The sequence below is a fragment of the Phoxinus phoxinus genome (genome assembly GCF_949152265.1).
Source record: "Phoxinus phoxinus genome assembly, chromosome: 21".
NCBI classification, from domain to species: domain Eukaryota; kingdom Metazoa; phylum Chordata; class Actinopteri; order Cypriniformes; family Leuciscidae; genus Phoxinus; species Phoxinus phoxinus.
In genome coordinates, this window is record NC_136896.1 from 3,041,424 (window position 1) to 3,169,800 (window position 128,377).

The 128,377-nt window shown below is 37.2% G+C and overlaps 9 protein-coding genes and 2 long non-coding RNA genes across 21 annotated transcripts in view; 10 read left to right on the forward strand and 1 right to left on the reverse strand.

Annotated features, from left to right (window-relative positions):
• The window catches only part of LOC306990037 (uncharacterized protein), a 56,584-nt gene extending 38,599 nt beyond the window's left edge, over nucleotides 1-17,985 (forward strand). For both annotated transcript variants that reach the window (XM_079596253.1, XM_079596254.1), the window contains 6 exons: nucleotides 8,569-8,741; nucleotides 9,772-9,842; nucleotides 10,540-10,697; nucleotides 12,680-12,824; nucleotides 13,338-13,481; nucleotides 14,633-17,985. In XM_079596253.1, coding sequence (XP_079452379.1) covers nucleotides 8,569-8,741; nucleotides 9,772-9,842; nucleotides 10,540-10,697; nucleotides 12,680-12,824; nucleotides 13,338-13,481; nucleotides 14,633-14,905 — 964 coding nt within the window. In that variant the 3' untranslated portion in view covers nucleotides 14,906-17,985. The remainder of the gene's footprint in view (nucleotides 1-8,568; nucleotides 8,742-9,771; nucleotides 9,843-10,539; nucleotides 10,698-12,679; nucleotides 12,825-13,337; nucleotides 13,482-14,632) is intronic.
• A 667-nt stretch (nucleotides 17,986-18,652) lies between these two features.
• On the forward strand, nucleotides 18,653-20,916 carry LOC306990039. Its single transcript, XR_013795793.1, has 3 exons — nucleotides 18,653-18,778; nucleotides 18,866-18,951; nucleotides 20,629-20,916. It is a non-coding gene; the product is annotated as an uncharacterized lncRNA (long non-coding RNA).
• A 3,066-nt stretch (nucleotides 20,917-23,982) lies between these two features.
• On the forward strand, nucleotides 23,983-30,858 carry LOC306989727 (uncharacterized protein). Of its 2 annotated transcripts, none has more exons than XM_079595662.1 (6): nucleotides 23,983-24,213; nucleotides 25,885-25,967; nucleotides 28,298-28,594; nucleotides 28,689-28,724; nucleotides 28,980-29,015; nucleotides 29,603-30,858. In XM_079595662.1, exons 1-6 carry the CDS (start codon nucleotides 24,203-24,205, stop codon nucleotides 29,836-29,838), a joined length of 699 nt encoding a protein of 232 aa, XP_079451788.1. In that variant the 5' UTR covers nucleotides 23,983-24,202; the 3' UTR covers nucleotides 29,839-30,858. The 2 variants fall into 2 exon arrangements, with proteins under 2 accessions (XP_079451788.1, XP_079451789.1); XM_079595663.1 differs by having other exon boundaries at nucleotides 24,022-24,566.
• Nucleotides 30,859-31,836: 978 nt separating this feature from the next.
• Nucleotides 31,837-40,050, forward strand: LOC306989729 (uncharacterized protein). The gene is made up of 5 exons (XM_079595666.1): nucleotides 31,837-32,002; nucleotides 37,981-38,060; nucleotides 38,399-38,695; nucleotides 39,152-39,187; nucleotides 39,441-40,050. The coding sequence occupies exons 2-5, from the start codon at nucleotides 37,991-37,993 to the stop codon at nucleotides 39,671-39,673; spliced, it is 636 nt and encodes a 211-aa protein (XP_079451792.1). The 5' UTR covers nucleotides 31,837-32,002; nucleotides 37,981-37,990; the 3' UTR covers nucleotides 39,674-40,050.
• A 6,061-nt stretch (nucleotides 40,051-46,111) lies between these two features.
• Nucleotides 46,112-58,363, forward strand: LOC306989726 (uncharacterized protein). 2 transcript variants are annotated; one of them, XM_079595660.1, is made up of 6 exons: nucleotides 46,112-46,195; nucleotides 51,880-51,962; nucleotides 54,159-54,455; nucleotides 54,546-54,590; nucleotides 54,899-55,195; nucleotides 56,642-58,363. In XM_079595660.1, the coding sequence occupies exons 2-6, from the start codon at nucleotides 51,890-51,892 to the stop codon at nucleotides 57,019-57,021; spliced, it is 1,092 nt and encodes a 363-aa protein (XP_079451786.1). In that variant the 5' UTR covers nucleotides 46,112-46,195; nucleotides 51,880-51,889; the 3' UTR covers nucleotides 57,022-58,363. The 2 variants fall into 2 exon arrangements, with proteins under 2 accessions (XP_079451786.1, XP_079451787.1); XM_079595661.1 differs by having other exon boundaries at nucleotides 54,546-54,581.
• A 1,080-nt stretch (nucleotides 58,364-59,443) lies between these two features.
• LOC306989728 (uncharacterized protein) lies at nucleotides 59,444-65,622 on the forward strand. 2 transcript variants are annotated; one of them, XM_079595664.1, is made up of 6 exons: nucleotides 59,444-59,719; nucleotides 61,658-61,731; nucleotides 62,079-62,369; nucleotides 62,462-62,506; nucleotides 63,146-63,211; nucleotides 63,380-65,622. In XM_079595664.1, exons 2-6 carry the CDS (start codon nucleotides 61,668-61,670, stop codon nucleotides 63,565-63,567), a joined length of 654 nt encoding a protein of 217 aa, XP_079451790.1. In that variant the 5' UTR covers nucleotides 59,444-59,719; nucleotides 61,658-61,667; the 3' UTR covers nucleotides 63,568-65,622. The 2 variants fall into 2 exon arrangements, with proteins under 2 accessions (XP_079451790.1, XP_079451791.1); XM_079595665.1 differs by having other exon boundaries at nucleotides 59,465-59,719; nucleotides 63,146-63,181.
• Nucleotides 65,623-66,181: 559 nt separating this feature from the next.
• LOC306989730 (uncharacterized protein) lies at nucleotides 66,182-73,867 on the forward strand. 2 transcript variants are annotated; one of them, XM_079595667.1, is made up of 5 exons: nucleotides 66,182-66,318; nucleotides 67,210-67,286; nucleotides 70,540-70,836; nucleotides 71,416-71,448; nucleotides 71,785-73,867. In XM_079595667.1, exons 2-5 carry the CDS (start codon nucleotides 67,211-67,213, stop codon nucleotides 71,913-71,915), a joined length of 537 nt encoding a protein of 178 aa, XP_079451793.1. In that variant the 5' UTR covers nucleotides 66,182-66,318; nucleotide 67,210; the 3' UTR covers nucleotides 71,916-73,867. The 2 variants fall into 2 exon arrangements, with proteins under 2 accessions (XP_079451793.1, XP_079451794.1); XM_079595668.1 differs by lacking the exons at nucleotides 66,182-66,318; nucleotides 67,210-67,286 and adding an exon at nucleotides 70,078-70,255.
• Nucleotides 73,868-79,992: 6,125 nt separating this feature from the next.
• On the forward strand, nucleotides 79,993-88,117 carry LOC306989732 (uncharacterized protein). 4 transcript variants are annotated; one of them, XM_079595669.1, is made up of 4 exons: nucleotides 79,993-80,117; nucleotides 81,761-81,837; nucleotides 83,750-84,046; nucleotides 85,875-88,117. In XM_079595669.1, exons 2-4 carry the CDS (start codon nucleotides 81,762-81,764, stop codon nucleotides 85,997-85,999), a joined length of 498 nt encoding a protein of 165 aa, XP_079451795.1. In that variant the 5' UTR covers nucleotides 79,993-80,117; nucleotide 81,761; the 3' UTR covers nucleotides 86,000-88,117. The 4 variants fall into 4 exon arrangements, 3 of the variants coding, with proteins under 3 accessions (XP_079451795.1, XP_079451796.1, XP_079451797.1); XM_079595670.1 differs by having other exon boundaries at nucleotides 79,995-80,125; XM_079595671.1 differs by having other exon boundaries at nucleotides 79,995-80,121.
• A 458-nt stretch (nucleotides 88,118-88,575) lies between these two features.
• Nucleotides 88,576-95,719, reverse strand: LOC306989052 (uncharacterized protein; the record flags this gene model as incomplete). Its single annotated transcript, XM_079594371.1, has 3 exons — nucleotides 88,576-89,164; nucleotides 89,254-94,498; nucleotides 94,582-95,719. The coding sequence occupies 2 exons, from the start codon at nucleotides 95,717-95,719 to the stop codon at nucleotides 89,964-89,966; spliced, it is 5,673 nt and encodes a 1,890-aa protein (XP_079450497.1). The 3' UTR covers nucleotides 88,576-89,164; nucleotides 89,254-89,963.
• A 7,285-nt stretch (nucleotides 95,720-103,004) lies between these two features.
• On the forward strand, nucleotides 103,005-107,573 carry LOC306989569 (uncharacterized protein). 2 transcript variants are annotated; one of them, XM_079595412.1, is made up of 5 exons: nucleotides 103,005-103,101; nucleotides 105,692-105,771; nucleotides 106,226-106,522; nucleotides 106,613-106,651; nucleotides 106,998-107,573. In XM_079595412.1, exons 2-5 carry the CDS (start codon nucleotides 105,693-105,695, stop codon nucleotides 107,249-107,251), a joined length of 669 nt encoding a protein of 222 aa, XP_079451538.1. In that variant the 5' UTR covers nucleotides 103,005-103,101; nucleotide 105,692; the 3' UTR covers nucleotides 107,252-107,573. The 2 variants fall into 2 exon arrangements, with proteins under 2 accessions (XP_079451538.1, XP_079451539.1); XM_079595413.1 differs by lacking the exon at nucleotides 103,005-103,101 and adding an exon at nucleotides 104,536-104,709.
• Nucleotides 107,574-117,968: 10,395 nt separating this feature from the next.
• LOC306989687 lies at nucleotides 117,969-118,998 on the forward strand. 2 transcript variants are annotated; one of them, XR_013795689.1, is made up of 3 exons: nucleotides 117,969-118,162; nucleotides 118,626-118,834; nucleotides 118,961-118,998. It is a non-coding gene; the product is annotated as an uncharacterized lncRNA (long non-coding RNA). The 2 variants fall into 2 exon arrangements; XR_013795690.1 differs by lacking the exon at nucleotides 117,969-118,162 and adding an exon at nucleotides 118,380-118,457.
• Nucleotides 118,999-128,377: the final 9,379 nt, after the last annotated feature.

Consider the following 128,377-nt stretch of genomic DNA (forward strand, 5'->3'; position numbering starts at 1 on the left):
AGGGGATTCTGCTGAATAAAATATATCTGGTTTTGAGTGGACTTTGAGCTTTGTAACCTTGCAGATCCTTTTTATGCTCAAACGGCAACATTACACACTAACTAAAGTTGAAAAAGTGAAAAAGCATAAAACGACTTCTTTAAGGTGCCGTATAGTTACACATGCTACATGTACTTACTATAGTAATAACAGTAAATTATGCATAATTACAAGTAAATAACCCTAAACCAAATAACCGCAACTCATAGTAAGTTCATTAATATTAATCAGTACTTATTTGAGTAAGTACAATGTAATTAAGTCACCTTTAAAAAATGTTTTACCAAATTGACTCACAACAGTGACTATTGACTGGAGTAAAGTCGTTTTGATTAGCATATAATTACTAATTAAGGCTATATATTAATATTGGTGTACTGTTGCTGAGTTCGTCTTGTTTTCTATGTGGTAATGAAATATTTTTATTTGCAGAAGTTTTAATACATTTAATATATTACATTTTATGCGTCTTTTGGGAATCTTTTGTTTTTGCGATAATTACCAGCTAACTGTACACTACCGTTCAGAAGTTTGGGTCTATATTTATTTATTTATTTATTTGATACGCTACTGTAATATTGTGAAATATTACAATAATACAGTAGTTTTTCAAATAAATATAATAATATTGTGAAATATTATTACTATTTAAAAAAATAAGTGTTATCTGATTTTTTTATTTTTTTATTCCTGTGATCAAAGCTGAATTTTCAGCATCATTACTCCAGTCTTCAGTGTCACATGATCCTTCAGAAATCAGTATAATATGATGATTTGCTGCTTAAGAAACATTCCTGATTATTATCAATGTTGAAAACAGTTGTCGCGCTTCATATTTTCGTGGAAACACCAGCAAAACAAATGACCCATTACCCGACACAAGACTCTCATGCACAGCATTCATCACAACGGCACAAAATGATCAATATTGAAGTAATTTCCCCCTGTGAGAGACAGAGAAGAAGAAGAGAGACTGTGTGTGTGTGTGTGTGTGTGTGTGTGTGTGTGTGTGTGTGTGTGTGTGTGTGTGTGTGTGTGTGTGTGTGTGTGTGTGTGTGTGTGTGTGTGCGCGCATACAGATGATCAGTCAATACGTGAGGATTGTTCTCTCCTCAACAGGCGCTCCTGTTTTCCCAGCATGCCGCTCTCTGAAACTAATCATTCTGCCCTTTCCTGATTGCACGTTTCACGCCGGTGTGTGTTCCTTTCCTCTGCTTCAACTCTTTCTCTTCCACTGTGTCTGTCTTCTAGTGCTGGATGATATATTGAAAATTCAACCCAAATTTGGGTTAAAACAACCCAGCATTATTTAGAGTGTAAATTTAGAAAATTACAACAGATTTTTTTTGTGATTAAAAAAAATGTTTATGAAATTCAGCCTTTAAAAGTTTAATCTTCTTAATTCAGTTCAAACTATTCGTTACGATGAATCAATTCAATTATTTATAGACTTCACGTGGCTTTATTCAAATGTTGCAATACAATTTCAAAATGCTTGAGACCGTAAGAAACACCTTAGCATTATAGTTACAAATGTTACAATTTTAAAATGTAAAAGTACATTAACCTGTTAACATCCATTACATCCGTTCTCAGGCTTGACGTCGACGTTTTAAACCCGCCATTCCTCAGCCAGGAGTGTTAATGAACTCTCATTACCCGACACAATGGCATTCATCACAACGTCACAAAATTATCAATATTTAAGTAATTTTCCCCCGTCTGAGATGTAATGTATTCCTGTGATCAAAGCTGAATTTTCAGCATCATTACTCCAGTCTTCAGTGTCACATGATCCTTCAGAGATCAGTATAATCTGATGATTTGATGCTCAAGAAATATTAATTATTATAATGTTGAAATTAGTTTTGCTGCTTCATATTTTTGTGGAAACCATTATGCATTTTTTTCAGGATTCTTTAATGAACTGAAGGTTAAAAATAACCGCTTTTATTCTAAATAGAAATGTTTTGTAACATTATAAATGTATTTACTGTCACGTTTTTGTCAGTTTAAAGTGTCCTTGCTGAATAAAAGTATACTGTTTTTTTTTTGTTTTTTTTGTTTTTTTAAGGCAAATCTTACTGACTCCAAACTTTTGAACAATAGTGTACATTTACTATAAATTAATATTAAATTTAAGTAGTATTTGTGCTGTATTTTACTTTTTGATCAGGAAATTTTAAATCGAATTGGCTGCAAATGGAATTTTTAGTTATATAATGGAAACCATAAATAAAATAAAAGTTGAGTTGAGTTACATTTTGAAATTGTCAAAAGGTTTTAAAATGTTGGTCTACAGTTTGTGTGAGAGAGTAGTCTCTCAGTGTTTCATGAAATCATTTCTGGAGTCTAGCCGAGAGTGTCTCTCGAGTAACATCAGTCCTGCTGTAATGGTTCTGGATAAATGTATTCTTTAGCTTGCGTTTCTTTCCCCACCAGTCCTCCGACCATCACACACACACACACACACACACACACACACACACACACACACACACACACACACACACACACACACACAGACACACTCTCTCTTAGGTGTGAGTGTTACTCTCTCTCTCTCTCTCTCTCTCTCTCTCTTTTGTGCCGACAGTTACCAGGCAACAGGCTTTAAGTTTAATGCACATGCTCAGTGCGAGAGTGATTGACTGATTTTTTTTTCACCCATTGTAGAGCAGCGCAGTCATATTCGGGTTACTTATTGTGTCAATTGAAATGCTTATTGTTGTCATGTGATAATTTCAGAACATCCGAAATTGTATCAAGAAGGCCATTTTGACATCTGAGAGATTCCGTATTAGAAGTATATGTGAGATTGCATGTGCAAAAAATCAACACCATAATGCGAGAGGTTTCATTGCATCATTATTACAGTAGGTTCAGTTAAAGACTTATTCAGCATAGTATCAACAACGCTTTTGGGAAAGATACTGTTTTTGTGTCTCTGTATTTGAACTATTGGTGGCTGGTTAGCTGTTGCTTTGTGGAGGTGAGTTGAAGGTTTTTGGGCTGTTTGGGCCACCGTAGCTCATGATTTCCAGGTTGGCTTCTGTCGAGTGTCTGTCCCCTGAGAAACATCACGCGGACGGGACGGCAGTGTGATGTGTGTCCTTTCTCTGAGAAAGACACCATTAAAGGGGTCTGTTAACTGACCTCAGACGATCCGAAGTGTGTTCACGAGAAATATTACACCTCTGAGTGTACCGAATGTGACGAGAGAACTCGTAAAACAGCCGAGAAAGACAGAAACATGAACATTCACACAGACACACTCCTGCTTTTAAAGGGCATGTACTTGACATTTTAGCCGTACATTCCTACTATACTCACTCTTATTTTTATTTTTATTTAGTTGCTATCTTATTTTTTCTCTGAAGCATCATCAATATAATATTTCATTTTTTATTTATTTATTTATTCTATATTTTCCATGTTTGTTTTCATACATTTTTATATTAGTTTTTGTTTAAATATATATAGTTTTTAATAATAATTTAGTAATTTTATTACTTAAACAAACAAAATGTATATAAATATATGAAAAAATTTTTTAGTTTTAGTTAACATTTATTTTATTTCATCAAACATAAATGTTTTAATATCTTTAGTTTTTGTGTAAGTTTCAGTTAACGTAATATCGTGCTGAAATGTTGGTCAAGGTTTCTTGCACTAAAAACATTACTTCATTTTTCATGGTTATTTCCACCTGTTTTTGCATCTGTTCCTTTAAGACGTCTATATGTAAATTACCTCTGTTTTGATTTGGCTATTCTAGCATTCATCATGCATCACCAAATAGGCGTTGATATGTAAATGCAGGCGGTCATGTGTTAAAAATCAACATGAAGTGGCATTCGTAGTCCGTTTTACTTGCGTAATATGTCATATTTCCAAATGAAAAAAGATGTTTTACAGGGGAGGGGAGCTAGGTTGGGGTTTCTTTCCCATTAGAACTGCCTGGAATTGGGAAAAAATAGCATTACATGGAGAACGGAGGATGTAGAAAGTAAGAGGGATTTGTGACATCACCCCAAAAGGATATTTGTTTTGGAGGCGGAGTAAAGTAAAAAAAAAAAATTAACATGAAATAACATGCATTGATGAATTGTTCGATAAGATAAAAAATGTGCAGAAAGTAAACAGCTCATGATTGGGAATGTGATGTCAAAGTGTCCCTTTTTTTTATATTACCCTTTCATACAGTGTGTAATATGGCCGGTTGTGAATGTCACCTTAATTTATATAGCGCTTTTAACAACATAGATTGTTTCAAAGCAGCTTTACTTTGCTAATAGAAAATACTGTGCTTTACAGCAGCTCTAGAATAAAGTTATTGTCAGCTAAAGTTAGTTTTGATTGAATGCTCATTGATCGCTATCACGACACCGTTCTAACAGAAAACTATTAAGTTCTCTCAGCGCAAACTTTGAAAACGTGAACCTGTGAGAACGTATTGCGTGTTTAGTCTATAGGGATGCGCGTTTGAATATATATATGTGCGCAAGCGTGTAGTCTTTCTTTACAAACCAACCCTCGACAAACTACTTGTCTGGCCTAAAATTTATAATACAGAATTGCTATCGCTTCCCGACAATGTTTAATCTGTACTGAGGTAAAGGGAGGGAGGCCTTCACAGGGGAGAGACTAGTGACACTTCAGGACTGCGTTGTCGTCATGTCCGGGCGCAGGTCCTTCATCAGATCTGGATCCGGCGAACTGCGGTATAAACCTCGGGATAAACAGAGATACTAATATTAGCATAGACACCGTTTCTTATGATGTAACAAGTATGTAAGAATGTAAAAGCTCTGCAAAGTTTTAAAGATCAAAGTGCACGAGAAGTAATGTTATCGTCTCCTAAAAGAAAGACTCGATTCTGAACTGCAGAAACGAGTCTTCAGCAAATCCAGTCTCACTTCCGGAACATACCTATGGAACAATGTTACAAATTTGCATAATGTCAGCCTGTGATCTTCATTGGCTGCCTGCAAACAACGTCTACTTTGCTCCGCCTTCAAACACTGTAGTTGTAGCTGAAGAGTTTGGTTCATGTTGTCTACATGTTTTCAGCACTTCGAATCTACTTTGCATGCGCTTCCGAAGGATAAGGACCCGCACTGGAATTGATACGGTAAAATAGACCCCATCGTTCCTATTCATATCCTGAATGAATTTCAGATATGGGAATGGACGTTTGGTTTCCGACACGTGCTGTAAGCGATCGACCAATCACAACAGACTGGGCCATCTGACCAATCAGAGCAGAGCAGCTTGCAGAAAAGAGGGGTTTATAGAAACCGAATCTTTGAAGACTCTTTGAGAAATGAGGTGATGTGCAATGAATATTGAGAAAATTAAAGTATTTTTGACCTTCGATGATTGTACCTTTAAAATAGCATAATAGGGGCACTGTAAAGCTTGTCTAAAGAGTGTTTTGAACTTCAGTTTCCAAAAATAAATGAGATTTATACTATGAGGGCTTTAATACAGCAGTGCGTTTAACCTCGGCTCACAGTGGCGTACGGTAATTGTTTGTCCTGTAGGATCAAGCCTTTCTTTGATGTGATTTCTGCAGTGAGGCATCAGACCTCTGGTGGCAGATGTGAGGGAGAAGCCCGCTGGGAAGAGCGCTTTACTTCAACACTCACTCGATCCATACTGTCTGCCTCTCTCTGGGGGATTTACGGTCGGTGGAGAGGGGAAACTGTCGGGGGAAAGACTTTAATTCACTCTAGGCGGGATACACAGCAGGACAGGCCCGAAATATCACAGCGAGTCTGGCAGAGGGGCTGGATACAAACTCTCATAGACTAAACACCAAACACATTGTGGAGGTGGATTTCTTTCCACAGTTACTGCAGTATAAAGAACACTAGGGCTATTTTAACGATCTGAAAGGAAAGTATAAAACGCGAAACGCAAGTAACTTTGTGGGCGGATCTCGGACACTGTTGCTATTATACCGGCGGGATAAACGACTCTTGCGCCCAACGCAAATCTAAAATGTGTTGGTCTGAAGTCGCTTCATTACTCATAGGTGTGGTTTGGGCGTAACGTGAAATAAACCAATCAGAGCGTCATCTCACATTCCCTTTAAGAGCCGGCGCGCTTGTTCCACGGCGGATTGCTATTATAACGGCTGATTTGCCAGGCGGACACAACTTACATGATGGTACGTGATTTCACAGTCTTCAGAATTTAGTTTCTTGGTTCTTGACGGACAACACACTTTGTCAGATGTCCTTATATACCGATGTGTCTCGCCACTATTGATCAAACAGGTTTGATCCGTCATTACTACAATTAGCCTGAATAATTTGGGTAAATGTGTAATATAGATTTATGCCTATTTTTTCACATCTTCATGGACACCACAATGATTTCCCTCGTGTGTTAATATTTTTCTTTTGTAATTACAGTATGTATGGTTTATAAAAATATGAACTGCTGTGTCTGTGTAACCTAGATGAGAGAAGCAAAGTGTATGTGCGTTGTGCACACTCTATGGCCAAGCATGCGCCCCTAAAAATAGCATCTGGATAACGCGCCACTGACTTTAGACTGGGTTTTTCCTGGTCAGTGGCGGAATTGTTTTCTGAAACTGCAAAATAGCACCAGTGAACGTTTGCGCCGGATCTCGCCTCTTTTCGCTGAACCGCGTCGGGTGCAAAATACTGTAGGAATGATACATGCGTCGATGTACAAAGTCAATTCGCCTTTGGCTAAGCCACGCCCTAGAATGTAGATTGACCAATCACAGCGCAGCCAAGAACGAGCTCCCACAGAGGCTCCGACACTTTTTCACGGCGGTCCATTGACTTCAACGCAGGAGGCTCATATTTTGGGTCTCGGCAGGTTATTACGTCGTCGTTTTATAAAAAATATGGTTAAACGTTGTGCCTGGGGCATTTGTAAAACAGATACGCGTTTCCCAGAGAGGTTGGAGGGGGTGTCCGTTTTTTCCCCTTCCCAAAACCGAAGTTAAATACTGACAAGTGTCGTCTTTGGATTAAACTGTATGGACGTCCTCAGTCAGCGAAACCCCTCAAGGATCAACAAGCTCACCTTTGCTCTAAGATACATTTACCTTTTAACCTTACTGTGTGTGAAGTTAAGTTATACTAGTTAGACAGTTTTATGCTGTTTAGGTTATGATTTCGGTTCTCTACCCTAATTGTTGATACGCTAGCACACGCTGCTAATAAATACAACTTTATACTCGCGTAGTCCGTTTGCTTTGTAAATAATAACGATTATAGAAGTGTATAGAGACCTACCCAGCTTTGTATGAACAGTGTTTCTCCTGATATTGTTAGTCACATCCTCCGTCTCGATTAGGATATTCGGTGGTTCATTTTTTGACTGTGACCGTTAACGTTATGCTTTTGCCTCTATTTGGATGCCTTGTTGCTACTTGCGTTTCACCGTATGTCTTGAATAAAGCCTTCAAACGCACACTGCAGACACTTTTGCCTACTTCTATCGGACACTTTATTTGCTGCTTTATAAAATTTTGATAAAATTCCAGCAGGAAGAGCCGTCACAGCATAAACCATGTTGATACCAAACCAGAGCCCAGATGAAGTTGTCGGAGGTAGCAACAGTAACTAAGGGGGGCGGGGCTTAGCCAAAGGTGAATTGCGCTGGGTATAGATAATAAGATAGGGCCAAAGATGTGCTTCTCCTAAAAGCAATAGCGGTACATTCAAAGCAGTGGTTTGTGGTCACGTGATCTCGATGCAGATTGATTTGAGGACTCATCCATGTCTGTAACACACATGATGTGAGATGAATTGTTATTGTGTTTAATGTTTAGTGTTAGTTACTGGAACAGACCCCTAACATTTAAGCATAAGCAATATTAATAGAAACTAAAAGGAAAATATGAGGCGTTTCAATATAATTCCTGTTTTTGTAATAATTCCAGGCACGCCATGGTAAAAATAACAGTGATTATCACGAACGCAGCTTATTTGTGAGATCACTTGGTTTTGTATTCCTCTTTTATGCATGCACTTCCTGGTCACTACTTTCTTTTCTTTTCTTTTTTCCCTCAGTGATGAAGAAGAGTTGCACAAGCCGTTTTATTGATTGCAAAATGTCACGATGCATTCAATTAGCTAATGATAGATGGATTTGTCTGCTACATTTTCAAGATGTATTTAGTTTTGGTATTTTATGAGTTTTATAATTAGGCATTACTTTATTTCCCATTCTTTTTAATATTTCATAAATTATAATAGAAATGTACAAATATATAAATCTATTTCCTGATTTGTGTATTTATGTTTACATTTAATTGCAATTTTGTAGTAGTTAATTGTAATTGTAGTAGTCATTATTGCAACATTTCATGACATGTTTTAAATATTTTATGCCTTAATTTGAACCCACCAGCTGTTGCATTCTTACAAACATACACAGTTTGATGGCATTATACATAATGAGTTAATGGTTTCATATTCCTCTTTTATGCACTTCCTCTGGGTCAGTACTTTATTTAGTTTGATCTGTTTCTTCCCTCAGCGATGAAGAAGAGTTACGCAAGTCGTTCTCGGAGCTGGGAGAGCATCGAGACGAATCAAACTCCAGAGGAATGAAGCGGACGGGCAGTGGTTTAGTTTCTCCGTCTGGTTCTCTTCTCTACAAAACGGGTTTCTTGGTGAGGAAGGTCCACGCCGACTGTGATGGAAAGAGAAGTGAGTGATAAAGAGGACGCAACATTCCTAGATTATTACACATAACTTACTGTGAGTCATCTTATGAAGACATTTATATTTAGGACATTACCAGAAAGTTTTGGATACTTTTGATGATCTTTTCTAATAGTATATTTAAACTTTACAATAAATGTTTTGCAAAACTTTATTTTAAGGTGACGTAGTTACATTGTACTTAACTACATGTTACGGTTAGGGTTAGTTACTTGTAATTATGAATAATTTACTGTTTTATAATCTACTATTTTACTTATTATTACTTATTATTTTGTGAAGTTTAAAGATACTATTTGAAAAGATCATCAAAATAACCAAAACTTTCTGCTAATGTCCTAAATATACATTTCTTCATTAGATGACTCACTGTAAGGAAAGCTTTGGTTACTTTTGATGATCTTTTCAAATAGTATATTTAAACTTTACCAAAAAATGTTTTGCAACACTTTATTTTAAGGTGACATTGTTACACGTTACGACATGTACTTAATATAGTAATAACAGTAAATTATTCATAATTACAAGTAACTAACCCTAACCGTTTCACGTTACGACATGTACTTAATGTGAATAATTTACTGTTATTACTATAATTACAAGTAATTAACCCTAACCGTAACATAGTAAATACATGTAGTTAAGTACAATGTGAATGTGTAAAAAGAATGTGTAAAAAATGTCACCTTAAAATAAAGTCTATATCCACTCTATATATTACAGATTTAGGACATTTAACTGATTCTGAAATGTACAATATATGCATGTACATAGTTTAATATTATTTTACAGTAGCTTACAATGTCACAAAATGCAAATAATTGTATTTCCTCAGAGGTGTAAAAACATCTGCCAACAAAAACATATTCATTTATTTTGAAGGAAATGCAGGTGTAGTGGGTTTCTATCAAAAACTCTTTAGTCAACACCAATGTATTGATATATTTGGTCAATTTACCAGCATAATACAAATCTGTTTACATTTTTGCTTGTTTATTTTTCATGTGAAATGCAGCACCTCGTGGGAAAAGAGGATGGAAAACATTTTATGCTGTTCTTAAGGGACTCATCCTTTACCTGCAGAAGGTGAGTTTCTATCTTTCTTCTTTCCTTCCATCCTTTCTTTTTTCCTGCCGTCCTGCTTTCTTCACATTCCTTTTTTATTTTTTTAGAGAAGGGACCGTGTACATTATTCAACATTCATGAATGTAAATGTTCCCAAATTAACCCGAAGGCTAGTTTTCATCTGTAGTCTCTTTGCCAGATGTTATTAGGCCTAAAACTTGTAATTTTACATTTAAAAAAAAAATGAATACAGTTTTATAAACTAAATTAATGTATTTCTTCCCTCCTTATGTGTTTATAAAATTGAAATAAAATGTCTTCATTCATTCATTTATGCTTACATTTTAATTGTAGTTTTTATTTGTATTATTACATTTAATGACATAGTTAAATAAATAAATAAATAAACTAATTATTAAAATTAGTCTGTTAAATCCCTCCACATAATATATGTGTGATTTGTTCATTATACAGTTAAATGATAACTCATCTGTATATTAAGTACTTTTGCCAATATTTAGTGCCTTTCAAACACATAATATTTGTTTGCTTTAATATTAACCCAACAGCTGTTGCATTTTCCCCGATATACACAGTTTGGTGGTAATATACATAACGAGTAGAACGACAATATGATCAATAAATCAGTAATGATTACGAGAGTGTACTATGAGGTCATCTCTGATGCATTTAATTAATTACTGGATTGTTTTTCCAGGGCGAGTATCGGCCGGATAAACAGCTGTCCGATGAGGATTTGAAGAATGCCGTGTCGATTCACCATTCCTTGGCCATCCGAGCCACAGACTACAGCAAACGGCCAAACGTGTTTTACCTCCGGACCGCTGACTGGAGAGTCTACCTCTTCCAGGCGCCGTGAGTTCACCCTCCGAAGGAAATGTGGAAAATGGAAAAGTGTCAGAGTCATCAGACATCAACTCCACTTCTAAAACTATTCTCCCTTTTCCGCTTATTTTACATCTGCTTACTCCCAACCTCCTCTCATCCGTGGACATCACAGTAACACAGTGTCCTAACCAGATGCGATGCGATAAGATCCAGCAACAAATAATTTGTCTGTCCACACTAGAGGCGATGCGACTGCGAGAGGCGTTTTCGATCATCAATCAAAACCCACAGCCAATCAGAATAGCGTGTGGGCGGATTCTCAAAACCCACAGCCAATCAGAATAGCGTGTGGGCGGATTCTCAAAACCCACAGTCAATCAGAATAGTGTGTGGGCGGAGTCTCAAAACCCACAGCCAATCAGAATAGTGTGTGGGCGGAGTCTCAAAACCATCAGTCAATCAGAATAGTGTGTGGGCGGAGTCTCAAAACCCACAGTCAATCAGAATAGTGTGTGGGCGGAGTCTCAAAACCCACAGTCAATCAGAATAGTGTGTGGGCGGAGTCTCAAAACCCACAGCCAATCAGAATAGCGTGTGGGCGGAGTCTCAAAACCCACAGTCAATCAGAATAGTGTGTGGGCGGAGTCTCAAAACCCACAGCCAATCAGAATAGCGTGTGGGCGGAGTCTCACAGCAAGTGCACGGCACCAGAGAGTAAACGTTCTTGTTTCCAGTTGTTTCATTTCAAGATCTGAGGTGAATTTTCCATTGTTGCTTTTACACCTAACGTTACAAAGCTGGAGCACTAAATGATATTCAAAGTCACATGACACACTTTTAACATTAAATAAAGCACATAAACAGTGCCTGAGATTATCATCGCCACACTTTTTGTTTGTTGTTCCAGCGCGACGTCGCAGAAAAATTGAAACCGTTTCTAAAATAGAATGGTCGCTGTCGCGGCTGGTTAGCACAAAAACTCTGATTAACATGATAAAGATTCCTTTTATCGCGCGTAGTTAGGACACGGTGTAAATGCAGCATCCTTTCAATTTCCCACAGATAAAGTCAAGTCCCGTCCTACGTTTAATTATTCCAGTTCAATATACTGTTTAACTTGGAAATGCATTGTGTGACACAGCATTGCAAAAAGATCTCTGGAGATAAATGAGCATTTAGATGTGCAAATCTGTGTCACACAGGTGTGAGAATCACTTGGGCATCTATGTGCATTTGCTTATACACAAACAGCAAAACCAGTCAGCTTTAACTGGAATACATCACTGAGATGCATCATCTGTGCAGCACGAGGCTCAGCATTTGGCATCTTTTCTGTCCAATTTCTGACAAAACACTCATGTAGTCCCGTCGGCTGGATTTATTCTTTTGTGTGTGTGTGTGTGTGTGTGTGTTCACACACATTCCCGTTCCCCAGGAGAACTCGCTCTGCTCTAGTTGAAGTTTGCCCCAGTTTCAGCTCTCATTGCTTGTGCTGGAAAATCCACTTTTTTTGTGGGTACATGTTTGCACTTATACATAAACACTGCTTTTTTTTTACTGCTATTCCACATCTTCTCAGATTGGTGGAGCCGTCTTTAGGATTATAGGTAGCTAGGATAGTTAAACACGTTTTTATATATATATATATATGTGTGTATGTATGTATGTGTGTTCATCACACTGCTTCTTTACCATCATTTAACAACCGTAGACTCATTCTTGGTCATTTCATTTTTTTTTTTATATATATATATATATATATATAGCACAAATAAACATAACAGGTTGACCACGTGCTTTACAAGGCAAAAGTCCAGGAAACATGAAAGGAAGTGCAAAATACCATTAACACATAATGTAATAAAATCATAATTGAATTGTCGTTCTTCAATTGATACTGCTTGAGAAATGTAATGATTTTTACTTCTAGAACCCACACTCTTTTAAAGTCTTGTACTTATTACTAATATTTGTATTAATATTTACATGGGTTTGATTTGTTTGTGTAGGAATGCTGAACAAATGCAGTCTTGGATCACACGCATCAACACAGTGGCGGCCATGTTTTCAGCCCCGCCCCTCCCCGCTGCCATTGGCTCACAGAAGAAATTTAGTCGGCCGCTGCTGCCAGGCTCCGCCTCCAAACTATCACAGGTCAGATGATCACAATAGCATTAATGTTGTCACATATGTATCTTATCATTATCAAATATAAGTCTTTAAATTAAGGTTTCATTCGTTAACATTAGTTAACTACATACTTCTATTGCATTTCTACATTTACTTATACATTTTTTAAATCAAAGTGTGTTATCTGTTAACATTAGTTAATACACCATGAACAAACATTGAAGAATTGTATTTATATTAAAAAACATTAAAAAAGGTTAATAAATGCTCTAAAAATATATTGTTCATAGTGGTTCTTGTTGCATTAACTAATGTTAACAAATGAGTATAAATATGAAATGTATGGTAATATTAATATAAAATATGAATACAGAAATATGAAAATATGATATTATTTAATAAAACAATACATTTGAATAATTATGTTACCTATTTGCGTGATGTAGGCAGTAGCTCTCTATTTGTTGGAATAGAGACGTGCTTGTATATGTGTTTATATAAGCTGCAGTATTATAATGTGTGTGTGTGTGTGTGTAGGAGGAGCAGGTACAGGCTCATGAAACACGATTTCGCTCCATCTCCACCGAGCTTGTACAACTGCGCTCTTATCCGCCTGACCGAAAGGTGAAAGGTCGTGAACTTGAGGAGTATCGACTGAGAGAGGAATATCTAGAGTTTGAGGTAAAAAAAATAAAATAAAAAATTCTAGTGTACTGCATACTGTACAGCATGTGCCATAGCGTTCAAAAGGTTGGGTATTTAAAAAAAATAATACAGTGCTTTTCCATTTCCTGAAATGTGTTTTTGGAGATTCAAGGACAGCTTTATATACAGTACTGTGCATAACTCCTATGCACACTCGTATTTTCACCCCCAAAAATTGTCAAAAAATGGATAAAAATAAGTCAGTTATTTATATCTTTTGCTGTAGTCTATCCTCACTTTTACAGGTGAAACTCGAAAAATTAGAATATGGTGCAAAAGTTCATTTATTTCAGTAATTCAACTTAAAAGGTGAAACTAATATATTATATAGACTCATTACATGCAAAGTGAGATATTTCAAGCCTTTATGTGTTATAATTTTGATGATTATGGCTTACAGCTTTTGAAAACCTTTTCACAATATTCTAATTTTGAATTTGGGGTTTTCATAATCTGTATAAGCCATAATCATCAAAATTATAACACATAAAGGCTTGAAATATCTCACTTTGCATGTAATGAGTCTATATAATATATTAGTTTCACCTTTCAAGTTGAATTACTGAAAAAAATGAACTTTTGCACCATATTCTATTTTTTCCAGTTTCACCGGTATATATTTTGCTGTAGTCTATCCTCACTTTTACAGCATTTTTACACAAGTGCCTAAAACTTTTCACAGTACTGAATCTTTGTAGGAATATTTCTGAAAAAAGTGAGAACTGTGTCTTCATGTAATCCCAGACAGACTCGATGGAAGTGAGGAACTGTTTTCAGACTCCTTGAGCATTTCCAAAATCTCACTGGATTATTACAATTAATGGCAAAATAAATGCTTGGAAATGTAAAGTGATATTTCCTACTGACACACTACAGCAAAATATATAAATAACTGGCATAAAAAATACCTATTACTGACAAAATGGCTGCCCACAATGCAGGGGCGTAGAATTTAGTAGGGACGCTATGGACGTGTCCCTACCAATATCCAGTGACATCGATATATCCCTAGCAATAATTTCGATCAAAACTATAGAATGATGTCCCTGTCCCCACCAATTTCAAAATCAAACCTATGCGCTGACACAATGCAATGCACAGTGATCAAATGTCTCTGTCTCTGTCAGAAAACGCGCTACGAGACGTACAGCATGCTCCTGCGGGCCAAGCAGCGCTGCGGGGGCGATGACCTGTCCGTGTTCGAGTCCATGCTCCTGGAGGAAGGGGCGTTACAGAGAGCTCAGTCCAGTCCCACACTACAGGACAGCAGTCTGACCTGCAGCACCAGAGACGGCCCGAGCCCGAGCCAGACCAGCACCGCATGCGGCCCGCAAGAGCCCAACAACTGCTCCCGCGGACAGGGCCAGAGACACAGCTACCGGCAGGCCGTCCGCAAGTGAACCCGCGGGAAGCTCGCGTTACTGGAGAGGAAGTGAGGTCTCTCTCTTTCCTGTGTGCGCCCTCCTGCTCTGTGCCATCAGGAAGTGGTGTTGATTCGGACTGAATCTGACTCTGTGATTGGCTGATGGGTGGGTGATGTCACAACACAAGGTGCTATGGAATCTGGTCGGAAGAACGTGTTCCTCGGAGGGAATTATGAAATGCATAAAATGTTCCTTTGCCTTCTAGTTCTCGGTTTCTTCTGCGACTTTTCGCCGTTCATCGCACACTACCTAGGCCTGGCATGCTTAAACACCCTCAAAACCATATAAAAATACCATATTGTTGGCCGGTTTTTAGTTTTGCATCCCTAGAATTAACTCATTTTGTTTACAAAGCATATTCGCGCGACGAGTACGATGCCCGGGAGCGCTCAAACGAGGCGACGTCAAGGATCGGGAAAACACAATGCTTGTTATTTGTCATACGGGCGTCTATTTTTGTGTGGCGTTTAGGACCGGTAGACTACAGAAACACAGGTGTCTGAACTAACTAGCCCGTATGCCACTAGTCATTTCTACATGTTCTCCAACACTAGCAATCTGTAACTGTACAATAATGCACAAGGACATCATAGTCACGAAATATACCTTTACAATCCATCCATTTGCTCCGCAAAACCCTAAAACGCCTTTTGCACTGAACACTACGTAATATAACACTGCAGAACTCATTTGCTTAATCCGTATTTTAGTCTTTTTTTTCTCTATAAAAATATGTAAGCGTCCTTAAAACGAGATGAGAAACACATTTTGTATATCAAGTCTTGAATTTAGCAGATCTACTTTTTAAGCACAAACCCTTGCAACATTTCGTTTGATTTATGCGTTAAAAAAACGTAATTATCTCTTAAAAATGCATTAATATGCAAAAGGATGTTTAAATATTTTTAACGAAAAAAAAAAAAAAAGCAGGACGATATAAAACGTTTGAGAAAATGATTTCTGCAGTCGAGAGACCGAACAGAGACGCGTACATTTTGTCTGTATAGTTCATTTCTTGAATATGCTCTATTTTAGCTTCTTGTCCTTGTCTTTCTGCATTATTCTCTTGGCTGAATGTTGTCTGCTGTGTACGGCATGGCTGACTAGTGACAATCTTTGGTGTTTTGGAGCCGGTAGGAGACGCGCGGTGTGTAGTTCATGAGTCGAACGGACCCGTTACCCACGCAGCGCACTGAATGTCATCTTTTTCCTGTTAAATGCAGTTAGTCAGTGTTTAAGACGCACTTCCCCTTATTGCTTTCTTATGTAATCGAGGAAAGAGAGTCTGTATATGCGCAAAAATATATCACCTATATAAGGAATGTTTTAAAACTTATAATGAATGTGGTGTGTCAAAATCCAAAACTGCCACATGCAATATTCAGCATAGGCCTGTTTGTGTGATCAACGCATATGTGGATGTTTAAATACACGGCGCGCGGCTTTCCTGTGACACGATGACCAATACTTCGAACGGGTGCTTGAAACCCTTGAATGTGTGTGTGAGGAGATCTGGCATCACATTTCAGTCTCAAGCATTGTTTTTCTTTCATGGTTCCTTTTGCAGATACTGTGTGTGTGGTGTAACCAACATTTCTGAGTCTCGAGTCGAAGCTGGCGTATCTTACTGTGTTACAGTGAGTCTAAAGGGCGAAAGAAATACAAGAGGTCTAAAAGTAAAAAAAAAAATAGTCTGTTTATGAACTTTGTAATGTTGTTTGGGTGAATTTTGTAAAAAAAAAAAAAAATCATGTCCAAGTCACATTTCACCCCAAAGTAAAAACAAAAATGTTTTTTTAGGACCATTAGGGGTTTATTTATTTGATATTGACATTGTGACATTATTTCCATGACAATTGCGCAACATTTCATCTCCAAATCCCAGTACTTTAATGCATTTATTTTGCAATTCCTATTATTTTTAATGGCAATGCTCATTAGATTCTGTTTACTCTATTAGAGTGACAAACATGCTGTAGTAAAAAAAAATTTTTGGTATTGGCAACACACACACACAAACATATGAGATATATATATATATATATATATATATACACACACACACAATGCAAAAACCTTAATGGTCCTAAAAATAGGCTTCATAATCCAAACCATTGATTTGGGGGTGAAATCATGACCTGGACCTTGACCAGTTTTATGAGATTCACTCAATTCAGAGTTGATTTCGATGATGAAATCTGCTGTTGTACCTATAATAATACAGTACACCTTATCAACACAGCGCTGTATATCCAGAGAGCATGATGTTGAATAGTCTTGTGCGTTGTTTATCGGTGAATATAAAGTGGGAAAGCCATTCTCTGCTCAGGTGTCATGAATATAATGTAACCCTTGCAATGCATTCTTCTACCAGCAGAGAGCGCTGTCTTCAGCCATACTTTACTTACGCCACGACAGTGGAGAGATCACTGACGCATTGTTGGGTTTGTGTTTGTACACATATTTATTTGTCATTTTGTTTACTTTTCATGTAGACTGAAGTAATGTGTCTTGGCGTAACCATTTGTCTGGTTACCTGTCGATTTATCGTCTGCTGTCTCTCTAATTCTGCACACACACACACACACACACACGATGACAATGAGCGTCTGTCGTGTCCTGCTATGATGAAATCAGTCGTCTCTGACCAATATGATTATCATATAATACTATATTTTTATTTAAGCAGCACCTGAATGTACATAAACAGCATGAAATTCTTCTGCTCTCATTTGCATCTTGTGTCTTGTTTGTTCTGAGGTGAATATGCATATTTTCTGTTGTTGGTTGAGTGTCGTCTGATGACTCTTGGTGGAGGATTGCTGCTTGTTTAAGCTTGTTATAATTGTAGATGAGGACAAAACTGAAATTGTTATAGACTGAAAGTGAAGGAAACACTAAGTTGTTTTTTTTACTTTTTATTTCTTTGACGTTTCTTTATTCTTTCCCTTTGTTCCTGGTCTTTCATACAGTGTGTGGTTCGCTTGTAAAAAGTTCTGTAAGGACCGTGTTTGTACAGCCTCTCTTTATGATGGCCTAGAATACAGAAATAAATAACAGACTATAATGAAATGCACCAAACTTACCGTGTGAAGTTTGTTTTGGTCGGGATGTTCCTTTATCAATTACACAGACTCCAGATAGATTGAAGAGTAACATTTACATTTATTAGTATCTTTCACAGTGGTGTGCACTGCTACCACCACAAACACACACACACACACACACACTATGCCAATCTCAACTCCTTACTCTCTGCACATGCGCAAACACTAGAAAGGGTTGCCACTACTCCATAAAAGCCATTACACAGTTCTTGATTGCATTTTAGTTGGTAAAACAGCAGAAGTTAAGTTATTTAAATCATTCAGAATTGTTCATTTTACAATTAGTGGTGCTTTACTTGATTTCCACATTGTGTGAATTATATTAAAACACTTTTTTTTTGAGGGGTCAGCGTTTTTAGAGGAGTTTTCAGGATGTTTACTTGCACTGACTCCCCAGATAGGTGGAATTATGTTGTGTGAGTTCCTTGCATATACATTTATTAAAAATAACAAATAGGCTATTGTAACGCAATAAGCATTAAGCGACCATTAGTTTGACTTCAGTTCAGTTCAGTTGTAAATGACACTAAGCAACAGCGAGCATACAACACTTCAGGTTTGTGGCATACCACAGTTTTTTTTTTTTTTAACTTAAACATCAGATCTGAAAATAAACCGGATCTGTCGAAAACCAATATAAAGTGTCAGACCCAGGACAGGAAGTGAAGTAATTCTGAAACCTAAATATATATGTTTGCTCTTGTGACTGTGGGAAGTCACACAGTGTGAAGACATACAGACTGTAAGAATCGTCCTCTTTAAAGTCTTTATCTAATTTGTGGTTCCTCGTTCTTAATTCTAAATGCAAATGTGTTTTTTTTTATTGCAGAAACAAAACCATGAATGCTGTAAATGCTGTGCAACTGTTGGTTCTGGTTTTGACATTTACCGCCGTCTGTCAAGCTGATGGTTATGGTAAGAGAATAAACTAAATCTGAGATCATGTAAAGCATTATGTGAAATCCATCATGTTGTTTCTTCCAATTAATGTCTTTTTATACTCTTATGTGTTTAACACTGTTCCTGGGAACAGTGTCATAAATATCCTATAATTCAATTCAATTCAATTCAATTCAAATTTATTTGTATAGCGCTTTTCACAATACATGTTGTTTCAAAGCAGCTTTACAGAAAATGCATTTCAGAAATGTACATACATATACATATATACATATACAAACATATCGCCGGTGTTGGGTCGTCTCTTCACAGGCGTCGAGTCGTCTCTTCACAGGCGTTGGGGCATCTGAAGTCTCCATGAGAGGCTGGATACATAACTGGAGCTGACGAACTCTATTTGAGTAACAACAACAAAAAGGCAGATGGGAAATCATTAGCGTAGCTGCTGTTTATAATATGAATGCATTTGATCTGATTTAACTGTAGCCCAAAGGTATGAGATGCATTATGTGAATGCTTGGCTAAAGAGATGCGTCTTTAATCTAGTTTTAAACTGGGAGAGCGAGTCTGAGCCTCGGACAATATCAGGAAGGCTATTCCAGAGTTTAGGAGCTAGATGTGAAAACGCCCCCCCTCGAAACCCATTTTTAATTAGTTTATTGTTTATTCGTTCACTTTTGCCATTTATATTTTGTGTTTTATAAAAACTGCTGTATTATACTGGTTTTTAGCAATGAATGGTGTGCATCATAAAGAATAAAGAATATTTAACTCTCCAATTAAAAGAAATGCCAGTATTTTATGGCTAAGAGATCAAATGCACTGCTGAAAAATAACCAATAACTTTTAATCCATGATATTTTTCCTGTATTGTCCTAATGACAATTTTAGGATTGGTTTGTGTAGCCTACAAACACTTATGCATTAATTCATCGTGCATTTTATGTACAAAATGTCATTTTTTAAGGCAGAAAATATATTTTATAGTTTTTAAAAGCTATATCACTTAGCACTGCGTTATTCATATACTTTATTGTTATGAAAATAGACAGAGATGGTTTGAAAAACACATAAATCGTATAATTTGTTGCAATCGTGTGTTTATTGTCTTTACGTTTCATCAGTCAAAATCTTTCTGGATGCCTTTGCACCAATTCTACAATTTCCTATATATGTCATAATAATTTGAGCTCATTGTTTCTGCATTAAATTATTACATTGTTAGCCAACTGATTTTGTATATTTCTGAAATGCAAACTTAGACAGACAACAGATCACTCTAAATGTAATGTGGACTCATGCATTTTCTTTAAAGCTGCTGTGAAACGATTTGTATTGTGAAAAGGGATTTCCTGCAACGTCATAAATAATTACTTTATGTAATAATGAATAATTATTACTTTATGTCCGTTTTGTACTTTCTGTGAGAGAGCGTCCTCCGGCTTCCAGTATGAATGAAACACATCGCCTCGTTTTGGAGAAGAATAAAATGCCAGGTCATGCATAGACTATCGTGTGTCTTTGAATTGAAATCTAAATGTATTAATATTGGCCCTTGAAACCTCTAGTGAACACACTTGCCCAAAAAAACGTGCGTGGGATGATTTTTTTTTTTTTAAAAGTGCACGGGACACGTCCCACAGTCCCTATACTGTATTCTACCCCATGAATTGCTTATATTATATTTTTCAGGTGCCATCAGTGTACGCTGTGAGGATGTGACTGGAACTGTGGATGAAGAAGTAACTCTGTCCTGCAGCGTCTCTCTGAAGAAGTCTGGATGCTGCATTACATTGTACAAGTTTCTATATCCTGAGAAATATACTGACTCCACAATCTGTAGAGAAGTTCCTCGTGACTCCTGTGAACAGAGAAACAACTCCACATGCAGATTCAGTTCAACTACAGCAATGACGGGACAATTCAGATTCTTTATCCAAACAAATTGCCGACCGACACACACTGAATTCACTGTGAACATAACAGGTACAGTAAAAATGTTGTTCATAATTCAATGTTTGCAACTGTACATTTATTTTCAATCTACTAACAGTGGTTTAAAATCTGTTCACAGAGACCAGTAAACCTGAACCTGTCACTGAGGATCCTGGTAAGGAAGATATTACATTCTATTATAATCATTTATTATCGAGTATGAATTCAGGTTACTTACAGAAAGCTCTTATATAGAAAAAAAACAACTTCCTGCTGTTGTTATATAACAAGAATATCAAGTATATAACATGAATTGATGTTCATGTACAGTAAATACAGGTACACCTATTGATATAATTGATCATTATTTACTGAATTACTATAAAAATGGAAACTGCTCTTCCAAATTTTTTCAGAAATAGTCGTAGAAATAAATGAGATGTTAAAGGATGCTTAAAGTCCAAGAAAGTGTTAATATTGATCATGGAAGAGTTTCCAAATAGTGACATATCCGGATACGTTTGAATTTTAATATAATACTGTTGTTTATAATTCAATAAATGTTTGCAAATGTGCATCTATTATTAGTCTAGTAGTTTAAAAAGTGTTAACAGAGCCCACCTGAGAGAAAACATCTTGTTAAAGCTTCTGATGGTCAGGTTATTGTATATATTTAATTAAAATTATTGATTATACTTACATAGAAAACTGTTCTTTAAACCAACTACAAATAAATGATTGAGGTCTGGTTTCACAGACAGGGCTTAGATTAAGTCAGGATTATGCCTTAGTTAAATAAGGACATTTAAGTACTGTTAGGGGGGGTAACGGTTATAAGACCCGAGACCAGATATGATGAAAGAAGACCAGGAGTCGTGAAGTTCAATCAAAAAGATAAAAATTTACTGAAGAATAGTTTGCAGTTTCATTGGTAGAGCGAGCGTCAAAGTCTCACGAGGAGGTCGCAAGCCAACTCTACCTTACACAAAATCATACACCAATTATACCATTTTTCAAGGGCAAGCATAGCATCATCATACATCTGATTGGCTAAGAGAATATAGAACCATAAACAATTTCACACATGTGAGCAGATAAAAGTTGCCTATCGCCATTAGTTAGGATAGCTGTCGCCAATCCCTAGATTTAGGTCAGTTTTGACCTCGCAAGTTAGAAGAGAGTGCCGAGCGCTGAGCGTTGTGTCCCAAATGCCTACGTAGAAAGTCAAACGCACACACACAGAACACCACCAAATAACATCGCCAAGGCCGAAGAGTGCTTGAGCTTTGTATTATCAGTTAGCCAAAACATAGCTCCTCAGGAAGAAAGGCAGAGAAATGGCATTGCTCTCTAGAGAAAATATACATGAAAGAATACATTTAATACAACATGTTAAGCACTGTACAGCTGCTCCTCTGTCCAGAGAAGAAGAACCACATGTCACCCTTGACCCCTGAAGACTCGTGGGTTTCGTGAAGTACGTGCGAAGCGTGTCCTTCGTGCTTAGGCCAGGACTGGAATGCACCTAAAAGATCTGGTTACTGATCTTAACATGTATTCAAGAGAAAAATATAATTTCACAAGCAGAAAAGCATATAGAAATGATTATGTGATAATGCATATATTTGATTATTGATTTGTATTGAAGTAATGTAAGCATTCAAAAGGATATAGAATGAAATATATATATAACTGACTGAAGAGACAAGGGATTTTGACCGACCCTTCAGTAAATTTTTTAAATGTGCCTTTAAAAATAATAAAACACATTCAAGGTTTGCATTAAAACAATGGCACTGATATATTTTATACAAGTTGCTTTTGGTTTAAACAGCTCAAACATGCATTTTAGTCTGAGACTATAGGCTTAAAGCTCGTCTGTGAAAACATGCTTTAGTGTTTAAAGTTTAAGAAATAAACTGATATATGATGGTTTCCATATAAACGTATCAGAGTGCACAGATATCAATATCTCAATGTGTCAAGAAATCAGATTTACCAGATTCTCAGCAGAAGAATCATATTGTGATGTGATGGAGAGTCTCTGATAGGATGATATTGTGAATTATGATTCAAATGGTTTAAGTTTAATGCATCTTTCCAGATAAATCCAGCGAGAACGTATCGGGAACATCTCAAGACACCGCAGAAGATGGTCTCACTTTTAAAGGATGTCTTCGATACTAATTTTGTCTTATAGCTATATATACAGGAGAAACTGGAAAAAATTAGAATATGGTGCAAAAGTTCATTTATTTCAGTAATTCAACTTAAACTGTGAAACTAATATATTATATAGACTCATTACATGCAAAGTGAGATATTTCAAGCCTTTATTTGCTATAATTTTGATGATTATGGCTTACAGATTATGAAAACCCCAAATTCAAAATTATAATATTGTGAAAAGGTTTTCATAAGCTGTAAGCCATAATCATCAAAATTATAACACATAAAGGCGTGAAATATTTAACTTTGCATGTAATGAGTCTATATAATATATTAGTTTCACCGTTTAAGTTGAATTACTGAAATAAATGAACTTTTGCACCATATTCAAATTTTTCCAGTTTTACCTGTAGTTTACAGTGTATATTAAAACTATTTTTACTGTAAGTACATGCAGTTGTGTAATAGTGTGAGTACTGTGGTATTATTGTACAGTGTGCCTTATTGTAAAAAAAAAAAAAAAGCAATGTAATGAATAAAGACTTGTGAAGCTCTCTAAAGATGAATATCTGGAACATGATGATGATTATAGATTATTGATATATTATATTTATTGAATATAAGATGATATTATATTACATATAACATATATAGGCCTATATATTATATTATATTGTATAAAAGATTGTACATAAGACTATATTATACTATACTGAACTGAAGTGTAGTGGGGTTTTGTGTGTTTGCTGTCTGTCTTTAGCTAGATGACAAGCATATAAAACCAGAACAAGACTGGATATCAGTAAGAATCTATAGGCTACATATTGACAGTGCACATGCATGGCAGAGTAAGTCCTGTTTGTATAAGCTATTGGAAATTATAATGTGTGTTTCTGATTGTCATGAGTTTGATTACTTCGGTGTTTGTGTCACCGCCTCCGTGTTGTGACGAAGGCGGTGACGTTGACAAAGGCGTGGCTCAGTCACGTGGTGTTGTGATGGCGGAGAGGACTGCGCCGAGTTTCTTCCTCTTTAATTTTCAATTCTAGAGAGTTTATTTATTTTTATTTTTCTCAAAGCGTCATGGATCATAAAGTCGCAACTTCATCTGATGGACATTAGGAAGTTAAGAAGCTGAGTAGCTGACTCGTCGTGAGCATATATGCTTTTCAAGTGAGTTCAGCCGATGTAGTTTAGTCCTGTGCATTAGCAGCGCGAACTAAGCGATTATGTTTTTTCTGTTGTCCAAAACAACTAACGTAATAACAATACAGCATATGAAGGCGATATTCTTCCTTCGAGCGACCACTTTGGTCAATTGCTGTTGTTTATTTTACATCAAACGAGTAAGGGATGTCGCCACTGTATCTCAGCAATTTTGAAACTGAAAGTGAAAGTTAATAAATTCACTGGACGAAGACATAACGTTAGGCTACAGACAGCAAGTCAGATAGTTAGCGCTAATAGTCACACTTAGCACAAATCTCCTCTTTAAATCGAAACTGTGCGTTTCTATGAATTGAAATGTAAGTATGTCTTTCGTTGTGTAAGTTGTTTTAACGTTAACAGTTACCCTGTCCCTGTACCAAGGTCCCGATAGATAGGCCCTTAGTTAGGCCTACATGAAATGTTCGTTAGATTGAATGAATATATAATTCAATGTATGGTATATGGCAGACTAGGATGGTTGTTACAGTAAATTGTTACAGGTCTCGGTACAGGTTGTAGTCTACTGAGTGTTGTTACACTTGCAACTTGCAACTTGTGCAACTTTAACACGATGTGCTTTTACTGAACCCAGTGAGGATTTAATTTTGTATAATATATATATATATATAGAGAGAGAGAGAGAGAGAGAGAGAGAGAGAGAGAGAGAGGTTATACGAATCTGAAAAACGTGTTGTGGAAATTAAACATTAGGGCCTTAAAGTTGGCATGAAACAAACAATATATACCTTACCTATATTTCCTTTTAACTCGTGTTTTAGGTCTTATATATATATATATATATATATATATATATATATATATATATATATATATATATATATATATTGTGAATATTCATCCATGCATCTTAGACTTCTCTCTGGTGACGTATACAGGATTTCTCCAATCATTTAGTCGGGTTAGGCTCCTGAGGTCCACGTCCACGTCCACATCTCAAAATGAAATATAAATAGCATCTACCCTCATCTTGCTTTCACTTAAAAGTACTCACTGATCAAAGACTTTAGATATACCGAAACAGTGCATTTAAATGTTACTATGAATGGGGAAAAGTGCAGTATGGTGGAATAACCCCACCTTATAAATAAAAGAGGCAATCACTGATTGGTTAAGTCATCACTCTAGTTGCTATAGAAACAGTCAGCATCCTTCTGGTCCAGCCTGAAATAAAAGCTTTATTGGTGCTATTTGAGCAAACAACATTAATGGGGCAGTCATATTTTGTTGCTGATTTGATATATGTTATTTAAATGAGAGTTTTTGAGATTTCAGGATTTCTCTATTCTAATAAATAGGACTTGGTCTTGGATGCCTGAACTAGATGCCCAGAGGCACTGCAAATATGGCCGCTTTTCCTTGAAAGAGACAATGATGTCACTGTGAATTTTAAAATGTCTAATTTTCATCTTTATGATAAAGTCGTTTCGGATAAAAGCGTCTGCTAAATGATTAAATGTAATGTTAGTGAATACAGATGATTTATGATTGATTGTGGTTCAATTCATTATACAGCAATTTGCTTAGTCTGCACACAGTGACTTTTAGTCCAGGATAGTTACGGTGATCAACACACAGGACAAATGTTCCTAAATGTTTGTCATGTGTTTTTTGCAGAAGAACAGCAATGGGTGCTAGTAATGTTGTGCTGCTGTTCATTCTGGTTTGGACTTTCACCGCTGTCTGTCAAGCTTATGATGGTAAGAGAATACTTTCTAAAGAAGTGACTGTCTCTTAGCTAATTCATCATGCTGTAGGCTATTATGCATAACTTGGACCCAGAGTCACATGGTAGATGGAGAGTCTCAGATGGAGAGTGTTAGCAGAACCTGTTGCTATTTTTGCATTTCTGTTTGGTAATGCTAATATTGAAGAAGCAAAACACTTTAAATGTAATTTCTTGACATGTAAAATTACTTATTACAACCTCATTTCCAGAAAAGAGACATTTTTCCAGACATTTTAGTCCCAAGTGCAATACAATAATGAATCTGTGATTTGTTCATTTTCTTAAAGCTTTATTTAACTGACTAAAGGACAAAGAAAATATTTTTACAAAGTTTTTACTGACCAAATTAATTGTATTCTGTAAAGATAAACAAATTTTGATTTGAATGGCTGCAACACACCCCAAAAAAGTTGAGACGAGCAAAATAAGTCAAATATATATATATAATTTTATGAATTAGCAAGAGCGAGCTTGTAACCTAATAGTAAAGCGGTTTAATGCAGCGAAGTTATCACCTCATTGCTGAGAAATATAATGTAGCCTAGCTTTCAGTAGTGAAGCTGTTTTATTTATAAAAGTCACGGGCAGAGGTTGAAAACCAGCTCTTGAATGTTTCTGAATTTCTTTTCTTTACAAAGATAAATATAAAGTTCCCATCTCTATAAAAAGCTGTGAGCGACTGGACACATTGACATCTGCCTCATATCATCATAATACAACATTAAAAGCTATCTTTGTGAATAGACGTGTCGCCCTTGCCTTGTGGGGGCTTGGAATTCAAAGGGGAATCGGATATGCGTGTTTAGACGTAGGTCGAATGTCCAGATGTCGGATATGTATCTGATTTAAAAACGCATTTGGAAGTGACTCAGATCGGATGCGAAAAAATCGGATCTTGTGCAGATTTTTGTGTCTCATCTGTGTCAGATGTGAGTAAACGATCATATTTTTTGTGCCAGTGTTTACGCAGCATCAGTCTTTTCTTGAAAAGATGGCTCATGGCTTATCACTCTGTGATTAACTATTTTAAAAATAGACCATCTTTCACCATCTACCATTTATAATATTGTGAAAAGATTCAGGGAATCCAGAGAAATCTCAGTCTGTGTTGGGCAAGACAGGAGACCTCTGATGAATGTGTGTGACCTTCGACCCCTCAGATGGCACTGCATGATAATCCGTCATGCTACTCTGATAAATACAGACACTTGTGCTCAAGAGTACTTTGGAAAACTGTTTTCACTTAAAACGGGTCACTGTGTACAAAGCTGTTTTTGAGGAGGTAAAAAGGGTGTTGTTGTACACAACCATTGAGGAATTTTAACCAAATTATATTACAAACTTTACATGAACACCCTAAAGAATCATACCAACTTGTGGAAAATGGGCATCCGATGACCCCTTTAACACAGTCTGACTCTGCATCAAGAAATGCCACTTGAATCTCTGTTCCTCAAGGAGAAAGCTATACATCAGTTGTCTGGGCCCGAGCTCATCTCAGACGGTCTAGAAGACACTGGAAATGTGTGCTGTGGTCAGATGAGTCCATGTTTCGGCTTGCTTTGGGGAAAAACAGACATTGAGTTCTCAGTCCCAAAGACGAAAGGGAGCAACCAGACTTTCCTCAGTGACGGGTGCAAAAGCAAACATGGTATTGGGGGGCATCAGTGCTAACGGCATGAGTAACTTGCATTTGTGTGAAGGTGCCACTGACATGGAGGCGTATATTTGGATCATACAGAGACATAAACTGCCATCAAGATGACATCTTTCCTGGGAAGCAAGACAACGCCAGGCCTCATTCTGCACATAACACTGAGTGGTTTCTAGACACTGCACCATAGAAGAGATGTGCCTGACCAGTCCAGATCTGTCTCTTATTGAACATGTATGACCCATCATGGCAACTATGACCACGGACTGTTGAGCAGTTCTTATATCAGACAAGATTGGGCAGATATTCCACTTGCAACACTTAAACAATTAGTATCCTTAATTCCCAAATAATTAAAAAGTGTAAGTAAAAGGAAAGGTGATCTGACAGTGGTAAACATGCCTGTGTCCTAACTTACTTAGAGTGTGTAGCAGCTATCAAAATCAAAACTTGTTTATATTTACAAAATACAATTAAGTTGTTCTGTAAAAAAGTTGGAAATCCTTTCTTGTTGCTTTTGACGGTTAAATAAAGGTAATTAACAAATCACAGATTCTTTATTGCATTAGATAAAATGTCCCAACTTCTCTGGAAATGGGGTTGTAGTTTTCTGTTGATGTATTAAACTGATTTAAACTATTTTTCAGGTGTCATCAGTGTACGCTGTGAGGATGTGACGGGAACTGTGGGTGAAGAAGTAACTTTCTCCTGCAGCGTCTCTCTGAAGAAGTCTGGATGCTGCATTAGAATGTATAGGTTTCAATATCCTGAGAAATATACTGACTCCACAATCTGTAGAGAAGATTTTCCTCCTGACCCCTGTGAACAGAGAAACAGCTTCACATGCAGCTTCAGTTCAACTACAGCAATGACGGGACAATTCAGATTCTTTGTGCAAACAACATGTGGAGCGGCACTAACTGAATTCACTGTGAACATAACAGGTACCGTATATAATACTGCTGTTTATAATTCAATAAATGTTTGCAAATGTACTTTTATTTTCAATACTAACAGTGGTTTAAAATCTGTTAACAGAGACCAGTAAACCTGAACCTGTCACTAAAGCTCCTGGTAAGAAATATATTACATTGTATTATTATTTATAATTAAATACAAATTGGTTACAAACAGAATAATATGATAATATGATCAATTAAGCAACACACTTCAACTTTACTTTTGATGTGTAAAGTGACATTCTATTGATGTATTAAACTGATGTAAACTTTTCAGATTTCTACAGTGTACGCTGTGCTGATGTTTACAATGTTTGCAACTCTACATTTATTTTCCATCTACTAACAGTGGTTTAAAATCTGTTAACAGAGACCAATAAACATGACAGTAACACTGAAGTTTCTGGTAAGAAAGATATTACATTCTATAATAACTCTTTGTTACGGAGTATGAGTTCAGGTTACTTACACAACACAGAAAGATGCTAGTTGTTTGAATTTTATGTTTCTTGTACATTTAGATATGTGTACAAATTCTAACAGCAGCAGAAATATATTGTGAGTCTGTGATGTTACAGTAACTCAGGGATGGAAATTAGCACCAGCCAAATGCTGGTGATTTTGTGTTGTGGCTGGTAAACTCGCTTCACCTACCAGCCACTGTGGCGGGTAAATAAAAGTAGCATGCGGTTTCACCCGGACACTTTTAGAGGAGGCACATCTTGAGATTTTACCCTATGGAATAAACAGCTTAAGTATTGTAGATCTTGTAGTATTAATTTTCACATGCAGTTACACATTGTCGGTTAAAAACAAGAAAGTGGCTGGTAAAAACATTGAGTGGCTGGTAGATTTTGGAATCCACCAGCCACAGTGGCAGGTGGACAAAAAAGTTAATTTCCATCCCTGCAGTAACTGAGTTGCTACAGCATTTGAATGCATCTAAAGAGATTACTGAATATTCTTAATTTTATTATAAATCATATTAAACAGGTCGTGGATCTAAGGTCATTATCGTCACTGGTGCGGTTGTAGGCTCTTCCATCATCATCATCTTCATCATCGTGATGACAATCTTTTGTATAAAGAGGTTCAAACGCAACAACCCTTCTGGATTCCTGATGGAATATGAAAGAGGCGCTTCTGCAGAACCAACAATGATGACAGAACCAACAATGATGACAGAACCAACAATGATGACAGGAAATATTCAGAGTGAAACTAAATGAAAGCAGAGAGTTTTGTTTCATTTTTCATGTAAAGATCATGCAAGTGATAATGTTGTTTAACTAAAAATGGGTTTCATTGAACAAACTTATATACTTATTTTACAACATTTTAGATCATTAATGATTAGACCAATTAATCGGCCAATATTTGGCCATGTTGAGATAATCTGCATCAGATAATAATTCTGCCTTTGTGTTTTTAAAGACTTTAATAATTTGAGTAAAATATTGTTTCTATTTTAGCAGTTTTGAGTGTCATATATCCACATTGTATATCCCATTGATTTTTTTAAGTCAGCGTTATTATTGTATTTATTAAATTATTAAAGTCTCATGATAATCTCAATATTGTCCAAAGTCTCTTTTCAGAATTTTTAATCAACTTTTAATGTCTGTGACCCTTCAACTATACTAGTGACAAGTTAATCTGTGGTAAATGGTGATGTGGGAATATAAATTCTCTGCTCAAGTGTTATACATGTATGAATATAATGTATTAGAAAGATGCTTCTTCTTAAGAACAATGTGGATTTACTTTTAAACTGTAACATGTAAATATAAGTTTAGCATGTGCTGGATGATGATGCATCAGCCAATGTGTTTTTATAGGAAATAAATAGAAACATTTGCTCATTTCGTTGTTATAGCACACAAATGACAAATATTAAATGAGGGATAAGATGGTCCCTACTGGATAAACTTTTACAGAATTTATCATTTACTTTTGATATAATTCTTATTAATATTGACATATATTTTTAATAATAAATCAGCTATTCTATTTAATTTTATTTTGACAATTTAGCTGAATAATTGAATAACCGATGACAGACAACGCAGAATCCCAGTAACAGAGATTAATCTGAAAGGTAAAATTATTCTATGACTTATATACTTGCTAATGGCTATTTACATATTTAATTGGCCATATTTTAATTAAGATATGTCATAATAGAAACACTGAAAGCGAATTGAACGATTTCACTCAATTAACCGATATGCAAACATGTCTGAAATGTATATATAATAAATGTAAAAAAATAAATAACCCCATTAATTACAATAAGTCTAAACATAATAACACACGTAACAACATGCCACTTATTATATTTTTACGTCAAAATATAAACTATAGCTTTTACTCCACAAATCCAAAAACACTAATGTGTCCTCAAATCGCTCATTAACAAATAGACACAAAAAACTTTGGATGACCCAAACTCATTATCCAGAGATACAAAATTAGATAAATTATCCTCAAAACTTTGTTTCGGCTGACTAAATCTCACAAATGTTAATATTCAGATGAAACGACAAAATTGAAAATATCGTAGCCATTCATTAAAAGTGTTGAGATGAGATTTTGTGGCATCTATTGTCAGGAGAAAATAATGTTGCCCCATGTTACTGTTGCAATGTATTCTCCTGCCAGCAGAGGCCGTGTCCTGCCGGGATGAAACATTTGTCTTTGATCAATATGATTATCAGATGAAACTGATGTTGTTGATGTTGAAAGTGAAGGAACAACTTTTACTCTGAAGTTTCTTTATTCTCTCACTTTGCTCCTGGTCTTTCATACAGTACCGGTATGTGGTTTGCTTGTAATAAGTTCTGTAAGGACCGTGTTTGCTTTGAATTAAGTGTTAAAACAGCACTAGGTAAATTAAATCAGATGTTCATTTCTGACAGTAGCCTAACTGATGCTTTAATTGATTTTCACATGTTAAGTTAGATAAGAACAGATTTTTTTTAAATGGTCAACTTTTTAAAAGGGGTTTCTAGATGTCATTTTCAGGGTGTTTATGTGATACACACAAAGTATATACACAACTGTTATGTTTTTTCTAAGTTATTCTGCATTTCCTTATGCAGTTCCGATTAACAAGTTTATTGATTCATGTATTGATCACATGGACAGCATTAAAAAAGGACTCTTATTTTGTTATTCTGTGCGCATGCCATTGCCTCCTTATATCAGCAGATGAGCTGCAAAAGACCGACAGATCATCATGATCTCTCGTGCTGGAGGACCGAATGGATAAAGTTGCCAGACAGACCAGGGACAGATTAACCCCTTAAAACCCCGAAGACATTTTTCTGAGTGGAATACAAAAACAGTAAAGACTCGTATCTCCACCAAAACTACAGCAAGGAGAGCCAAAAGGTATGTATATTTTGATATAAAACTTTTTAGAAAATAAATTCATCACATTTGGACATAATCATTCTAAGATTTTGATATGATTTTTGATACTTTTATATGTATAATTTTACATAGGTCTATATTTGGCATTCAATAACTCAGTAAAGGAATAAGGAGGAAGGTTTTTGGTGAAGTTCATTTGGATAACATTTTCTGGTGATAAAGTAATCAAAAGTTACAGTATGTAAGCAGTGGCGTAGGCAGAAATTGTACTTTGGGCCGGCCAGTGAAAAAGTGAGTGGGCCTAGTTTTTCCAACAACAAAAAAAGACTTAATTATTAAACCACACCAGACGAGAAGTGCAGTGTAGCGTCGAGGACAACTCGAGGTAGCCATCGCAGACCGGACGCGCACTTTCTCAGTTGATGGCCAGCAAAATTGTTATGTTTAAGGACATTATGGAATTAAGATAATGTCTGTACTATGTTATGATTGTACTGTACAATTAAATACAATCGTTGCTGAGTCTGCAGTCTGAACACTTTACCTCAGAGCGTCCGTTAACTGAATGAATTGAGAATATCACCTGAAAATCCGATAACATCAGCAATTTTCATTCTGCTGCTGATTTCTGTAAATGAATGTAAAACTAAATGTCTATTGCAGCACAGGGTGAAGTCAGTAGCTATATACATTAACGGCGATTTGAGACAAATAGGCCTAAGTGTAAATTTAATATTTAAAAAAAAACTAGGCCTATATATATGGCATTGGCGCTCTGTGGCGCGGCAGGATTTTGAACAAGGTCCTGCCGCCGTTTCTGGGCGCCGCGGACAGACGCCGAATGGCGCCGCCGGTGTGTACTCTCATAGAGAATAATGTTTGAATTTTAAAGACGAGGCGCTGCGCTGATCTTCTCGTCCGGTGTGCGACTCCCCTTAAAAAGGCCGCCAGAGCCCGCCGCCCAGAGAGTCTTTCTGTCGGAACCCCTAGCAACCGTAGCAACCAATTACGTTCCGGAGGGAGGCTTTCTTCAAATTGCTTCAACAGTTCCATTTTTCGGAAAACAATTTTAACACACCAGCCAACAACAAATCAGGTTTATATTTAGGCCTATATATTTTCTTAAATACATTTGAATAATAAAACTAAAAATGTATTTTGATCAAACTTGCCTGGGCGGGCCAGTGCCTTAGTTACACTCTTTTCTTCTTTACTTAATTTTTTTGTTTCATGACTAAATCAAGTCTTTTTGGTGGGCATCTTTCCCTAGTGGGATAACGGCGTTCTGTGTTTGACATGGGCTCTGAAACAGAGATGTTGGAGCCTGGTTTAGGTTGTTTTTCAATGTTTTGGATCTGCGGAATGTTTTCTGATTAAGATCTAGTCTGATTGCAGTGGTTGTGGCAACAACAGACTCAGCCTCAGTTGCAGATCCCAACAACAGCTGATCCAGATGTCTTTTCCAGATAAGAACCTGAAGCCTACGCCCAGATAGCATAATCGGCCCGAGCTCGGCTGCCCTGTTAACCGGGCCGACTGTGGCCCATAGCTCGCTCTGGCATATGCATTTTTTATTACGGCTGTAAAGCACTGGGCCGATTCATGTTCACCTTAACTGTTACTGGTAACCATTCTGGCTGTAGCCTATGATCTAGACCACTTCTGGAAATGACTCGGCTTAACGTTAGGTTAAATGAAGGATGGTTTTAATGTAGGAATAATTAACATACAAATTATTTTAAAATTGACGTAAATTCTTGACCGTATCTGATAATGTAGGCCTATCAGTCATCAGTCAATACTCGTTAATGTCATGACTTGTCCAAAACAAAATATCTTGCATAAATAACGGCTGCTCAGCTATTTTAGTATTAAGCTGACATAAATGAAAAATCAATAAAGTTTAAATTAGCCCAAACAAAGAACGGGATTGGAGGGGAGCTTTACGTCCTCTCACTCGGGGTCCTTGATCGGGCCGTGTTAAAACCGAGTGCTCGCAGAGCAATCGGACCTAGATTCATGCCAAAGATCGGCCGAATGTTTTAGCCTTAATAGGGCCGCTTTTGGCCCGCACAATTATTGCTAGCTGGGCGCTAATCTCCCGGTCATCAGAGGCGGGTTTAATAAAAGGACTTTGCGTTAATTCATAAATCATCTGGAATCATCCTCATCTGAAACTGCCACGAATCCTCGCGCTGACAACTCGCCAACTAAACACACAATCCATCCGAGCAAGATAGACAATGTTCAGTCTCCGTAAATAGTCCATTTGCTGTATTAGTAAATGGAGGCTGGAATAAACACAACCAAGAATATTTTGTGGAGAAATAATTCTTACCCGTGTCTGTAGTATAAGTGTCTGTTCTCGTTTAGACAACACACTAACTACATAAACTATTGTAAGACAAGATAGCATTGTTTACACTATATTTTTTGTGAAACAATATTACACCAGATGATCGCACGCTCTTCTTTTTCGTGCTCTCCTTATTCTTCCTAGTTTACCCTTGCACTCAATACTTCCCGCCCCCTTCCCCTTAATCTAGAGCACTGATTGCACACCCAACATGGACAAGTGAATACGATTGGCTGAACAATAGAAATGTCAAAATACAAAAATAATAAATAGGCTACCCCATCAACTTAAGAAACATAGAACTTATTCACAACCATATTTATAACATGCACATAAAATATATAAAAAAATAAACTTGTAAATGATTACACTGGGTTACACCGGCATATAATAAGGCTTTGCGTAATGTGGCTCCTCAGTACTTGACTGATATTGCCTGGAACTCACCAAGCCGACGCCGACGAACTAGCGCAGATGAAAGCCGACTCTGTTGTCGCCTCGCGTCGGGGTAAAAAGCTGCACTTGAACAAACCGAGATTACTACAGTCGTTAGGCTTGCTAATCTGCCCTTCATGATGTATAGGTGAAGACCGCTGGCATTTCTATACTAATTCTATACATTTCTATACTGTCCGCTAGAATCTGCGCCTGCGTGTAAATGAGACAACTGTATTTCTGCAGATATTCGTCTATATTCGTCATTCAAAAAGAGAGATCAACGCTGCAGTCTGCAGATACACAAACCATAAACAGTAGCAGTGCGCGCTTACCGTTTTGAATATTAATCCTGCTAAAGACTTTCTTTATTCCACTCCGCTCGTGTTAATATTGAAGTATTCGCCAAGTAACACTCAAGATAACGTAACATAAGAACAGACTATCTGTAGCCCACCGTTTTGAATCGAGGCACAACAGTTGTGACTTTTATTGTTTGTAATGATGGAAAATATTAGACAAACTGCATGCATTCATACTTTGACTGGTGATGCAATCCATTAACCGCCTGCATACCGAGTGAGAGATTGACAGGTTCTTTATAAGAGTTCCTCCATTGAGTTTAATGCATTACAAAGAAGAAGAATCTCCCTGTTGTGTTTGTTCAGGTGTGCAATAGTAAAGGGAAACAACAGCACCGCCTTGACTCTTTGAAGGGCAGTTATGCGTATTACTATTATAGCATTGAAGAGTAGAGCAATTAAATCCAAGTTATTCAAATTCTTGACCTATTAATCCGAGTAATAATAAGCAACGATTTTGATGGGTAGTAGCCTAGGCTATATTCACTAGGGGGATTTTAAGTATTGAAGTGCCAGCTGTCTTCACTGAGATTTGCAAGTCAGGGAGTGACAAAAACAAAAAGTGAAAGTGAAATGTAGGCGAAGTAATGAACTCACGCTGCAGACATACAGACCAGAGGTGAGCAAAAACTCTCTCGCAACAGGAAAATAATATCCTTTATATTTACTGATCCATATTCACTGTTCAAATGATGGCAGACGTGTTGTTTTTGGTTGATCTATTCCTAATGGACTTGATTTAATCAAGCAAACTTATGCTGATAAATTCTGACATTTCTGCTCAACTTTCAGTAAATCATCTCAATCTACTATTTAATCCATAGACAGTATATAAGATGGACACAGCGACCCCATAGACTTCAACGGAGAAAAGTGAAGCCCAGTTGAAGCACTCACTTCCTGATCGCCAGGCGAACTGCGCAGGCTCAAACTGAGCTTGGTGACGTCAACAACGTGTCTGACAGCTGTCAGTCTTCTAGTAGATGTGCCGAGAGAAATCTGAATCATTCCTTCCGAATCTCTCAGAGACGGAGAGCGTGAGCATTAGCTGTCCATGAGCAGCAGCAGGAGCAACTTTATCACTCTCTATGGGCTTCTCTCTTGACTTTATCACTCGGGCTTCTCCCTTGACTTTATCACTCGGGCTTCTCCCTTGACTTTATCAGACTTTATGCCTCCACGTCCCCCCGATCATACGGTAATTTCTCGACTGTGCGACAGAGAGTCGCGTGATTATGACGCAATCGTTAGCCTATTTTTTACAAATACGGCTTCTACGGGGCCATAACGTAAGATACAAGGTAATGGAGCCTTTTATACATTGTCGTGTTTCTTTAGAAATAAACAGAGATGTATAGTAACGAAGTATAACTACTTCACTCACTACTGTACTTAAGTACTAAAAGGCTGTATCTGTACTCTACTAGAGTATAATTTTTTTCTCATACTTCCACTTTTACTTCAGTACATATTTTCAATGAGTTTAATACTTTTACTCCAATACATTTTTTATGTGCTGCATTGTTACTCGTTACAATTATAAAAATGTTACGAATCATTCCAAACCCACATTATCACTGCCAGAGCGGTAGATGGCTCTGTCACCAGGTTTGATGATGCTGGCTCATTAGTGCGCGAATCAAGCGATCGAGAAGATCGCGCGTGCTCCCGCTCAGCTGCCTCCATTTAAAACACTTGCGCTTTGTTAGTTTGTTTCTAGATGGAAGAACCAGAAGCACCACCTTCAACTTCGAGTGATCGTGGCGGTGAGGAAGGAGACCACTCCTGGCCCAACTTAGAGTCCACGTTTTAATTTGTCGGAGTGAAAGACAATTCATATAGAATGAAGTGTGTAACTGTTAGCCTTCATGAGGACGCCGAGGCACTGAATCGTTCTTTGTTTAAATACTTTAAATGTACTATTATATGTAGCCTAATGTTATTACCTTGACAAACAATACATAATTAAAAAGATATAAGACTCAAGTTTCAGTATCTGACCACTATTTTATTCTGAGAAACTTATAGTCACAGTTATGTCTTAATTTGTGTCCGGAGTTATGTAATAAAAAAAATGAGTCGATACCTTTAATATGAATTATGAGCGTCAGCTGCTCCCATTCAGTAAAAAAACTCCTGTGCTGTCGTCATGAGAACGCTTGACCAAACAACGTCCCTCACGGCTTTTAGCTCAACAATTTGCTGATTTTGACAATTATGATAGATTTCATAGACATACTTGATCTGTTTTTGTTTACAAAGAGTTAAGCTCAGTATTTTAAGGTGCTCTTGTACATTCCTGTCCTTGTACTTCTGCTTCAGCCACATGAATTGTAAGTGTCCTAAAAATTTGAAGTAATATAAACAATATGATGTTCAAACTTTTGACTGCTTTCTTTAATAACTACATAACACAATACTTGTACTTTTACTTTCAGTACTTGAGTAGTACATTTTAAAATAAACTACTAGCAATACTTAAGTACAATTTTTTTTGAATACTTTAGTACTTCTACTTAATTGGGTGTTTTAAGAGCACTTTAACTTCTACTCAAGTCACTTTTTTGATAGAGCACTTGTACTTTTACTCAAGTCTGGGTCTCTAGTACTTTATACATCTCTGGAAATAAATAATGGACAAATGGAGTCTTTGGACGCCTCAGATGTAAAGTTATTTACTGTCAAAGTGACTTAAATGAATGGGAGTCAATGGGATGCTAACAGCAGGTGAAGCGGATGGATTACACCCTTGATTTAATCTCTAGCACTCCCTTAGTCCTAGTTGTTTACGTTTCACGTCTTATGCAACTTCCTGCTGTTGTTGTTGTTTTTTTCTATTGCAGAATCAAAACCATGAATGCTGTAAATGCAGTGCAACTGTCCATTCTGGTTTGGATTTTTCCTGCTGTCTATCAAGCTGATGGTAAGAGAATAAACTTTCCCCTAGAAAGAGAGTGTGTGTGTGTGTGTGTGTGTGTGTGTGTGTGTGTGTGTGTGTGTGTGTGTGTGTGTGTGTGTGTGTGTGTGTGTGTGTGTGTGTGTGTGTGTGTGTGTGTGTGTGTGTGTGTGTGAATTTTAAGAAGGGACTAAATTCTAAAATAATGGAAAATGTTTTGGTCAATATATGAATTTGATTCATATATACACACAAAAAAATAAAGATGCACAATATTCAGTGGAAGTCAATCTGATCTTCTTATTAAAGTTACAGAGATTTTGTATTATTGTTCAGTTGCTGTATGACACACTGTTATTTTTCAGATGCCATCAGTGTACGCTGTGAGGATGTGACTGGAACTGTGGATGAAGAAGTAACTCTCACATGCAGCGTCTCTCTGAAGAAGTCTGGATGCTGCATTATGTTGTTTAAGTTTCAATATCCTGAGAAATATAATAACTCCACAATCTGTAGAGAAGAGTTTCCTCGTGACCCCTGTGAACAGAGAAACAGCTCCACATGCAGATTCAGTTCAAATACAACAATGACGGGACAATTCAGATTCTTTGTGCAAACAACATGTGGACCGACACAAACTGAATTCATTGTGAACATAACAGGTACCGTATAATAATGTTGTTTATAATTCAATAAATGTTTGCAACTGTACATTTATTTTCAATCAGTGGTTTAAAAAGTGCTTTAAAATCTGTTCACAGAGACCAGTAAACCTGAACCTGTCACTGAAGATCCGAAATATATTACATTGTATTATTATTATTTACCGTATAATTGAAAACAAATTGGTTACTAACAGAATACAAGAAGCTGTTAAATAGTCATTATATAGCTATAAAACAATGTGCTGCTGTTTTTGTTATATACACATTACTGTATATGATCAATTTAACGACACACTTCAACTTTACTGTTGATGTGTAAAGTGACAAATTAGATTTCTATTGATGTATTAAACTGATGTAAACTTTTCAGATTTCTACAGTGTACGCTGTGCTGATGTTTACGTTTGCAACTTATTTTCCATCTACTAACAGTGGTTTAATATCTGTTAACAGAGACCATTAAACATGACATTAACACTGAAGTTTCTGGTAAGAAAGATATTACATTCTATAATAACTCTTTGTTACGGAGTATGAGTTCAGGTTACTTACACAACACAGAAAGATGCTAGTTGTTTGAATTGTATGTTTCTGTATAGAGTACATTTAGATATGTGTACAAATTCTAACAGCAGCAGAAATATATTGTGAGTCTTGATGTTAACTGTGTTGCTACAGCATTTGAATGCATCTAAAGAGATTACTGAATATTCTTAATTTTATTATAAATCATATTAAACAGGTCGTGGATCTAAGGCCATTATCGTCACTGGTGCTGTTGTAGGCTCCATCATCATCATCTTCATCATCGTGATGACAATCTTTTGTATAAAGAGGTTCAAACGCAACAACCCTTCTGGATTCCTGATGGAATATGAAAGAGGCGCTTCTGCAGAACCAACAATGATGACAGAACCAACAATGATGACAGAACCAACAATGATGACAGTAAATGTTCAGAGTGAAACTAAATGAAAGCAGAGAGTTTTGATTAATTTTTCATGTAAAGATCATGCAAGTGATAATGTTCAGTTTAACTAAAAATGTGTGTTCATTGAACAAAGTAAACATTGAAAATAACAAACTTGTTATTTTACAACATTTTAGATCATTATTGATCAGACCAATTAATCAGCCAATATTTGGCCATGTTGAGATAGCCTAATCTGCATCAGATAATAATTCCGCTTTTGTGTTTTCAAAGACTTTAATAATTTGAGTAAAATATTGTTTTTATTTTAGCAGGTTTGAGTGTCATATATCCACATTGCATTTTCCCATATATATATATTTTTTTTTAAGTTAGCATTATAATTGTATTTATTAAATTATTAAAGTCTCATTATAATCTCAATATTGTCCAAAGTCTCTTTTCAGAATTTTTAATCAACTTTAATGTCTGTGAAGGGAAAACTATACTAGTGACAATTACAAGTTAATATCAAGCACAGCGTCAGTTCAGACAGGACACGTAGGCATAGGCTGCGATCAGCTGACAAATCACTCCAATCACTACCTTTCTCCTATTAGACGGGAGGATATATATATATATATATACGTGGCATTACTGCTAGGTAAGCATGCTCAAACTGCTCACAACCCTCCCGCCCTCACCACTTTAAGTATCAAGCTTTTTTCTGTGCACCTTCTGGCTGTCGTCTCTTTGTTTCAGATTACCAAGGCTTCAAGTCCTAACTGTCATGGACATCATCGCAGAGAGTCAGTCATCCTCCTAGCCAAGCTACAGTATAGACGTCCCGGGAATTACTGTACGTCTACATGTTTTACAACCGTTTTGCTTAAAGACATTACTACACTGTCTTAATCATCTGTATATCACTCAAGCTGATGGTCCCATAGGGGGGTTAATGCTAAAGCTCTGTACGTCTGTTAAGAAGGTTTCATCCAATCAGAGCGTTGCTTACTATAATGACGTCAGTCAGTGCCTAGCAGTCAGTAAGAGACGAACGAGATATGAATGCTCCGATGCAGGAGATTAATATCTTTTCTTTCCTTCAGTGGTGGTCTTATGTGAGCGAGTTAATGACAAGAATGTAAGTTGTTTATTTCCTTTTATCCTGTGATTATCTATGTGTTTAAAGCAGATTTGTGTACTTTATTGAGTTATCACAAGCTCGTTCTGCCCACCATCGCAGCAGCTCTCACTAGCGCCAAAGTTCATCTGTTATGTTTAATATAAGTAATGTATTAAGTAAACCTATAAGTAAGGTTTAAGGTGGCACTGCAAATCAGATCTCCTTTGGGTATAATACCCGTCCCGTCAAGCCTGGACCATGTACCCTTCGGCACATCTACAAGGTACTTGCAACCCAGTACGACCCCTTAGGTTTTATAATCCCATTCACCACACGGACCAAGATTTTAGTTCAGAGATTATGGGACAAGCAACGAGAATGGGATGACCCAAATCTACTTGATGACCTTTTGAGATCCTGGAAGGAATGGGAGGGAGAACTCCCTACGTTAGCAAGTATTTCTTTTTCCCCGCTGTGTCACATCCTCAGACATTGGCCAGACTCACACCACCAGACAGATTCACATCTTGTGCGACGCATCCGAGCAAGCTTATGGATCTGTCGCCTACTTATGTACTGAGGAGGACAGTGGTCATGTCCAGTTAGCCTTTATACTAGCAAGGTCCAAGGTTGCCCCAAAACGACGTCTGACCATTCCCCGACTAGAGTTGTGTGCTGCCCTGAATGGTGCCCATTTAGCCAAACTCTTGCAAACTGAGCTCACCCTAAAGATCAATACAGTGACACTTTGGACAGATTCCACCAGCGGACGACTAGCCTGACTTCGTCATACTCATATTCTAGGCAGAATGTGAGTCTGATACTGCTCCATAGAGCTGGTAAGTCCCGCCCCCTCCGTAAAACCCCGCTGGACCTCAAAGTTGAAAAACCGTCAATGCAAGTGAATGGGAGAAAATAATTATTTTCTGGTCCCGTTTGAATTGTGCAATGAATGTGAACATATGTTGTCTGTGAATTTTTTATATAATCTTTCATGTTACAAGTTTGACAGTATATGGTATGATTCGTCGGCTAGCAGTTGTGGAAAAGACATAACGAGAAAGACTACATGTCGCCTATGTGACGTCACCCCATAAAGTTGACTTACCCGTGGTTTTCGCCAACCTCACCGATTTTGTCCTCTCCCTGAAAGAAGGCGGTGAAGTGCACCAAAGACACAGCCATGTCTAGCGGGATCCGTGAGCTAGAGCCGTGAGCTAGTGGTGTTGACGTTTCAAACGCGTCGACAGCAGCGAAGAGTTGTAGTCCACAAAGTGCTCTCACACAAAGTCTACCCGTATCAAACTTCTACCCACTTGTTAGGATTCTGAGATATTTTGTGTGTATGTATCAATTGTCCTTGTGTGTGTAGGTGTGTCTTGCTCTCTTTCTCTTTGTGTGTTGTCAAGCTTGTTTCAGATGGGCGTTACCTCTGTTAATCTGTGGAAGACTGTGATTGGACCAGCTATGCACCTGACCTGGATATAAGGACCGCCTCTGACACAGCATGGTTGCCTTTGAGCCTCGCTGACTTTGTGCTTTATGCCTTTGTGTTTCGCGGTCGTCCCGTTTAGTGTTTCTCTTCAGCTTTGTTTGTTTCGCCGTTATTTAATTTAGTAAGAGTGTCGTGCCAGAGAGATTATTAATGTTTATTGAAACTGAGTAAGTGTTTGGTGAATGTAATCCTATTTCTGGTTTTCTCTATATCTGACTATTGCCTGATTGACTACGTCTTTGGATACCGATTCTAACTTGTCAACCTACTTTTTAAATGTGTGTTAACTTTCTTGTAATTGTTACCATATTAAGGGAGGTAGGGGGTTTGACGCCTATTTATTTGTATTTGTTTATTTCTTTTACTTTGTTTATGTGTAAGGGAGTTAGGTAAGTTAAAACTGTATTTTCATTTTTTTCTTTCTTTTGTTAAAGGTAATTTAGGTTCTAAAAAGAAGATTGTTTTGTTTGTTATTTTGGCCTTGTCTGCCCCTGACGTTAACCCTTTATGGTCAATAAAATTCAAATTATTCGTTATCTCTCTGGTAGTGTGACTCTCTTCCTTTTCCTGTTGCGGCTGACCGCTAGCGGTCGTAACAACACTAAATTGTAGCATTTTTCACACGAAAGATTATATAAAAAATTCACAGTCAACATATGTTCAAATTCATGGCACAATTCAAACGGGACCAGAAAATAATTATTTTCTCCCATTCACTTGCATTGACGGTTTTTCAACTTTGAGGTCCAGCGGGGTTAGCGGAGGGGGCGGGACTTACCAGCTCTATAGGGCTTTGATTATGAGGCGTGTCTTAACCGAACCAGGAAAAAAAAAACTCTGCACTCAATTGGATAGACCTACAACCAATCAGAGCAACGCAATAAGTGACGTATGTTGAGCGACGCATAGTTGTCAACAGAGCTCAACTGCACGCACGCTGAAAGAAGTAGTAAATTAATGAGTGTAAATAAAAAAATTATGTGAATTCGCAGAGTACTTACAAGCACGAATAGCATTTTTGAGAGAAATACAAAAGGTGTGTGTATATACGAACAAGTTCTCCGTTTAGGATTAGATCTCGACAATAAAGCAAATAATTCTTTTGTCGGCCCTGTCTCAACTTTATAACACGGTTGCAACGCGACTTGACTGATTTTAAAAAATGGAAAGATGACGAAAGAGACTCGGCTGAAGAAGCGTGTTCATCTGAGGCTTCAGAGAACAGAGATCGTGAGCCCATCTCTTTCATTGGTTTTCATTGCGTCCCATCTTCTTAGCAACCATAAATTAAACTTTTGCCGAATCTTGTAGGAAGGATGGCAAACACATATTTCCGATCGACAAATGTCTTGATTGCGGTTCTCTGTTCGTCTTTTAAAATGGATGCGCTGTCGATTTCTTTTATAACAGACGCGATAGCGGAATCTAAACATCTCAGTTCTCCAGCTGCAGTCGTCTTTGTGGAAAACCAGTTTAACCCAACCACTTGGCTCGGCCTTCTGGGAGCCGAGCATAATTACTCCTCAACGGATCGAGTCCAGACCGAACTTTCCGACCAAAAAAATGTTTTGGGCAGGGTTCAGGCTGGCACCCAGGCCAGCGGATGACCTCACCCGAGGTAAAACCCTTTAGTGCCCCACAGATGGAACCAAGGACCATCATTTCCATTGGAAATCAAAACAGAGCAGCGTAAAGGAATCTTCTGTGGCCTTATGAAAGAAGTGGTTGTTCCTGACATTCCTGAGCCTACCACTCACAGCACCTGGAGCGAGTTAGTAGGCCACAGTTCAGGGGCAAAAACATACAGGCCCACCATCGGCAGTGGACTACCAAACCGCAGAGTGGCATATCCTTCAGAAATGTCAAATTGATTGTTTTCCTGATGAGTTCAAGTTGTTAAAAACTGGGAAACCTGTACACTCCACCAGTCGTCTGATTGCTTTGGCCCCAGAATTTGACGACTCCAGCTTATCAGATTGGTGGCCGTTTACGTCGAGCAGAAGGCCTAGAGTTATCAGTTATACACCCTGTAGTCCTTGACCAACATCACTGGGTTACCAAGTTACTGATCCTAGACTATGATAGTAAACTCTGCCTGTAAACACTGAAGAGTCTTCAGAGAGATAAGGAGAAACTTTTGTATATTGAGAGGAAGGGAAGCTATCCGTAAAAATGCTAACTGACAAAAATGGAAAAACAAACCAGTTGTTATTCCCAAAATGGCGGATCTGCCACCAGCTCGACTCAAACTCATACCGCCAAAGATAGTTCTCTGCTCAAGTGTTATACATGTATATAATGTATTAGAAAGATGCCTCTTCTTAAGAACAATGTGGATTTACTTTTAAACTGTAACATGTAAATATAAGTTTAGCATGTGCTGGTTGATGATGCATCAGCCAATGTGTTTTTATAGGAAATAAATAGAAACATTTGCTCATTTCAATGTTATAGCACACAAATGACAAATATTAAATGAGGGATAAGATGGTCCCTACTGGATAAACTTTTACAGAATTTATCATTTACTTTTGATATAATTCTTATTCATATTTACATATATTTTTAATAATAAATCAGCCATTGTATTTAATTTTATTTTGACAATTTAGCAGAATAATTTAATAACCGATGACAGACAACGCAGAATCCAAGTATACAGAGATTAATCTGAAAGGTAAAATTATTCTATGACTTATATACTTGCTAATGACATTGAAGCTATTTCATAATAGAAACACTGAAAGCGAATTGAATGATTTCACTCAATTAACCGATATGCAAACATGTCTGATATAATAAATGTAAAAAATTAAATAACCCCGTTAATTACAATAAGTCTAAGTCTAAACATAATAACACAAGTAACAACATGCCACTTATTATATTTTTACGTCAAAATTGATAAACTATAGCTTTTACTCCACAAATCCAAAAACACTAATGTGTCCTCAAATCACTCATTAACAAATAGACACAAAAAACACAACACAGTGTCACTGATCACCATTATCCAGAGACACAAAATTAGATAAATTATCCTCAAGACTTTGTTTCGGCTGACTAAATCTCACAAATGTTAATATTCAGATGAAACGACAAAATTGAAAATATTGTAGCCATTCATTAAAAGTGTTGAGATGAGATTTTGTGGCATCTATTGTCAGGAGAAAATAATGTTGCCCCATGTTACTGTTGCAATGTATTCTCCTGCCAGCAGAGGCCGTGTCCTGCCGGAATCAAACATTTGTCTTTGGTCAATATGATTATCAGATGAAACTGATGTTGTTGAAAGCGAAGGAACAACTTTTACTCTGAAGTTTCTTTATTCTCTCACTTTGCTCCTGGTCTTTCATACAGTACCGGTATGTGGTTTGCTTGTAATAAGTTCTGTAAGGACCGTGTTTGCATTGAATAGCCAGCCTCTCTTTATGATGGCCTAGACTAGAGAATACAGAAATAAATAACAAACTATACTTTACTTTACTTGATTTTCACATGTTAAGTTAGATCAGATTTTTTATAAATGGTCAACTTTTTTAAAGGGGTTTCTAGATGTCATTTTCAGGGTGTTTATATGATGCACACAAACTAGGCTATATACACAACTGTTATGTTTTGTCTAAGTTATTCGGCATTTCCTTATGCAGTTCCGATTAACAAGTGTATTGATTCATGTATTGATCACATGGACAGCATTAAAAAAGGACTCTTATTTTGTTATTCTGTGGAGTCGCGCATGCCATTGCCTCCTTAACAGCAGAGGAGCTGCAAAACACCGCCAGATCATCATGATCATACTCGTGCTATTTGTCTGGGTTTTATGCTTATAGCTTGTGATCTCAGTGCTGGAGAACCGAATGGAAAAAGTTGCCAGACAGACCCGAAGACATTTTTCTGAGTGGAATACAAAAACAGTAAAGACTCGTAGCCTAACTCCAAAACTACAGCAAGGAGAGCCAAAAGGTATGTATCTTTTGATAGAAAACTTTTTAGAAAATAAATTCATCACATTTGGACATAATCATTCTAAGATTTTTTTATTATTATTATTATTTTACATAGGTCTATCTTTCTTATTTGGAACTCAGTAAAGGAATGAGGAAGGTTTTTGGTGAAGTTCTACATGTGGGCTGCATTTGGATCACATTTTCTGGTGATACCATATAAAGTAGGCTAGTAATCAAAAGTTACAGTATTTGTAACCAATGTAGCCTTTTTTGTTTAGCCCTTACACCCGAAGGCATTTTTTCAATTGTTGCTCCTCTCCGAGGAATATCTCGTGCTCGTTCTTACTTGATGCGTCTTTAAATGTTTAATGATAACGCCATGGTTCATGTCGCAGTTTCTCCCGGAGCTCGTTATAATGTGTTGTTTTATTTAGCATGTTGTAGGCTATATTTATAATTTTTTAATAATAAGATGTTTTAAGATATTTTGTTATAATTATAATAAAATGTTATAATTGGAAAAAGTTTGACATTGCATATTTGTTAACTATGACAGGTGTAAGAGGTTACTTAGGTAAAGTTGGTTTTATATTCGCACATTCACACTTTTTTGCTTAAAAAGTGTCTCAATAACATATGCAATAAAGCACATTTTTGCAAAATAAAAGCAGCTACATTATCTTTAGGACAAGGATGGTGAACTACAACATTTTCCACAATCGATCAAAATGGGCAAGTATTGTTTTAATGGCATACAAACTTGCGAATGTTCACTGAATGTCCAATGTAGTGCGGTGAACAAGATAGGGACCGTAAAAAGTTGTCTTTTTTTTCATTGTGTGCAAACAGACAACTACATTTTTGCAAACTACAGATGTACCAGCAAATATCTCTCACATTATGTGTTCTAATGCTATTGATTGTACTTTAGCAACAATAAAAATTGCATTATAATGATTGTATTTAGGAAACCTGCCTCACATAATGTACATAAGTACTTTTTAGAATAAAATTACATTAATTCACCAACGGGATTTTTTACTATCCGAAGGTTGTAGCATGTTCCCAGTGACCAGTCTGAAATACTACAGGTGAGATTTTTTACAAAACTCCCCTACTGTACGTACAGTTGACAAATGTTTTAAAAAAAAAAATCATAGCAATTCACAGTAAGTATTTTTTCGTGTTCAAAAGGCTGTAGTGCTTTCCTACGGACCAGACTGACTTACTACAGGTGAAATTTTGACAATACCTCCCTTACTGTACAATTATCAAATATGTTTATGTAATAAACATATTATTACATATATTATTACATATTTTTTTATTGCATATGTTTGTGAAATAAACTGTAATTCACCTATAGTGATTTTTTTTTAATATTCCAAAGGTTGTAGTACTTTCCTAGTGAAAGGACAGACTTACTACAGGTGAAATTGTGACAATACCTCACTTACTGTACGTACAATTATCAAATATGTTTATGAAAGAATTACTGTAATTCACCGTAAGTATTTTTTCATGTTCCAAAGGTTGTAGTACTTTCCTAGTGAAAGGACAGACTTACTACAGGTGAAATTGTGACAATACCTCCCTTACTGTACGTACAATTGACAAATGTTTGTGAAAAATTACTGTAATTCACCTAAAGTATTTTTTTGTGTTCCTAAGGGCGTAGTGCTTTCCTAATGACCAGACTGACTTACTACAGGTGAAATTTTGACAATAGCACCCTTACTGTACGTACAATTGACAAATAAGTTTATGAAAAATAACTGTAATTCACTGTAAGTATTTTTTCGTGTTTCAAAGGGTGTAGTACTTTCCTCGTGACCAGACTGACTTACTACAGGTCAAATTGACAATACCTCCCTTACTGTACAATCATCAGATATGTTTATGTAATACACATTATTACATGTTTATTACATATGTTTATGTAATAAACTGTAATTCACCTATAATGTTTTTTTATATTCCAAAGGTTGTAGTACTTTCCTAGTGATTAGACTGACTTACTACAGTTTAAATATTGCCAATATCTGCCTTACTGTAAGTACAGTACATACATATTATTATGAAAAAATTACTGTAATTTCAGCTTGTTCCATGTTCCAAAGGTTACAGTATGTTCCTAGTGATCACTCTACTCAATTCATTTTGATAAATGTTTTAGATAAAAGTAAGTATTAGAACTGCTGTTCCTTGTACAACACATTTCTTTCATTGATTAAAATAACGGTAAAGATTTTAGCTTAATCATATTTTCAACATTATAAATAAGCAACACCCTTATTGTAATGATTCAAGTTTAGTTTTTGTTATGAAGTCCCGAAGAAGTGGATTCTGGAATCCACTGCTGCTTCAATGTATATCTAATGAGTGATTTTAATCAAGGTATTAATCAATATTTTTCCTTCTAAATATCAAATGAGTTGAATGTTTTCTCTAGGCTTATGAGACTTTACTTTGTTATAGAAATTACCAGTGTGATTATCGAAAATGTTATTTAATGTATCCTTTAAATGTCTGTATTTGATATCTGAGGTGTGACTGAAGGGTCTGGCCCATGCCAGGAATGCAGTAACAGTGCTTGCTCATTTAGCCCGGCTTCCAGAGATGAAATATGGACTTCTTTAACAGGTGTTACTACATCCATCTGCTTTTCTAGGGTACCCTGATAGCAATGGTCTCAGCAGGGGTCATTGAAGTCTATAGTTGAGAGACCATTTCTTAGTTAAAGTCTTTACTTTACAGTTGATTTAAAGTGTTCTCTCCTTGAGAGAAAGAACATGTTATCTTGATGTTTTGAGAAGACTCTCCTGTTTATTGTTAAAGCCTGGCCAAATCCAATCTTGAAGAAACTGTGTCTGTGTGTGTTAGTTTTCTTGGTTACAGGTTAAGGAACAAGTGGAAATATAACTGCAAGCAGCGATACGGGGCCAAGCCCCTGAAGCAGCAGCAAGAGCAGGAAGAGTAAAAACAGCAGAAATTGAACATACATGAAAAAACAGCTGGTTCAGAAGTACAGGTGAAAATTAACTCAAAATGAACAGAAGTTCAGATGAGAATGAACATAATGAACAAGACAAACTTATTTCTAACCCAAGAGGAAGAAAGATTAGTACAATGTTAAATAATAAAGGAATCGATATGACACAACATTACACACAATTTTATAAAGTCGTTCCACACGGGCTTGAACCCACTATCTCTGGGTGAGATGCCTGACTCTCATCTCATTGCGCCACTGGGAAGTTGTGTTTTAGTGCATAAGGTCCATACTTCAAGTGAGAAGCAACTCAAAATTATACATTTTTATATACATTTGCTGCATGTTGGTATTTATTGAGTTCCTTCACATATAGACACCATATCTGGAAAAGAAGCAACTTTACCACCACTTAAGGCCACAGTACCTCTTGCAGTCTGGGCATGTGCCACACAGGATTCGAACCCACAACCGGAATGGTTCGGGGCTCGTGGTACGTGGTTTAGCAGCTTGTGCCACTCAGTTGACACTGTCTTACTAATCTGCCGAGGAGAGCCTTCAATGTAAGAATGAGAACACAAAAGCATGTTAACCAGATTAGCAAGCTAAATTAGCTTAATGCTAATGTAGCTTATGGTTAGCCTGAATGTTTGTGTACTGTATGTACAGTAAGGGAGTTATTGTCAAAATTTCACCTGTAGTAAGTCAGTCAGGTCATTAGGAAAGCACTACGCCCTTAGGAACACAAAAAAATACTTTAGGTGAATTACAGTAATTTTTCACAAACATTTGTCAATTGTACGTACAGTAAGGGAGGTATTGTCACAATTTGGCCTGTAGTAAGTCAGTCTGGTCACGAGGAAAGTACTACAACCTTTGAAACACGAAAAAATACAGCGAATCACAGTAATTTTTTCATAAACTTATTTGTCAATTGTACGTACAGTAAGGGAGTTGTTGTCACAATTTGACCTGTAGTAAGTCAATCTGGTCACTAGGAAAGTACTACAACCTTTGGAACATGAAAAAATCCATTTGGTGAATTACTGTAAGTTTTACATAAAAATATTTGCGTACTGTATGTAGAATACACAAAAGTAAACTAAAGCAGTCTAGGTGAATACGCATCAAATATCAAACCTAAAACTATGTTTACCCTGTTTGGCAACTTTTTTTTTGAAAACTTGACTATGTTCGTGGCGCTGTCCACGTATGTGGTACTGAAGGTCATGATCCAGTCTGAACCTTGGGTAAATTTGGTTTTATATTCAGATATTCACCGAGATATTCAATATCTCGTGAGCTGAATATTGTTCCTACACAAATAACATTGTTTCAATATTTTAATCTTCCTCAAAACGAGCTTTCCTTCAGGTTTGCACTTTGCAGATGGTCCCTTCTTAGAAGCCTGCGCATAGAGATCAATGTATTTTGTCCACTGCGAAGGAAAGATCGTTTTGAGGAAAAATAGGTTGTAGCTTCTGGTGTTATATGTGTAGTTATATGTGATAGGTGTTTTGTGTAGCAACAACGTTTAGTTCACGAGTTATTAAACGCGGAAGTCCGCGAATGTGCGAATATGCGAATATAAAACCAACTTTACCTAAGTCCCGATAGATAGGCCCTTAGTTAGGTCTACATGAAATGTTCGTTAGATTTAATGAATATATAATTCAATGTATGGTATGGCAGACTAGGATGGTTATCACAGTTAAAGTAAATTGTTACAGGTCTCGGTAACGTTACAGGTTGTAGTCTACTGAGTGTTGTTACACAACTTTAACACGATTTGCTTTTACTGAACCCAGTGAGGATTTAATTTTGTATATATATATAGAGAGAGAGGTTATACGAATCTGAAAACGTGTTGTGGAAATTAAACCTTACATAGGGCATTAAAGTTGGCATGAAACAAACAATATATAGGCCTACCTTACCTATATTTCCTTTTAACTCGTGTTTTAGGTCTTATATATATATATATATATATTGTGAATATTCATCCATGCATCTCAGACTTCTCTCTGGTGACGTATACAGGATTTCTCCAATCATTTAGTCGGGTTAGGCTCCTGAGGTCCACGTCCACATCTCAAAATGAAATATAAATATAGCATCTACCCTCATCTTGCTTTCACTTAAAAGTACTCACTGATCAAAAACTTTAGATATACCGAAACAGTGCATTTAAATGTTACTATGAATGGGGAAAAGTGCAGTATGGTGGAATAACCCCGCCTTATAAATAAAAGAGGCAATCACTGATTGGTTAAGTCATCACTCTAGTTGCTATAGAAACAGTCAGCATCCTTCTGGTCCAGCCTGAAATAAAAGCTTTATTGGTGCTATTTGAGCAAACAACATTAATGTGACATCTTGGATGCCTGAACTAGATGCCCAGAGGCACTGCAAATATGGCCGCTTTTCCTTGAAAGAGACTTACAGCTAGTGAAAGCAGCGAATGACGTCACTGTGAATTTTAAAATGTCTAATTTTCATCTTTATGATTAAGTCGTTTCGGTTAAAAGTGTCTGCTAAATGATTAAATGTAATGTAAGTGAATACAGATGATTTATGATTGATTGTGGTTCAATTCATTATACAACAATTTGCTTAGTCTGCACACAGTGACTTTTAGTCCAGGATAGTTACGGTGATCAACACACAGGACAAGTTCATCCTAAATGTTTGTCATGTGTTTTTTGCAGAAGAACAGCGATGGGTGCTAGTAATGTTGTGCTGCTGTTCATTCTGGTTTGGGCTTTCACCGCTGTCTGTCAAGCTTATGATGGTAAGAGAATACTTTCTAAAGAAGTGACTGTCTCTTAGCTAATTCATCATGCTGTAGGCTATTATGCATAACTTGGACCCAGAGTCACATGGTAGATGAAGAGTCTCAGATGGAGAGTGTTTGCAGAACCTGTTGCTATTTTTGCATTTCTGTTTGTTGATGCTAATATCGAAGAAGCAAAACACTTCAAAATTAATTTCTTGACCTGTAAAATGACTAATTCAAACCTCATTTACAGAAAAGTTGGGACATTATTTTAGTCCCAACCAAGTGCAATACAATAGAGAATCTGTGATTTGTTCATTTTCTTAAACCTGTATTTAACTGACTAAAGTACAAAGAAAATATTTCCAAAGTTTTTACTGACCAAATTAATTGTATTCTGTAAAGATAAACAAATTTAGATTTGGATGGCTGAAACACACCCCAAAAAAACGAGCGAGACAAAATAAAAGTAAAAAATATATATTATATATATATATATATATATATATATATATTTTTTTTTTTTTATGAATTAGCAGCAAAGTTATCACCTCATTGCTGAGAAATATAATGTAGCCTAGCTTTCAGTATTGAAGCTGTTTTATTTATAAAAGAAGAAAAAAACAGATCCTGAATGTTTCTGAATTTCTTTTCTTTACAAAGATAAATATAAAGTTCCCACCTCTATAAAAAGCTGTGAGCGACCGCACACATGGACGTCTGCCTCATAGCATAATACAACATTAAAGGATTAAAAGATGTAATGCATGTAATGATAAACATTAAAAGATTCAGGGAATCCAGAGAAATCTCAGTCTGTGTTGGGCAAGACAGGAGACCTCTGATGAATGTGCGTGACCTTCGACCCCTCAGATGGCACTGCATGATAATCCGTCATGCTACTCTATACATAAAGGTGACTTGACATGCATATTTATATAGCGCTTTTTACAATACAGATTGTATCAAAGCAGCTTCACAGTGATAACATGAAAATAATACAACAAAGTTTGTTTCTAGAAGAAAATTGCGTAAGCTTAAGTAAGGCAAATCAATAATATTGTTGAATATTAAATGTCCCCAAATGTCTCCAAATAAGCAAGCCAAAAGCCTAGTGGCAAGGAACCCAAACTCCATCAGTGACAGAATGGATAAAAAAAGCTTGGGAGAAACCAGGCTCAGTCAGAGGGCCAGTTCTGGCCAACGAACGAAGTGTGTATGATTATGATTCGGGCAGCATTACAGGTCAGAAGTCAGATTGGATCAGAACATTCAGAATATTTACATATTAACATGCCTCAAGAGTACTTTGGAAAACTGTTTTCACTTAACACAGTCTGACTCTGCATCAAGAAATGCCACTTGAATCTCTGTTCCTCAAGGAGAAAGCTATACATCAGTTGTCTGGGCCCGAGCTCATCTCAGACGGTCTAGAAGACACTGGAAATGTGTGCTGTGGTCAGATGAGTCCATGTTTTGGGGAAAAACAGACATTGAGTTCTCAGTCCCAAAGACAAAAGGGAGCAACCAGACTTTCCTCAGCGACCGGTGCAAAAGCAAACATGGTATTGGGGGGCATCAGTGCTAACGGCATGAGTAACTTGCTTTTGTGTGAAGGTGCCACTGACATGGAGGCGTATATTTGGATCATACAGAGACATAAACTGCCATCAAGATGACATCTTTCCTGGGAAGCAAGACAACGCCAGGCCTCATTCTGCACATAAAACTGAGTGGTTTCTAGACACTGCACCATAGAAGAGATGTGCCTGACCAGTCCAGATCTGTCTCTTATTGAACATGTATGACCCATCATGGCAACGATGACCACGGACTGTTGAGCAGTTCTTATATCAGACGAGATCGGTCAGATATTCCACTTGCAACACTTAAACATTAGTATCCTTAATTCCCAGATAATTAAAAAGTGTAATTAAAAGGAAAGGTGATGTGACACAGTGGTAAACATGCCTGTGTCCTAACTTACTTGGAGTGTGTAGCAGCTATCAAAATCTAAACTTGTTTATATTTACAAAATTAAGTTGATCTGTAAAAAAGTTGGAAATCCTTTCTTGTTGCTTTTGACAGTTAAATAAAGGTAATTAACAAATCACAGATTCTTTATTGCATTAAATAAAATGTCCCAACTTTTCTGGAAATGGGGCTGTAGTTTTCTGTTGATGTATTAAACTGATTTAAACTATTTTTCAGATGACAACAGTGTACGCTGTGAGGATGTGACTGGAACTGTGGATGAAGAAGTAACTCTCTCCTGCAGCGTCTCTGTGAAGGAGTCTGGATGCTGCTTTAGAACGTTTAAGTTTCAATATCCTGAGAAATATAATGACTTCACAATCTGTAGAGAAGAGTTTCCTCCTGACTCCTGTGAACAGAGAAACAACTTCACATGCAGATTCAATTCAACTACAGCAATGACGGGACAATTCACATTCTTTGTGGTAGCAACATGTGGAATTAAAATAACTGAATTCACTGTGAACATAACAGGTACAGTAATACTGTTGTTCATAATTCAATAAATGTTTGCAACTGTACTTTTATTTTCAATACTAACAGTGGTTTAAAATCTGTTCACAGAGACCAGTAAACCTGAACCTGACACTGAAGATCATGGTAAGAAAGGTAATATATTGATTATTGAGTTACTTTTGAAACTCAGAAAACTGTTCTTTACTCTCCTGTCAGAATATTTATAACTTACTTAGAGTGTGTAGCAGCCATCAAAATCTAAACTTGTTTATATTTACAAAATACAATTAATTTGTTCTGTAAAAAAGTTGGAAATCCTTTCTTGTTGCTTTTCACAGTTAAATAAAGGTAATTAACAAATCACAGATTCTGTATTGCGTTAAATAAAATGTCCCAACTTTTCTGGAAATGGGGTTGTAGTTTTCTGTTGATGTATTAAACTGATTTAAACTATTTTTCAGATGCCATGAGTGTAAGCTTTGAGGATGTGACTGGAACTGTGGATGAAGAAGTAACTCTCTCCTGCAGCGTCTCTCTGAAGAAGTCTGGATGCTGCATTACATTGTACAAGTTTCAATATCCTGAGAAATATTCTGACTCTGAAATCTGTAGAGAAGAGTTTCCTCGTGACCCCTGTGAACAGAGAAACAACTTCACATGCAGATTCAGTTCAACTACAGCAATGACGGGACAATTCAGATTCTTTGTGCAAACAACATGTGGAGTGACACTAACTGAAATCACTGTGAACATAACAGGTACCGTATATAATACTGTTGTTTATAATTCAATAAATGTTTACAACTGTACTTTTATTTTCAATACTAACAGTGGTTTAACCCCTTTTCCACCAAGGCAGAGCTGGTGCTGGTTCGGAGCCAGAGCCTAGTTTCAAATCGGTTCTTTGTTTTTCGACCACCAAAGCACCAGCTCCGAACCAGTAAAAGTGGTTCTTAAGTAGCACCAAAACATTGCTGGGCTAGAAGTAAAAACCGCTTGCGTCAGGGGCTGGGTTACCGTGACCAACAAGACGAACAGAAACTTGTGACCGCCATTTTTTAAATAGCTGCTAATCGAGCTAATAGCAGCTCGATTGTAATCTCCGTCTATGCAAGTTACGGCGAGCTGCACGAACGCGTTGGATTCGCCGTGTTTGGATGCCGATGTAGTTTCGCAAAGCCATGAGCATCAATAGTAACGCAACGACCGCCATTGTTGATGTAAGGCTTGTTCGAGATGCATCGGAGCGGCGCGGACCGATCAGAGCTCCGGGAGTGTTTGGAGAGCATAGGACTCCTTGTGCTTTTGGATCGCTTTCGCAGTGCTTTAATGTCATGCGGCGATCGGTCTGCGAGAAGCTGAACCATCTCGAACAAGCCTGGTGTGTTTTTGTTTGGCGCTGCCGCGCTAGCGTTGCTTGGCAACATGAGATGTATACACAGTGACGTAAGATCTGGCTCTGTTGTGGCGCTCTAGCCTGTGGAAAGGCAAACCGGTTCTGAAGACCCGTCAGTGGAACCAACTCCGAACTGGCTCTAGCTCTAGCTCTGAACCAGCACCTGGATCTTGCTGGTGGAAAAAAACAGTAAACCTGAACCTGTCACTGAAGCTCCTGGTACGAAATATATTACAGTGTATTATAATTATTTATAAATGAATACAAATTGGTTACTAACAGAATACAAGAAGCTGTTGTCATTATATAAAACAACTTGCTGCTGTTTTTGTTATATACACATTACTGTATATGATCAATTAAGCGACACACTTCAACTTTACTTTTGATGTGTAAAGTGACATTAGATTCTATTGGTGTATTAAACTGATGTAAACTTTTCAGATTTCTACAGTGTACGCTGTGCTGATGTTTACAATGTTTCCAACTCAACATTTATTTTCCATCTACTAACATTGTTTTAAAATATGTTAGCAGAGACCATTAAACATGACAGTATCACTGAAGTTTCTGGTAAGAAAGATATTACATTCTATAATAACTCTTTGTTACGGAGTATGAGTTCAGGTTACTTACACAACACAGAAAGATGCTAGTTGTTTGAATTGTATGTTTCTGTATAGAGTACATTTAGATATGTGTACAAATTCTAACAGCAGCAGAAATATATTGTGAGTCTGTGATGTTAACAGTGTTGCTGCAGCATTTTATTGCATATCTTAATGTTATTATAAATCATATTAAACAGGTCGTGGATCTCGGGCCATTATCATCACTGGTGCTGTTGTAGGCTCTTCCATCATCATCATCATCATCATCATCATCATCAAATTTTGCATAAAGAGGTTCAAACGCAACAACCCTTCTGGATTCCAGATGAAATATGAAAGAGGCGCTTCTGCAGAACCAACAACGATGACAGAACCAACAATGATGTCAGAACCAACAATGATGTCAGAACCAACAATGATGACAGAACCAACAATGATGTCAGAACCAACAATGATGACAGAACCAACAATGATGACAGAACCAACAATGATGTCAGAACCAACAATGATGACAGAACCAACAATGATGTCAGAACCAACAATGATGACAGGAAATATTCAGAATGAAACTAAATGAAAGCAGAGAGTTTTGTTTGATTTTTCATGTAAAGATCATGCAAGTGATAATGTTCAGTTTAACTAAAAATGTGTTTCATTGAACAAACTCATATACTTCAACATTTTAGATCATTATTGATCAGACCAATTAATCGGCCAATATTTGTGTAACGAGGAGTCAGTGTCGCGATGATCCATTTGCAGAATGCAAGTCAAACAGGCAGAGTTCAATCACAGGCTTCCAGCACAATGTAGATAAAGCAGAATCAAAGTCAGAGTTCAGGCTGAAGATCAGGGCAGGCGACAAACACACAGGATAATCAAATGACAAGGCAGATGGAATCAGAATAGGCAGGCGGCAAAGAATCAAAGTCCAGTAAACAGTCAGGGTCATACACGGGAACTCACACACGGAATAAACGCTCAGAAATGTTTGCATGGCAAGACAAGACTTCGCAAAGAGGAAGCTGAGAGAACAGTTTAAATAGTAGAGAGTCAATGGGAAACACCTGTGAGTCAAATCAGCCACAGGTACAGGGTATATGGGAAATGCAGTCCAAAGAGCTAGTACTCGGGTGATGGTGATCTCTGGTGGTGAGCGGAGGGAGCCACAGAGGCTGAATTCGTGACAATTTGGCCATGTTGAGATAATCTGCATCAGATAATAATTCTGCTTTTGTGTTTTCAAACACTTTAATAATTTTAGTAAAATATTGTTTATATTTTAGCAGTTTTGAGTATCATATATCCACACTGTATATATCCCATTGATTTTTTTTAAGTCAGCGTTATTATTGTATTTATTCAATTATTAAAGTCTCATGATAATCTCATTATTGTCCAAAGTCTCTTTTCAGAATTTTTAATCAACTTTAATGTCTGTGACCCTTCAACTATACTAGTGACAATTACAAGTTAATCTGTGGGAAATGGTGATGTGGGAATATAAATTCTCTGCTCAAGTGTTATACATGTATGAATATAATGTATTAGAAAGATGCCTCTTCTTAAGAACAATGTGGATTTACTTTTAAACTGTAACATGTAAATATAAGTTTAGCATGTGCTGGATGATGATGCATCAGCCAATGTGTTTTTATAGGAAATAAATAGAAACATTTGCTCATTTCGTTGTTATAGCACACAAATGACAAATATTAAATGAGGGATAAGATGGTCCCTACTGGATACACTTTTACAGAATTTATCATTTACTTTTGATATAATTCTTATTAATATTTACATATATTTTTAATAATAAATCAGCTATTGTATTTCATTTTATTTTTACAATTTAGCAGAATAATTTAATAACCGATAACAGACAACGCAGAATCCCAGTAACAGAGATTAATCTGAAAGGTAAAATTATTCTATGATTTATATACTTGCTAATGACATTGAAGATATTTCATAATAGAAACACTGAAAGCGAATTGAATGATTTCACTCAATTAACCGATATGCAAACATGTCTGATATAATAAATGTAAAAAATTAAATAACCCTGTTAATTACAATAAGTCTAAGTCTAACCATAATAACACAAGTAACAACATGCCACTTATTATATTTTTACGTCAAAATTTATAAACTATAGCTTTTACTCCACAAATCCAAAAACACTAATGTGTCCTCAAATCACTCATTAACAAATAGACACAAAAAACACAATACAGTGTCACTGATCACCATTATCCAGAGACACAAAAGTAGATAAATTATCCTCAAGACTTTGTTTCGGCTGACTAAATCTCACAAATGTTAATATTCAGATGAAACGACAAAATTGAAAATATCGTAGCCATTCATTAAAAGTGTTGAGATGAGATTTTGTGGCATCTATTGTCAGGAGAAAATAATTTTGCCCCATGTTACTGTTGCAATGTATTCTCCTGCCAGCAGAGGCCGTGTCCTGCCGGGATCAAATATTTGTCTTTGGTCAATATGATTATCAGATGAAACTGATGTTGTTGAAAGTGAAGGCACAACTTTTACTCTGAAGTTTCTTTATTCTCTCACTTTGCTCCTGGTCTTTCATACAGTACCGGTATGTGGTTTGCTTGTAATAAGTTCTGTAAGGACCGTGTTTGCATTGAATAGCCTCTCTTTATGATGGCCTATAGAGAATACAGAAATAAATAACAAACTATAATGAAATGCACCAACATTCTCGACTGTTTTATTCAGTGTTAAAACAGCACTAGGTCAAGTCAGATGGTAATTTCTGACAGTAACTGATGCTTTACTTGATTTTCACATGTTAAGTTAGATCAGATTTTTTATAAATGGTCAACTTTTTAAAAGGGGTTTCTAGATGTCATGTTCAGGGTGTTTATGTGATACACACAAAGTAGGCTATATACACAACTGTTATGTTTTGTCTAAGTTATTCGGCAGTTCCGATTAACAAGTGTAGGCTATTGATTCATGTATTGATCACATGGACAGCATTAAAAAAGGACTCTTATTTTGTTTTTCTGTGGAGTCGCGCATGCCATTGCCTCCTAACAGCAGAGGAGCTGCAAACCGCCAGATCATCATGATCATACTCGTGCTATTTGTCTGGGTTTTATGCTTATAGCTTGTGATCTCAGTGCTGGAGAACCGAATGGAAAAAGTTGCCAGACAGACCCGAAGACATTTTTCTGAGTGGAATACAAAAACAGTAAAGACTCGTAGCCTAACTCCAAAACTACAGCAAGGAGAGCCAAAAGGTATGTATTGATAGAAAACTTTTTAGAAAATAAATTCATCACATTTGGACATATCATTCTAAGATTTTTTTATTATTATTATTATTTTACATAGGTCTATCTTTCTTATTTGGCATTCAATAACTCAGTAAAGGAATAAGGAGGAAGGTTTTTGGTGAAGTTCTACATGGGCTGCATTTGGATCACATTTTCTGGTGATACCATATAAAGTAGGCTAGTAATCAAAAGTTACAGTATTTGTAACCAATGTAGCCTTTTTTGTTTAGCCCTTACACCCGAAGGCATTTTTAAAATTGTTGCTCCTCTCCGAGGAATACAGTATCTCGTGCTCGTTCTCACTAGTTGATGCGTTGATGTTTATAATGATAACGCCATGGTTCATGTCGCAGTTTCTCACGGAGCTCGTTATAATGTGTTGTTTTATTTAGCATGTTAGGCTATATTTATAATTTTTTAATAATAAGATGTTTTAAGATATTTTGTTATAATTATAATAAAATGTTATAATTGGAAAAAGTTTGACATGGCATATTTGTTAACTATGATGACAGGTGTAAGGGGTTATATGGATGTCCACCCTTTAGACAAATCATGCCCAGATCACACAGATCGTGTCACAATCGTCCCCGCAGCGAATATATTACAACCCAATGATTCTATAGCCATTTCAAATGCATGTTTATGTTCCCTTATGTTGTCCTTCTCAGTTGCTGAGAGTTTGATAAACTCTTTTGTGTTTTTATGTGTTGACTAGGCTACTGGTCTTCTAACTGGGGTATCTAAATCAACAATTGACAAACTGCAATATCTACCAAATTCGGCTCCTCATGGCTATAGGGATCATATTACCCATGTCTTGGAGTTTGCACTGGCTACCTGTTACGTAGGCTACCGTATTGATTTTAAAATCCTTATGTTGGCATACTACAAGGCTTTGCATAATGTGTAATGAGACAACTGTAAATGAGACAACATTTATGCAGATACTCGTCTATATTCGTCATTTAAAAAGAGAAACCAACTCTGCAGTCTGCAGATACACAAACCATAAACAGAGCAGTGCGCGCTTACCGTTTTGAATATCAATCCTACTAAAGACTTTCTTTATTCCACTCCGCTCATGTTAATATTGAAGTATTCGCCAAGTAACACTCAAGATAACGTAACATAAGAACAGACTATCTGTAGCCCACCGTTTTGACTCGAGGAACAACAGTTGTGGCTTGTTTGTAATGATGGAAAATATTAGACAAACTGCATGCATTCATACTTTGACTGGTGATGCAATCCATTAACCGCCTGCATACCGAGTGAGAGATTGACAGGTTCTTTATAAGGGTTCCTCCATTGAGTTTAATGCATTACAAAGAAGAAGAATCTCCCTGTTGTGTTAGTTCAGGTGTGCAATAGTAAAGGGAAACAACAGCACCACCTTGACTCTTTGAAGGGCAGTCATGCGCATTACTATTATAGCATTGAAGAGTAGAGCAATTAAATCCAAGTTATTAAAATTCTTGACCTATTAATCCGAGTAATAATAAGCAACGATTTTGATGGGTAGTAGCCTAGGCTATATTCACTAGGAGGATTTTAAGTATTGAAGTGCCAGCTGTCTTCACTGAGATTTGCAAGTCAGGGAGTGACAAAAACAAAAAGTGAAAGTGAAATGTAGGCGAAGTAATGAACTCACACACTGCAGACATACAGACCAGAGGAGAGCAATAACTCTCTCTATCAACAGGAAAATAATATCCTTTATATTTACTGATCCATATACACTGTTCAAATGATGGCAGACTTGTTGTTTTTGGTTGATCTATTCCTAATGGACTTGATTTAATCAAGCAAACTTTTGCTGATAAATTCTGACATTTTTGCTCAACTTTCAGTAAATCGTTAAGTAAAGTGCAACTTTCTATTTTTTTTTTTATATTGCAGAATCAAAAACATGAATAGTGCAGTGCAACTGTTCATTCTGGTTTGGATTTTTCCTGCTGTCTGTCAAGCTGATGGTAAGAGAATACACTCTCCCCTAGAAAGAGTGTGTGTGTGTGTGTGTGTGTGTGTGTGTGTGTGTGTGTGTGTGTGTGTGTGTGTGTGTGTGTGTGTGTGTGTGTGTGTGTGTGTGTGTGTGTGTGTGTGTGTGTGTGTGTGTGTGTGTGTTAAGAAGGGACTAAATTCTAAAATAATGGAAAATGTTTTGGTCAATATATGAATTTGATTAATATATCACACAAGAAAATAAAATAAAGATGCACAATATTCAGTGGAAGTGAATCTGATTTTCTTATTAAAGTTACAGACATTTTGTATTATTGTTCAGTTGCGATATGATATGATACACACTGTTATTTTTCAGATGACATCAGTGTACGCTGTGAGGATGTGACTGGAACTGTGGATGAAGAAGTAACTCTCACATGCTCTCTGAAGAAGTCTGGATGCTGCATTAGATTGTACAAGTTTCTATATCCTGAGATATATAATAACCCCGCAATCTGTAGAGAAGAGTTTCCTCGTGACTCCTGTGAACAGAGAATCCGCTTCCCATACAGCTTCAGTTCAACTACAGCAATAATGGGAAAATTCAGATTCTTTGTGCAAACAACATGTGGACAGAAAACAACAGAATTCACTGTGAATATAACAGGTACAGTAATACTGTTGTTTATAATTCAATAAATGTTTACAACTGTACTTTTATTTTCAATCTACTAACAGTGGTTTAAAATCTGTTCACAGAGACCAGTAAACCTGAACCTGTCACTGAAGATCCTGGAAAGAAAGGTAATATATTTTATTATACCACGAGACTGTTGAATGCTTGATGCTGATTGATTGATGAATGTTTCGAGGTGTGAATTATTTTCCAGTAAACGCACAGCAATGAAGTAGTTCAATGTCTTTCGACCGCATTACACTTCACCATCTTATTATTTCATTCCAAGACACTGACCAAAACAAATATGAAAAACAAAAGGAAAAAAATGACAAACAACTTCTATGCTTTCCCTTCTAAATTACCTTTTATTATCTATTTAAATCACGCTGTTGTTCTTCATCTCTGTCTCCACACACACAAACACACACACACACACACACACACACACACACACACACACACACAGATGAGATGTTCATGTGCATTGAATCTTGTCAGCGCTGCCCGCGAATTATCAATAAAATAGTGTAGCGACTGTAAAGCTATGACGTTTCTAAGTCGTGAGTTGGTATCGTCACTGTTTTTGAAGTTAAACAGCTTTAAATGCCTCAATTGGGATGAAAGTATCGACACGCAAGAGCATTTTAAGGACAAAAACTTGACAAATGTCTTGAAATACAGTAAAAGACCCGTGATGAGATTCAATAAATGTTTGAAACTTAATTTGCAATCTCTACTAACAGTGGTTTAAAATCTGTTAACAGAGACCAGTAAACCTGGACCTGTCACTGAGGATCCTGGTAAGAAAGGAAGAAATGGCAAAGGTCCTGGTAAGAAATAAATAAATTATAGTTATTGATTATTGAGCTCAAGGTTAATTATGGAACTCAGAAAACTGCTCGTTAGTCTCTTTTCAGCATATGTAGCATTTTAAATCACCTGTGAATAAATGGTTTTAAACAATGTCGTGAAAAAACGTTTTAAATGTACTTTTCCAGAAGAACCTGTCGGGGGAGAAACATCTAAACAGGAAAAAGCAGAAAGTCGTGGATTTAAAGTTGCTGTCATCGCTGCTGCTGTAAGCTGCTTTATCATCGTCATCATGCCAATCATTTACAAAATGAAACAACACCTCAAACAGAAGAGGATGTTTCTGGACAACAAAGAAACAGAAAATGTGATCTAATGTCACTGACATTGAGTTTTTTTTACTTTTAATGTGAGGATCATCAACTTTATAAGAACTCCATAAACTATATCTGTACATTATCTGTTAAACCTCAAACTGCTGAACTATATAACTCTGATTTCTGTGAAATATTGGTAAATTATTGATCTGTGTGTGTGTGTGTGTGTGTGTGGTCTGTGTGTGTGTGTGGTCTGTGTGTGTGTGTGTGTGTGTGGTCTGTGTGTGTGTGTGGTCTGTGTGTGTGTGTGTGTGTGTGTGTGGTCTGTGTGTGTGTGTGTGTGTGTGTGTGTGTGGTCTGTGTGTGTGTGTGTGTGGTCTGTGTGTGTGGTCTGTGTGTGTGGTCTGTGTGTGTGGTCTGTGTGTGTGGTCTGTGTGTGTGTGTGTGGTCTGTGTGTGTGTGTGTGGTCTGTGTGTGTGTGTGTGGTCTGTGTGTGTGTGTGGTCTGTGTGTGGTCTGTGTGTGTGTGTGGTCTGTGTGTGGCTCTAATTAACTTGAGCCTGTGTGGACATTTAAAGGGCAAAGCAGCAAAAACCGAATTGCGTTTGCTTTTTTAATTTATTTGTTCTGACGTTCATGGAATGTATATAATGAATGTTAATTTTGTAGTTGGTATGGAAATGATTTTTTACTGTAATTATTATTGTACACATGCAATTTTCTAATGATGTAAATGTTGTTTGATAGCACAGAATGTTTTATTCTTTTAAAAAGCAATGGAATGAGGAAACATTTGTGTTTCTCTCTAAAGACGAATATCTGGAACCTCATGATCAAGTTGTACCAGTGAGTGGGTGAGATTCATTTTCTGAGAAATGAATACTGTTCTGAGAAAGTGAGAAAAAGGAAGTTTACACGATACTTAAATTAAAATCAAGTGTGTAGCAGTCAGTTATATGAATTGCATATACGACGAATATTTCTCGTGCCATAATACGCCAAAAATAGTTTTCGCGTGCATATGATACGCACTTTATGGCGTGTAATACACACGCACCGATTTTCAACCACAATACAACGTCTGTCCAACGTTGAAGATTAACGTCAATCTGACATTGGATTCTGACATCAACATGATTTTAATTGTCATCGTTGGGTTTGGTCTTCTAAATGCAAAATTTGTCATTGTTTTGGAGCACAGCTTATAGATAACAAGGCTAACATATTCACACTAAAATCCAAAAAACTGGGAACAGCCATTTGGGTGTCCGAAACCATTGTGGACGTTATTGAGTGACTTATTCAATCCCACTACAGGACCTGTGTTAGAAATAAATGTGATATTGATATGAGGGTATGCAGGCAGAGATTCAGAGGCATAAGGTACTGTAAATTGGCTATTACATGCAACAATAATAAAACAATGCATTGACATTTACTTTTATACTTAAGTAGGCTACTTTTAAAAATGAGTACTTCTGTACTTTTATTTAAGTAAAAATCGGTCTTTACAACTTTTACTTGTAACGGAGTAATATTTGACCAGTAGTATCTGTACTTTTACTCAAGTAAGGGAGTTGTGTACTTTGTCCACCTCTGAAAAATGCTACGAGAAATAACATTCGTGGTATAGATACACACTTTCATGAGATCGTGTTGCAGTTGGAATATAACGTAACTGTTGCAATGCATTATAGCAGTCATATATTACACACACACATTTAAGCAGCACCTGAATGTACATAAACAGCATGAAATTCTTCTGCTCTCATTTGCATCTTGTGTCTTGTTTGTTCTGAGGTGAATATATGCATCATTTCTGTTGTTGGTTGAGTGTCGTCTGATGACTCTTGGTGGAGGATTGCTGCTTGTTTAAGCTTGTTATAATTGTAGATGAGGACAAAACTGAAATTGTTATTGAGTGAAAGTTAAAGACACACTAAGTTGTTTTGTTTACTTTTAATTTCTTTGACGTTTCTTTATTCTTTCCCTTTGTTCCTGGTCTTTCATACAGTGTGTGGTTCGCTTGTAAAAAGTTCTGTAAGGACCGTGTTTGTACAGCCTCTCTTTATGATGGCCTAGAATACAGAAATAAATAACAGACTAATGAAATGCACCTGATTCTTGATTGTGTTTTAGTAAGTAATAATAGGCTACTATAATAATAGGTCAATTAGTTAAACCGTTTCAGAATTGTTCATTTGACAGTTAGTAGGCTACTTGATAATTCTACGTGAATAATTAAATCCCTTTTTTTAATAATAGGTCATTTTTAATGTATAGGTGTTTAGTAGCCTATATGCACTGACGCCTCAGACTAAAGACAGTTCATACCAACTATGATTATCAATATCATACTCATGATTAGGCCTATTTATTAGCCAACTGGCTTTTATGCTTGGACTGATTCCCTGTCGAGTGATGCTGAAGGTTTGAACGAATGGACAAAAATGGAAAAAAAAGACAGACATTTAGAATTAAGATGTAATGAGAATTAGCCATTTTAAAATGAATGTTTAGCTACAATGAAAGTGAGAAGAGCTTTCCAAGCACCTCGCTCGAGGCACAACTGTGGTACACATAGGCTACCATATTATTAGAACATTTTCTACAAACTGCATTCATGAACCTGTTTAACGACTGCATGTAGAGGTGTTGCAATCCATATTAAACCATTGATGAGGAAGAGATTTCACCATGACAGGTTCTTGGGTAGTGTTTAAGTTTAGTAGTAGTAGTTTAGAAGTCTTTATTTACATGCTCGCATGAGCTGTCACATGAACTCACACGCTGAAGACATACAGACCAGAGGTGAGCAAGAAAATAATAACCTTGTCCATAACCAGTCACAGGACCATCTTTAGTAAATTCATGGTGTTTTTGTATTTTGCCGATATTTCAAAATGCCTGAAAATAGAATTTTTTTTTTTTTTGTGTGATAAGTTTGTCTGAATAATGTTGCAGTGTTTCCTACACAGTAATATTTTTGCATTCAGCCATGGTGCAGACAATGCAATATAATTAATTGTATTTCATCATGTTCAATTTCTGTCGTGGCTCTGTAGATTCAGCTGCAATATTATCATGAATGGATCTTTTTCATTGTGTTCTCTGTGCTTTATTGTTAAATCTTGTGGTTCTTTATTGTAATGGGGCTCTACTGGTTCCGAAAATTAATCATCAATATGGGGTGTCTAGTCAGGACACGGAAGGCAGGGATATTCGTTGAAGGTTTTTATATGGTTTGAAATACAGATGCACAGGCACTATTTCTTATGAACTTTACAGTGTGGTGCAAAAAGAAAGGAAATAAACATATGTTAACTAACATAAACACAATTGAGGCTAATAGTTACTTAAATAAACAGTGCTAAACATGTCCTGAAACGTGAACCACAATAAGAATGCCATATAAGCTACATAGGCTACAACAGAGATAAAGGCTGACTGTAAACTCAACCTTAATAGCCTATTATCGCTAATATTGACTTATATATATGATAGAATTGCAACTTACTTGTGAGCACTAACGCACACGAACACAACCTGAAGCTAATTCTGACATTTCTGCTCAACTTTCAGTAAACCGTCTATATTTACTATTTAATCTAGCACTTTCTTATTAGTCCTAGTTGTTTAAGTTTCACTCTTGATTTGTCATGCCAAAAAAAATGCAAATTTGTAAAAAAAATTCTATTGCAGAATGAAAACCATGATTGCTTTAATAGCAGTGCAACTGTTCATTCTTTGGACTTTTCCTGCTGTCTGTCAAGTTGATGGTAAGTGAATACACTTTCCCCTTGAAAGAGTGTGTGCTAATTTTGAGGAGGGAATAAATCTAAGATAGGCCTAATGAAGAAAAAAAGGTCAAATTTGATTAAAGCACAAGCTGCTCTTTAAACCTTTTGAAGTTTATCCAGTTCAGTCCAAGTGTTTGAACAATTACTTTTGGATGACTTACACAGGGGAATCCATTAGAGTCAGGGAGCAGTGCATTGTCTGCCAATTTATGTGTTTATTCTCTCACACTAAAATAATGTGTTCATACAAGCAGAAAATCACATTTTCAGTCAAGACTACAGGATCTTGTGTTTCTCTGCTGACTCTATCTGATGCACATGATTAAAAGAAACAGTCAGGATGTTGCATGCAGAGACTGTAGTGTGTATTACTATTAAATGTAAGCTATAATTCATAATAAATCATAATATGTGACCCTCTCATTACTAGATATGAAATATTATAAAAAATCTAATGTACAAAAATTGTCAAGAGAGGATATTAGATTTTTGGAGATTGCAGAGAGTTCTGCCAAGCTTCAGGACAATCATTATACCTTAAAGTTGCCATTTAAAAAAGAAAATGTGTATCTGCCCAACAATTTCTCTGTGGCAAAACAGCGGATACTTGGATTGAAGAGGAGATTCCAGAGAGATGATCAGTTTTATCAGGAGTATGTATCATTTGTAAATGAAATGCTTGCAAAGGGATATGCAGAGGAAGTGCCCACTCATCAGCTTAAACGTGAGAGCGGCAAGGTGTGGTACATTCCTCACCATGGTGTACGTCATCCCAAGAAGAGAAACTTGCGGGTGGTTTTTGATTGTGGTGCGGCATTCAATGGAACATCTTTGAATCAAGTCCTTTTACAAGGTCCCAAGTTTCTGTACAAACCAGAAGAGGATTGGCCCAAAAATCTTGTGCTCACTGCAGTAGGGGTTGACGACCTCGAGGTCAAGAAAAAAGCTGTTGTAAATGTGGTAAATACTCAAGGTTCACTGAAGGGTACAGATTGGCTGATGGCCTACTTTTCAGATTGGAGGAAACTTCGAGTAGCAGTTGCCTGGTTGCTTAGGTTGAAGAGGATATTATTGTTGAGAAGAACTCGCAAGAGGATGGAGTTGAATATTGCTGATGCTAACAAGCAGAGTGCCTTGGTGCAAGAGAGTCGGGTAGTTAAAGGTGCAACAGAAGGACAAACCTTGTCAGCAGAAGATCTTATGAAAGCTGAGCTGACCATAATCTGCTACTGCCAACAGCAAAGATTCCCTGAGGAGATCGCTGCTTTGTCTTCTGGAAAGGATATAGTAAGCAAACGGAGTACCATCTATAAGCTGGACCCATGGTTGGATGATGGGCTTTTGAGAGTCGGAGGGCGGCTGACACGGGGCTCCTTGCCAGAAGAGACAAAATATCCACTACTCCTCACTAAAGATCAGCATGTGGCTACCCTCATACTGAAGGATTTACATCAACAGCTTGGCCATAGTGGGCGTAACCACATGTTGTCTACATTAAGAAGGAGGTATTGGATCACAGGTGCCACCTCAGCTGTGAGAAAGATCATAGCAGAATGTTGTTTCTGTAAAAGATATAATGGCCGGATGATGGGGCAGAAGATGGCTGACCTACCCAAGGAGAGGATTCTGCCAGACCATCCACCATTTACCAACACGGGTGTTGACTATTTTGGACCAATAGTGGTGAAGAAGGGAAGAGGCACAGCTAAGCGTTATGGTGTCATCTTCACCTGCATGGCCAGCAGAGCAGTTCACCTTGAATTGGCCACTTCTCTTGACACAGATGCCTGTATTAATGCTCTGCGCCGATTTATCAGTAGAAGAGGGCAAGTGGAGCATCTTCTATCAGATAATGGTACAAATTTCATCGGGGCAAAGAGAGAACTTAGGGAGGCACTTTCATCATTGAATCAGGCTAACATTCAAGGAGTTTTATGCCAGAAGGGTATAAAGTGGAGTTTCAATCCTCCTGCTGGGTCCCATTATGGTGGGGTTTGGGAGCGGGTCATCCGCATGTTGAGGAAAATCCTCACTGCAGTTCTCCAACAGCAGATGCTCGATGACGATGGTTTCCATACAGTCTTGTGTGAAGTTGAGGCCATCTTGAATGATCGACCAATCACCAAATTGTCTGATGATCCAATGGATCTTGAAGCTCTGACCCCTAATCATATCCTGTTGCTGAAAGGAAAACCGACTGTATCTCCTGGATTGTTTGATGCACATGATTTGTACATAAAAAGAAGGTGGAGACAGGTCCAGTACATTTCAGATCTCTTTTGGAAGAGATGGGTGAGAGAATACTTACCTTTGCTTCAGGAAAGACAGAAATGGAATAAAACTAAGAATAGCCTCAAGCCTGGAGACATTGTGACCATTATGGATCCAACGGCGCCTCGAGGCTCCTGGCCACTCGGAAGAGTCTTGGAAACATTTCCTGACAAAAAGGGGCTGGTTCGCTCTGTCCGTTTACAAACTAAGACCAGTGTTATAGACAGGCCTGTAGCAAAGCTTTGTTTTTTACACGAGTCTATGGGCTAAGGTGTTTTGTTATAAGCATCATGTGTGTTTATTGTTCTCACTATTTGTATTTATGTGTGGCTCTTTGTTTATGTGTTGGGAATTGGTATGTTTGATTTATCCCAATTAGGGGCCGGTATGTAAGAGCCATTTTGTCTTTATTTAAATCTGATGTAAGTGTGTGTCCAGTAGGGGTCTCTCTTTGGGTAATTGGTTGCTGAATATAGGTAGGAACCTTCCTTCAGGTGACATGTGTTGCTGGAGGAAAGGTGCACACAGTTTTTTGACCGCTAAGCTATGCTATGCTACACTGAGGTATTCTAGGCCATGCTGCGCAGTAGGAAATCTGTATTGGTGAAAGACTTGGAACTGTGGATTTATTGACTGTCTGTTGGACTCTTGCTTACTGGAAATGAGGACCATTCACGGTAAAATAAATCTACAATGAAACCAGAGAACTTGGTGTGGACATTGCAGTGAATAACAACCCGAGCGAGCGCGTCCATTAACAAGCACTGTCCAGCAACCATCAGCTGCTTAAAGTAGTAGACTTGGCTGCTTACACACATAATGCAGTGGTTTGTGTTCATTATATGACTGATACAAACACAAGAAGTCTGATATGTTAAAGGTTTACTGAGATGTAACAAAAAACAGATTTTGTATTATTGTTCAGTTGCGATATGATATGATATACACTGTTATTTTTCAGATGGCATCAGTGTACGCTGTGAGGATGTGACTGGAACTGTGGATCAAGAAGTAACTTTCACATGCAGCGTCTCTCTGAAGAAGTCTGAATGCTGCATTACATTGTTTAAGTTTCAATATCCTGAGAAATATAATAACTCCGAAATCTGTAGAGAAGAGTTTCCTCTGGACTCCTGTGAACAGAGAAACAGCTCCACATGCAGATTCAGTCCAAATAAAGCAATGACGGGACAATTCAGATTCTTTATGCAAACAAATTGTCAACCGACACAAACAGAATTCACTGTGAACATAACAGGTACCGTATTTAATACTTTTGTTTATAATTCAATACATGTTTGCAACCAACTGTACTTTTATTTTCAATCAGTGGTTTAAAATCTGTTAACAGAGACCAGTAAACCTGAACCTGTCACTGAGGATCTTGATAATAAATATATTAAATTGTATTATAACTATTTATTATTGAATACAAATTGGTTGACAGAATACAAGAAGCTGTTAAATGGTCATTATATAGCTGTAAACAGGACAATTCAGATTCTTAGTGCAAACAACATGTGCAAAGACTTAAACTGAATTCACTGTGAACATAACAGGTACCGTATAATACTGTTGTTTATAATTCAATAAATGTTTGCAAATGTATTTTCAATCTACTAACAGTGATTTAAAATCTGTTAACAGAGATATATGTTACATTAAATATGTTACATTGATTATTGAGTTACTTATGAAACACAGTAAACTGCTGTTAGTTTCTTTTCAGAATATTTTAAAAAATCTCTGAATAAATTATTTTAAAGTTTAAAGTCAAAAACTGATGTATGATCATGGTCTCCAAACATATTAAAACATATTTAAAATCTGTTCACAGAGACCAGTAAAACTGAAGCTCCTGGAAAGAAAGGTAATATATTGATTATTGAGTTACTTTTGAAACTCATAAAACTGTTCTTTATTCTCTTGTCAGAATATTTATCATTTTAAAAATCACCCGTGAATAAATTATTTTAAAGTTTAAGGTCTAAAAGGGAAACTGATGTATGATGATGGTCTCCAAACATATTAATCTCTCTAGATACTTGATGTTAGAGATGTTTAGATTTGGTCTGTGTGTCAAGACATCAGTTTGATCAGATTCTCAGCAGCAGAAATGTTTTGTGAAGTTTGAGTGGAGAATCTGATGTTTGATAGGCTGAAGTTGAGTTTATGATTTAAACTTCTTTTATTTGCATTTTTTCAGATTCAAATACAGAGAACAGAACAGACAGAGTGGTGGATTCTGGAACAGACAATGGTTTTGGATCTAGGAACACTGTCATCGCTGTAGTTGTGGGCAGTTTCATCTTCATCATCATCATATCATCATCATAATAACAATCATTTACAAAAAGAAATCAAACTACAGCAAACCTTGTGGATTCCAGAGGATATTTCTGTGCCATAAACATGATGATAACAACAGCAATATCCAAGAGCAAAATCCAGAATCTAATGTCACGGACTCAGCAGTGCGGAAACATTGAGTTTTGTTTGACTTTAAATGTAAAAATCATGACAGATAAAAGCTTTAAATGAACTCCAGTGAACTATTTCTGAACATCTGTTTTACCTCAAACTACTGAACTATATAACTCTGGTTGAAGGTGTTGTGGCAAAATCAAAGTCTTTTTGGTTCGGGTCTCAAAGAAGCTCCCAGAGTCGAGGTTCCAGGTCAGAAGAATTAACTTTATTGTACAAACAACAAAGTGAGAAGCCAGCTGGACATCTAAGGTTACAATGACATCCAGTGTTCATGTTTTATACCTTTTTCTTGTCACTAGGTCCCTAACGGGCTCCCTCATATCTATCTCTTCTTCTTTGCCACTCCTTGTGGCCTTGCCACCGTTAGATACATCTTCCCCTGGTGGAACATCTCAAAACATCTTATATAACACATGTTTCTTCCACTGCCTCCCAACAGGCTCCATTCTCTTATCCTTGTGACCTATTTTCTGCTTGGCATGCCGCATTACTGCATTCAGACTTTTAAATGAGACAAGGGAAATTCTCCAACACATGTTTTAAAACTCTGTTTCTTTTATATTGATTTCTGTGAAATAATTGATACACTCTTATATCAGTGTACAGTATTTGGCTTTAATGATCCTAAGCCTGTGTGAACACTATTTGATTTTAAACTGTGTTTGGTGTTGCTCTTTTTTTTCTGACTTTTTAAGGAATTTATTTTATGAATGTCTTGTTTGCATTGGTTAAGTGGTACCTATAACTATTACGCTTATGTTAAGGAATTATTTTAAACTTTTAATATTTTGTACCTGCAATTTTCGAATTCTGCGAATGGTGTTTTTGTTCAGGGTTATTTTATATTATTTAAAAAGAAAAAATAAATTTGCAATGAATGAGTAAACACATGTGATGCTCTCTTTAGATGAATATCTGGAAGAAAAAAATGTATCTGCGTGGTGATGGGTACACAGAACAGTATTTACATATATTATAGCCTTATTTAAGCTACAATAACTTATTGTGCAGTAAATCTTAAGAATTATGCTGAGTTGAGTTTATGGTTTTTAAAAAAAAAATTAAATGGGCCGGTATAAACTCCTGCTGTGATCTGATTGGCTGAATGAGTCTTAATAAGATCACCTGTGGTCCCTTACTAATTATGCTTCAGTCTCCACTTGTTTGAACCAAGAAGCTGTCATTCAGACATGGTCTGTGTGGAATTGTTGTGTTGTTGACCATAAAACAACAATTACCATCACTGCCATCTGAGAAATGTCTACTCCTACATGTCAAATAAACTGGGAAAAGTAACTGATGACTGAATGAGTTTTAATGGACCCACCATTCCAGTAGCAACCGCCAAATCAACCTAGAATTCCTGCTAAATTTCTACACGCCTTCCCAGAGAAATTCAGCCTGGAACATAAGAACACTTCCTCAATCGACACGACAGCGTCATCTAATGTTGCTTTCTCAAAGTCACTTTCCAGACCCTCCACCCTCTCTGTGTTACTTTTTTTTTTAATTTTTTTTTTTTATTATTCAATGCCACAAGAACAAGAGGTATTACATATTCACAATATCACATTAACATTAGCTGCCAGGAAGAGAGAAAAAAATAAAATAAAATAAAAAATTATATAATTTACATAAAATCCAGTGCTTTCAAAGCATTACATGTTTTCATTGCTTTTTTGTTTTTAGTTTGTTCCAAAAGATGTACATATAGGGTAAAGTCATTTATAAAATGTGGAAAATTTGGTTTATCTTGAGCCCACTTCTTTTTATGTATATGGTATTTTCCTAATAAAACAAATAACTGTATAATATGTTGTTCTTTACATTCCAAATTGTCATTCTGAGTATAAAAAAGCACATCAAAAATATTAATTTCCATCATACACTTCATAAAGTAAAGTAAATACAGTGAAAAAACAGATGCAAAATTGTTTCTTTTTCTATTGCACAAAATTCACTAGTATATGAAATATTTAGTTTAAATCTTTCCAAAACATGCTTAGCAGGATAAATTCTGTGAAGTATTTTGTAAGACACTTCTTTAATTTTGTTATTGACTCAAAACTTACTTGGCAATTTCCATGCTTTACCCCAAGAGATATATCCAAATAAAGAAGACCAAAAGAATCTTGCTGCAGGAAAAGACACAGAACCAAGAGAATTCCTTATAATCTTATTGCTACATTTTTGTTTTAAAACATTAACATTATCGATGAAAATCTTACTACAAAGATTATCCATGTTGATTTCCACTGACTCAGCATTTTTTAAGAGTAACATCACACTCTTTGGGATCGCGTCAAGAACAATGGCAACTTCTCTTGGTTTAACTGGTAATTTAAATTTTTGTAGAAATTCAGTATATGATAACAAATATCCATTTGAATTAAAGGGGTCATGACATGGTTTTTTTTATTTTATTATTATGTTCCCTTAGGTGCAATTATAGTATTACTATAGTTTTTTTTACAAAAAACTTTTAAAATGTAGTGATTTATGACCTTTTCCCACCCTGTTTCTCATCATCTGATTCAAACAGTCTGTTTTGGGGGTGTTTCCCCTTTAAGAGTTCAGTGTTAACGCCCACTGTTATGATTGGCTAACGTCAGTGCCTATGCATCAATTATTAACGCCCCCAGCCAGAAGGTTTGCGGATTCGGCGCAGCTGTTTAATAGCGGGTGATGCATGCGAAGCGATGGCTCTTGCAATGATAAAACCTTATTATGTTTGAGCCGGAATCAGATGAGGAATCACCACAAAATGAAGCATCACCACAACAACGAAGACTGGATCAGCCCGTGTCCACATGGAAAGTGAAACTATTTTGAATTAATAAAAAAAAATTAACCCGAGACACTTGAAAACGGATTATTGTTGCATAATTATCCTATAGCTTCATTTGCTAACAGTTTAACATTATTTAACTAATTCCAATGAAATGATAGGGTGTACCACGGACAAAAATGCATGCACAGACAGGCCATCTTTGAAGATGCAGCATTGATAAAGGCAACATTTTTGATTTTCTATCACATGTAGGCCTACTAGAAAGGCGACATATTTTCAAGATTCTCTTATACAAATGTGTTTATATTAGCCATGGTAAAAAGTAAGTTTGCGTCGTCGTTATTGAGCCCAGAAGAGTCGGCACGGACTTATCTTTGAGCAACAGTTTTCTGGCAAAGCCAGCATCATATTGGGATTTTTTCCTCAAAACAGTCATCCTTAAATGTATAGAACACTGCCGTGACTGGGACGTCCGCAAAAAATAAAGTGCATCCATTTTTCCCTGACGACTGGATCTTTCAGCGTATTTAAAAAGTCGTTTAAAGTTTTAAATACATTACTTACAGTTTGCGTCGTCGATGTTGAGCCCAGAATAGTCGGCACAGACTTATCTTTGAGCAACAGTTTTCTGGCAAAGCTCAAAACAGTCATCCTTAAAATGTATAGAACAAACGCTTAAACTAACACTGCCGTGACTGAGACGTCCGCAAAAAATAAAGTGCATCCATTTTTCCCTGACGACTGGATCTTTCTGCAGCGTATTCAAAGATGTTGTTTGTCCACAGCCAGGAACAGCACATCTGCGGCATCGTACTTTCCCTGTACACAGACCCACTCGCTGTCCGTCGACTGAACACTTGTGAGGCGCGCGGCGCGCGGGCGCGACAATGATACGAAATGAGCGTAGTTGTCTTGCGCTTTAAGCGTAACTGTCTTCTGCTGGAGGCGGTCATATGCAAACGCTGGTACGTCACTTCGTACCGTGGCGTCACTTCTTACCGTGGATCCAGAACGAGCTGTATTTAGAGCTTGATTAAATAAATGATTCGTTTATAATGGGGAGGACGTCTTAAGCTATGAAACTTGCAGGACGTTTTAATGGTACAAAGACCTCTTATATACCAAAAGATCAAGGCAAATTTGGTTTCTCATGTCATGACCCCTTTAATCAATTGTCCTACGAGTATAATCCCTTCATTGAACCAAGTATGATAGAATAGTGATTTGTTTTTGAATAGTAGCCTATGTCTTTGTTATTCCATATGAAATAGTTGTGTGGTGAAAAATTGTGTTTATATGCCAATTTCCATGCTAGCAGGGCTTGTCTGTGAAAATTGGCCAATTTTACAGGAATTTTGTCAGCAGAAAAGTTACATTTCAACAAAAAATCTATGCCTCCAAGAGTATTAAATATATAATTAGGAAATACGTTCCAAAGACTTTCTCTATTCTTCAAAAACTCTATCAACCATTTAATTTTGAAAGTGTCATTAAGTTTCTCTTAAGATATTTCTCTGCGTTTTGGCCTGTAATTTACACGAAAACGCCGTTTTTATCCCAGAAAACGATTCACTTGAAAGTGTCAAGTGTGGGCCAGATCTGGGCCACAGCAATTTTGATGTCTGGGCCAGATGTGGCCCAGTTCTGCTTCATTTGTTTTGTTTACGGCTGACATGCGGCATTGCTATGGCTTAATTGTGGCCCAAATCTGGCAAACAGGAGTGGACCGCCCAAGTGCCATCATTCCACACGGTATGTGGGCCAGATGAAAGTGTCAAGTGTGGGCCAGAACTGGGCCACAGCAATTTTGGTGTCTGGGTTAGATGTGGCCCAGTTCTGCTTCATTTGTTTTGTTTACGGCTGACATGCGGCATTGCTATGGCTTAATTGTGGCCCAAATCTGGCAAACAGGAGTGGACCGCCCAAGTGCCATCTTTCCACGCGGTATGTGGGCCAGATGAAAGTGTCAAGTGTGGGCTGGATCTGGGCCACAGCAATTTTGGTGTCTGGGTTAGATGCTCAGGTAGTCTCCTGAGGTAGTCTTGGGTTCGGTACCCCAGTGCGCACCCGACTCCGCATGACAGCGTTCACATTAGCGATTTTTCATGCGAACTGTTAGCCTGGCTCCGCCCTCCTACGTACTTCCGCTCAATTTTCATTTTCCTTCAGTAGTAGGTCTGGGATTGTGGTGTATTCTTGGGTTTTCTCCGATCAATTTTTTACCGGTCCAATCAGCGAACAGAGGGAGTGTCTGAGAACGATGATGTTGAGGTTGTGCGCTAGTTTGAGTCGTCATGCGTCACGACTAAACGTTAGCAATTGGTTACGGCAGATCCAGAGTGACTTTGGGCAGATCTAATAGTTTTAAACTTCAACAGAGGACCCGCCTACAAGGAAGTTAACGCTTGTCAATGGAGAGAGGCCAGACTCTCTGTACAAATGAAATGTACGAGAGTCTGGCAGGACCAGGCAAACCGTGCCCCGCTCCGAACCAAACTACCAGTGTGAAAGCCCCCAAAACCTGCACCTGAATATGATCATTGTTGGTTCTATGATAAATGTAATCCTCTATTGTAAGACAATTGGATAAAAGTGTCTGCTAAATGCATTGTAATGTAATTTGATCTCATTTTATATGTTTGTTGTGCAGGCTACCCTTTGACCAATGTATTTTTCAGTGGCTGATGCTGATACTGATACAGTGATGTAAAGATTATGAACCTGTTCAGGTCTTTTGTTTTGACTTTCTCTTAAACCAGATAGCTGTCAGTCAGTGTGACAGTGTGCTTAACATCTCACAGTGATTATTATTATTATTAGCTCAACCAAGCTTTCATTGAACTGACTGCCTGTCCCGATGCCAGGAATTTGAGTGGGGTGAATGGAAAAGTTTGGGCGAGACACAGTTTGTGTCTCACTTGAGGGACAACAGTTGTGGCTTGTATTGTTTTGTTTGTATTGATGGAAAATATTAATTAGACAAACTGCATTCATATTTTGACACATGATGCAATCTAAACCTGATTAACTAGTGACAGGTTCTTTTGGGTGGATAAGGGTTCCTCCAATTAATGTAATTATTTTAAATATCCCTTTGTTGTTCAAAAGCAGCTTTAATAAACAATGTGCCTTATACTTATGTTCAGGTTTACGGATTAAGCAACAACACCTCATTGATCGAATGGGTTCATGCATAATTGAACCATTAAGTGCAGTATATATTTATCTTTATATCTATTAATCTATTAAAAATTCTTGACATATTATAATCAGTGTAATACATCGACGACTTTAATAGCTAAACAGAAAGGGAATCTGTATCCAATGCCATAAACCATGTCTTAAAAATGGGGAGCAATAGACTCCCACAGAACAGTAAACAAACAAATTAGATAATATTGATTTTTTTCTTCTTCTTTTTTTTAAAGATTATATATATATATATATATTTTGTGTAAAGTAATACATTTGAAACATTTGCAATTATCTTTTTATTTTAAAGTAAAATAAGTTGAGTTTGTATGTACATCACTACTAGATACTGTTGGTCCTTTTCCACTTCTATCGTAATATTTAATTTATTTTAATTTGATATCAAATAGCCTATTAAATGTTTAGCTACGTCCTCATTCGTCTTTAAAGGGATAGTTCACTTTGAAATTAAATGTTGGTATTGTAAGGATGGATTTTTCCCAAAGACTGAATTCAAGAATTTTAACCTGCAATAAAACAATAAAAACTCACTAATCTGCAAAAGAGATCTAAGGGACAGAGAGCACAACACAACTGGCCCAATCTGATCTCTTCTCCCCCCCATGCTGGGTTGTTGACTCTTCACGCTATCTTTTTCCCTTCAGGGCTCATTCAGTCATAATCTCACAAACCTCCTCCCTCCAGCTGTGTGGTGTCAGGGTACAATAAATACTTCTGGTGCGAATGGTAAAATTGTTTCATTCCCACAGTCAGAAAAAGAAAACACCTGTTCTTCTGTTGTGGGAGATGCCCCAATAAAGATTGTTGATAACCATTTGTCTTTATCCCCCAAACTCAGGCGTGACCACTTTGGTCACGAGAAAGGGTCCAACGAAAGCTGAATAAATATTTGGGTGCTAGATGTTTATTGTTCTTTTGTTACACCTTGGGTATTTAAAGGGAATTGGCAAACCACTCGGGGAAGCATCTGTAAACAGAACTTCTCACACTATTGTTGTGTGTCTCTATTGCCAGGTATGCTGACTCTTTGAAACTATTTTTGATATTGCATTTTGAATTATGTTTGTATTTTATGCTGATCAGTTATGTATTGTGTATTCTTTTTAATCCTTTGAATTGATGTTAGTAGTCCTTACCATGCACCATGTGTCAAAATGATTGATGGCTTCCGGTTGACCTTGACCTTTTCCGGTTGACCTTCCGGTCTCTATTGTTATGGATTGACCTATAGCCCCTACCTATCCGTTCGATCATGTGTTTTGACAGGTTGACCTTCCGGTGTCCTTCCGGTCTCTATTGTTATGGTTTGCCCTGTTGACCTTGCTAGTCTTTGCTGGTTTTGACAGTTAGTTTTGACTTTTAACCTTTTTAGCTCTAGATCATGTGATTTAGCCAGGTGTTTGAATGACAGAAAGTTTGAAGGCGCTGTTATAGGATATGTGTCAGCATCTCCTCCACATTCCAGAGTGCATTGTGGGTTCCTGTGGAAAGTGAGAAGAAAAAGACTGTAAGTGTGTCACACGAAAACGATCTATCCTTTAAAATAAATATATTGCAAATTAAACTAAAGTTAAAAACATACTGTTCTTTATAAGTGTATAAATGAAATGGTTATAAAATAATTTAACTAAGGTTGAAAAACATTCTGTTCTGTAAAAGCGTTTAAAATAAAAAACTACTGAATGCAGCAAAATCATAACGACAAGGGGTGGGAGATGAGATCATGATAGGAGTGAAATACGAGAATATCCAGCGGGTGCTTTCCTGCTTCCCGGGTGCTTTCCTGCAATCCCGGGTGCTTAAATTCGTGCGCTGTGGAGAAAGTCAAAAGAATGTAGCCTTGAACGTGTTTTTACAGCGGTGAGAAGTGTAGCCAATCACAGGCATAGTTGTTGATCTCTTGAACAGAATGGCCAATCAGAGGGGATTTAAGTTAGACAGAATCCTCTCACTCACTGCTCAAAACCCACTGCTTAAAAGTGTTTATTCAGTGCTGAGTTATGCAGGACCACGAAACCTCTCGTTAACAAACAAAGTGTAGACACGATGTAAGTAAGTAAGATATTTATTGTTCATTGCTGGCAACTTCATTGATGATAACGGGACTTTGTGTGATATTTGTGTGAACTGATAAAGCGACCGCGTAATGAAAGGCGCTCTAGGCTTTCGAGGATAGTGTCTGATTTAATGCTGAGGACCCACAGACAGTTGCAGCTGCAAAGTTATGGAAGTGATATCAAATATATAAATACAGAAATATGACATTTTAGAATAGTAAGAAGCCTACCGCGTTAAAGCAATATGACAGACTAATAGATTAACCCCATAAACGGCAACCCCCTTTTTTTTATTTAATAGACATGGAAATGCATATTCCGAACTTAAATGGTTGTAATTCAAGAATGCTTTGGAATATAGATGTAAGATTGGTCTTGTTTTAAAGAAGACATTTGGCAGATTTTTGTAGAAGTGAACAAAGTAAGAAAGAAAGTTAAAAGTTAAACAGAAAAAAAAGTTATAGAAGTTTGAGTTTATGAAAATGTACAATGTTAAAAATTGTATTATTCATATTTTATATTAAATATATATAAACTATGATATGTAATACATATACCAAATATGATATGTTACATATACCAAATATGTAAACTAGAGATTGTAAGCTTTCAAATGATATATAGTTTGTCAAGATTAGTTTAGGTTTAGTATAGGATATTACTGTTTTAAATGTAATGGCTATTCCAATACAAGGAGTTAATAGAAAAATATTAAGTACCATAGCAAAATATTGAAATTTGAAATTCTATTCTAGTTATTGGTAAAAGTGATGACTTGTAAATAATCTGAAATGTCTCACTGTATACACTGCTATGGTGGAGCTGCTGCTTAGCCTACATCTGCACTTTAACCTCTGACTTCTGAAGCACACTCCCAGCTGGCCAAAAATAACAAGAACTGCTGTGAGCCAGTTTGAAAGTGAACGTTTAGTATCCTGTGTTTATATACTAGATTGTCTGGATAATGTTGCAGTTTTTTCTACAGAGTCTGGATTTCTTTTTGCGTTCAGCCAGTGAAGACAATGCAATATAATTAATTTTATTTCATCATGTTCAATTTCTGTTGTGGCTCATAGATTCAGCTGCAATATTATCATGAATGGATCTTTTTCATTGTGTTCTCTGTGCTTTATTGTAATACATCTTGTGGTTTTGCTGTAGTATTTTGCACTCATGAATGCATGATTCATGTTGTGTGAAACCATGTGAAATTAATTGTGACATATTGAAGAAGTTGAAGAAGTTTTAAGAAAATATTTTATTGTTCAATTATTCTCTGCATTAGATAAAATATACATGCAAGTCTCCTAAATATACATCAGAAGATATCGGTGTTTCTTGAAGTTTAAAGGAGTAAATCATTTTTAAAAAGAATTTCAAACTATTTTGAACCATCGTAAAAGTAGTCCGTGTGGCTCGTACACTTTTCAGATGATGGCAGATTTATTGTTTTTGGATTATCTATTCCTAATCAAACTGATTGCAAGCAAAAATGTTCTGATAAATTCTGACATTTCTGCTAAACTTTCAGTAAACCGTCTATATTTACTATTTAATCTAGCACTTTCTTATTAGTCCTAGTTGTTTAAGTTTCACTCTTGATGCAAATTTCTGTAATTTTTTTTCTATTGCAGAATGAAAACCATGAATGCTGTAAATGCAGTGCAACTGTTCATTCTTTGGACTTTTCCTGCTGTCTGTCAAGCTGATGGTGAGTGAATACACTTTCCCCTAGAAAGAGTGTGTGAGAATTTTGAGGAGGGACTTAATTTTAAAGGGGTGGTAAAATGTAAAATAAATCTCTGATGTCCCCAGAGTGTGTTTGTGAAGTTTTAGCTCAAAATACCACACAGATATTTTTATATAGCATGTTAAAGTTGTCAGTGTTTGCAAAAACGCACCATTTTGTGCCTGGCCCTTTAAATGCAAATGAGCTGCTGCAGAGGGTGGGGTTTCAAGAGCTGGTGCAGTGTTGCCAGACGTACGATAATTATCGTATTTGTACGATAATTTTGACCTCTGTACGATGTACGATCAATAATGAAAAAATTCCCATAATGTACGATAATTTCAGAGTTGCCCGCAAATTAGTTAAAAATCTAGATCGGAATCTAGATCGAGCAAACAAGAGCGCGCATGTGTAGCGTGCGCACAGCAGAGAAAGTGAGCGAGAGACCGTGCGTGTGTGTGCTAGTGTGTGCTAGTGTGCGTGTGTGCCTCACGAAGCGCATGTAAGAACCTATTTTTTTTACAGTCTATGGTAAGGACCCAACCAATCGAATTATTCAGAATAATTCTCTCTCCTCCCCCCCCCCCCCCCACCCCCACCCCCCCCCCCCCCCCCCCATTTTCTTCCAAATACGATCATTTTGAGCTTCTGGTACGATACTTGGACATTTCCAATCTGGCAACACTGAGCTGGTGTGTGTAAGCAGCTGCGATTACCTCACGCACACACACTAAAATGACAGAAACTGTTCTGCCTTTAATGTTAAAACGGAGTCAGACAAAGATGGAGAGACTCAAGAAGAAGTGACAACATGTAGAAGCAACAGGACGTCTCTGAATGGTTAGTTGATGAATTTATGTTGCTGATGTGGAGTTAACTATCTTCAATTAGCATATTCTGTCATGGTAATCTATAAACCGCTCGTATAGGAACTGTTGTGAGATGCACACAGAGTGACTTTCTATTGCATGTGAAAAGATGGATGCTAAAGTTTGAGCTGACTCACAAATGTGCTCGACTACAACAACTCTTCCTCTTCTCAACATGGACTGTGTGTTCAGGGGGCGGGGCTTATGTACATTATAGGGTTGCTGATGTCACTAACCCGTGAGGAATGTCGTGTAGTCTCTACCAGCCGTTTGTTGTAGTCCTTTTCTTTAAAAGCAAATATCTTCCTTTGCTTTGAACTTTGAGCGTTGTAACTTTGCAGATGTTGTTTATGATCAAACAACAACATTACACACTAACTAAAGTTAGAAAAGTGAAATCATAATCAACCACCCCTTTAAAATCATGAAGAAAAAAAGGTCAAATTTGATTAAAGCACAAGTGACTCTTTAATCCTTTTGAAGCTTATTCAGTTCCAACCAAGTATTTGAACAATTACTTTTGAATGATTTACACAATATAGGAAAATCCATTACAGTCTAATTTATGTGTTTATTCACTCACACTCTTTTATGTAAAATAATGTGTTCATACAGATAAGCAGAAAATCACATTTTCAGTCAAGACTACAGGATCTTGTGTTTCTCTGCTGACTCTATCTGATGCACATGATTAAAAGAAACAGTCAGGATGTTGCATGCAGAGACTGTAGTGAATATATTACTATTAAATATATACGGTAAGCTACAATTCATAATAAATCATAATATTTGACCCTCCAATTAGTAAAGATGAAATCTTATTAAAAATATAATGTACAAAATCACATGATGCTGTGGTTTTATTTATGAATAGGTTCATAGATAAATGTTCATTATACGATAGACACAAAGAGAAGAAGTCTGATATGTTAAAAGTTACTGAGATGTAAAAAAAAAACAGATCTTTATTATTGTTCAGTTGCTGTATTATATGATATGATATGATATACACTGTTATTTTTCAGATGACATCAGTGTAAGCTGTGAGGATGTGACTGGAACTGTGGGTGAAGAAGTAACTTTCACATGCAGCGTCTCTGTGAAGAAGTCTGGATGCTGCATTAGATTGTATAAGTTTCAATATCCTGAGAAATATACTGACTCCGAAATCTGTAGAGAAGAGTTTCCTCTGGACTCCTGTGAACAGAGAAGCAGCTCCACATGCAGATTCAGTTCAACTACAGCAATGACGGGACAATTCAGATTCTTTGTCCAAGCAACATGTGGAACGACAAAAACTGAATTCACTGTGAACATAACAGGTACCGTATAATAATGTTGTTTATAATTCAATAAATGTTTGCAAATGTATTTTCAATCTACTAACAGTGGTTTAAAATCTGTTAACAGAGACCAGTAAACCTGAAATATATTACTCTGATTATTGAGTTACTTATGAAACACAGAACATTTCTGTTTAGTCTCTTGTCAGAATATTTATAATTTTTAAAATCTCCTGTGAATAAATTATTTTAAAGTGAAAACGGATGTATTCCTGGTCTCCAAACAGATGCATGTCTCTAGATATTTGATTTTAGAGATGTTGAATTTGTTCTTTATTTGTCATTGTTATAAATAACAATGAAATAACATCAGATAATCCTACAATATAAGTGCAATAAAAAGTCCATAAAGTGCAATCCGTTATATCTTACACCATTTGGCTCACCAACTGTACCAGTCGACAGGGAGATAAAAATTAGGTAACACTTTATTTCGATAGTCCACTTTATACATTCTACTAACTATAAATAACTTTGCAATTACATGTCAACTAACAGTATTAGTAGACTGTCTGCTTAATATCTGCTAACACTTTATTTTGATGCTCCCCCAACAGATATTCTACTGACTATAAGTAACTTGGCAACTACAAGTCAACTTATTCTACTAACCCGAACCCTAACACCTAACCCTAACCTACCAGTCTACTGACAGTCTACTAATACTCTAAGTAAGGGTTAATGCCCGAGAGGTGTCCATTGTCAGGTTTTAATGGACGACGGCGAGGTGTGAACCGGCCGACGCACAGCGGAGGAAGTCCATTGTCCATTGTCAGGAAGTCCATTAAAACCTGACAATGGACACCTCGGAGGGCATTAACCCGCTTATACCATGGTCACTTGCCAAATAAAACATTTTTAAAACATTAGTTTATATTTTAATTAGGCTAAATCTAGTTTTTACTAATAATAACTTGCCTGACGGTTTATTTAGCAACCGGAGATATTTATAGTCCGCTCAGCTTGTAGAACCCTTCAGGTTCAAAAATGCAATTTTTTTTTCATGAAACACAAAGGTAGGCATAGTTATTTTTTTATTACACATAAAACTATTAATCAAACAACAATCAAACAAAAAAAAATCTCCCGGTGTTATCTCTTTGTGTCGTTTGTCCGTTTTATTTACATTTTTTCTTTCTTCAGCAGCATCCCAGTCGTTAAAGTTGTCATATTCTCCATAAATGTTCAAAGAAATAACGAAGTCGCTCATTGTTGTATTAGTAGGCTATGTAATATCTAACTAACGTTTGTTTTGATAGAGCAAATTGTTAACGGATACTTTGACTGCCTGTTGCTATGGTTACTCACAGCTGTTGTAGGCAGCGCATTTATTTATTAATTTCGAATGGTAAACAGGCAGTTTCACCAGAACTACTTTACTAGGTGTCCTCTATCACTTTTTAACGGACACCCTGCAGCCAATCAGAATCGAGTATTCACCCAGACCATGGTATAATGAGAGTTAGTTGACACATACTAGTTGCAAAGTTACTTATAGTTAGTAGAATGTATAAAGTGGACTATCGAAATAAAGTGTAACCAAAAAGGGTTGTCCATATAAACAATATTCTACAGATTGTGAGATGTGGTATAAATACTATGCAATGCATACACCAGTTCCCAACTATTAAAGTTGTGAAATTGGAGGAATGCTCAGAATGTTTCGATTTGGTCTGTGTGTCAAGAAATCAGTTTGATCAGATTCTCAGCAGCAGAAATGTTTTGTGAAGTTTGTGTGGAGAATCTGATGTTTGATAGGCTGAAGTTGAGTTTATGATTTAAACTTCTTTTATTTGCACCTTTTCAGTAACAGTGAATCCTGGAAAAATGGTGGGTTCTGGAACAGACGATGGTTTTGGATCTAGGAACACTGTCATCGCTGCAGTTATGGGCTGTTTCATCTTCATCATCATCATATCATCATCATCATAATAATAACACTCATTTACAAAAAGAAACCAAACAACAGCAAACCTTGTGGATTCCAGAGGATATTTCTGTGCCATAAACATGATGATAACAACAGCAATTTCCAAGAGCAAAATCCAGAATCTGTCTAATATCACGGACTCAGCAGTGCGGAAACATTGAGTTTTGTTTGCCTTTAAATGTGAAGATCATGACAGACAAAAGCTTTATAGGAACTCCATAAACTATATCCGTACATACATACTATCTGTTTTATATCAAACTACTGAACTATATAACTCTGGTTGTAGGTTTTAAAACTGTTTCTGTTTTATATTGATTTCTGTTAAATAATGGTATATTATTGATCTCTTTGATCAGTGTGTGTGTGTGTATGTGTGTACATATAGTAGGGGTGTAATGGTACATGTATTTGTCCCGAACCTTCACGGTACAGACGTAACAGTTCGGTGCATACAGTAAGACAACGAATACAGTCAGTCACGGACGATCCACACTCCAATCCAGAAGGGGGCGAGCGCGGTAATGCAACACTGTTTGATAACCGCTACAACAGGAAAAGAGCAGAAGAAGAAGAGACAATATATGCACCAATCCAAAACAAGTGCCCTGTCCCAAATGGCACACTCCGGACTTGTGGACTTCTCAGAGTCCACACTTTGGTGACGTCATGTAGTGCAGACCTATAGGGCCCTTGGCGCGAGTCCACGAGGGCGCATTGAGAGGTTCTTTTGGGACAGATTCGATCGTCACGCCGGAAATAACGGTCTGGTTGTTGTTGGACAGGAGCTGCAAGTTCGGGAAAATATCATAGACAGTATATAAACTGGACACAGCGACCCCATAGGTTTCAACAGAGAAACCCTGGCCGGGCAAACTGCGCAGACTCAAACTGAGCTTGACGACGTAGATGTGACGTGAGCCTGTCTGACAGCTGTCAGTCTTCTAGTCGCTGTGCCGAGAGAAATCTGAATCATTCCCTTCCGAATCTCGCAGAGACGGAGAGCGTGAGCATTAGCTGTCCATGAGCAGCAGCGGGAGCAACTTTATCCCACTCTATGGGCTTCTCCCTTCACTTTATCACTCGGGCTTCTCCCTTCACTTTATCAGACTTTATGCCTCCACGTCCCCCCGATTGCTTGCGAGCTTCTCCGCCGGTCTATACGGTAATTTTTCGACTGTGCGACAGAGAGTCGCGTGGTTATGATGCAATCGTTAGCCTATTTTTTACAAAAACGGCTTCTACGGGGCCATATCGTAAGATACAAGGTAATGGAGCCTTTTATACATTGTCGTGTTTCTTTAGAAATAAATAATGGACAAATGGAGTCTTCAAACGCCTCAGATGTAAAGTTATTCGCTGTCAAAGTGACGACAAAATGAATGGGAGTCAATGGATAGCTAACAGCAGGTGATGGCTTAATAGCCAATGGCGGCCCCCTGGGAAGCTTCGGTTTCCGGCCATTTGCAAGTAGAGTTTTGATACATTTTTGTGATGCTCTCCACTAAATTCATGGAAAGGAAACCGGGATGGCAGAAAGAGTCCTGTTTGTCTTATTTATTTTACAAATGCTTTGTTTTTATTGTGAATGTACATAAATAAAAATAGACTGCTGCATACTCTTAAATACTCTTATCTGTATGACAAAATATTTTGGCATTGTGCCGATTTGTGGCTTAAGTCTCACTGTACTGTCCAATGATGAAATACGCGTCCTGGAAATGAGAAGTGTCCGATGCCGCTTCACTCGCTGTCTCCTCGTGGAAAAGTGAAGCAGGCTCAGAAGTGGATGCCACTTTTTCTCCTTCATGGAAAGAAATCACTTGCTGTGATTTCTTCAAAAAGCATAATAATGAACTCAGTGCTTCCGTCATTGTTAGTGCATGTTAATTAGCAAAGAGAACTAATCTCTGCACACGTTTTATTTAACAATTTTCAATACATTTTGTAGGCCTACTTTTATAACACAAGAGATGCTTTTCGGTTTTCAGCTGATTGTGACCAAATACTCTTTTGCAAGAGTGCATTCTGTTTACTGCTTATAGTGCTTGATACACCAAAGGAGCTTGTAATGTCATTTGCACTACTGTCTGATAACAAATAAATGAAAAGAAACCTTGCATTGGGGATTTGTTGCTTTTTCCTGTTGTACTGTAGGCCCATGGGCGTAATTTGTGTGTGTGGGGGGGTTGGGGGGGAGATAACCCCCCCAATATTTAAATCTATGCATTACAACCCCCCCCCAAAAAAACCCCCCCAATATTTATACCATGATCACATGAAACCCCCCCCAATGTTCAAACCAGATCTACGCCCTTGTGTAGGCCTACTCGTATCGAACCGCGACCCCCAAAACCACGTACCGAACCATGACTTCTGTGTAATATTTTATTACTGTATGTTTGTGTGTAGTGTAATATATTAAAAATGTATATATAGCTATACATACACCTCCTTTGACAGCAACTAGCTATGCAACTGTAACCCTCCTCCTCAATTCCACTTTTTCGGTATTTATCATGTGCATGGGGAAATGAATTGGTGAGAGGTTACTAGAAATCAGGATGTACACAACAAATAAAACTTTGAGCATGCGATTCTGGCTAGAGTGTAGAGAGGCCTGGTTAGCTTAAATATAGCTATACTGCGTTTGTTTGTTTTTTTCTTTTTAGCATAAAACTCCCATACACATGTACTTAGCCACTATAACCCTTATTTGCACAAAATAAATAAAAATAAAAGAATCACACACACTTAAATATCAGACCACAAAGATTGAATGTTAAACTCAAAATATATTTATATTTATTCTCAGAACCAGTGAGTTACCCTCTCAAAATGTCATCATAGTCCAAATTAAATGACTGAACAATACCCCGGGGTTTTTTCTACTTAAATGTCTCAGTTTTGTGGTACCACAACGTTGGCGCGCTTGTTGGAGCTCAGTTGAAACCTTTCCATAAAATATTGTCTGTACTCACGGTTCCTTGGTAACAGAAAGATTATAGTGACCGTCTGTCCACACCGTTCTGTCCCGTGGTGAGACACGCAATGAGGAAACCCGTCTTGAAACTCCGTCGCGTCCGTGTGCAAAACACAGACTCCTCCGGAATGCAGCACGAATCCTGAGCACATATACTACCATGTATGGCAGTCTCCGACGCACACTAGCAAAAAGTTCACAAAATCTAATGAGCTTAACTATATCTTGTCCAAAAATGTCACTTTCATTTGAGTTCACAATGTCCATACTCACTCAGAAACTCGGTGGCAAAGTGGGTTTCCGGCTATGTAATAGCAGTTCGCACATGGCTATGGCGTTAGCTCCACTTCAGTGAAATTTCCGTGGCCGATTTAACCAGCTCCAAAACAAAGCTCACTCTCCCGTTTTAGCAGGGTTACACACTGACAAAAGCAAACAAAAAAAATCCCCCTGTTCTTAACTTTGATGACCAGTAACTTAATCATACGGAACTTGCAGCTAACTTTTAGCTATCTCTCTGTCTTTTTCCCCCGTCTCTCTCGTTATTTTCGTCTCTCTCGTTTTGGTCCCGCCCCCTCAACAACCCGGTAGGCTGTCAAACTGCTCTCTGGATAGCACTGATTGGATAGTAAACAAACTGACACCTGACCACCCAATACAAAATAAAATGACAGGGTTCAAAGGTTACTCACAACAGAGGATATTTCAACTCCTCACAAGTTTATAACTCAATAACAAAAATGAATATAAAAAGGTATTACACACCAGGGACAATTGAACTGCCCATATTTCAGGATATACTGTATTTCTCTTAACAGAACACAAATTAAATATATAAATTTAGCAGGGTGCTACACTCTCCCTCCACAAAAAAAAAATGGTCATGCCCTCATGACATGTCTAACACCATAAATTGCATACAAAAAAATAAATAAAACACATTTCCTCACAAGATTGTGTTAGGCAAATTATTAACAGTCCCTTTAACCTATCCACTTGTAAAAATAGCTTTTGTATCTCTTAATAGGAGATGGGGCCTCTTTCTTGTCATTAATATCCACTACGGTAGCACTATGTGTACCAACTGCCACTGACGTTGGGTTCCCTAGCAAGTCATAAGTTAGTCTGGTTGGAGCTTTCTTTAGTCTCTGAGGTCGAGTTGTCTTGTCAGAGCTTTCTGTTATACTGTCTAGTCTCTCAGCTATTTCGTCTGACGTCTGTATTTCAGTGCCTCTTTCTCGTTCCACAATTGCTGCATTCACATTTTGTACCAAATGATCATCCTCCTCCACTGCGGCAGGTCCTTCAGCGGTCTCATCTGTTTCTGGGTTACTTGTCAACACAGCCAGATCCAAATCCAGACTGAAAGGCTCAGAGTGATCAATGTTTTGAGGTTCTGGTCCTGGCAACTCTCGTGGTACATAATCATGCCATACACCCATTTCATCATCTTCAGAGTCAGATGCTGCCTCCATCTTATCATCCTGTTCAGGCGCTGGTAAGCTAGGAATATCATTGTTCTCTGTTCTCTTTGCTTTGAGCCGTCTACTGGCTCTCCTTCTTGTTTTCGGGGGCTCCTTGTTCATCTCAGGCCGCAGCTGCACTTCCTGTCCGATTGGCAGAATGTGATTGCGGTGCAGTATCTTTTCAGAGCCATGTCCACTCTCTGGCTTCAGTTTGAACACGGGCAAACCAGGCAGTTGACTCTCCACAATGTAAGGAGTATCTTTCCACCGATCAGCAAGCTTATGCTTCCCTTGTAAACCAAGGTTTCGGATCAAGACCCTGTCCCCGGAATCTAAAGGACAGAAACGAACTCTCTGATCATAGCGTTGCTTATTCCCTTCATTTTTCTTCTCTGCCATTCTCTCAGCCAACTGATAGGCAGCTTGGAGCTCACGTTTCATGTTCTTGACGTACCTCAAGTAGGATTTTGTGGAGGTGCCATCACTTGAGACCCCAAATGTCACGTCTACTGGCAGCCTAGCTTCTCGTCCAAACATTAGAAAATACGGAGAATAGCCTGTTGACTCATTCATTGTGCAATTGTATGCATGTACAAGATGGCTGAGGTGTTTACTCCATTTACTTTTGTCTTGCGTTTCCAAGGTTCCAAGCATGTCGAGAAGAGTTCTGTTGAAACGTTCAGGCTGTGGATCACCTTGAGGGTGGTAGGGAGTGGTTCTGGATTTCTTTATGCCAAGCATGCTCAACAGTTCATGAATAAGGCGACTCTCGAAATCCCTGCCTTGATCTGAGTGCACTCTTCTTGGCAAACCATAGTGGACAAAGTACTGTTCCCACAGAACCTTAGCGACAGTCGATGCCTTTTGATCTCTAGTTGCAAAAGCTTGAGCATATCTCGTGTAATGATCTGTAACTACGAGCACATTGCAGATATTTTTGGAGTCAGGCTCAATCGTCAGAAAATCCATACAGACGAGATCCATCGGTCCATCACTGTTTAGATGCGACAACTCAGCAACTCTCTTAGGCAGTGTCTTCCTCTGAATACACCTCGGACAGCTCTTACAGTACCTTTCAATCTGAACTTTCATGCGAGGCCAGTAAAACCTCTCTCGTATCAGGCCGTACGTCTTGTCAAACCCCAGGTGGCCCGATTGGTCATGCAACGACTGGAGCACAGTTGTTCTGAACTCTTGTGGGAGCAACAGTTGCTGCCGAGCTGGTTTGTTTGGTGGCTGGCTCATTCTATACAACACAGAGTCTCTGACCATTAGCTTTTCCCACTCCTTTAACAACAATGACACATCAGGATGTTTCTCTTTGTTGGCGCGGTTGGCACTTTTCTGAATGACAGCATGCCACATTTCTCCAATGCACGGGTCTTTCTGCTGAGAATGTGAGATTTCTGCTGCGCTCAATTTGGGCAACTGCTGAGTGTTCAGAAATGACAAGTTGCAATAGGCTCTGGGCACCGCATCTTTGGATGAGCCCATGAGATCTACAGCTCTGCACCGGCGACAGTGAGGTACTCTGACTTTGGACATGTGACAGACAGCTTGGACTGTGGTGGCAAGCAGTGTTTCCTTCTCATGAGAAGCATTTTGGTTTGCATGAGGACGCCGTGACAATGCATCCGCATCCACGTTCTGTTTTCCAGGCCGATACTTCAGACTAAACTCATATGTTGACAATTCCGCCAACCATCGATGTCCTGTTGCGTCCAATTTAGCTGTAGTTAAGACATACGTCAATGGATTGTTATCAGTGTGGACCTCAAACTTGACTCCATAGAGGTAATCATGCAACTTGTTGACAACAGCCCATTTCAAAGCCAGAAACTCAAGCTTATGCGTGGGATAATTCTTTTCTGCTGGAGAGAGGCTTCTGCTGACAAAAGCAACTGGGCGCAACCCTTCTCCCTGATCCTGATAGAGGACACCTCCCAATCCTTCTCTGCTCGCGTCAACATGCAGCACATATGACAGTTTTGGGTCGGCGATTGCCAGCACAGGCGCCTCTGTAAGACTTCTCTTTAAAGCCTCAAAAGCTTTCTCACAGTCTTTATCCCACCTATTACCAAAAGTCTCTGAAGGATGGTACCACTCTTTTGTTGCTGTGCCTGCTTGTGCTTTCCTTTGCTCTTTGATGTCCTTATTTTTCTTTGCCCCTTTTCCTGTCTTTCCAGCCACAATGCAGCCCTGAAGCAACTGGTTGAGTGGATAACAGACTCGGGAGAAATCCTTTACAAAACGTCTGTAATATCCACAGAAGCCAAGGAAGGAGCGAAGAGCAGTGATGTTTTCTGGGCGTGGCCATGATTTCACAGCTTCAATCTTTGAAGGGTCTGTAGCAATGCCATTTCTAGACACAATGTGGCCAAGGTAGGTAACAGAGGGGCAGCAGAACTGACATTTATCCAACGATAACTTTAATCCTTCCTCCTTCAATCTGTCGAGGACTTTAAGAAGGCGCTGCTCATGTTCCTCTAATGTTCTTCCAAAAACTATCACGTCATCCAGATACACTAGCACTTCCAGTAGGTTCATATCACCAACAGTCCTTTCCATAATTCGTTGAAATGTGGCCGGAGCCCCACAAATCCCCTGCGGCATCCGCTCAAACTGATAAAACCCTGCTGGGCAAGTGAAGGCTGTCTTTTCTTTATCAGCCGCAGCTAAAGGGATCTGATAATAGCCACTTCTGAGGTCAAGCACGCTGAACCACTGGCTACCACCCAGGCAGGACAAAGCATCTTCCACACGAGGGACTGTATACTGGTCCGTAATCGTTCTCCTGTTTAACGTCCTATAGTCCACACACATACGTATGGTGCCGTTTTTCTTGCGAACCACAACTATTGGGGAAGCATAGGGGCTTCTGGAGTCTGAAATGATTCCAGCCTCTTTGAGATCATTCAGATGCTTCCTCACATCCTCCAAATCACCCGGTGGTAAACGTCTAGAGCGCTCTCTGAAAGGTCTATCATCTGTCACACGAATGCTGTGTTGTGTGCTCTTTGCACAACCCACATCAAACTCACTGCAGGAGAAAACCTCTTTTCTCTCCATCATCTTTTGACACAGTCGCTCCTTCCACTCAGGAGGCACAGGAGAATCACCAAAGTTGAAAGAGGACGGGGACAATTGAGGTGTTGGTAGCTTCGGGCCCTCCTTTTCAAGGACTGGATTTATTACATCTACAGGGAATAGATGAGCAATAGAAATTCCACGTTTTAATGTCACATTATGACTGGACACATTTCTCATGGTGACTGTGATGCGACGACATTGGACAGCAGTGGACTCTTCAACAACAGGCATGACCAGAAGCTCTTCAGGAAAACAATCCTCCTCTGGACGGTCTATTAGAACAGCTTGGCTAGAGAGACCTCCAGGAAACTTTGGAATACCAACAACTGTTGCAACGCCGCCAGGTGGCAGAGTGAAAGGCTTGTCTCGTGTGAACCAGACTGTTCCTCTTTTTGTCTCAGTTGTGTCGTCAGGAGTTTCCCGAAACTTTTCATAAGCTTCTTTTATCACTGGATGAACAGACAGGGTGTTAAGAAAATTGTCTCCTCCATGTGTTTTGCATGCATGGAACAGTCTTCGAACTATAGAGGTATTTGTGCCAATCACAATGGAAACATCCCCTGTCATGACCGGATCTGGACACACAAGCACAAGTGTTTCTATGGTCTCAGCTACTCCAACTACATCTCCAGTAAACTCAAGCTTCAAGCACATATAACCATTATATGGATACTCCTTTGCACTGAGGCCCCAAATCTCCAGGCACTCAATAGGGGTCAAAGGCAGGTGCTTCAGATACTTGTCATAAAAGGAGCGATACAGTAGGGTAACTTGGGACCCGCTATCAAGTAAAGCTTTGGCGTAAATGCCCTCAATTTGTACTGAGACAATAGAGCTAGGTCCAACTAAACCCTCTGGCAGTTTAGTCTGCTTTTCTGGTAGCGTGTCACACCTTGTGGAACGTATCTTCTCCGGAGCGTCAGGCCGTTCCTCTACTGAGCCCCTGGAAAGTTTCCCGTCGGCTGTTTTATTTTCAAGAGACGCATGTTCACTTTTCTGAGATTTTCGGGGTTTTGACACTCCCGCTGGAAATGACCATCTTCACCACATCTGTAGCAAAAGACATCAGCACGATACTGAGGTTTGGGAGCCCTCTCTTTCACACGTGCATATGAGTTTCCAGTAGCTTTCTGGCTGGGGTTCTGGTCTACCTGCTGTGCCACACTTGCTGATGCAGTCACAGAGGCAGAAAGGAGACGTGCAACATCAGTTTTGAGACCTTGAAATTCTTTCCTTAGACTCTCTATTGCAGGATCTTGCAGGACTGTTGTAGGCTCTGGCAGGACAGGTACAACTGAGGCTGTAGCACACTCTATACGCCTACCAATAGTTAAAGACGCACCCTTCTTTACATTCGGTCTTTCAAGGATCATCTCCTCTTCTTCTCTAACATCCCGGAGCAACTCAGTAAAGCTGGGAGGAGGCTTGAGTTTGTAAGTCAGTCTTATGCGAAGAGCTACGAGGTCATGAGGCAGAGAGCCTCTAGCAACTTGATCAATGCGCGCTCGGCTCATGTCAATCACTTCAATTCCACCTTTACGATAGACTGCATGCAATAGCTTGTCTACTCTGAGTAAGTAGGCTGATAATTTCTCACCATCTTGCTGGAATGTATTACGAAACTTTACCATGAGATCAGCTGCACTGTCTGTGGTACCAAACGCTGTTTCAAGAGCTTTAAGGTAGTCATTGGCAGTGGCCTGGGGATTAGTAACTCTCAAACCTCTGACAATATCTGCTGCTGGCCTTTTAAGACTCTCAGCTACTCTCTGTCTCTTGACAACATCAGAACACTGCCACTCGTCCAACATGTGTGTGGTCTGTTCCGCCCAAGCATCATACTCCTCCTCTCCATGTGGAGTGGGCTTCATACCTGAGAACATGCGTAGCTTGCGATAGCCCGGTCCATCTACAGGCGTGGCTTGACATTTTTCAACTAGTGAGGAGATGGCATTCACCAGCTTTGTGTTCAGGTCTGGAGCGGTGGGTGGAGCAGAAGCAGAGGTTAGTAAGCCTGTGACATCAGCTAGTGTCTTTCCTTCATTTGCTAAGAATGACAGCAACTTGGACTGGAAGTCTCCTTCACCAGTTACATGAACACTCTGGGTCTCAGTAACATTCACTATCCAAGGTCCAAACTCATCTCCAGCTAGTAACTGTTCAGGTATGTCAGTCTTAGTCATATCATTAATAGTTTCGACTAAAACGAACTGGCTTTTACTGAAATGTTCTACACACCGTCCTCTTATTTTACAGGGACCGAAAACTTCAACCTCATCCAGTACCTTATACATAGTCTCATCAGTAACCCCAAGAGAAACCTTACTAAGCACAAATGCTTTCCTTGCATCAATACCTTTGTCTTCACACCATTTGATAATCTGTTCTGACTCCATGTTATTTTAGCTTTAGATAGACAGAATCCAAAAAAAAAAAAATCTCTGAAAAAAGTGGCTATAGGGCTTTTAAGCTACCTCATTTAACACTGACTTTCCCCTTTTTTTTTTTTTTTTTTTTAGAACATGCTCACAAAAACAAAACAACAGTAAACAAAATCCCGGACGAGCCCCCACGTGTAACCCTCCTCCTCAATTCCACTTTTTCGGTATTTATCATGTGCATGGGGAAATGAATTGGTGAGAGGTTACTAGAAATCAGGATGTACACAACAAATAAAACTTTGAGCATGCGATTCTGGCTAGAGTGTAGAGAGGCCTGGTTAGCTTAAATATAGCTATACTGCGTTTGTTTGTTTTTTTCTTTTTAGCATAAAACTCCCATACACATGTACTTAGCCACTATAACCCTTATTTGCACAAAATAAATAAAAATAAAAGAATCACACACACTTAAATATCAGACCACAAAGATTGAATGTTAAACTCAAAATATATTTATATTTATTCTCAGAACCAGTGAGTTACCCTCTCAAAATGTCATCATAGTCCAAATTAAATGACTGAACAATACCCCGGGGTTTTTTCTACTTAAATGTCTCAGTTTTGTGGTACCACAACGTTGGCGCGCTTGTTGGAGCTCAGTTGAAACCTTTCCATAAAATATTGTCTGTACTCACGGTTCCTTGGTAACAGAAAGATTATAGTGACCGTCTGTCCACACCGTTCTGTCCCGTGGTGAGACACGCAATGAGGAAACCCGTCTTGAAACTCCGTCGCGTCCGTGTGCAAAACACAGACTCCTCCGGAATGCAGCACGAATCCTGAGCACATATACTACCATGTATGGCAGTCTCCGACGCACACTAGCAAAAAGTTCACAAAATCTAATGAGCTTAACTATATCTTGTCCAAAAATGTCACTTTCATTTGAGTTCACAATGTCCATACTCACTCAGAAACTCGGTGGCAAAGTGGGTTTCCGGCTATGTAATAGCAGTTCGCACATGGCTATGGCGTTAGCTCCACTTCAGTGAAATTTCCGTGGCCGATTTAACCAGCTCCAAAACAAAGCTCACTCTCCCGTTTTAGCAGGGTTACACACTGACAAAAGCAAACAAAAAAAATCCCCCTGTTCTTAACTTTGATGACCAGTAACTTAATCATACGGAACTTGCAGCTAACTTTTAGCTATCTCTCTGTCTTTTTCCCCCGTCTCTCTCGTTATTTTCGTCTCTCTCGTTTTGGTCCCGCCCCCTCAACAACCCGGTAGGCTGTCAAACTGCTCTCTGGATAGCACTGATTGGATAGTAAACAAACTGACACCTGACCACCCAATACAAAATAAAATGACAGGGTTCAAAGGTTACTCACAACAGAGGATATTTCAACTCCTCACAAGTTTATAACTCAATAACAAAAATGAATATAAAAAGGTATTACACACCAGGGACAATTGAACTGCCCATATTTCAGGATATACTGTATTTCTCTTAACAGAACACAAATTAAATATATAAATTTAGCAGGGTGCTACACAACTTTTGACGCTTCAAAAAGTTTAGCGATAACAAAATGAATCCCTATATATATATATATATATATAGAATGTGTGTGTGTGTGTGTGTGTGTGTGTGTGTAGGCTATACATATAGGGATTAGTTTTGCGATCTCTTTATGAACTTTTTGAAGCGTCAAAGTGGTAGTTGCATAGCTGTCAATGGAGGGACAAAAATCTCTCAGATTTCATCAAAAAGATCTTCATTTGTGTTCTGTCATTATACATTAAGCATGACAACCAGATGATCTCACAGTCTCTTAGTTTGTATTCAACAAATGCAGCAGAACAAACTCGCTGTCGTCTCTGTGTCGGTCTGTTGTCCCTGTTGCACAGAAACCCTGGACTCTGCGGTCAATCACAATCTCCTGTACACACACACCACATATCTCCTCTTTCTACTGCCTCCTCAATATATATTTCTCTGGAACAAAGGAAAGGGCTTCTATAATCATGTATCTAATCACCATCATGTACATAATCTATGATCAAGTAACAATATCAACTGTTTACAACAGCCAATATCTTAAGCATATATAAACTGATATTTCTGATGTAGAAAAAAAAAGTCTCGGCTGGATTAAACTAGTCTTCCAGTCTAGCTAAGCGGGTGTTCAAAATGTTTTAGCTGCAGCCATACCAGTTAAGTCTAGCCTGAGTAAGCCTTTGGCAGGGTAAGCATCTGCTTTTCATTAGCAACACTCCTATGGTTGCACCAGTAGCCTGTGGATAAAGTGTGAGTGAACTTGTATTGAATTTTTTAATTCATCAAAACTCAGTGGCTGTGACTTGACATTGTCTTTCACAAGTTCATATGCTATTTCCCAAAGAACAAACATGTTTTATTTGTGTAATTTTCATGGTTTGCACATGTCCAATCTTAACATTGCTAGAATAATAGTCCACGGCTATTATCTTGCCATCTAGTTAACAGATGTCTGCAGAGATATTTTGCCATGGACCGTTGGGAAAGTATACTAGCTCTCTCTTTTATGTGGGCTTGTTGACTTGGCAAAACTCTTGTACGCTTTGGTGATGTGATCTTGATGGCCAGTATGAACCTGACATAACATGTCTTGTCTCTCTGTGAACTTCTTTTGAGAAGTCTGCCACCACAAGATTTTGCCTGGCACATGCGCTGCTTTGACATTAAGGGCCCTTAAAATGCTTTGACATTAAAAGCCCAAGCGCGACGCAAGTGTTTTTTGCTAGTTTCAGCCCGACGCAGTTATCATTTTTACACCCTACGCCACGTTGTTTAAATGGGAAATGCATTAAATGTGGCTGCTGGTCTGAAAACGAGGTGTTCAGGCGCATTGACGCATTGCTATTTTGAGGAGATGAGACTCTGATTGGTTTATTGCACACATTTTTCCGTCATTAAACTAGCAAAAGTGGATTTGGACACACCCTAAGTGCACTTGCGTCCTGCGCTTTAGACCACACACTCAGATCGTTAAAATAGCGTCCTATAGGTGCTCTATGTCTTTTTTTTTTTTTTACTATATTAAAGCATAAAAATACCATAATGTTTCAGATATTTAGGAAAATGCCAAGTTCACATACAGTATTTGTTTCTCAGAAAATCAAGCCAGCTATTCTACTTTGAAATATGCTCAAGTGTGTGTCAATATGTCTGTTCTTGTTTTAGTCCGGGGGTATTTCACCCACTGCCAATTTACCCAATAGTATTCTAACACGGTGTGTTGCAGCCATGGGAGCCAGCCAACAAACTGGATCAGAGATTGCAGATTATACCTGACCTAAAAAGCCTCTGCCAGCCTTGTAATTCCAATGAAAAGCATTATAACTTAGACACTTAGCATCAAAATTATAACAAATAAAGACTTGAAATATCTCATTTTGCATGTAATGAGTCTATATAATATATTGGTTTTCATTGGAATTACAAGGCTGGCATAATATTGTGCATAAGTTAATTTATTTCAGTAATTAAACTTACTTAAGACGCTTAATAGACGCCAATATAAGTAAGTGTTACTAATAAATCTTATCAGCATGACTTTTCTGTCTCAGTTTCTCCCTGTTTTAGTACTTTTTGGTCTCTGAGGCTACAGAAGGTTGGAATGGAGAATGTGTGGAATGTGTGTGTGCGTGTGTGTGTGTGTGTGTGTGTGTGTGTGTGTGCGTGTGTGTGTGTGTTTCTTTCTTAGCAGTCCAACTATCTTTGTTTAGGAGAAGGGACTCAAAAGGCTCCTCTGGGTGAACAGTGCCGTAAGTAGTATTATAACTTAATATGAAAAATATTTTTTTGTATACCTGCAATTTGTTAAAGGAGACCTCCGGTCAATTTTAACATTGAGCTCATTTTTTTGTAAATTTGGAGTGCTGTCAATACAGAGAACAACGACAAAAATCGGTGTTGCCTACACTGTGTTATCCTCTTTTTAACATTTGCACCCTGTTGACTTCAATGGGGCAAGTTTTAAACCTGCTTTTAGCCTCTTAACATCCTTAATGTGTCATTACAAGTGCCCAGCCATGTTGAGTGATTCCTTCAGAGTGAACACGAGTGAATCTGACTGCAGTAGATGTGAAAGATATGACTAAAAATGATGTTATTTCAGCGCACATACCTGTATTTACTTCCTGTTTTCGGTCGAAGTCCAAAGTAGTCGATTGTCGAGTTCACGCGCATAGGTTTAGTCATAGATATACATAATAAAGGCTAGATGTCTTACGGCGGAGTCTCGAACGGCATCACCCGGTGGCCATCTTGTCACAGGGAAGCTTTCTGTAAGGTGAGTGATCTGCACGAACACAAATCCTCTTATCTCGCTGAAATCTTGACGGATTTACAAACGGTTTGGTTTCTTACAAACGTTATTAACGTGGCTATAATTCTGGATGCTTGAACATGTTGGAATATATAATATTATAATTATTCTTAAATATGCAGTGTCATAACTACATCTCTGAGGTTTATAACAAAACAACCCGTTTGAAAATCGGTAGACAATTGAGCAAGTTATGGTTAATTAAAAAGTACATGCACCATTAAAACACAATGTTACGAGTGAGCGAGCCCCCTGTGGCAAGATGGCCGCCGTGTGCGGACGTCGACCTCCATTGGCCAGCAGCGCGGACGAGACATCTAGCCTTTAATATAGGATATCTATGGGTTTAGTTACCTATGATCACGCGCGTGAACTCGACAATCGACTACTTTGGACTTTGGACCGAAAACAGGATGTAAATACAGGTATGTGCGCTGGCTGAAATAACATAATTTTTATTAATATCTTTCACATCTAATGCAGTCGGATAACAAGGTGTAGGCAACACCGATTTTTGTCGTTGTTTTCTGTATTGACAGCACTCCAAATTTACAAAAAAATTTGCTCAATGTTAAAATTGACCTGAGTTCTCCTTTAAGGATGTGGCTTTGTAAAGGTTTTTTATTTTTTTATTGACTTAATTAACACTTGTAAAACTCTCTAAAGATGGAAACTTGTTTCATCATCACATGATGAATGGTAAGTTACAGTATCAGTAAAACTAATTGAGGATTTATACTTGGACGGATTCTGTGTCGCATGATGCTGAGGGTTAACAGTGAGATGTAAAGTTATTAGCACTACTATATTACCAAATTCATTCATTCCAAATGCATTTTAAAGTGGCATATGAAGGACAAGTATGGTAACCCATACCAGAATTTTTCCTCTGCGTTTAACTCATCCAAGATAGTGCACAGTAGTAGTAGTGAATAGTAATCGTGAAGAATAGTAGTGAACGAATACACACACACACACACACACACACTCTCTCTAACCATTAGGCCACGACTGCATCTTTAAATGCATGTTTATTACAGTGAAGATTTCCCTAAAGCATCATGGCCGTGGGAAGCACCTCGCTTGAGGCACAATGGTGGTGGCTTATATATTGTTTGTAATGATGGAAAATTTTATACTAACTGCATTCATACTTTGACACATGATTTAACGACTCAGTGTGCATGTAGATAGGATGCAATCCATAAACCACCCGTTCTTTGGTGAGGGAGAGATTTTAGATCAACAGGCTGGTTCTGACACGCTGTAAAATCACTACAATGCACATCAAACAATCAGTCCATGATTTTGGGGGGGGGTTTGTAAGTGATTTAAGTCTTAAAATGCATCAAATTTTCGCAAAAAATGGCTCAGATAATCTTTATTCACATAAAAAAAAGTCACCAGTTGGATTTTTGATGTTCATCTCCATAGAAACAATATTTATCAGTTTGAACCACAGAGATCAAAGTAATCTCCATCTGATGAACAGGTGGACCTTCAAGCGTCATGTGGTTTGAGTATATCAAACAAAAGCCCCAGAAGATGTGTTGAATTAATCAAAGCCATTGTGGAGAATATCACTGTCTATATAGGCTGAAGTTGAGTTTATGGTTTCAAAAAGATGAATGCACCGCCACCTTCCCAGAGAAATTCACATATACATTTCCTCAATCGACAGCCGAAGAGTGTCATAGATCTAAAGTCGCTTTCCAGACCCGTCTCTGAGCTGCAAAACCTGCACCTCTATATGATCATTGTTGGTTATAAATATATAAATAGCTTTTGTTCCTCTATTGTAAGTCCCTTTGGATAAAAGTGTCTGCTAAATGCATGATTGTAATATAATTTTATCTAATTTTATATGTTTGTTGTGCAGGCTAGTCTCTGGCCAATGTATTTTTCAGTGGCTGATGCTGATACAGTGATGTACAAGATTTCATTTAGTCTCTTTACGTGTTTTGTTTTTACTTTATTTCAAACCAGTTAGCTGTCAGTCATTTGTGTGCCTCAGACTATAACATCTCATCTAACATCAATCACTGACTCTGAATATTTTTAGCTCAACTTTTGAACTCAGCTTTTTGGCCCAGCCCAGAGGATGAATGGAAAAGATGGGGCGAGAGACTGCTTCTATTTTAAAAAAGGATTCCAAAGTGATTATGAAATCAGGCAAAGTTTCACTAAAGCGTAATGGGAAACCCCTCCATGGGAAGCACCTGACATGCTCACTGAATATAAACCCAACAGATCCCTCGGATCAGATCACATCAGCTAGAAATACCAAGGGTTCACTCAAAGCACAGCGAGTCCGCCTTTAGCTATTATGCTGGAACCAGCATCCAGAAGAGATCAGGTGTGCTCCTACAGTCCCACATTCAAATCCAGACTCAAAACACATGTTTATCTTTGCATTTATTGAATGAGCACTGTGCGTCCGACTGTTTGTACTGTATTTTATTTTTTATTCTAAACTGTTTTAATTATTCTTTTTCTTCTTCTATGTAAATGTCACAGTGTCTGGTTTGTGTATTCCCGGTGTCCACTAGAGGTCCTCTTCCCCACGGTGTCATCCACATTATAACTACGTTTCCCATAATCCTTTGTCTGTTACCCATCAATGTTCATTTCACACAGCTGTTCCCTGTCTTCATTGTTCCCAGCTGTTCCTTGTTAGTGTCTGTGTATAAGTACCCTGTCTGTCTCAGTTCATGTCACGGAGTCCTTGTTTAATGTCACTCACACTTCTGAGTTCGTCAACCTGTTTCATGTGTCTTGCTTTACTGGATTTTGACCCTTGCCTGGACTGTTTTGTGAGTACGGATTACCCCTAATAAACTACTGCAATTGGATCTACCTTTTCCCGTGTGTGTTCGTGACAGTAAAGCACTATGAATTACCATTGTGTACGAAATGTGCTAAATAAACTTGCCTTGCCTTGCCTTGCCTAATGATGGAAAATATTAGACAAACTTCATTCATATTTTGACACATAGTTTAATGACTGCATAGAGGTGATGCAATCCATTAAAAACCTGTTTACCTTTGACGAGGGACAGATTTTGCAGTGACAGGTTCTCTCGTGGGTGGATAAGGGTTCATCCAATGAATATATTTGTTTTAAATATCACTTGTTCAAAAGCAGCTTTACAAAACAATGTGCCTTACAAAGAAACACCTCATTGATTAGGGGGTTCTGCATAGTTGTAGAACCATTAAGTAGCATACCGTATATTCATCTATTTAGGCTACTAATATTCATTTATTAAAAAATATTGACATTGCATATTAAATAGTGTAACACATCGATGACTTTGTTAGCTAAACAGAAAGAGAATCCGAGAACGGTAAACAAACAGATCTTTTTTTCTTTTCTTTTTTGTAGCCTAATCAATTTGAACTATTTGCAAATATATTTTTATTTTAAAATAAAAAATATTACCATAATAACATATAATAGCCTAAACAACATGCAATAATATAAAATATTAAATGTATAGCTATTTTATCGTTAAAACCGAAGCGTCGCGCTGGAACTCATTCGGTGTCTGACGTGAACACTTAAGCCCCGCCTTCTTTGATTAGATTGGCCATCTCAATTGTTGTGTCATTGACGAGTGCTGTTAAACCGCTTGAAATTTTTAAAATCGTCTGGTGTTCCTTTGCAACAAACAGAGAGGCTATTTGGCCATGTCGGTAATCTTCACTATTTTGACATTTGGCAAAATTGCAGCGTTAGGCTACGTCATGAAGTAGGGGAGATTTGCAAGTCAGCATGAGTGACAGCACCGACTTCTGGCTAAAAATACAAAGAGACCTAGCCTGGCTAACGCCAGACCCAATTCTCGTTGAGACTTGGGTCTGGGAACCACATGTTCATTTTCTCGTATTTGAGGCGTGGTTTACGAATGCGCCGGCGCCGTTTATTGGGTGCTAAGAATGTCTATCAAATGCGCATAGCCAATCGTTTCCATTATACCAGATGACGTATGTAGAGAAATGGTTTAACGCCAAACGCTGCTCTTTTTTCTAAATAAAATTGCGATCTAAACTACTTAGAACAATATCTAAGGCTGCATCAAAAGGTAGCTTCGCGTCTGCTGCCATGTTGACTACATAGATATAAACAAACTGCTTAGTTGTGTCGCAAAGATGTCGTCATCGTCTTGCTGCTCCCTCCCCGTTCTGTGATTGGTTCCCTAAACGAGGCGAAAATCTGGTCCATGGTTTCCAGACTGCCTTTCAGCGAGAATAAAATCGCGCTGAGCAAAGGCAGTCTGGGGAAACCCAGGCTAAAAGAGACCCGCGAGTCATTTTGAAAGTGAAAGTTTATAAAGCTGGAGTGCGCTGTAGACACGAGTATTAGTAAAGGAACTTCACAAGCGCTGAAGACACACACATAGCAGAGGTGGAGACCAGAGGTGAGCAATAACTCTCTCTATTAGCTTCATAACCATCTTCAAAATCTTCAGCACATGCATGGTATCTTTGTATTAGCCATTTGTGATTTACACATTTAGCAGATTTTTCAATGTGTCTTTTAAATAGCCTTTTTCTGCGTGTTTGTGATCATTTTGTCTGATTAATGTTGCGGTGTTGATTATATTCATTTTATATTCATATTCCAGGTCATGTTTGTAAATGAGAAGTTGTTCTCAAACAGTTTACCTGGATAAATAAAGGTTTTAAAAAAAGTGTATTTGCGTTCAGCTTCAGCCAGTGAAGACAATGCAATAGGACATTTATTTCATCATGTTCCATTTCTGTCGTGGCTCTGTAGATTCAGCAGCAATATTATCATGAATGGATGCGTGTCGTTGTGTTCTGTGCTTTATTGTAATACATCTTATGGTTTTGCTGTAGTATTTTACACTCGTGAGTCTCTTCAACACCTCCGAATTAATGCATGTTTCATGATTCATTATGTTGTGTGAAACCTCGCAAAATTATTTGGTACTTTACAATAAGGTTCATTATTAGTTAACATTAGTTACATTAGTTAACATTAACTAACAATGAACTGCACTTATAAAGCATTTATTAATTTTTGTTAAAGTTAATTTCAACATTTACTAATACTTTATTAAAATCTTGTTAACATGAGTTAATGCACTGTGAACTAACATGAACAAACAATGAACAGCTTTATTTCTATTAACTAACATTAACAAAGAGTAATACATACTGTAACCAATGTATTGCTCATTGTTAGTTCATGTTAGTTAATACATTAACTAATGTTTAATAAATGAACCTTATTGTAAAGTGTTACCAATTATTTAATTAAATTCTGATATCTCTGATGATCTTACAGTAATCATCTAATCTCTAGCACTTCCTTATTTGTCCTAGTTGTTTAAGTTTCACTTCTTTATAACTTTCTGTGGTTGTTTTTTATTGCAGAATGAAAACCATGATTGCTGTAAATTCAATGCATCTGTTCATTCTGGGTTGGACTTTGACTGCTGTCTGTCAAGCTGATGGTAAGAGAATACACTTTCCCCTAGAAATTTTAAGGAGGGACTAAATCTAAGACAATAATAAAATAAAAGGTCAAATCTTGTGTTTCTCTGCTGACTCTCTGATGCACTTGATTAAAAGAAACAGTCATAATGTTGCATGCAGAGACTGTAGTGTAGCCTTACTATTGAATATATAAGCTATAATTCATTTTAAATAATAAAATGTGTGACCATCCCATTACCAGATATTAAATCCGGTTCAAACTATAATGTAGAAAACGCATGATGCACAGTGGTTATATTTATGAATAGGTTATCGAGTGAAAGAGTCACTGCATGTTTATTATATTGACATGGACACAGACACATAAAGTCTGATATGTTAAAAGATTACTGAGATGTAAAAAAAAAAAAAATCTTTATTATTATTATTATTCAGTTGCTGTATTATATGATACACACTGTTATTTTTCAGGTGCCATCAGTGTACGCTGTGAGGATGTGACTGGAACTGTGGATAAAGAAGTAACTCTCACATGCAGCGTCTCTCTGGAGAAGTCTGGATGCTGCTTTAAATGGTATAAGTTTCTATATCCTGAGAAATATAATAAGCCCGCAATCTGTAGAGAAGAGTTTCCTCCTGACTCCTGTAAACAGAGAAACAGCTTCACATGCAGCTTCAGTTCAACTACAGCAATAATGGGAAAATTCAGATTCTTTGTGCAAGCAACATGTGGACGGAAAACAACAGAATTCACTGTGAACATAACAGGTACAGTAATACTGTTGTTTATAATTCAATAAATGTTTACAACTGTACTTTTATTTTCAATACTAACAGTGGTTTAAAATCTGTTCACAGAGACCAGTAAACCTGTCACTAAAGCTCCTGGAAAGAAAGGTAATATATTGATTATTGAGTTACTTTTGAAACTCATAAAACTGTTCTTTATTCTCTTGTCAGAATATTTATCATTTTAAAAATCACCCGTGAATAAATTATTTTAAAGTTTAAGGTCTAAAAAGGAAACTGATGTATGATCATGGTCTCCAAACATATTAATCTCTCTAGATATTTGATGTTAGAGATGTTTAGATTTGGTCTGTGTGTCATGAAATCAGTTTGATCAGATTCTCAGCAGCAGAAATGTTTTGTGAAGTTTGTGTGGAGAATCTGATGTTTGATAGGCTGAAGTTGAGTTTAAGATTTAAACAATTATTTAAACCGTTTAATTGCACCTTTCCAGAGCCAATATTAGAAGAGGATCCTGGACCAAGAACAGGAGAGGATCATGGATTAGAAGATCTAAGATCTAAGAACACTGTCGTCACTGCAGTTATGGGCTGTTTCATCTTCACCATCATCATCATCATAGTGACAATCATTTACAAAAAGAAACCAAACTACAGCAAACCTTGTGGATTGCAGAGGATATTTCTGGGCCATAAACATGATGATAACAACAGCAATTTCCAAGAGCAAAATCCAGAATCTGTCTAATGTCACTGACTCAGTGCGGAAACATTGAGTTTTGTTTGACTTTAAATGTGAAGATCATGAAAGACAAAAGCTTTATAGGAACTCCATAAACTATATCTGTACATACATACTATCTGTTTTATATCAAACTACTGAACTATATAACTCTGGTTGTAGGTTTTAAAACTGTTTCTGTTTTATATTGATTTCTGTGAAATAATGGTACATTATTGATCTCTTGTGTGTGTGTGTGTGAGAGAGAGAGAGAGAGAGAGAGAGAGAGAGAGAGAGAGAGAGAGAGAGAGAGAGAGAGAGAGAGAGAGAGAGAGAACATAAGAGGAAATGCACCAAATCCCAAACTGTGTTTGGTTTTGCTCTTTTCTCCCCTGACTTTCAGAAGTGCCTAATGAATGACAATTTTGTAAGTTATCCCTTAAATATGGAAATACAATTTTAACTTTTAATATTCTCTGATCCTGTAATTTTCTAATGCTATGAACACTGGCTTTGTACAGTGTCCTTTTTTATCGTTGAAACAAAAAATTGAATAAATAAAGTCTTGTAATACTCTAAAGATTAATATCTGGAAACTTTTTAATCAGCATGGTGATGGGAACACAACAGTATACCAGTAAAACTAGTAAAGTGGGTGAAGATCATCTGAATTTATGCCTTATTTATTTGTTACGTGTCAAGTCACCTTTATTTATATAGTGCGTTTTACAATACAGATTGTTTCAAAGCAGCTTTACAGTGTTAATGAATGCAACAAAGTTTGTTTCGGCTGTACAGCAGATCTAGAAGAAAGTCATTGTCCAGCAATGATTAATTTCTGTTATATGAATTGTGTAGTAAATGTTTAGATATTTTTTTTTTTTTTGCAGGGGATAGAAGAGATTTAAAGGTGATTTTAGTATAAGTTAAGATCAACCTTGAGATTATTTTTTCTGAAATATGAGCTATGAATCATATTGGTGAATTTGGCAGATGTTTTTATCCAAAGCGCCTCACAATCAAGGTTTGCCATTTGATCAGTTCATGAAAATCCAAGCAAGCAAATCCGAGCGCTGATGATACGTTGGATTTAATAGTAGAGGATTCATTAATTTAATTCTTAACCAATTTACAGTTGGAAAACGGAATAAAACTCGAGCGTTTGAGCGACCGAACACACATCTCCAACCCGTATTGCTCCGTGTCTGTCAATGGTCGCTTTGGCCAGGTGGTGTTTATAGCTTAGGGGGAGGAGCTTTGGATTGTAGAGAGCATTTAATTGGACAGAAGATGTGATGAGAAGCTGAAGTCCACAGTGATGTCATACAAATCCATGATCCATTTTAGGTAGTGAGAGACTGTAAGTCAGGGGTCACCAAACTCGGTCCTGGAGGGCCACTGTCCTGCAGAGTTTAGCTCCAACCCCAATTTAACACACCTGAACCAGCTAATCAAGGTCTCACTAGGCATACTAGAAACTTTCAGACAGGTGTGTTGGACCTGGTTGGAGCTAAACTCTGCAGGACAGCGGCCCACCAGGACCGAGTTTGGTGACCCCGATCTCCGGGTCTGGCGGTAGCACTTTTAGCATAGCTTAGCATAGATCATTGAATCTGATTAGACCGTTAGCATCTCTCTCAAAAAAATTACCAAAGATTTTCGATATTTTTCCTATTTAAAACTTGTCTCTTCTGTAGTTACATCGTGTACTAAGACCGACAGAAAATGAAAAGTTGCGATTTTCTAGGCCAATATGGCTAGGAACTATACTCTCATTCCTGCGTAATAATCCAGGAACTGCTGCCGTACAGCAGCGCAATGATATTACAAACTTAGTGCCGGTCACATTGGAAGTTACCTAGCTGGGGACTATTTTCAGGCGATGCGTAATATCGCCTGCTGGTATACAGCACAGTTCCCTGAGAGAGATGAGAGAGAGATGCTAACGGTCTAATCAGATTCAATGATCTATGCTAAGCTATGCTAAAAGTGCTACCGCCAGACCCGGAGATCGGCTGAATGGATTCGAAAACGGTAAAACTGGTTAACTCTAGGGGAGTTGGAAAATTAGCCTATTTCCAAAAAAAGTGGAGTCTTCCTTTAAGGCTAACATATTCATGCTAAAAGCTAAAAAAAAAAAAATACATACATTTTGATTTCAGGGGGCTTTAAACACACTGGCAAACAAGAGGAACTAATGAGCCTGATTAACAAGACACACCTGAACTCAACTAACACAATCAGTAACCATAGAAACTAACAGGGAGAATGAGGGAGAACTGGAGTAATTCAGTGATTAGAAGATAAACTGAGAAACTCAAACATGAACAGAACTCAAAACATGACAATTAATATGATAATTAATTATAAATATGTGAATCAAAGGAATCACATATACACAAAGTTTTTGAAGTGCACTCATAAGAAAAAAAGGTTCAGTCAAGTGCTTCATATCCATTTAGGTGTTCCCATCATGGGATCATTTTATGGATTTTTTTATTTTTTTATTAAACTATATGGATTGAACAGCTCATAAACAATCACATTTTGCAAAGTATTTTGCTATCATTTTAGACATAAAGTACAAATGTCCTACTATTATATATTTTTTATTCACGCAACTCCGGCGACAGCGTAATCCGTGTGGTTTATTGATCTTTATGGTGCTTTCATTGTGTTTGTTTGGACTCACTTTGAGTTGTTGCAGTTGTATGAAGATTCTTCAAAAATTTCCTTTAGCGTTTAATTGAAAAAATAACAGATTTAACAGATAATAAGCAGATTTTTAGACTGAATTTAATTTTTTATAGTGAATTGTTTGTTTAATGTGTCCAGGCTCTCCAGTTTTGCACTTAATAGGCCGATCTATGAAAAGCTTCTTGTAAAGCAGAAGTTGATGCTCTGTTTGTCATGGCAAGCTCCTAGAGAGCTGTATAAACAGCAGTGTGTATCCGCTCTCTCTTACCCAGACATGGCAAGAGTGAATTCTGTGACACACTACGTGTTGTTTCATGTGTAAATCCAAGTATATGTCTAAAGTAATAGGTTATACGTTTATATATTTCCTAATATGTTTTATATTTTTTTATTTGTTCAGAAATGTTTACAGGCTATGCAACACTGTGGTCTTGTGAGGCATGACATTTCATTCCTTTCTAGCTCTATAATTTTAAGGTTTATTTCCTTGTGTAACGCAAGAATCAGACGCACAATAACTTATATTAAACATTAACCACAGACAGGATGATAACCTTTAAAATCCATTCATTTTTAACCACTTACAATAAAAACTTGTCTATGATTTAAACACTTTTGATTTAAAATGCCTTAAGAGATAAAAATTTATTTTTGATGTACTTATAAATCGACAGCATTAGTAGAACTCAATGTAAAAAAATGTTTTGTGGTGTGTGGGATTTCTTAACCTATTTAAAAGAGCCGAATTCAGTTGTAGTTTAGTAATTGTAACTGAGGCACAGAGTGGGAGATACATTAAAACCATATGTGGAGACTTCCACAGTTCAGCACTTTCCATATGAGACAAAATGTGTTTTGTCTCATTTTTGGCATGTCGTCACAGCTCATTTTTAACATGGAGGTGAAATAAGGACAACTGTTTTATAGTTTTTGGAGCATATATGAAACCTGCACAAAAACTAAAATGTGGTTTTGTGGTGTTTATAAAACCAGCTGAATTCATAATTTCTTATTCATAATTTAGATTTAGTGTAGTTCTGGTTAAATCTGGTTATTATCTTAAAACACTGCTGGTTTTACTTTTGGTATTGTCATATTTGTCATCAGCACTTTCTGTCAGCTGTGATAAACTTGCTAGTTCAACATCCAATAACTAAATATGTTCAATAAAACATACATTTTTATGCATTTAATCTCACTTTATTGACCAATGTACTTGCTTCTGACCTTCGATGATTCAGTTAAATAAGCAAAAATGATTATAGATAGACAGAAAGTTTTGCTAGTTCAACATACTCTGGCACTGATGCCCTAGTAAGATAGGCTACTTCACACGTCAATTGATTGTAATCAGTTTTGTCAAGCAAACAAGATATACTATACTCTAATAAAAAATAAATATGCTTTTCAACACTATTTGCCTTTGGAAATTCACTATTCAATTATTTTCATAATTTAATTTTTAAAATCTTGAATCAATGATTATCTGCAATACATTCATGTTGGTTCTCGCCCAGAACAGAACCATTCCGCAAATCCAAGCTGTATGCTAATTCGCCTTTGGCTAAGCCACACCCTAGAATGAAGATTGACCAATCACAGCGCAGCCAAGAACGAGCTCCCACAGCGGTCCGACACTTTTTCACAGCGCTCCATTGATTTTAAACACAGGCGTCTCATATTTTTGGTCTCGGCAGCCTATCACGTTGTAGTTTTATCAAAAAATATGGTTAAACGTTGTGCCTGGGGCATTTGTAACACAGATACGCGTTTCCCAGAGAGGTTGGAGGGGGGTGTCCGTTTATTTCCCTTCCCAAAACCGAAGTCCTCAGTCAGCGAAACCCCTCAAGATCAACAACACACTTTTGTCTCTAAGATACATTTAGCTTTTAACCTTACTGTGAAGTTATACTAGTTAGACAGTTTTATGCAGTTTTAAGTTATGATTTCGGTTCTCTACCCTAATTGTTGATACGCTAGCACACGCTGCTAATAAACACAACTTTATACTCGCGTAGTCCGTTTGCTTTGTAATAACGATTATAGAAGTGAATCGAGACCTACCCAGCTTTGCATGATCAGTGATGCTTTTGCCTCTATTTGGATGCCTTTGTTGTTGCTTGCGTGTATGTCTTGAATATAGCCGTCAACGCATATTGCAGCCGCTTTTGCCTACTTCTATCGGACACTTTATTTGCTGCTTTATAAAAGTTTGATAAAATTTTAGCAGGAAGAGCCGTCACAGCATAAGCCATGTTGATACCAAACCAGAGCCCATAAGAAGTTGACGGACGTAGCAACAGTAACTGTAACAGTAACACTAACATTTGTAGTTAGCTGGTTTGTGTACGTAAGTGATTTATATGGTGTGTCTGTAGATATGTTTTTAAGATGAAATAGTAAATGTTGTAGTGTAAAGGCCCAACCATGGACTGGAGTTGTAAATTAGCAGTAACTATAAACTCCTTTTGCATAGCATCAGTCACAGACTTGTTTTGTACTATGTTTAATTGCAATGTCCATGTCAAATAAATGAATAAATAAAATAAAATAAAAACTAAGGGGGGCGGGGCTTAGCCAAAGGTGAATTGTCAATCATATTTGACGATAGTGGTCCTGACAGAAATGTAATACAGGGCAACGATTAATCACGATTAATCGCATCCAAAATAAAAGTTTGTTTACATAATATATGTGTGTGTACAGTGTATAATTATTTTGTAACTATAAATACACACACATGCATGTATATATTTAAGAAAACTGTGTTATTTATATATCCAATATTATATTTATATATAATATAAATTATGTATAAATATATATACAGTATACGTGTAAATATTTGTAAAAATAAATACATGCATATGTGTGTATTTTTATATACAAAATAATTATATACAGTACACACACATTTATTATGTAAACACAAACTTTTATTTTGGATGCGATTAATCGTGATTAATCATTCCTCAACGCTACTCACGACCTATACTAAACCTAAACTAATCTTGACAAACTATACCATTTGAAAGCTTACAATCTCTAGTTTACATGTTTGGTGACTGATTTTCAAAATAAATTACAGAGGAGCCGTAATTTATCAATTTGCAACAAGAATATTTTCATACTCCTAAGGCGTGTTCAGACCTTTATTTTGAAATAGTGATGAACATGAAAAATCATGAAAGAATGGTAGAAACCTCAGTTTGTTTTCATGCCAAGAGTTTAAAAGATAGCATCCATTCAATTCTCTTAGAAAAAAAGCTCTGAAAATGTTTTAAAATATAAATAAAAAAATAATAGATTCACCATTTGTGATGTGGCAGCGAGCTATAATGCACAAACATGTTCTTTATGTGTTTCTTAGAGGTTGAATTCATTTTAAAATCTGCCAAACTTTTGCCAAATAGGATATCTACTTCAAAAATTGTATGAAAATTGTAAAAATAATGGTTCAGATCACTCAAACAACATATGGAAATGGAGGCGCCCTTATATGGACAGTAATGTCCACTAGTGGAGAAGTGTGGTACTGCGCCCAAACAAAATCTCACTGAAAGCTTATTTTTTGAGATCTCAACCTAAAAGTTGAAACACAGCTTGTTCAGATTTTTGGCTTTGATTTGTTTTTGCATTTTTAGAGTCCTCCAGGTTTTGAAAATATATATTTTATATAAAATATGAATAATTAAATTTTTAACATTGTACATTTTCATAAACTCAAACTTATATAACTTGTTTTCTGCATAACTTCCTTCATTTTTTTCACAAAAAATCTGCCAAATGTCTTCTTTAAAACAAGACCAAACTAACATCTAAATTACTTCCTGAATTACAACCATTTAAGGTCGGAATGTGCAATTTCACGTCTATTTAAAAAAAAAGAGGGGGGGGGGGGCGCTTAAGGGGTTATAACACTGCTTTCATTATGTGTTTGGTTTTACTATGGTCTCTTGTATATTTGGCATCAGCACTTTCTGTCAGCTGTGATAAACTTGCTAGTTCAACATACGCTGGCACTGTTAGAGATGCCCTAGTAGATACTTTACACGCAATTGATTGTAATCAGTTTTGCCAAGCAAACAATATATACTATACTCTAATAAAAATAAATATACTTTTCAACACTATTTGCCTTTGGAAATTCACTATTCAATTATTTTTATAATTGAATTTACTGTATTTATAAGAATATTTTTTCTCACTTTGCTTTTGTCACTGAACTGGTTGCAATGCCTTGTGGAGTTTTTATTTATTGTAATAATAATGTAATAATGTGGTTAACAGAATATGATCCATTCAACGCTACTAATAATAATATTTTACATTGTAATCCTTTTATGTTTTACATTTGGCATGATAACTGGGTCAGACTGAAACTAGCAAAAAACACTTGCGTCACACCTGGCGCTGAGGGCCCAATGTAATTTGTTATTGTAATTTATTAGAGGATTATGTCATTCTTTTACAAGGGTAACTGATGCAAAGGAAAGAAAAGGAAAAAACAGCAAGTCACAACTATCATCACAAGTATTCAGTTTGACTGCGGCGCTACAGTATAAATACTCAGAACATATCAAACAATCTTTAACAGACAAAGCAATAGTGAAAAGGGGCAAGATGACGCCAATTTAAAAAATGTTTTTTTACAAATAAATTATCAAACAAATTATATAAATTAGCTAATGTTTCTATTGATTTCCTATAATAACACATTGGCTGATGTATCATCATCATCATCCTGCAAATGCTAAATATTTATCTAAATACAATTTGAAAATTCACATTTGGGGGCAAATCTTCCACAGTCGGATCCAGTTGGCATCATCTTTAATTTCAGTCTCTCTGAAAAGCCGATGTCGAACTGTGTCTTGTTTAAAAACGAATCCAAAGTAAAATGAAGCGAACAACCGAACAGTGTTATGGACACACACAGTAACAAAACACTGAGTAGCCTAGGAAACTTCATAACTCTGGCAGGCAGGGGACAGAGCTAATGAACAGTGGGACTCTGGCAGGATCTGAACCGGAGAACTGGGCAAATACAGTCTCTGAACGGGACAAATGCAGGTTCAAGTTCAGGTTCAAGTTTAAGTTTATTGCCATTTGCACAGGTACTTTTCAGTACAGGTACATTGGAATGCTTATGCGTTTCTCAAAGTCAAGTTCTAAAATTAAAAATGATGTATAAAGGATAACACATGCATACACACATAGCCTACACATTCGCATCATGAGGTAGAGCAGAGAACGACTCGACATCTTAAAAGGAATGGAAAAGACATATAGAACCGGTATATAAATAACCTACCTAATTTAGATACATACACATTCAAATAAATAATAGTAATATTGTGCATACAAGATTAAAAACGCTAAATAGAATAAATTACTAATTGCACTTAATCATTACGATAATTAAAAACATGAAATAGGATACGGTTTTCCCTCCTTAATGTCCTGTGCCACTAGCCTGACAGTGGCTGGGAAAAAACTTTTAAACAAACGGGCCTTGTGGGTGCTAATGCTCACAGGCATGCGATGTCTCAAATTATAGCCTGTGTCCACCCATTTAAACAAGGCATAAGCTGGGTGGTGTTTGTCCTTAACCCTTGTGCATTGTTCAAATTCCCATCCTTTCGTTATGTTCGTGGCTGAAAACAGCCACTACTTTAAACTGCTGTAAAAATTGATCAGATAAATATTTTTTTGCCATTTTTTTGCATAAATCTATTAATCAACCTCAGTCCTGTTCAAAACTACTAAATGTTTTTTAAAAAATCAAGATTTTAACTCTTTAATTGCCAAATTCATAAATTATGTCACTGATTTGGGAGGGAAAAAAACACAAAATTACTTATTTTCAATATAAAATGTGATTGTGGACTGGATTTTTTTTTACCTTTTATCACAGTCTTGGACATGTCAAAGATTAGAAACAACATTGGTTTTGATGCATTGTTAGTTTTTGTGCAGCATCAGATTTTAACTTTTTCTCCCTCATTTACTGTTCGTGGCTGTTTTTGCCCCATTGACTTCCATTATAACCACATTTTTTGATTGCAAAGCCATGACACCATAAAATCATGTATTTTTGATTGTTGGTGGTTTTCCCTGTTGGGAAGAGGTAAAATTTGTAATTTTTACTGTTGATAACCAGGTGGCACAATTAACCCTTTATATAGGCCTGTGCAAAAAAAAGCTTAGTTTCTGGCTTTTACATGGAGTTATATGGAGTATAATAGCATAATAAAGTGTGTGTGTGTGTGTGTGTGTGTGTGTGTGTGTGTGTGTGTGTGTGTGTGTGTGTGTGTGTGGTTTTCCACCAACGCGGAGACAACTCCCTTTCTTTAGCCTGCCAGAGGCCCTGGAGTCACGCCTCTGGCAGGCTGAAGAAAGGGAGTTGTCTCCGCGTTGGTGGAAAACCACACTTCGCCGTTTCTCCCAATCCACCCAGACCCAGGATCTTCCGAATCCCCCTCGCCTTCAGTGGAAGCTAGAGAGGATGATGAGGGTGCCACATCCAAATCAGGATCTGCCTCTCCTGAGTCTGTGGTGTCAGAGGGAGAAGACAATACATCCTGCAGCTCGCTGGAGGGGTCAGGCTGCAGAATCATCTCTAAAACTTCACTACAAGTCAAGCCCTTTCTCATGTTGCTTCCTGCTCTTCTCACCATCAAATGACCAGCAGGCTTGCATGCAAGTGTTCAAATCCACTTGCTTAGTTTTTGTTTAGTCTGCACTTCTCACCATCAAAAGGCAGATGCATAAATACACTTACTTTGTTTTTGTTTACTCCATGTAGTTCTGAGAGCTGAGGTGCATATTTTGATTTTCTCAGACGCATCAAGTTCTCTCACACACACACACACACACACACACACACACACACACACACACACACACACACACACACACACACACACACACACACACACACACACACACACACACACACACACACACACACACTTTATTATGCTATTATACTCCATATAACTCCATGTAAAAGCCAGAAACTAAGCTTTTTTTTGCACAGGCCTATCTAAAGGGTTAATGGTGCCACCTGGTTATCAACAGTAAAAATTTAAATTTTTACCTCTTCCCAACAGGGAAAACCACCAACAATCAAAAATACATGATTTTATGGTGTCATGGCTTTGCAATCAAAAAATGTGGTTATAATGGAAGTCAATGGGGCAAAAACAGCCACGAACAGTAAATGAGGGAGAAAAAGTTAAAATCTGATGCTGCACAAAAACTAACAATGCATCAAAACCAATGTTGTTTCTAATCTTTGACATGTCCAAGACTGTGATAAAAGGTAAAAAAAAATCCAGTCCACAATCACATTTTATATTGAAAATAAGTAATTTTGTGTTTTTTCCCCTCCCAAATCAGTGACATAATTTATGAATTTGGCAATTAAAGAGTTAAAATCTTGATTTTTAAAAAAACATTTAGTAGTTTTGAACAGGACTGAGGTTGATTAATAGATTTATGCAAAAAAATGGCAAAAAAATATTTATCTGATCAATTTTTACAGCAGTTTAAAGTAGTTGCTGTTTTCAGCCACGAACACAACGAAAGGGTAGTGAATTTGCCCAGAGTGTACTGTTGAGTTTTTGAAAATTTTCAAAGCATTTTCCTAAAATATGTGTAAAAATAAGGTTTGTCACCAAAAATCATTCCATTTGCTGAAACACGGAAAAAGTTATGGCCAAAATAAGACTCAAAAATACCCCATAGTGGCTGAAAACAGCCCCAACAGCACATAAGGGTTAAAGGGGGGGGGGGGAATACTTCGTTTCAGTCAATCTCATGTTAATCTTGAGTACCTATAGAGTAATAGTGTGTCCTTCATATCTCAAAAAAGTCTTTAGTTTCATCATATTTATAAAATAAAAATACAGCTTTCCGATTCTATCCGGAAAAAGCCGAGGTCCTTGATTCTGGGCGTGGGCGGAGCTATAGAGTCAAGTGGGGATTTCCAGCACAAGAAATAAATCTGATACCGTTGTACTTACATGAATGGGGTGTTTTATCACTGGGACCGTGCCAGGTTTTAATTGCAACCGGTTTGCAAATCCAGCGACGGCCTGGGCCTTGTTAATAAAACATTCGTCACTGAAATGACCAGAACACAAAACCGCACTTGCCGAACTCCTTTGCTGTCCCGGAAATACAAACTGCATCCACTGTTCCAGTAACACTGGGTTCTTTGGGAAGCTGAACAAGGTAAACTTCCCTCCCTCACATCCCAAAACACACTTTTTTGGAGACATTCTTGACATCAACCATTCCTATTTAGCGTTGCTGATGATGATTTCCGGTAGTAGCGCGTCGATGCATAGATATTATATAGAGATATATGATGTCTATGCGTCGATGAGCGCGGTCTTTCTCTCCTCTGGTCGACGTGTGCGTGAACGCGCTTTTCCGAGAGCAATGCTCATAGAAGGAGTTCCACTCTGGTCTACGTCATTAGATCTACGATAGAAAAAAAACAGCCGAAACGTGTTGCAACCCGGAAGTATGATTTTCAGCACAGAAATTCTCTGTTATTCGTTCAAAATAACTTTTCAAACTTTGGCCATTATTAGCTTGAGAATCCATCTCTTTAACACTGTAAACAACTCTGAATACATGAAACACCATTGTACCCCCCCCTTTAAGGATGCTATGTGCTTTTCTTCTACAGCGCTGGATGTATATAGAGTCCATGGAGGGAAGGTTTGAGCCGATTACCCTCTCAGCAGACTTAATGACCCGTTGCAGTGATTTCCTCTCAGCCAGGGTGGTGTTGCCATACCACACTGTGATACCGCTGGTGAGGATGCTTTCAACAAGGCCTTTGTAAACATGGGTTAGAGGTTGACTTTTAAGTCCAGCCTTCTTCAGTACATTCAGGTTTGCACATTTCTGCTGTTTTGTGATGCTCTGTAATAATTCATGTAAGACTTCAATTATATTCAGTGCAGTTCATTTTCATTTAAATGTAAATGTTTAAGAGTTAATGTCATTATTTTATTACAGATGCAAAACCATGGGCGTTGTAAGGATGATCATACTGGGGTGCGTTTCCCGTACAACTATATAGCTCACTGCTTAACTACCATAGTATGATGCATCGTTGGAGAAATCAACTAGCTCGTCACGACTGTTTCCCGAAACCATATGTCGCAAAGTATCGTTCAACCACGCTGGTTTATGACGTCTCGCACGTGGTGGACTAATAAATTATTTTAATTAATCTGTTTGAGATCGAATTAACGCTAGATTTTGTCATATAAGTTACAGACATGGCATCTGAAGACCATTTCTAATTTTTCTCAGTTATTTTGCTTTATTACCAGACTCAATATTTGGCTCGTTCTTACATAGTAGAGCGCGTTCGCACATGCGCAGTCTTCAAAAACGGTGTTTTAAATCTCTTGACAAACTAAAAGACGTAAATTACATTTGTATGTATTCTAAATAAATAACACGGGTTGTACTGAATGTCAGCTTGCTTATTTTGCTAAAGATAAGGATTTATTCAGTCTACATCTCATGTAAACTAGAAACTATGCTTCTAACCACAGCTCGAGAGCAGTCGTTCCAACCACACAAGTTTGCGATGCTGTTTGCGAACGTTCGTTGGAACGATGGTTTCGGGAAACACCAAATCGTTGAACTATGCTGATAACGACTGAACTTGCGACCATAGTTGGCTAACGATGCTTTCGGGAAACGCACCCCTGGTTTGGACCTTCACCTCTGCCTGAGAAGTCAATGATTGCAAGAAAAGTATTCTGGGAAAGGTTTCCGTTCTCTATGATGCCTGGACATGTTCGTAGGGAGGGTCAGTTTGATGAGCTACAGTGGGTGTCCTGAAAAACATTTTATCAAATCCACTTTGTTTACATTTCTTCTGGTATTTTATGTGTGAGCACAATGTTACTCTGACTCCTCCATGGACAGCAATTTGATTACCACGTTCAAGGCCCTGTGATATTTTGATGCTTTCCTGATGTTAAATTGAACATGTTTAAGAATGCAGAGGATGAAAATGCCACAACAGTCTTTTTTTCCCTTACATTACTTTTACTTTTATACTTTAAGTTGTTTTGAAACCAGTACTTTTACACTTTTACTTGAGTAAAAAGCATGAGTTGATACTTCAACTTCTACAGAAGTATTTTTAAACCCTATATCTATACTTCTACTTGATTAATGAATGTGAATACTTTTGACACCTCTGGTAAACACGAGTTCCTTGAGAAACCAACTGTGTTTACAAGCCAGTACAAACATGACAGCAAAATGTATATTCTTTTTCCAAGCAAGCTGTGGAATGAAACAACAAAATGCACTGTCACCATAAAAGCTGTTTTATTTATTATGCATCAAACGATTTCAATAAAAATTCGACACAGTATATAAATAGTGTCCCTACTTTATGTTTGACTTTGACCTCATGAAGTTTTAAAATCTGTTTTCAGAGAACAGCTGTTGGATATAAAATCACTGCAGATTTTGTTTAGCAATTTCCTTTGCATAAACAAAAGAAGCTGCTCTTAACCTCTTGTCAGCACATTTGTAACTTTGAATAAATTATTTAAGGAGTCAAAGTCCATAGATCATATTAGGCCTATTAGCATATGTTATCTTTAGCAGTATAAAGATATGAATCTGATGTTGTTTTCATGATTTCAACCATGCCATGCAGGGTCTGAATGCACAAACCCTTGTGATTTCCAGATGGGTTATAAAACAGCTGATTCAGACGAGGATAATGATGACAACAGTAAATAGTCAGAAAGAGCCTCTCAACAACATGACAATTGTGGCATTTGAGTTTCACATCCAGTGAATCTCATGTAGGATCAGGAAACAATAAACCCAATGTAAAAACTGAGGTACAGAGGAAACATATGCAACCACAGGGCCTACTAATACTTCTAAGCTATATGTTCTCTTTCATATTGATTTCTGTAAAATAACAATGGCCTATGTAGGCCTAAGGGATAATGTACATCCAGCTGATTATTAGCTTATCTCCGATTTTTACACGGCTCCGTGGAATACTTGATTCTGATTGGTCAACCGCTGAAATCAGAAACACAGGCACACGCAGTGCTATATGCATGCAACGTTTTTTCTTCATGGAAGTTTTGCATTTGGTAAGCTAATTAAATATTAAAACTCAGTCGAATCAATATTTTGTGAACAGTTTTTTAATTATGCCATCCAGGCTATTATGGACTCGCTCTCTTTTGTTTCATACAATCGCAGCTGCCGCCATTTTGTGACTATTGTTTTGTATGTTGGATCATAAAATACAACCAGGTACGATTTTAAAACAGTTTAATCTGAAATCAATATCTTTTATCTCCGTAATTATTGTGGTGAAATGCCATGTAGCCTACAAAGGGATATGACTGTAGGCTTTGCGTTTAAAGACCTAATAAAATATTTCAACTCAGATCAATGTTTTGTGTCTAATTATTTACTTACAAACCAGCAAACACCGAACGTTGGCACAACGTACCCGACCTTCTAACAACGTTTTAACCGGTTTTAACATCATGGCCAAAAGGTTGATTTAACTACGTTGTGTGGTGTCACAGTGTTGACATTAAACCACCGTTCAAGTGAAATTTGGTCAGTTCAGAGATGCTTGTTAAAAAGTTATAGAAGTTTATGTTGTACAATGTTGAAAAATTTATTATTCATATTTTATATAAAATATATATTTTCAAAACCTGGAGGACTCTTAAAATGCAAAAAAAAAAAAAATCGGAACAAGTTGTGTTTCAAATTTTAGGTTGATATCTCAGAAAATGGCCTAAGCTTTCAGTGAGATTTTGTTTGGGCGCAGTACCAAACTTCTCCACTAGTTGACATTACTGCCCATATAAGGCCGCCTCCATTTCCATATGTTGTTTGAGTGATCTGAACCATTATTTTTTACAATTTTCATACAATTTATGAAGTAGACATCTTATTCAGAAGTAGTATTGGAAGTTTGGCAGATTTTGAAATGAATTCAACCTCTAAGAAACACAAAAAGATCAATATGTGCATTATAGCTCGCTGCCACATCACAAATGCTGAATCTATTATTTTTTCTTTATATTTAAAACATTTTCAGAACTTTTTTTTCTAAAAAGTACTATTAACTAATTAATAAGTACTAGCTAATAAATAGGTACTAGTATCTATGAATAAGTAGTGTCTAATGAATAAGTAGTAGCTAATGAATAGGTACTAGTATCTAATGGTTTAGTAGTATTTCTTGAATAAATACTAGTATCTATTAAAAGGTACTAGTATCTAAAAATAAGTACTACTACCTAATGAATAAGTACTAGTATCTAATATGTACTAGTCACAATTGGAATACATACTAGTCAGAACTGAATAGTTGATATCTGAATGACAGATCCCATAAGTCAGTGGCAAAAATAATAATTTGTTACTAGTAACAAAATAATAATTACTAGTCACTATTGGAATAAGTACTATCTAATGAATGAGTACTAGTATCTATTTAATAGGTACTAGTATCTAATAATAAGTACTAGTATCTAATGAATAAGAACTATCTAATGAATAAGAACTATCTAATGAATAAGTACTAGTATCTTTAAAAAGGTACTAGTACCTAAAGAATAAGTATCTAAAGGATAAGCACTACCTAATGAATAAGCACTAGTATCTAATGAATAAGCACTAATATCTAATGAATAAGTAGTATCTAATGAATAAGCACTAATATCTAATGAATAAGTACTAGTAGCATGAAAATAGAGACTAGTCGGTTTAAATGATTAAATGTTAAAACGGCTTGCCATAGGCAGTGAACTGATTTCCCTCTTTTGTACTGACTTAAATGAATGAATGAAACAACTAGATCCCGGCGTCACCGTATGCAATCCTTCTGGGAAATGACAAGGATTTGCCAAGCTAGTAGCATACAGGAGTGTTTCCTGATGTGAGGGCTTTGACATCCTGAGGGAAATGCAACTGGTGCGTCCACTTCCATATCTCCAGCTTCATCATCCCTCCGGCTCCGGTCCGTCATCAGGAAGAAATGATTTCATTCCATTTTAATGGACTTCCAGTTTGTTTGATTTATACGACCCTGTTTTCCCTTTCCTGTGGCCTTTGTTCCCTATATGTTTCCACTTCTACTTTGTGATCACAGATTCCCTCTCAATTGTTTCCTTTCACCACAGTCCCACCAAGTCTCATTCTTTCTTTGCTCTGAATTTAAGCCCTCAGTAGGTATTTTGTATTTAAGCCCAAGCTGTACATTGTAAACAAATATAATGATACTTAAAATAATTGTGTAAGTAGTAAAACAATACAAACACACACTTTGCAAATTTGTTTAAAAAGTTTAGAAACATTTTGAGTCCCCACTCCTTTCCCTCACATGTGCTTTGGTCCACTGCCTGCTTTCCTCCATTACGTCACTAACACACCCACACAAGTCCGGTGGGAGAGAAGTTCTTCAGTTACAGTAAGTAGGCTGTCAACAATATTTTATTCACTTTAAACATTGTGTCAAGTGATTATTTTCTCTTTAATACAGTCTTTAATAAATTAGTCATGACAAAAAAGTGAGTCACCCACTTCAACTAACATGGCAATAACAGCTTCAAAAACACTGCAATAAATAAATGGTTTTGAAGAAGAATATTTTAGTCAATTTAGTCAGCTTTTTCATTGAACCAGAAAGAAACGTTGAGAAGAAGGATAATGGCATGGTCTGCATGCTACACTAATAGTAGTAAGGCTCTGTGTAAACATATCCTCACCAGTACAATTTTGGCTGTATTATTTGTGTCCCCTTCAAAAAATGATCATATAACATAATGTTGCAATATAGGACGGGACCTGCATTTTGAGGGGGCCTCGGAGGTCTGATCACTTCAACAGTCAGGAATGTTAATGTCTTCCTGTGGGGAAAATCAAGTTTTGAATGTTGTTTTTATGAGTCAAGTCAAGTCATCTTCATTTTATAGCGCTTTTTTAGATTGTTTCAAAGCTGCTTTACAGCGGATCATTTAAGGTGTTTTGGCTTTATAGCGGTTATTGAATAATGTTATTTTCCAGCTAAAGTTAGTTTTGATTAATTCACTTCCGTCGAAAGGATCATTTGTTATTAAAGCTGCAGTCCGGCACTTTTTTGGGTTTAAAAATATAAAAAAAGACATTTTTGAAAAAAAACTTAACCAGCCAGTGTTCAAAACGATCTGCTTGCCTTACCTCGATTCAAAACGGTAAACTTGTAATAATGATTTTAATTCCAGTGGTACTGGTGGATTTCCGCGGGAATTTCGAGCATGTCTTTGCGTCATTACGTCACTTCTGTACACATAGAGAAGGAGTCCCGGCTAGCGTGTGTGGATGATGGTGGAGATTTAGCTTAGCACTTGGTATGGCGGATCCCGAAAGTTTAAAGCGACAATCACCAGTGACAACTGGAGATTCACCAGTTGTAAAACCCAAAGACTTCGGACTTCAGAGTGGCTACAGAAAAAAATATATTTTTCACGTTTTGACGTGATATAAGCAATCGTTAGATTTAATCAGCATGATATAGCCTACTGCAATGCTTCCCCCCACCCCCCGAATTTGGTCAGAACAAACGTGAATGTTACTTACTTGTTCAGATGACATTTTCCGATGAAAATTCTAATGTTGACCCTTTCAAAAAGTATACTCTGAGATTGCTGATGACAGTACAGTATCCACAGCGACGCCACAGCGACGCGACAGCGACAGGTTCCCCTCAATACATAGTGCATTGACCATGTCTCCAAAGTCACACACTCAAAGTCACCCAAAGTCTCTCTTTAGAGAATATAGAATATAGAATCTATATTCTGAGATAACAACCGGCTTTTTACTGTAATCCATTGCTGTAATACAAAACAATTGTCTCAAAATGTCAGCAGTTGCATTTGTATGAAACAAGAGAAAGTGAGTCTGCTATACCGGATGACATAATTAAATAACTGTAAACAGAATATTGTTTCAGAGTTCAGAATATTCAGAGTTTCAATATTTTATTAGCTAACCAAACGCAAAACTTCCACGAGGGAAAACCATACTAGCAAGCGTAAATCGCCAACTTCAGTTACCCGGATGAGCCTGTGTCATCAGTTTTTTACCCGTGAAATAACATGGATGGTGTGATTGACCAATCAGAATCAAGTATTCCACAGAGCTGTGTAATAATTAATGTTATTGTATAGTAAATATAGTAAAGTACTTTATAATCATCTTTTTTTATTTTCTGTATCTTCCATATAGGTTTTCATTCTGATTTTTAGTCTTTTGGTTTCATTTTTTCGTTGTTTCCCTGCGTTTCTGTTCCTGTGCCCTTTGTTCCCTATGTTACCGCTTCTCATTTGTTTACGGATTTGGTTTCCCTCACTATTGATTATTTCACAGTGTAGTTTCCTATTGTCCTTTGTTGGCTAGGTCTGAGTATTTAAATCCTCAGTTTCATTTTTCTGTATGGTCTGCTGTTGCTTAGTTATTGGGTCAGTTTGTCCCTGTAATTCTCCAACGTTTCTGGATTTGGATTACCTTTTTGTTTTTGGCTGCAATTTGGATCCGCCTCTTCTTCTCCTCTTTCGTGTCTGTCTTGCATGTGACAGAAAACAGGACCTAGAGAAAATAATGAATCTGCCAGCAGACTTTGCATTCCCATACCAGGCAGTGAACTGATTTGCCTCTTTACTGGCTTAAATGAACGAATTAAACAACTTTTCATTCTGTTTTATGGACTTGTCCTGTTGTATGCTGTTGCGTTAGTTTGTGATTTCTCCTAAGTTTCTGGTTTTGGGTGTTTTTTTGTTTGTCTGGTAGATCATCTGGGCCTGCACATAACAGGATGTTATTCTTTGAGTCTTTTTTCTTTTTCTTTTAAATACAATGAAATTATTAAAGCCTTTTGATTCTCAGACTCTTTATCAAACAAATGTATTGTATTGTGCACCATCACATGAGATGCCCAGAGCTGCATATGTGCATATTTTATTAATTTAAGACAAGTAATAGACAGATAAAAGTTACAATTTAGCTTTTGCCTTTAGAGAGGGGACAGTTTCAGCGATTAAAACCTTCAGAAGATTAGACTTTGGATGCAGTTCAGTTTTATAGTGCAATTCATCATAATAACATTTATTTTTCTTGCAGGTAAACAATGATATGCTTTTGAAACCTAAATGTTCCTGAAATGTGTCTGAATCATGTCCGAAAAGGGGAAAAGAAACTGGACAGAGGCTAACTCATGACTCATAACTCAAAAAGTGAAGTAACATTATGAAGAAGCAATCATTTAGTAGAAAAATGATGTAATGAATGAATCATTGAATGATCTTTGCCATGCTCTATATTCTATCAAAACTGTTGTCGCCTATTCTTTTTGCTGGTGGGATTCTCTCTTAAATTTTAAAAGCGAGATGCAGATACACAAATCATTCATTATCCATTTAAAGTCTGGATTTGAGCAGTTACAGTAGTAAGTACAGTAGTAAGCAGTTCACTTCAAAAGACAAACAACAATGGTGAACAAACAAGAAATCACGTTAAAGGTTCAGGAGAGGTGTGTGATCCCTGAACAGGTGTAAACGTGTCTGGGTCAGGTGATGGAAAAAAGGACTCATTTGGAAAGTGAAAATATTTAATTTAGTAGTCTAGAGAATTTGTAAATATTACTGCATCCTGGCCTGCAAACACAAATGAACACATTCTCGCATTTGTTTGCAGTGCGCTAGAAAAAAATGCACAGAGCTGCTCTATTTCTGTGCGTTATTCATTCGAGATAATTTGATAGCTTTTAAATGCACATGGCCAGTTAACTGTAAACGATAAAATCTTGATTCTAGTCTGTCACGTGTGTTCATTTAGATTACTTTTGTTTTTATTGACAGTTGAAGAAGCCTTGAAGGTTTTGACTCACTTTCCAAAAGAAGTCAAAGAATAAGAGTGATGTGTTTCTTCTTTAAATAAGGCACTTGAGTGCCTTAGTTTGTTTCTGTAATCACCTAACACTGAAGTGCATGCTCATTGATACTATATCTTATCTCCATGTTTGAACATGCATGAGGAAGTTGGTCACATTCTTTGTATTGTAAGAGAGCAGGATAGCCTTTCACTCAAGTTTCACTCAAGTTTTGTTTCTAACTTCAATTATGCAGCCATGCGTGTTTAACAACAGCTTCAATCCAGTGCATTCAACCCAAGGAATGCATAATTTGTTCTGCGATATTTAGAGGTTCCTAAACTGATCAATAAAAGTTGCTATTTATTTGGTGTGTGTTCACGGCTTACTTTCATGATTGCATGGTATAAACCACAAATTGAGTTGAGGATATATAAAACCTATAAATCTGGTTGCAGCATAAAAAATAAAATAAAAATTAAAAAAAAACATCTGAAGGGTTGCTGTCTTTCTTATCGGCTGTGAACTTCATTTGACATCTTAAAATGTCTCTATGTGCAAAAAAACAAACACAAGGACACCTGTGGGGGTATTCAAGGTGACTAGCTGAATAATTCACGGCTGAGTGTCTTTTTCAAGGAAAATGGCCTGTAGCTACAAAACCGAAACTGTCTGAAAACACATAAGTGTTAAGCTACAAGAGGCCATGAATACAGTGCATATGATGCTGTTTGGCACAACACAACGTGGAGTGCATGCATAATCGAAACAGCATTGAGTACATTTATATTGTTTCATTAACAGCAAAAAAAAAAAAAAAACTTGTTGACTCCCAGTCCCCTAACATGTTGGTGCAACAGACTCTCCTCTTCACAGCAAGCTTTTTCCTGTTTAAAATATGTCTAGGTTTAATTCCAACTCCATCCAAAGTGTCCCTGGTCCACTGAAAAAATGTTATGCCAAACACTGTCTAAATAAGAACATCTAACTCGTCATCCCCAGACTGTAACCATAACATCAAATAATAATTGTAGGTAAAAAACACATGAGTGGTTACATAACCCCATTTAGTTTTCTAATTTCTTGCTTTCATTTAAACCACATTTAAGCAACAGGAAATACCAATCTCTCTGTTATTGAATGCATGTCTCTTGCGTAAATGCGAAAAAGTAAATAAAAGTAGTGAAGTGAATGTGAAAAAGTAGGAACTTGAAAGTAAACACTTTTCTAGCTTTATAAATTGACTGTTGAAAACCAGAGAAAGAAGATTTTCTTTTAGAATTTTTGAAAACGTTGTAAAGAAACCTGTCAAAACCATTTTCTCATTGTTCTGCTTTTGTGTACAACTAAAGTGAACCGAAAACCTGGCTATCAAAACAGATTTTATAGGGAAGTGAATCTACAACATAAATTTCACACTTTTCCCATGATTTGTATGCTATTTTTATAATGTGTCCATGCTGATACACTGTAAAAAAAATCTGTAGAATTTACAGTATTACTGG

Coding starts and splice junctions, on each gene's coding strand:
- LOC306989728 (XM_079595664.1), top strand. CDS start 61,668: ATGAATAGTGCAGTGCAACTGTTCATTCTGGTTTGGATTTTTCCTGCT. Junction 61,732..62,078: donor TGCTGTCTGTCAAGCTGATG/GTAAGAGAATAC, acceptor GTTATTTTTCAG/ATGACATCAGTGTACGCTGT. Junction 62,507..63,145: donor TGAAGATCCTGGAAAGAAAG/GTAATATATTTT, acceptor ATCTGTTAACAG/AGACCAGTAAACCTGGACCT.
- LOC306989569 (XM_079595412.1), top strand. CDS start 105,693: ATGAAAACCATGATTGCTGTAAATTCAATGCATCTGTTCATTCTGGGT. Junction 106,523..106,612: donor ATTCACTGTGAACATAACAG/GTACAGTAATAC, acceptor ATCTGTTCACAG/AGACCAGTAAACCTGTCACT. Junction 106,652..106,997: donor TAAAGCTCCTGGAAAGAAAG/GTAATATATTGA, acceptor GCACCTTTCCAG/AGCCAATATTAGAAGAGGAT.
- LOC306989732 (XM_079595669.1), top strand. CDS start 81,762: ATGAAAACCATGAATGCTGTAAATGCAGTGCAACTGTTCATTCTTTGG. Junction 81,838..83,749: donor TGCTGTCTGTCAAGCTGATG/GTGAGTGAATAC, acceptor GTTATTTTTCAG/ATGACATCAGTGTAAGCTGT. Junction 84,047..85,874: donor ATTCACTGTGAACATAACAG/GTACCGTATAAT, acceptor GCACCTTTTCAG/TAACAGTGAATCCTGGAAAA.
- LOC306989729 (XM_079595666.1), top strand. CDS start 37,991: ATGAATGCTGTAAATGCAGTGCAACTGTCCATTCTGGTTTGGATTTTT. Junction 38,696..39,151: donor ATTCATTGTGAACATAACAG/GTACCGTATAAT, acceptor ATCTGTTAACAG/AGACCATTAAACATGACATT. Junction 39,188..39,440: donor CATTAACACTGAAGTTTCTG/GTAAGAAAGATA, acceptor CATATTAAACAG/GTCGTGGATCTAAGGCCATT.
- LOC306989727 (XM_079595662.1), top strand. Junction 25,968..28,297: donor TGTCTGTCAAGCTTATGATG/GTAAGAGAATAC, acceptor ACTATTTTTCAG/GTGTCATCAGTGTACGCTGT. Junction 28,725..28,979: donor ACCTGTCACTAAAGCTCCTG/GTAAGAAATATA, acceptor ATCTGTTAACAG/AGACCAATAAACATGACAGT.
- LOC306989730 (XM_079595667.1), top strand. CDS start 67,211: ATGAAAACCATGATTGCTTTAATAGCAGTGCAACTGTTCATTCTTTGG. Junction 67,287..70,539: donor TGCTGTCTGTCAAGTTGATG/GTAAGTGAATAC, acceptor GTTATTTTTCAG/ATGGCATCAGTGTACGCTGT. Junction 70,837..71,415: donor ATTCACTGTGAACATAACAG/GTACCGTATTTA, acceptor ATCTGTTCACAG/AGACCAGTAAAACTGAAGCT.
- LOC306989726 (XM_079595660.1), top strand. CDS start 51,890: ATGGGTGCTAGTAATGTTGTGCTGCTGTTCATTCTGGTTTGGGCTTTC. Junction 51,963..54,158: donor TGTCTGTCAAGCTTATGATG/GTAAGAGAATAC, acceptor ACTATTTTTCAG/ATGACAACAGTGTACGCTGT. Junction 55,196..56,641: donor AATCACTGTGAACATAACAG/GTACCGTATATA, acceptor CATATTAAACAG/GTCGTGGATCTCGGGCCATT.